Source organism: Pelophylax lessonae (assembly GCF_965119305.1).
Source record: "Pelophylax lessonae genome assembly, chromosome: 4".
Taxonomy (NCBI): domain Eukaryota; kingdom Metazoa; phylum Chordata; class Amphibia; order Anura; family Ranidae; genus Pelophylax; species Pelophylax lessonae.
Window position 1 is genome coordinate 165,636,564 of NC_138771.1, and position 144,179 is coordinate 165,780,742.

The 144,179-nt window shown below is 42.4% G+C and overlaps 2 protein-coding genes across 2 annotated transcripts; both read right to left on the reverse strand.

The window, feature by feature from the left end:
* Nucleotides 1-216: 216 nt before the first annotated feature.
* On the reverse strand, nucleotides 217-77,758 carry CEP41 (centrosomal protein 41). Its single transcript, XM_082256191.1, has 11 exons — nucleotides 77,626-77,758; nucleotides 55,985-56,048; nucleotides 49,196-49,243; nucleotides 36,376-36,437; nucleotides 34,569-34,641; nucleotides 31,859-32,015; nucleotides 31,434-31,603; nucleotides 22,538-22,605; nucleotides 17,202-17,316; nucleotides 3,166-3,384; nucleotides 217-544 (listed from the first exon to the last, which is right to left on the reverse strand). The coding sequence occupies exons 1-11, from the start codon at nucleotides 77,656-77,658 to the stop codon at nucleotides 405-407; spliced, it is 1,149 nt and encodes a 382-aa protein (XP_082112317.1). The 5' UTR covers nucleotides 77,659-77,758; the 3' UTR covers nucleotides 217-404.
* A 39,304-nt stretch (nucleotides 77,759-117,062) lies between these two features.
* LOC309553840 (carboxypeptidase A1-like) lies at nucleotides 117,063-125,927 on the reverse strand (the record flags this gene model as incomplete). Its single annotated transcript, XM_082255304.1, has 11 exons — nucleotides 117,063-117,294; nucleotides 117,528-117,612; nucleotides 117,753-117,952; nucleotides 119,172-119,262; nucleotides 119,370-119,480; nucleotides 120,121-120,219; nucleotides 121,442-121,543; nucleotides 121,814-121,918; nucleotides 123,445-123,579; nucleotides 124,061-124,142; nucleotides 125,863-125,927. The coding sequence occupies 11 exons, from the start codon at nucleotides 125,925-125,927 to the stop codon at nucleotides 117,107-117,109; spliced, it is 1,263 nt and encodes a 420-aa protein (XP_082111430.1). The 3' UTR covers nucleotides 117,063-117,106.
* Between the last annotated feature and the right edge of the window lie 18,252 nt (nucleotides 125,928-144,179).

Genomic DNA, 144,179 nt, shown 5'->3' on the forward strand with positions numbered 1-144,179 from the left:
AGACACTGCAACACAAATTTCGGTAATTTTTGAAACCTGTGATTTCTCATAATAGTTTCTAATGGGCAGTTATGAAAACATTTAAAGTAATCTGCACCAATATTTCCTCCAAAAGTTATCTAAAATCAAGTAAGGTAAAGTCTCTTAGGAAACTGTTTTATACAACACAAAGAACCAATAAATATAACCTCTACTCCCCCCCCCCCCCGGCCCCATTTAAATTGAAACTTCTACACAGTAATTGTAAATAACCTGTAAACAACATTCTATTTCCATCAGCTTCTCGCCAAAGAACTCCTGTCTACCTAGCAATACTGCTGTAGCATGAATAAGAAAACTTCTACTGGACAAGTAGACCAGGGATTGAATGGGAATGACTGAAGATTGGTGAGATTGTACATAAATCATTTCCAGGGTTTGCCTTGTGGACTGATGCTACGAATTGATCGGGAGCCGACAGAGCTGGCAGAAGATGGAACGTGGCTGTTTCTTGAGTAGGAACTTTTTGACTCTGATCTACCAGTGGATAAACGGCTGAGACGACCTGTGGATGACAGAGGGAGATGCATGGCAATATGAATTACAAATAAATACCTTAACAGCAAGAGTACGAGAATACATCCTTCTAAGAAAACTGCACCCAGCACAGATGATCAGTGTTTGATGATTGAGATCTGCTGTATTGAAACTTAGGGCTAGTACACACAGGTCAAATAATGACAGGTTCAACAGAAACAGGCTAATATTTGGCCTGTGTGTACAGCAGCCTGTCTGACAGAAGCAAGTCTAATGTCTGGCTTCTATCGGACGACCATGCTGGAAAACCAGTATTCGATCAGCGCTTCCAGCCAATAACTATAAGTGCTGATCAGTGTGTTCTGGTGGGGGGAGGGGGATGGCTAGTCCCCCTGTCAGAGCACAATAATTCAGCGGTGGCGATCGCCGCACGAACATCGCTTAGTTAGTATGGCCACCTCTTAGTTTTTTTGTTCAGTCCGCTGGGTTGAATGAAAAAAAAAAAAAAAAAAAAAGAAGAACACAAAACTCCCCGTGTGTACTCAACATTAAAACTTAAAGTAGTAGTCCACCCTAACGCTAAAATCCCTGGATTTACTGGCATCCACGATCTAACACTAACCTATCTAGCCCTGTAAAGAAATCAGTATACTTCCTTTTTTTGAAGCCAATCCGACCCGTTTTTACCCTGAGCTGTCAGCCGCGGCTTTGCTGTGGAGGCGGGTGCAGAGGACACATCAGACAACAGAAGACCCATAGTAAGTCTTTGGGTGATGTCACTGTCACATTCATTTCACATTTGGCTGTGTCCTCTGCAGAGCTTCCACCGCTGGAGACCGGATCGGATCGGCTTCAAAAAGTGTATGTATACCCATTTCTTCTTTACAGAGCTAGATAGATTAGTGTTAGATCATAGATGTCTATAGATACAGGGATTTTAGTTTTAAGGTGGACTCACTGGATGTTTTTACAGCTGCTGTTTTTGGTGTCAGACTTTTTTTTCTGCAGCCAGTAAACTCCCCAGCATGTTAGCATGTTATCCTATGTGTCTATGCATCTATAGGCTGTTATCAGCAGTTTTTGGCAGGGGCGTTTTCCGGCTGTAAAAAACCCCAGAACTAGTGGGTTTTAAGAGGCATTTTCAGCTGTAAAAACGCTCCAACTCTGATAAAAGCAAGAAAAAAAAAAAATGCTGAAAACCCCGGCTATTCAGCATTTATCAATGTTTTTGAGCCATAAGCTTTTGTGGGAATATAGTTTTGCTAAAAAAAAGCTAAAAAATGCTACAGCTGAAAAAAGCCTTCTACACCTACAGCTTTCCACTAACGTTTTGATAACCTCCAGTGTGCATGAGGCCTTAATCACACACTTTAGAATGTGGTTATCACAATCCAGCCTCCTGTTACATTCCTTGTAGTAATAAATGCAGAATGATGTAAAAAAACTAACTAACTAGCAGATAGACCCGTTTCACGTTGATCTAAACTACCCACGCCATTTTCTATGTGAGAGAAATATAGAAACTGGCATAGAGTCTGCTCCAAATTAACAAAGGGAATGCAACAAACTTCAGTATAGAAAACTGCGGCAGATGCCCACAACGTCAGACCTGCTGTACGGGATTTGAACTGGAAGCAGACAGCTCAAATCCCTTTCTCTGCTCATAGGCAGTCCTCCTCCCTCCTAATCCTAGCCAAGTTGGGCAGGGCAGAGGAATCTGAAGCGTGAAGCTCTAGCTGTACTACTCTCTATGCTGTATCTGTAACAGACACAGCATACAACAGAAAACAAATCACTCCCAATTAAAAATTGTACCCCCCCCCCTTTTTGTTAATTAGCAGCAGGATTTGCTTTGTTTCCCAAGTATACTGTAGAAGAGTAATGCAAGTGTTATGCTTGCACCACTCTTTATTAACTCCCCTGCTGTGGTTCTGAAGGTGGCAGAGCTCAGATCCATTCTAGTACTGACAGGTAATACTACTCAGGATGCAGATTTACTGCACATTACATTCTACCAAAAAAAAAAATGTTCTAGCGTACAGTTTTTCTTCAAGGTATAGTAAGGTCATGCAAAGTAAAGGGGAACTCCTGTTTTGTTGAAGGATAGAAACAGTCCCCTGTAGGTCAAATAACTTTAGCAAATTAAATTTATTTTAGACCCTTTCTTGCTGTAATATCTATAGAAAGATAGATAAAAAAAAAAAGTCTGTGCTTGGTCTAAATATCTGGACCCCCCCAAGCAGCCCCCTTAGACATGCAGCAATCTGATATACAGATTGAATATTGTTGCCATGGTTACAATGAATAGACCAACTCCTTGAGAAGAATAGAGGAAAGAAAGAAAAAAAGGTATTACTTTTGTGAACAAATCCCTGCATAAAATGTATTTTTTTTTCCTCAGATAAAAGGTTTTGTTATATTGCCTGATCTGTTTTCAGGACACTTTAAATCCAGCTCTCAATATTAATTTGTCCATTTTTACATTTTAGATGTTTTCACTTATCAGTGGAAATTCCTGCCACCCTCTAACCTAAATAAAGAACAATAGCCAGCTGAAGGTAGGTGAAAAAGTGGGCATAAAAGCACTGTTTTAGCAAATGACACGTTCACATAAATACTTCTTTAATACTAATAGAATGATTAACTTACTGGCAGTGTCTGTTGGCATGAGCATTTTCTCCAGATATTGTTCAATTTTTTCCAAGTCTTGGCTGGAAAATCTCCATTTGTTCTCAGCTGATAAGACAGGTTCTCTTGGTGTGGTATGCTTGCGTGCAGACTTAGGCTGGAGTGGCTGAGTTAAGCAGGTGACTGGGAATGTGCCAGTTGTAAGGCCATCTGGGAACTTGTGTGCTACGACTTTCAGACCTGTATGAAACCAACAGTTTTTTATATAAATAAAAATCAAAAATTTAATTATCCAGTTTCCACATCAACTCAACACACATATGTCCAGGGTACATTATAATATGTATAGAAGGCTTCATTTGCACATGGGCTGTTTTAGCCATTAATAGCGTTTTCAGGTTCCGGAGAGGCACAGTTGCAGCGTGTAGCCCCACTGCCAGCAGCTTGTCAAGATTTATGGCCGACTGAAATATGCAGCAGCTGCACTCCTGTTTAGCAGATATATAGTGCAGGCACTAGGGAGTTAACCAGATGGTATCAAATACCACATACAATTAGTAATATAAAAAGGTTCATCTAAATAGTTCATATACAGTGGGTACGGAAAGTATTCAGACCCCCTTAAATTTTTCACTCTTTGTTATATTGCAGCCATTTGCTAAAATCATTTAGGTTCATTCTTCTTCCTCATGAATGTACACATAGCACCCCATACTGACAGAAAAACACAGAATTGTTGACATTATTGCAGATTTATTAAAAAAGAAAAACTGAAATATCACATGGCTGCAATCACATGGCTGCAATATAACAAAGATTGAAAAATTTAAGGGGGTCTGAATACTTTCCGTACCCACTGTATATACTACATTGTCAAAAGTATTGGGACGACTGCCTTTACATGCACATGAACTTTAATGGCATCCCAGTCCTAGTCCCTTTGCAGCTATAAGAGCTTCAACTCTTCTGGGAAGGCTGTCCATAAGGTTTAGGAGTATGTGTATGGGAATGTTTGACTATTCTTCCAGAAGAGCATTTGTGAGGTCAGGCACGGATGTTGAATGAAAAGGCCTAGCACACAGTCTCCGATCGAATTCATCCCAAAGGTGTTCTGTGCAGGCCATTCAAGTTCCTCCACCCCAAACTTGCTCATCAATGTCTTTATAGACCTAGCCCAAATAATTTGGTGGAGGGGGGATTATTGTGTGGGGTTGGGCTTGGCCCCTTAGTTCCAGTAAGGGGAACTCTTAAGGAGTCAGGATACCAAGACGTTTTGGACAATTTCATGCTCCCAACTTTGTGGGAACAGTTTGAGGATGGCCCCTTTCTGTTCCAACATGACTGTGCACCAGTGCACAAAGCAAGGTTCATAAAGACATGGATGAGCGAGTTTGGGGTGGAGGAACTTGACTTGCCTGCACAGAGTCCTTACCTCAACCCCGATAGAACACCTTTTGGATGAATTAAAGCGGAGACTGAGAGCCAGGCTTAGTCCAAAATCCGTTCCAGACCTATACAAATGCGCTTCTCGAAGAATGGTCAAACGTTCCCATAGACACACTCCTAAACCTTGTGGACAGCCTTTAAAGAAGAGTTGAAGCTGTTATAGCTGCAAAGGGTGGGCCAACTCAATATTGAACCCCACGGACTAAGACTGGGATGCCATTAAATTTCATGTGCATGTAAAGGCAGGCGTTCCAATACTTTTGTCAATATAGTATTTAAAATCCATAATATGATAAAAAGACAAAAAAGTCTACTTTCAAGTCCAAGGATATATTGCACAACTGGAGTCCACTTTGGGAAAGCTGATTCCAGAGTAAAGCCAACTCTATATGAAATCAGACAAAGAAAACAAGAGAAAAGCGCCACTAAGTGCAGTATGTAAAACCATTTATTTGTACAATCTAAATTGGCAACTCACATGGAAATACATTTAAACAAGCTTGTCAGTGTAGGTCATCCACTCTGTGCACATGAAGCGGTCACTGTATTGGCTGCTGTGTAGGGAGAGGGAGATGCACGACGCATTTTGGAGCATGCAAGGTGCCGACGAGGAGCCTAAGAAAGGAGCACGCATGCCCCTAGTTGGCACTGCGCAAAGCTCTGAAACGCGTTGTGCATCTCCCTGTCCTGGTGATGTCATACCGCCACCGCAGCTGTTCACGCTATGCTCCAGCTGCACTTCCTCCCTCACTGTTCCTACCACGGATGTGACTAGCACCTGCCGGAACCCTCTCCCTGCACAGTGGCCGTTACAGTGACATATTTACGTGCACACAGTGGATGATCCACACAGACGAGCTGGTTTAATCTTAATTTCATGTGAGTTGCTTGTTTGTATTGTACAAATAAATGGTTTACATGCTGCACTAAAGAGGCGCTTTTCCTTTTTTTCTCCTTGTCCACTCATGTTTAGTGCTGTATGCGCTCAGGGGACACACGTGTTCAAGACATATATCCTTGAATGACCCTAAAACCCAAGTACTGCCCTATAAAGCAATCAGCCGCTCCATATTTCAGCCTGTCATAATCTTAGCAGGCTGCAGGTATCAATACCAGACACTGCACCTGTACCACCTGCGCGGCTGAAAACACCAGGAGTTGATGCACAGGGGTTCTAATACTGCATGGATGTAGGGCAGGTAATGAAGAATTGGTGTAGTGCTGTCAAAATATAGCATTGGCTAGAATTCTTTCAGAGATTTCTGAAAGCTTTCATACATTTAACCAAAGAAAATGGGAAGATATATTTAGGCCCCATCTACATCCTGCATTTGAAGAACAGGTAATCATTTGCACTTTTTTTGAATGACAGGCATACGGCAGCCCAATCATTTAATTGGGCTGCCCTACATGCGACAAATGCGGCAAAGTTGCTCTTTGCTGCATTCAGTTTTGCACGTTTTTTTTGCACCTGGTAATTTGTGACACTTGTGCGTTTTTTGCCTGTGGCAAAACGTGCGTCTGCTTGCTGCATTTGGGGTGCCATCAACAATGAATGGCTCCCTGCTATCAGTACAAAATAGCACAGCGGGAGGGATTCCCCCACCCACCTTGAATAGGTAGATAGGGGAATCGGATAATTTTTTTGATTAACACCAACTGACATACATACACCACAAGATGACAGTGACTGTGAAAAACCCACATTAGCTATGCATGAGTTCCGGGCTATGACAGGACACTCATCATTAAAAGGATGCAAGGTCACCTTGATGTGTTTACAGACAAGCACTTTCCCAGTGATCCTATGTGACCAGAACAATAAAGAAGCTGCCATGGTGAATTTCTATACAGCTCTTCCTGGCTTCACAAATACACTGCCCTGGCTATCGTCCCTGCAGCCTGGAAATTTCATGGAACAGTTTTTGTACTACTTCCTAGTAGTAACAGGTCATAACAGAGATAGTATCAGGAAAAAGGGCTCAATTCAAAGTGGCAGTAAAGCCTACCTTGTTTACTTGTACCTACCTGTAAGCCTAAAATAAGGCTTACCTGTGGGTAAATATCCCTTAAACATGCACGGTTTAGCAGATAATTACTATAACAGCCGCCAGCGACGTCACCGGCGCATGTGCACTGCGCGCTCAATGGACAGTATGCCATTCATTGAGGGAGCCGCGCCGCGGCAATGACTCCCGCTTCCATGCATGGGAGTGACATCATCATGGCTCTGCTAGTCAAACAGCCGAAGCCCGCAAACCAGGAAGGAAGACCAGGTGAAGATGGAATTCTTGTCAGCGCGCCACTGGAGGGCTTCCTTCTAAGGTGTGTCTTTTATAATGTGAAAGTATGTGAGGTATACTAGCACATTATGCTATTATTTTGCAGGGGACATTTTTTTGAGATCCGTTTTTTGGAGATTTACTACCGCTTTAACCACTTAAGCCCCGGAGGATTTGGCTGCTAAAAGACCAGACCCCTTGTTTCAACTTGGCACTTCGTGACTTTAACTGATAATTGCGCGTTAACTGATAATTGCGCGGTCATGCAATGCTGTACCTAAACGAAATTTACGTCCTTTTTTTCCCACAAACAGAGGTTTCTTTTGGTGGTATTTGATCACCTCTGCGCTTTTTATTTTTTGCGATATTAATAAAAAAAGAGGGAAAATTTTGCAAAAAAATGACATTTTCAACTTTGTCTTTTAAAAAATATCCAATATACTCAATTTATGTCATTTTTTTTTGGCCAAAATATATTTAGCTACATGTCTTTGACAAAAAAAAAAAAAAATCAATGAGCGTATTTTTATTGGTTTGCGCAAAAGTTATAGCGTCTACAAACTATGGTGTAAATACTGAAATTTACGAAGCTTTAATTTCTGACTGCCCATCTCATTTCATGAAGTGCTAAAATGGCGGGGCAGTACAAAACCCCCCCAAACTACCACTTTTTGGAAAGTAGACATTCTAAGGAATGTTCTGAGAGGCATGTTGAGCTCATTGAATATTTCATTTTTTTGTCACAGGTGTTTGAAAAATGACTAAAATATTTTTTTATTTTTTTTTACACAAAGTTGTCATTGAAATGATATATTGCTCACACATGCCATGGGTATATGTGTAATTACACCCCAAAATATATTCTGCTGCTTCTCCTGAGTACAGGGATATCACATATGTGAGACTTTTTGGGAGCCTAGCTGTGTAAGGGACCCCGAAAACAAATCACCACCATCAGAATTTCAAAGGGCGTACATTTTTCATTGCATTTTTTCACTACCTATAACGGTTTAGGAGTCCCTGAAATGTCAAGATACCACAAACCCCCCCAAATGACCCCATTTTGGAAAGTAGACACCCCAAGCTGTTTGCTGAGAGGCATGGTGAGTCCATGGAATATTTTATATTTTGCCACAAGTTTCGGGAAAATTACAATTTTTTTTTTTTACACAACGTTGTCACTAAAAGATAGAATTCTCACACATGACATGGGTATATGTGGAATGACACCCCAAAATACATTCTTCCGCTTCTCCTGAGTATGGGGATGCCCCATGTGTGAGACTTTTCGGGAGCCTAGCTGTGTACAGGACCGCAAAAGCCAATCAACACTCTCAGGTTTTCTAATGGCGTAAATTGTTCATGTCACCTCTGCAATACCTGTCACAGTTTCGGAGGCCCTAAAATTTCAAGATAGCACAACCCCCCCCCCCCCCAAATGACCCCATTTTGGAAAGTAGACACTGAGAGGCATGGTGAGTCCATGGAATATTTTATATTTTGCCAAAAGTTCAGGGAAATATATATATATATATATATATATATTTTTTTTTTTTTACACAAAGCTGTCAGTAAATGATATATTGCTCACACATGCCATGGGTATATGTGAAATGACACCCCAAAATACATTCTGCTGCTTCTCCTGAGTACAGGGATACCCCATGTGTGAGACTTTTTTGCAGTCTAGCCGAGTACAGGTCCCCAAAAACCAATCTCCACTTTCAGGCTTTCCAAGGGCGTAAATTGTTGATTTCACTCCTGACTACCTATCACAGTTTCGGAGGCCATGAAATGCCAAGACATCACAACCCCCCCCCCCCCCCCCCCCCAAATGACCCCTTTTCAGAAAGTAGACACCCTAAGCTATTTGCAGAGAGGCATGTTGAGTGTTTTGCAGATCTCACTTTTTGTCACAAAGTTTTGGAAATTGAAAAAAGAGGAACAAAAATGCATTTCCTTGTTTTTTCTTCATTTTCCAAAAAAAATGAGAGCTGCAAAATACTCACCATGCCTCTCAGCAAATAGATTGGAGTGTCTACTTTGCAAAATGGGGTCATTTGGGGGGCTTTTGTGCCATCTTGGCTTTTTATGGACTTCAAAAGTGTGATAGGTAGTAAGGAGTGAGATCAACAATTTACGCCCTTAGAAAGCCAGAAGGCGCAGATTGGTTTTCCGGGTCCTGTACGTGGCTAGACTGGCAAAAAGTCTCACACATGGGGTATCCTTGTACTCAGCAGAAGCAGCAGAATTTATTTTGGGGTGTAATTTCACATATACCCATGGCATGTGTGAGCATTATATCATTTACTGACAACTTTGTGTAAAAAAAAAAAAAAATTCCCGAAACTTGTGGCAAAATATAAACTATTCCATGGACTCACCATGCTTCTCAGCCAATAGCTTGGAGTGTCTACTTTGCAAAATGGGGTCATTTGGGGGGGGGTTGTGCTATCTTGAAATTTCAGGGCCTCTGAAACTGTGACAGGTAGTCAGGGGTAAAATCAGCAATTTACGCCATTAGAAAACCTGAAGATGTGGATTGGATTTCGGGGGCACGTACACAGCTAGGCTGCCAAAAAGTCTCACACATGGGGTATGCCTGTACTCAGGAGAAGCAGCAGAATGTATTTTGGGGTGTCATTTCACATATTCCCATGGCATGCGTGAGCAATATATCATTTAGTGACAACTTTCTGTAAAAAAAACAAAAAAAAAAAAAAGAAATAATAATTTTCCCGATACTTGTAGCAAAATATAAAATATTCCATGGACTCACCATGCCTCTCAGCAAATAGCTTTGGGTGTCTACTTTTCAAAAAGGGGTCATTTGGGGGGTGTTTGAACTGTCCCGGCATTTTATGCTCAATCTTATCCACACATCACCCACTCTTCTAACCACTTGAAAGCCAAGCCTTTTCTGTGCCTTTTTGTTTACATGAAAAAATATTTTTTTTTTTACTAGAAAATTACTTTGAAGCCCCAAACATTATATATTTCTTTAAAGCAGAGGTCCTATAGAATAAAATGGTGGATGTTGCAAATTTTTTTGTCACACGGTATTTGCGCACAGATTTTCCAAACGCAATTTTTGCGAAAAAAATAATTTTTTTTTTAAATTTATTGCACAAATACACTATATAATTCAAATTTTTTTGGTAAAATTTAAAAGATGATCTTATGCCGAGTTCATAGACACCTAACATGACATGCTTTAAATATTGCGCACGCCTGCGCAGCGGCAACAACGTACGTACATTTTTAAAAACCTTTAAAAGTCTCTACAGGTTACCACTTTAGACTTACAGAGGAGGTCTACTGCAAGAATTACTGCACTCGATCTGGCGATCGTGGCGATACCTCACATGCATGCTGCAATTGCGGTTTACATATGACACTAGACCAACGCTTGCGTGTGCCATTGCGCGCAAGCACGGGGGGAAAGGGGGGGCTCAATTTTTTTTTTTTTGCTTTTGTATGTTATTTTGACACCTTTCCTTTATTTTATTTTTTTTAAATCATTTTTATTGTTATCACAGTGAATTTAAATATCCCCTATGATAGCAATCTGTAGTGACAGGTACTCTTTTTTAAAAAAATTGGGGTCTTTTAGACTCTAGATCTCTCCTCTGACCTTAACGCATCTGACCACACCAAAATTGGTGTGATAAAATACTTTCCCAATATCCCAATGGCCCTGTTTATTTCTGGCGAAAAAGAAGTCATGAAATGCACGTAGCTTCCGGCATCTTAGGCCATAGAGATGATTGGAGCCATTCTAATCTCCAATTAGCTCTATGGTTAGATAATTGAACCACCGGCTGCACTCTCGGGTTAACCGGTGGGACAGGAGAGCCCGAGAAAAACCACGGAAGGCGGCGGTGGGGGGCCCCTCCCACTGCATGTAAAAGCAGTCTAGCGGCCAATTACCTGCTAGGATTGCTTTTACATGTAAGCCGACCGCTGGCTGTAAAAAACGATACCAATATGATGCCTAAATCTGCAGGCATCATCCTGGTATAACCACTCAAAGTCCAGCAATGTACCAGTACATTGCTGGTCCTTGTTTGGCATATAGGTTTTTTTTTTTTTTTTTCCATGCAGCCTGTGGGCTGAACGGAAAAAAAGAGAACCTATCAGAAATCAGCACAGGAATAATGCGTAGTATTACTCATCATTAACCGCCCAAACAACCACCCACTGAATTTAATGATGGGTATACACGACACTATCCACGTATACCAAAATAGGATTTTAACTGCAGTGCTGAAATCAGAAAATCACCACAGCTGCTATCAGCAAAGGTATCCATATATGCTGAGCGCAAACACTGTTTGTGTCAGAATATATAAAATCAATGCGTGGTAGCCGACGAGTACCTGCAAGAGAAACAGGTCACAAAAGAATGAAAAAACAAACAAACAAAGGACATTAAAAGTACAGTAAGAAGAGTAGAAGAACATATAAAATGACTGACACAACAACAGTTTTTGGATCCTTTTATTTTTCTTTCTAACTGTTTCTTGATGTCTTGATTTGGGACAGCGATCTTCCAGCTTGGGTCTCTCAAAATGTCGATGGACATCCAACATCTTTCGAGACCCTGTGTTTGTGTGCCCTACACTGTGTCGTGCTGTACCCTACACTAATACTCCACTAGTGTATGGTAGCGCTCAAAACATTCCCCGATGCAGAGACCAGGTTGGTCAGGACATCTGGGACAATAATAACGGGTGTCACGCTTAAATCCGCGCCTGCTACAGACACGACATCTTCTTTGGGGCCATCTTTGGGTAGGGGTACTTGGGAGGACATAAGGAAAATGTCTCTCATGCAGCCGGCTCACTGCATCTGGAAGGGGAAGTTGGGCAGGCATGCCTCCAGGGTACAGGTAGGCAAGGATGACCGCTTCCTGGAATTCCCGGAAGGATCCAGTTCGTCCTGACGCCCTGTATAGGACAAAGGCGTTCAGCATAGCCAATTGGAAAATGTAAACAGACACTTTTTTGTACCAGCGTCTGGCTTGACGGGCAACTAAATACGGCGCCAAAAGCTGGTCGTTAAGGTCCACCCCTCCCATATTAAGGTTATATTCGTGGACACAGAGGGGTTTCTCCATAACGCCAGTTGCCGTAGGGATTTGGATTGTCGTGTCTGCGTGAAGGGAGGACAGAACATAAACATCCCGTGTATCCTTCCACTTCACCGCAAGCAATTTGTCCGTTTTCAAGCAGGCTCTCGCCCCCCGACTAAGACGGGAATTTACAAGCCGTTGGGGGAAGCCCCGGCGATTAGGTCGCATGGTGCCTTATGGGCCAATTTGTAATTCAAGCAGGTGACTAAATAGCGGCACGCTTGTATAAAAGTTGTCCACGTACAAATGGTACCCCTTTCCGGATAAAGGTGACACCAAGTCCCAAACAATCTTACCGCTGCTCCCTATGTAGTCTGGGCAGTTCGGGGGCTCCACACAGCTATCTTTTCCCTCATAGACCCGGAAACTAACTGTATAGCCTGTGGCCCTGTCACACAATTTATACAGTTTGACCCCGTATCTGGCACGCTTGCTGGGGAGATACTGTTTCATAGCAAGATGGCCAGTAAATTTAATCAGGGACTCGTCAACGCAGACAACTTGTTCGGGGGTAAACAAGGCTGCAAACCGCTGATTGAAGTGGTCTATGAGGGGCCGAATTTTGTGGAGCCGATCGTATGCAGGGTCTCCCCGAGGACGACAGATTTCATTGTCGCTGAAATGCATAAATCGCAGAATTTGCTCGTATCTCCCCCTGGACATGGAGTACATGCGCATATGGTGAACTGGGCTAGTGGACCAATATAGCCGCAATTCACTTTGTTTAGTTATGCCCATGTGGAGGGAAAGGCCCAGAAAGATTTTAAAATCGGAAACCGTTATAGGATTCCAGCCGAATGGTCTGGCAAGGGGCGAATTTGGGTTGGCGGCGATAAATTGTTGTGCATATAAATTTGATTGATCAACAATAGATCTGTAAAGATCTTCCGTGAAGAACAGCTCAAAAAAGTTCAGGGGCATAAAACCAGCTGTCTCCACGTGGATTCCAGGTTGGGCAGTGAATGGGGGAAGTACTGGCGCTGTAGAATCAGTGGGTTGCCAATTGGGATATGCCAGCGCATCAGGGAGGGCACTATGGGCTCTACGGGCCTGTCTACGAATACGCGGTGGCTGCGGGCCACTACTTGTGCTAGCCACCGCACCAGCTTCAACTGCACTTAGGGGACTCGCCACATCACCAGGTGATACTGCAGTGCTGGTTGTACTAGGTCCAGGGGGTACTAGGCCGCTGGCGCTGGCCAGGTCATCAGAAGGATGAGCGGCACTAGTAACCACACTCTGCTCCATAAGAGCACCCTACGATTCCTGCATCTCAACAACTCCAGAATGGGGTCGGGTACGCCTGGGTCTAACAGGGACCCATCTGTCGTCGGAGCTATCTGTCAGGGAGCCGCTGCCGTCATCTGGTTCGTATACTGACCCCGATTCTGCCGGTGAGGCTTCCCCATCGCTCTCACCTGACATGGTCATTATACTATATATAGCTTCATCACTGTACAAACGTTTAGACATTTTGGTAACTAAATTTACCTGTACAGTGATGCGACTCACAGGTAATAAAAGCACCTTGTTGTCAGGGACTATTTCAAGCGCTACCAAAAAACTGCTAATGCTAGCAGGGATCAGGCCTGACACAGCGGTTTTGTGTGTTGTGTTTTTTTGTAAGTGACAGTAATCTGTTGATTACTACACTTACCTGGGTGAAAGGGTTAAACGCAGGTGCTGGCAGGAATCAGTGCTGACCGTGCAAACACAGCGTTTTGGGAACCATAAACTATGGGGGCGCTAGTATAGTTCTGATCAGATCAGATATTGATCTGTTCAAACACTATACTAGTAATGGAAGTGTATGTGCGTGCGTGCGTGCGTGTGTGTGTGGTAATCAAGGGGTATTTCTAACTATGCGCCGGGGATCTGGGGGGGGGGGGGTGGCGGGGACCCTAAACCTCCTTTGGGAAAGAAACTAGCTCGCTAGCGCAACCTCAAGTCACAATCACACTAATACAAAATACAGTAAAAACAGTATATTATGTGTGTATTAGTGTGCTATGTGACAGGGGGGAAAGGGTTAACGGGATGTGATCAGGGGGGATCAGGGGGTTAAATATTTATTGGGAGGGGCTGGCGGGTATCCTAAGGATAAAAGGAACGGTGGCAAGCGCTAAACCTGGTCACAAGTCACACTTATACAGGTATATAGAAAATGCTATATACTGTATACAGTGTGTGTTGTGGCAGGGGGTGTAGGGGTGATCAGGGGGGGGGGGGGGGTCAGGGGGTTAAATCTTTATTGGGTGGGTGGCGGGGACCCTAAACCTTCTTGGGACAGAAACGTAGTCGCCTGCGCTAATTCTGATCACAATCACACTAATACAAAAATACAAAAACACTGTATATTACGTTTGTATTAGTGCTGATGTGACAGAGGGTGTAGGGGTTAACTGGCGGTGATCAGGGGGGGATCAGGGGGTTAAATCTTTATTTAGGAGGGGTGGCGGGTAATTTAAGTGGAAAAGGGGGGGCCGCAAGCGCTAGACCTGACCACAAATCACACTTATACGGGTATATAGCAAAATGCTACATACTGTATACGGTGTGTGTTGTGGCAGGGGGTGTAGGGCTGATCAGGGGGGGGGTCAGGGGGTTAAATCTTTATTGGGCGGGTGGCGGGGACCCTAAACCTTCTTGGGACAGAAACGTAGTCGCCTGCGCTAATTCTGATCACAATCACACTAATACAAAAATACAAAAACACTGTATATTACGTTTGTATTAGTGCTGATGTGACAGAGGGTGTAGGGGTTAACTAGCGGTGACCGGGGGGGGGTCAGGGGCTTAAATCTTTATTAGGGGGGGGTGGCGGGTAATTCAAGTGGAAAAGGGGGGGGCGCAAGCGCTAGACCTGACCACAAATCACACGTATACAGGTATATAGGAAAATGCTATATGCTGTATACAGTGTGTGTTGTGTCAGGGACTGTAGGGGTTAATCAGGGGGGGGGGGGCAATCGGGGGGTAAATGTGCCTATCTAAGTGTGTATGTACGTGCTTGGTGCTGTACTTACAATTAGATGTGCTCTCCTCTCACGCTGGATCCAAAAAGACCGTTGGGAGAGGAGGGCACATCTTCTCTAAGCCTGTGTTTACATTTCACAGGCTTAGAGTGTGATCTGATTGGGCAGGACCGATCAACAGGTCCAGGCCAAAAATGATTGGCCTGGACCTGATGACTGATCGGTTCTGAACCCAACCGAGTCATCAGCGGGACCGCGGGTGTGCGCGCGCGCACCAGAGCGGCGAAGGCTAGTGACGTACTGATACGTCACTCTGCCTGGCCGGGGGTGACCGCCGCAGTATATAGTTGTGCGGCGGTCGGCAAGTGGTTAAGTAATCACATGGCTAAAATAAAATGTTTGCTATGGCAAATAAGATGTGCTGTATCTTAGTAAATTGAGCACAAAGACTGTTGCTTCCAGGCAAGACCTCCAAGATTTGTGCCCTAGACATAAGTGATAATGGGGGTGCTGGGAAATTGTACCACGAGCCAATTGAACAAAATCAAATCTATTCAGTCAAAGCTCAACTCCAGGAATAAAAAAAAAAAAAAAAATCACCCTTGCAGTGGAGCCCAACCCCCCACAAGGATTTAAATGTTGTCCCTCTGAAGAAGACACTCCCAGTGGCGTAACAGCAGGCAACGCAGGACATTTGTACAAACTTGGCAGAAGTTTGTAAACCTTCAGTAACACTGAAGGTTTCTGTGTCCATAGCGAGCAGGATCTAGGCCTTAATGGGACAGTGGTGTATTATTTACCCACAAGCTGCAGCCTCAAATGGTGATGCCCCCTTTGAAGGTCCGAAAAGTTATACATGCGAGTTGTCTGTTGTGCACCAGCAATTAGTGCACTTTTAAATGGGAGTGAGATTTTTACCTATAATATTTTATTAGATTTGGAATTTTTTTATGGAAAACACTATGATGAGCTGTATGTTTTACCTCTGGGTGATTATAGGTGTATTTGGTGGGAGCCATACATGGTGTGAACGGATCCAGAGGAAAGTGTTTTTAAAGTCAATTACATCTGCCAACAACCCTTAAAGGGACAGGCACATATAACTTATAGTCCATAGGTCAAAATGGGAGGTAAGCTGCTAGTAGTGGTGGGATGTGTAATACACGGTGTGTTCACAACACGCAGGAGTTGAGGGATCAAGCATTTGAAAAGTAATTTGGTGGAGCACAATATGTGGGCTTTTTCTACATCATTTGTTCTCACATTGCAATTGCACATGGACTTTTCATATTTGTGCATTTCTTTGTTTACAACTTATTACACATATGCGAGTGTGGTGCTAGGTCAATTTAGTTTTATTTGTTTTGGTACATTTAAGTGGGTGGTACACTTATAGTCTTGGGCAGCAGCATGGTTTATATTGGTTTTTTCATGTAAAGTAATACACAGGTGTGTGAAAGGGTTTTTTCATTTTATTAATGGTTAAATGGTCGTTATTGTCCATGAATGAACAGTAAAGGAGTAAATACCTTATTCCTCACTCCAGCAGTGTCCCTCTAGTGCTGCAACTGGTCCCCCCCCCCCCCCCCCGCAACCTGCTCTGTAAACTGTGATCCGATTCAATAGCACTCGAGCCTCCTCAGTATACCAAACAGGATTAATGTTCCTCTAATGTCCACGATGATGCCAACTCTCTGCCCACAGATCAGAGCTTCATGCAGGAGGAGGAGCTATAAAGCAAGTGGCAGAGTCTGCATTTTGCCCCCCTAGACATAAACGAGCATTTAATCCTTTCACTGCGGATGGGCCCGCTACAAGAGTAAATTATTTTTAAATTCCTGATGTTGAGCTTTAATATTTAGGGACACACACACATATATATATATATATATATATATATATATATATATATATATATATATATATATATATATACACACACATGTGCTTTCTTGTTACACAGCCATCTCTTTCCCAGCAAAGCTGTTTGAAAAGTGGCACTTGATGCATCATTACACCATCTTTAGAAGGGTCATCCCAGTAAGATAGGACGCTAGGGTCTGAGGTGGCAGCAGGGTGATATTTTGACATTAGAAGATCTGCAGAAGGTACACAAAACTGGTAATAGATCAACCTTAATTATCCTTACTTAAACCCTTTCATCACGGTCACTCATTTGAATTTTGCTTATTTTACCTAAAAACATAGAATAATTCTTACCTCCGGAAAGCATAAAGAGATTCTCAAATCCTCTTTCACACATGGTTGAAGCTGCTTGACTGGCTATTCTCTCATCTTCATCATAAATAATAATGATTTTGCCTTGTGCATTTTTCTAATCACAGAAGTTAAGGTAAACCTTTTTAGCAAGTATTAAACTATAGCCTAGCGATATGATATGCCACTGTTGCAAGCAATGTGACCAGCTGAATGGGTGTTTGAGACAAATCATACCGTGCAGTGTTAAAAAGATTTCCCAATGAGCCATTTAATGGTTTTCTTTACGGTAAACCGAAAACATCCTTAGGCCCGATTTCATCTTAAACTTTTTTTTTTGCATAGTGTGGAAAGCTCTACAACCTTGGTCAGGTTTTTTTCTCACCACTGAAGAAATTTGTCTGCTTGTCCTGGTGACACCAATGGAAGGGAAAGGGAGAGTAAATCACTATATGGAAGTACACAGCAGTGCTAACCTAAGGTTGAGCTTTAAAGCACACAAAAAATGCACAAGTAGAGGGGATGGTCCCTAGACCAATCATTCAACCTACAGTCACATCTGAGCATGTGGTAGGAATGAACTGTCTTCCCAGTCAACATTACAGAACATATCCACCCCCCCCCCCTCTCTGTTATTTTAGGGTAGTTGATAGGAGGCAACCATTACCCGTTGTACCTAGGCATGTGGTAAGAGGCAAACAAAATGGCCACTGCCCCCACCTAATACTGGCCTTCATAGCAAAGAACACATGGAAGGGCTCCACACATGAAACAAACAAAGGTAAAATTCCCAGTTCAATCTGCTAGCCAGTCTGCTAACCAACCAAATTGACCTGTCTAACAGTTTGCGTGAAAACAGGGATTTAGTTAACACACATTTGCAAACGCATGTGAAAGCTGCAGGGCCACTCCACGGCTCCCTGTATTACCTGCAGTCCTACTCTAATGAATTTATAAGAGCCTTCACAGTGGAAGCACATGCAAGCGAATGGATAGATATGGGGCAGGTGAGCCTGGAGGTGGCCCATCCCTCCTCTGAAAGGTAATTGGGGGCATAATGGAAGCCCAGCTGATAGTATTACAGCAAAGGCATCCAGTATGTCCACTCACCAGTACACATTAACAACAAACAAAATGGCCACTGCCCCCACCTAATACTGGCCTTCATAGCAAAGAACACATGGAAGGGCTCCGCACATGAAACAAACAAAAGTAAATTTTACCTTTATCAATGGCAATTATTCTGAGACATTTGACTGTAAATGGCCACTTAAGTCACATCACTAACAAAAATCAGGCTGATCTCCTTCTCAGCAACTCAAAAAACAAAAGAAGTGGGCTTCTAACCACTTGACCTCCAGAAGATTTACCGCCTACCTGACCAGGCAATTTTTTTGCGTTACGGCACTTAACGGACAATTGTGCGGTCGTGCGACACTGTACCCAAATAAAATGTATGTTCTTCCCCCCCCCCCCCCCCCACAAATCGAGCTTTCTTTCGGTAGGATTGCATCGCCACAAAAAGACAGAAAATTAAAAACACCACCAAAAAAAAAAAAAAAAAACACAACATTTTCTACTTTCCGTTATAAAACATACAAAAAAAAAAATCTACATTTCTTCATTAGTTTAGGCCAATATGTATTCTGCTACATATTTTTCATACATAAGCTTATATTTATGAAGGTTATATTACTCGCGCCTAGGTAATGTTGTTATTCTAATGTAATAGGAAGCAGCTAGTAATCAAAAGCACTAACAGGTATAGTTTGTGGTTTCAAAATTGTGAAAATTGTGTATAATACTGCGCTAACCTGATAAATAAGTTGGTGAAATAAATAAGTAAAGTGCACGTGCAAACGTGTAACAATACTAATAACTTATGCTGATAAATAGAATAGTTATTAAATAAACAATAAATAAGCCGTGTGTATTATTAAATCATAAAAACATTAAAGTGGAGTTCCACCCTATTTTTATACTTACCTCCATCTTCTCGCTCCGGGTCACCTGAAAAAGAAATGGATAATCGCATATTTTTTTTTTTTTTACTTACCTCGTAGCGAAGAAAAAATACTTACCTTACTTCCTTCTTCCTCCTTCCTCGGCCCGTCGTCACTTCCTGGCTCTGCAATGATTCCTGGGAGCTGAACGTCATAGCTCCCAGGAATCATTGCGCCTGCACCGGCCCCGACGTCAGTTCCGGGTCGCGCGCGTCATCCCCTTCTAAACAGCTTCTGGGCATGCCCAGAAGCTGTAGAGGGATGACGCGCGCGACCCGGAAGTGACGTCGGGGCCGGCGCAGAGCATCGTGGGACCAAAGAAGGCGGAAGAAGACGCCGAAGGGGATCTCGCTGGCTTCAAGCTGCCCACATCTGAGATGGCAGCGCTGGACAAGACGTTTGCAAGGTAAGTATTTGTCCTAACAGGTAAGTGCAACCCGGGACAGATCAGAGGCTAGCCATTGTGGAATGTACTAGCCCTGACTGTCCCGGGGGTATTGAAAAAAAAAAAAAAAAAAATCCAGGGTGGAACTCCGCTTTAAATCATTAAAGTGCACGTGCAAACATGTAAACCATATACTGCTATTAATTGAGGGTAGATCAATATATAAAAACAGTTCAAATATAGTCCGTGAAAGTGAACACAACTTGATAATGTGCCAAAAAACGTGCTCAGAAAAGTCTCTGGTGCAAGATTGGGGTCGTGCGTGATGGTGATCCTTTGGGTTCTATCACTCTGTGCCCAGGGGTAAGGTAGCACACTTACCAGAGGATGTGGATTCCAATGGCGTACGCCAAAAGGAATCTGAAGCGCTTAAGCTGCTGCTCCCGTGTATGGATAGGTGGGTGGACGATCTCCTTATGGATAAGACTGGACACTCGGCATGGAAGAAAAAAGGTAGAGGCTCCTCATAGTGTAAAAAGGTTTTCCTTTTATTGAACTCCAAAAAATGCACAACAAAACTTCACATACAACGTCCATAAAAATTATCCATAAAACCCCCGATCGGTACTGCAGCAAACTTTAAAAACTCTCCAAGGTGATAAAACCACTCCAAATAAAACGTGGGTAACACATCAAAAACAAACTTGGCCCAATATGAAAAAAAGGGGCAATAAAAAGCCGCTATTGAGCTCCTATGTTGCCTCGCGGCTGGATAGGACGCTGGCTGCTCTCTCCGCTAGTCTCGCCGAACCCGGAAGTAAGAGTCTCGGCGTGCGGTCCAGCTGCTAGCTCAAAGCGAGGCAACGTGACGCGTGGCCACTTCCGAAGACGTCACACTCTGACGAAACGCATCAAGTTGGCACGCACGTTGCCTCGCTTTGAGCTAGCAGCTGGACCACACGCCGAGACTCTTACTTCCAGGTTCGGCGAGACTAGCGGAGAGAGCAGCCAGCGTCCTATCCAGCCGCGAGGCAACATAGGAGCTCAATAGTGGCTTTTTATTGCCCCTTTTTTTCATATTGGGCCAAGTTTGTTTTTGATGTGTTACCCACGTTTTATTTGGAGTGGTTTTATCACCTTGGAGAGTTTTTAAAGTTTGCTGCAGTACCGATCGGGGGTTTTATGGATAATTTTTATGGACGTTGTATGTGAAGTTTTGTTGTGCATTTTTTGGAGTTCAATAAAAGGAAAACCTTTTTACACTAGGAGGAGCCTCTACCTTTTTTCTTCCATGCCGAGTGTCCAGTCTTATCCATAAGGAGATCGTCCACCCACCTATCCATACACGGGAGCAGCAGCTTAAGCGCTTTAGATTCCTTTTGGCGTACGCCATTGGAATCCACATCCTCTGGTAAGTGTGCTACCTTACCCCTGGGCACAGAGTGATAGAACCCAAAGGATCACCATCACGCACGACCCCAATCTTGCACCAGAGACTTTTCTGAGCACGTTTTTTGGCACATTATCAAGTTGTGTTCACTTTCACGGACTATATTTGAACTGTTTTTATATATTGATCTACCATTAATTAATAGCAGTATATGGTTTACATGTTTGCACATGCACTTTAATGATTTAATGTTTTTATGATTTAATAATACACACGGCTTATTTATTGTTTATTTAATAACTATTCTATTTATCAGCATAAGTTATTAGTATTGTTACACGTTTGCACGTGCACTTTACTTATTTATTTCACCAACTTATTTATCAGGTTAGCGCAGTATTATACATAATAAGCTTATATTGATTGCAGATGCTATAACTTTTGCACTATGGGATATTTTTTACTAGTAATGGTGATGATCAGCGACTTATAGCAGGACTGTGATATTGCAGCGGACAGTCTGACACTGACACTTTGTGGGACCCAGTGACACAAATACAGTGATCAGTGCTTAAAATATGCACTGTCACTGTACTAATGACACTGGCTGGGAAGGGGTTAACATCAGGGGCGATCAAAGGGTTAAGGCTCCGTTCAGATCTAGGCGTTTTGGGGCGTTTTTGGGGAGTTTTTCTGCTCTAGGATCAGCTCTCAAAACGCCCAACAAGACAAATCCTATTCATTTCAATGGCCCCTGTTCACATCTGAGCGTTTTGACGCTGTAAGCAAAACGCCCAACGCTCAAAAAAGTACATGAGCTTCTTTTTGGGCAGATTACAGGCGTTTTCCATTGGTTTCTATTCAATCTAAAATGCCTGCACAAAAAACGCCTGTAAAACGCCTGAAAATCGCGGTAAAAAACGCGCGAAAACGCTACGCTCAGGGGTGAATGTAGCTTAAGTGTGTGCCTAGCCAATGCTTTTTCTAAAAACTGTTGAAGATGCTTTTACTAGGAAAAGACATGGATCCTAGTCCCTGCTTTGCAGTGACACAGGACCTGTGCCTTCCCTCCTGTCAGAATGGCAATCTGCCTTGTTTAGATAGGCATATTCCAGTTCGGTCTCTGTGGCTGGTGATCAGCGGGTGCCGGAGGACATTGAGTCCATGGTTCCCGATGTGTGTATTCAAAGGGGGAGCAAGCCGCTGGTGGCACACATTTGCACCCCCTACCCGGAAGTGCAGGATCACACAGCGGCCGCCCTGTAGAAGTAAAACTGCTATAGGGTGCTCAGCAACTGGCCAAAGCTGGGTGCACATAGCCTAAATATCAGCCGATGTCTGCTGAATATTAGGACCATGTGTACAGCTGTCCTTCTGACAGAAGCAAGTATAAGGACCTCTGTCAGAATACAAAGGCACACTGGGAGAGATCGCTGCTCTAACATCGTTACTAGCAATCTCTAAGGCTTTTCTTTTCGCTCAGACAGCTGGATTGAATGAAAAAACAGAATGTGTGTACCAGGGATTAGGCTGAAAACCCCGATAACAATAAAATGGATACATAATTCAGGATTTCTTTTGTGAAGGGATTCATTGTCCTGGACAGCATGGCGATGGGATAGTGATAAGCTGCAATGAAAAAAAAAAAAAAAAAAAAAAGAAAAAACACATACGAATGGTGAATCTCAGTAAACATTACACTACACACAGCCATGCAAGAAAAAAGAAAAAACACATCATAAACGTCATTAATTACAAATTTATATACAGTCAGATCTATAAATATTGGGACATTGACACAATTCTAATCTTTTCGGCTGTATACACCACCACAATGGATTCAAAATGAAACTAACAAGCTGTACTTTAACTGCAGACTTTCAGCTTTAATTTGAGGGTATTTACATCCAAATCAGGTGAACGGTGTAGGAATTACAACAGTTTGTATATGTGCCTCCCACTTTTTAAGGGACCAAAAGTAATGGGACAGATTAACAATCATAAATCAAACTTTCACTTTTTTAATACTTGGTTGCAAATCCTTTGCAGTCAATTACAGCCTGAAGTCTGGAATACATAGACATCACCAAATTCTGGGTTTTATCCCTGGTGATGCTCTGCCAGGCCTCTACTGCAACTGTCTTCAGTTCCTGCTTGTTCTTGGGGCATTTTCCCTTCAGTTTTGTCTTCAGCAAGTGAAATCCATGCTCAATCGGATTCAGGTCAGGTGATTGACTTGGCCATTGCATAACATTCAAGTTATTTCCCTTAAAAAACTCTTTGGTTGCTTTCGCAGTATGCTTCAGGTCATTGTCCATCTGCACTGTGAAGCGCTGTCCAATGAGTTCTGAAGCATTTGGCTGAATATGAGCAGATAATATTGCCCAAAACACTTCAGAATTCATCCTGCTGCTTTTGTGAGCAGTCACATCATCAATAAATACAAGAGAACCAGGTCCATTGGCCGCCATACATGCCCACGCTATTGACACTACCACCACCATGCTTCACTGATCAGGTGGTATGCTTTGGATCATGGGCAGTTCCTTTCCTTCTCCATACTCTTCTCTTGCCATCAGTCTGCTACAAGTTGATCTTGAAACAAAATGAGGTTGAAGTTGATCTTGGTCTCATCTGTCCATAGGATGTTGTTCCAGAACTGTGAAGGTTTTTTAGATGATGTTTGGCAAACTCTAATCTGGCCTTCCTGTTTTTGAGGCTCACCAATGGTTTACATCTTGTGGTGAACCCTCTGTATTCACTCTGGTGAAGTCTTCTCTTGATTGTTGACTTTGACACACATACACCTACCTACTGGAAAGTGTTCTTGATCTGGCCAACTGTTGTCAAGGGTGTTTTCTTCACCAGGGAAAGAATTCTTCGGACATCCACCACAGTTGTTTTCCATGGTCTTCCGGGTCTTTTGGTGTTGCTGAGCTCACCGGTGCATTCTTTCTTTTTAGGCTGCATTCACATGTCAGCGTATGGATCGCGGGCAGAATCGCCGCGATTCCACCCGCGATCCAGAGATCATTGCAAATCGCGGGACGCCTGTGCGTTGCTCGTGATTTGCAATAGCACCCCAAACGCTGAGCGATGTTGCCGCGATTTCCGCCTGCCGAATCGCGGTAAAATTGTGCAAAAAAAAAAAATTGCGGGACGCAATACGCTCCAAAGAAGCTCTTGTACTTTTTTGGGCATAATGCGTCCCGCGATTTTTTTTTTGCACGATGTTACCGCGATTCGGCAGGCGGAAATCGCGGCAACATCGCTCAGCATTTGGGGTGCTATTGCAAATCACGGGCAATGCACAGGCGTCCCGCGATTTGCAATGATCTCCGGATTGCGGGCGGAATCGCGGCGATTCTGCCCGCGATCCATACGCTGACATGTAAATGCAGCATTAAGGATGTTCCAAACAGTTGATTTGGCGACACCCAATGTTTTTGCTACAGTGCCTTGCGAAAGTATTCGGCCCCCTTGAACTTTGCGACCTTTGGCCACATTTCAGGCTTCAAACATAAAGATATAAAACTGTAATTTTTTGTGAAGAATCAACAAGTGGGACACAATCATGAAGTGGAACGAAATTTATTGGATATTTCAAACTTTTTTAACAAATAAACTGAAAAATTGGGCGTGCAAAATTATTCAGCCCCCTTAAGTTAATACTTTGTAGCGCTACCTTTTGCTGCGATTACAGCTGTAAGTCGCTTGGGGTATGTCTCTATCAGTTTTGCACATCGAGAGACTGAAATTTTTGCCCATTCCTCCTTGCAAAACCGCTCGAGCTCAGTGAGGTTGGATGGAGAGCATTTGTGAACAGCAGTTTTCAGTTCTTTCCACAGATTCTCGATTGGATTCGGGTCTGGACTTTGACTTGGCCATTCTAACACCTGGATATGTTTATTTGTGAACTATTCCATTGTAGATTTTGCTTTAGGTTTTGGATCATTGTCTTGTTGGAAGACAAATCTCCGCCCCAGTCTCAGGTCTTTTGCAGACTCCATCAGGTTTTCTTCTAGAATGGTCCTGTATTTGGCTCCATCCATCTTCCCATCGATTTTAACCATCTTCCCTGTCCCTGCTGAAGAAAAACAGGCCCAAACCATGATACTGCCACCATCATGTTTGACAGTGGGGATGGTGTATTCAGGATGATGAGCTGTGTTGCTTTTCCGCCAATCATAACGTTTTGCATTGTTGCCAAAAAGTTTGATTTTGGTTTCATCTGACCAGAGCACCTTCTTCCACATGTTTGGTGTGTCTCCCAGGTGGCTTGTGGCAAACTTTAAACGACACTTTTTATGGATATCTTTAAGAAAGAGCTTTCTTCTTGCCACTCTTCCATAAAGGCCAGATTTGTGCAGTATACGACTAATTGTTGTCCTATCGACAGAGTCTCCCACCTCAGCTGTAGATCTCTGCAGTTCATCCAGAGTGATCATGGGCCTCTTGGCTGCATCTCTGATCAGTCTTCTCCTTGTATCAGCTGAAAGTTTAGAGGGATGGCCAGGTCTTCGTAGATTTGCAGTGGTCTGATACTCCTTCCATTTCAATATTATCGCTTGCACAGTGCTCCTTGGGATGTTTAAAGCTTGGGAAATCTTTTTGTATCCAAATCCGGCTTTAAACTTCTCCACAACAGTATCTCGGACCTGCCTGATGTGTTCCTCGTTCTTCATGATGCTCTTTGCGCTTTAAACAGACCTCTGAGACTATCACAGTGCAGGTGCATTTATACGGAGACTTGATTACACACAGGTGGATTCTATTTATCATCATTAGTCATTTAGGTCAACATTGGATCATTCAGAGATCCTCACTGAACTTCTGGAGAGAGTTTGCTGCACTGAAAATAAAGGGGCTGAATAATTTTGCACGCCCAATTTTTCAGTTTTTTATTTGTTAACAAAGATTCCACTTCATGATTGTGTCCCACTTGTTGATTCTTCACAAAAAATTACAGTTTTATATCTTTATGTTTGAAGCCTGAAATGTGGCAAAAGGTTGCAAAGTTCAAGGGGGCCGAATACTTTCGCAAGGCACTGTATCTCTCTGATGGGTTTGTTTTGTTTTTTAGCCTAATGATGGCTTGCTTCACTGATAGTGACAGCTCTTTTGATCCCATATTGAGAGTTGACAGCAACAGATTCCAAATGCAAATAGCACACTTGAAATGAACTCTGGACCTTTTATCTGCTCCTTGTCCATGGAACAGCTGAGCTGCCAATTGTCCCATTACTTTTGGTCCCTTAAAAAGTGGGAGGCACATATACAAACTGTTGTAATTCCTACACCTTTCACCGGATTTGGATGTAAATACCCTCAAATTAAAGCTGAAAGTCTGCAGTTAAAGCACATCTTGTTTCATTTCAAATCCATTGTGGTGGTGTACAGAGCCAAAAAGATTAGAATTGGGTAAATGTCCCAATATTTATGGACCTGACTGTAGGTATGCTGATTATTTTGATGATGACAAGATAGAAGATATCCTTATCCTGGTCATTACCACTACATTGGCTAACCAGCTTCATCCTTTAGGCACCTTTCACACATACGGTCCGTTTGTCCGTTTTTCATCCATCCGTTGACGGATGAAAAACGGACATCAATGCCCTATTTTTCATCCGTCAAAAAAAAAAAAAAACGGATCGGACGAAAAACGGATGTAAATGGACAATCGGTTTTTGCATTGGTAGTGGATGTAAAAAAAGCGAATGAAAAAAAAACGGATGAAGAAACGGATGAAAAAAAAAAAAAAACGGATGAAAAAAAACGGATGAAAAAAAAAAAAACGGATGAAAAAAAAAAAAAAACGGATGGATGAAAAAAAAAAAAAAAAAAAAAAAGCGGATGAAAAAAAAAAACACGGATGAAAAAAAACAAACGGATGAAAAAAAACGGATGAAAAAAAAAAACGGATGAAAAAAAAAACGGATGAAAAAAAAAACGGATGATAAAAACGGATGATAAAAACGGATGATAAAAACTGATACATTTTCACGTGACTGAACTGATGAACTGAACGGACCCCGTATGTGTGAAAGGGGCCTTACTGGACTTATTGTTATGCACCATGAAAGGATTTTTACCTTCTTGCAAAGGACCAGCTTTAGCCCGTAGTCACAGAGACCTGCAGAGATCTCTGCTAGCAACAATAAATCTATCTTTGATTGGCAATATAAGAATTATCACCTGCTTGTCATATTGACTTGGGACAGTCATATCGTGCTGGACAAAAAAAATGGACCCTACCTTGCTGGCATTTATGAACACTTCAGTTAACGTAGAACTATAGGCAAAACTTTTTTTTTTCATTTTGGATACAGCAAGGGAGGGTTATGACTCTGGTCAGATTTTTATTTTTTTTCGCATCTGTGTCCCATTGCAGAGCTTTCCCTTTACTTCCTGTTCCATGGCAAAAACAGGAAGTGAGAGGAAATCCTGCAAATTAGGGGAATCCCTTGGGGACAACCCCCCGACCCTCCCCCCCCCCCCAGGTCACCAGAACTAGTGTCCCCATTGGAAGATTTCCCCTCTATTACGTTTCTGGGGACAACCCAAAACAGGACAAATGGAGAAGGTGAATTTCCTTAATGGGACACTGACAGCAATCAAGACTGACAAGCAAAGCATTCTAATCCCTATCCACTCTATCCAAAACTAAAAAGGTTTTGCCTTTAGTTATACTTTAGTTGTAAGTGATCCTATAGGTACACACAAGTATGTCACAAAACACAGTCACTCCCAGTGCTCAGAAATCTGCCAAAGACACAAAGTACAGTATGGATAGCATCTGTCCGGAATACTCCACCGGCGCAGCCCTCCTCCGACAGGGAAATCCAGTAAAAAAAAAAAAAAACTACAAAAATAGACATAAACACCTAGTACATTACCTGAGATTTATTGTGTAGAACAAGAAGTAGATGGGTACCCAGCGGCTTTTCTTGTTCTACACAATATATCTCAAGTTTTACACAAGTATGGCACATCTGGATTACCTTGACCTCTAGCACAAATAGGTGTGGTTACAAGGTGTGCAACATTTATATTGCATTACATTATAATTTATATACACTCAATGGCCACTTTATTAGGTACACCTGTTCAATTGCTTGGTAACACACATTGCTAATCAGCCAATCACATGGCAATAATTCGATGCATTTAGGCATCTAGACGTGGTGTAGATGACTTGCTGAAGTTCAAACTGAGCATCAGAATTGGGAAGAAAGGGGGATTTAAGTGACTTTGAACGTGGCATGGTTGTTGGTGCCAGACGGGCTGGTCTGATCATTTAAAAAACTGCTGATCTACTGGGATTTTCACGCACAACCATCTCTAGGGTTTACAGAGAATGGTCTGAAAAAAAAAGAAAATATCCAGTGAGCGGCAGTTGTGTGGAAGAAAATGCCTTGTTGATGTCAGAGGAGAATGGGCAGACTGGTTTGAGTAGATAGAACAGCAACTCAAATAACCACTCGTTAAAACCAAGGTATGCAGAATACCATCTCTGAACTTTGAAGCAGATGGGCTACAGCAGCAGAAGAAATTTACCGGTTGCCACTCCTGTCAGATAAGAACAGGAAACTGAGGCTACAATTCGCACAGGCTCACCTAATTTGACAATAGAAGATTGGAAAAACATTGTCTGATCTGAGGAGTATCAATTTCAGCTGTGACATTCAGATGGTAGGGTCAGAATTTTGCATTAACAACATGAAAGCATGGATGCACCTTTGGGATGTGGTGGAACAGGAGATTCGCATAATGGACGTGCAGCTGACAAATCTGCAGTAACTGCGTGATGTTATTATTTCAACATGGTCCAAAATCTCTGAGGAATGTTTCCAATACCTTGTTGAATCTATGCCATGAAGAATTAAGGCAGTTCTGAAGGCAAAAGGGGTCCAACCGGTACTAGCAAGGTGTACGGAATAAATTGGCCGTTGAGTGTATAACTGATGCTTTGGACTTACATTTTTTTCTTTTTCCTGAATAAAAAAAAAATACATTCCAATAGAGCTTTGGTTTGAAAAAAAAAACTGCTGCCACACTTTCACCACTTGGGGACATGCAAAAACACTGTAGAGAATAGCGCATATCAACTGAAAAAAAAAAGGTGGGAGGAGTTCTACTAAAACTGGTGCACCCAGAATCTGGTGCAGCTGTGCATAGTAACCAATCAGTTTCTAGGTTTTAGGGCTCTTTCACACAGACGGACTGTTCAGATCCGCCTGTCCGTTTTTTTGGCGGATCTGAACGGTCCCCCCATGTATCCCTATGGGGCATCGGATGTCAGCGGAGACATGTCCGCTGACATCCGACCCGATCCGTCAAATCTGGACGGATGGAAACCCTATTTTCCATCTGTCCAGCGGATCGGATGGGATCGCATGAGAACGGACCGACGGTCCGTTCCCATCCGATTCCCCCTATAGAGATCTATGGTGCTGTGACAGCTGTGTCTCCACACACACAGCACGGAGAACAGCTGTCATTCTCCTGCTCAGCGGGGGAATCGGCGGATCGATCCCCCGCTGAGAAAAGCGGAGTCCGTTTGACGGACACACTGTGTGAAAGGAGCCTTATTGTCAAAGCTAAGGCCCCTTTCACACATTTTTTGTCATGTTTTTTTGTCATCAGTTTTTTTTCAGTCCCATCAGTTTTTCATCCATTTTTCATCCGTTGCCATCAGTTTTCACCGGTTTTTCATCCAATCCATTTTTTTAACGGATAAAAATAGGGCTTTCATCGGTTCAAAAAACCAGATGTTGACGGAAGCGGATGAAAACGGATGTAAATGAATGATCATCCATTTACATCCCTTTTTCCATAGGAATGCATTTATGTCCATTTTTCATCCGTCTAGAAATGGATGAAAAACGGACGAACGGCAAAAAGGGGCCTTAAATGAACAAGCTGAAGTTAGAAGCTGATTGGTTACTATACACAGCTGCACCAGATTATGTGTGCACCAGTTTTATTAAATCTCCCCCTGTGCCTGCTGATTCTGGTCTCTAACCTGCATGATTTAAAATTGTCACCTTCCTCATTCAGCGATTTATACGATATTAAACAAGATGCATAACACAGCGCAGCGGTGGAAATAACTTGTGATGTGCAGTGGTATGCATGATTAACCACTTGCCGACCGCCGCCCGACTATATACGGCGGTGGTCAGCCCCTCCCAGGCAAAGTGACGTACCGGTATGTCACTAGGCTGGGAGCCAATTGGGGGCGAGCGCGCGCCGCCGGAGGCGCGCTCCCGCCCCATCCCAAAGCAGCCTGCGCATGTGACCGGCGGATCCGATGTCCGCCGGTCACTCGCGATCGTCGGATGGAGAGGGAGAAAGGCAGGCGGCTAATGTAAACAAAGCCGCCTGTCATTCTCCCCTGTGTAAAAGCACAGATCATACGGTTCTGCTATGTAGGACCATTGATCTCTGCTGTTACACACACAGCCACATCCAATCACAGTTAAAAGCACGCCCCTAGGGACACACTTAACCCCTTCCCTCCCAGTGTCATTTTTACAGTAACAGTGCATATGTATAGCACCGATTACTGTAGTAATGTCACTGGTACCCCCAAAAGTGTCAAAAATGTCAGTCAAGGGTCCGATCTGTCCGCCGCAATGTCGCAGTCCTGCAAAATAAAAAAAAAAAAAAAAAAAAAAAAAAAAAAAAAAAAAAAAAAAAAAAATCGCAGATCGCCGCCATTACTCGTTAAAAAAAAAACAAAAAAAACAATGAAAATGACAAAAATCTTTCCCTTAGTTAGTAAACGCAATAACTTTTGCGCAAACCAATCAAAATACGCTTTTTGCTATTTTTTTTACCAAACATATGTAGCAGAAAACAAATTGGCCTAAAATGTTAAAAAATTTTGATTTTTACATTTTTTGGGGGAATTTCATATAAAAAAAAATGTGAAACATATTGTTATTTTTGCAAAATTGTCGCTCTTTTTTTGTTTATAGCGCATGATAAAAAAAAAAAAAAAAAAAAAAAAAAAAAAAATCGCACAGGTGATCAAATACCACCAAAAGAAAGCTCTGTTTGTGGGGAAAAAAAGGATGTCAAATTCGTTTGGGTACAGCTTTGCATGACCGCGCAATTGTCCGTTAAAGTCATGCAGTGCCGAATCGCAAAATAGGCCCTGGTCAGGAAGGGGGTAAAATCTTCCGGGGCTTAAGTGGTTAAGGCCTGGTGGCCGGAACGCGTTGGATTTTTTGACTGTTGCTCACATGCTATAATAAAATGATGATTTCGCCAACTTCCATAGCACCGGCCTTTCTCCTTTTATGGGAAGTTATTCAATTTATAAAAAGGTCCCTGTTTCTACACCAAGTAAGTCTGCACTTTTTTTTTTTATTCAAAAAATAAGGAAACAAACACAGCACATTGCAAAAGTTAACATTAACAGCAGGATCTCTTGCTCATTTACTTACCCCCAATAACATGGCACTGATCATAGCAATCCCTGTCACGTACATCCAGAAGCAGGAATGGGCAATCTGGGTATGGTTTGTCAAGAGGCCCTGAGCTTGGAGAGGATGCTTGTTTTGATTTCTTCTTTGGATCATTATCCAGGTCCAATTCTCCCACTCCACTAATAACACTAAATGAGAAAAATGTACATTTCAAACTAAAAAGGAGCAATAATACTTATAAAAACATAACAGCAGCGATGTGGATAATGTTTACGTGTCTGGAAAGAGAGCAATAGAGTGATACAGGTAAGGGGGCTCCTTCTGGTAATAGGAATTGGAGGCCTTCATTTTAACTGGTGCGGTGATTTTTAAAAGTCTGCTCGCATATGTACTCCTGTAATACATTATTATATACATTTATAAAGCTCTTTAGTATCACTCACCTATGCAGAGTTGACCGCGCCGAGCTCAAGGATTCCCTACTTCCCATATGATCAATCAACTCGACGGGGCTTAAAGGAACACTGCCAGGGCTGTGTTTGCCATTGGTGCGGTCTGTTGCAAGCTCTGACTCTGCATCCGACATGACTGAACTATTATCTAAAAAAAATAAAAAAAAAATATTAAATTTATTTATTTATATATATATATAAATAAATAAAATACAAGCTATGTTAGCAGACAAATTTAAAATGAGCATCAGGTGTAATCCTTTAGTGCCCATTCACACTACCGCGACTTGTCAGCCTGACAAATCGCGGTCCATGCAGTGCTACGGGAACCGTTCTAATAGGAGCTCCTTTGTGCTCCTTTTTCTGTTTTTGATTTTGGCTGCACTTAGGCTTTTAATTTAAACTACACATAACCTGTTGAGTTTTACATTGAGGAAAATGTCTGTAAATCACAAGGCTGGCCATACAGTATACCTGTGGCAGGTAAATCTATAAACATATGCATTTCCACTGTGTATTGTGCAGTGTGCCTGGAGTTTTTTTTAGATTAGATGAAATTCTATCCACATTGTACACAATAACCGCCTAGTCCACTAGCACCTTTAGAATAGATTTATCATACAAAAAGGTTCCCTAAACTTACCATAGATCTCAGAACATTTGGAAAGGCTTACAAAATCAGATTAGGATATCTGCAGGATTCTGTCCTAAACTAAACATAAGCGATCGGATCATACAAAAAAACCAACACTATGTTTCAAGAGCTAATAGCTGTAAGTTACACCGAGTGCATGTATAAATGAATTGATGGTGAGACTGTCTGTTCACATTAGAAGAAATGCAACTGAGAAACATAAAAAACACACAAGACAGCGCTTGGTGCCCAGGGTGAGGACTTTGGTTGATGACTTATGTCATCATCCAGGGTACCGATCGCTGTCTTATGTGTTTGAATGTTACTCAGATCATATCATACAAGCATTTCTGTTTAGACATTGAGAAGGGAAAGGACAGCCATAGACTGTTTGAATCTTGGCCGGTTCAAATTCAGCAGGAACAGGCCGAGATTAGAATCGGGCATGGGCAGGCCTGCCCCTGACGATGTATATATGTCAAAATGCGTTGAATGGAGCTGGATCGCGTGACTTCGCCACACACGGAGATCAGCCATTTTGTCCCTTGCACTCAGTGGTTTATATGTGAACTTATGCTGGTGGTTTGGTGAGTGTATTTTACTACTATAAATAAATGAAGATTTTTACTTACTACACTATGAAGTTTTGCTGCTGATTGTTGATCCCTATGTGCCTGGGGTTATGGTGTGGATGAGCTCCTTAGAATACCATCCAGTGGCTGTGTGATCCCTGGTAAGTCACACAAAAAACATCTAACCACTATGAGAGAAGTGGTTCATCCCTGATGGTAAGGGTCAGTGTGTGGAGTACTGTCGGTGGAGGATCTATCACGGCACTTTGATTTGGAACTTGCACTTTTGGAATCTTTTATTCTGATCTTTACCAGTGTTACGTATATGGACTTTTCCTGAAGTGCTGCACTTGAATATTTCATTTGTTATCATTTATTGCCAGTGAGTTGTGCTAGCTGCGCTCTCTCATTTGTTGTCAATTTAAGCGTGTCAATTTAAGTCATTGAGGGAACCATGAATGCCAACATGTACTGTGACATACTAAAGCAGAGCATGATCCCCTCCCTTTGGAGACTGGGCCGCCGGGCAGCATTCCAAGATGATAACGACCCCAAACACACCTCCAAGATGACCGCTGCCTTGCTAAAGAAGCTGAGGGTAAAGGTGATAGACTGGCCAAGCATGTCTCCAGACCTAAACCCTATTGAGCATCTGTGGGACATCCTCAAATGAAAGGTGGAGGAGCGCAAGATCGCTAACATCCACCAAGTCCGGGATGTCGTCATGGAGGAGTGGTAGAGGACTCCATTGGCAACCTGTGAAGCTCTGGTGAACTCCATGCCCAAGAGGGTTAAGGCAGTGCTGGAAAATGATGGCCACACAAACTATTGACACTTTGGGCCCAATTGGGCATTTTCACTTAGAGGCGTACTCCCTTTTGTTGCCAGCAGTTTAGACATTATTGGCTGTGTGTTGAGTTATTTTGAGGGGACACCAAATTGACATTGTTATACAAGCTGTACACTCACTACATTACATTGTAGCAAAGTGTCATTTCTTCAGTGTTGTCACATGAAAAGATATAATTAAATATTTACAAAAATGTGAGGGGTGTACTCACTTTTGTGAGATACTGTATATCAGTCAGTCTGTCTATAGGCATATGGTATGGACAGCAGGATCATCAGCACTCCATACATGGTTAAAATTGTTTGTGAGAGAAGAGTTTTCATTAAATCTAATGTAGTGAATCTGTTGGAAAGTAAGCAATTTCCAGTGATTACCCAGAAGAATAGCCCTAAGGCTGTTTTCTGAAAATGTGTAATGCTTGACGGGTTAATGCACCTACAACACAGGCACAAAAACTGTACAGCAAGAAGCCAGTATTACATTGTCAGCCTTGTTATAGAGAAGGCAGCAGGGAATAAAATGTGCTGGGAGTTGAAAACATAGTTCATGAAATGAGCTCAAAACATAGTTTAACATCACCAGTATTTTCTCCAGGGAATCAAGTGACTGACATCCAATACTTAAAACTGTTTAAATTTTTATTACCTTCCAGCCTCCGCAGCTCCTCACTTGTAATTTCAGCATCGCTCTCTTCTGACACAGATGCCACTTGAACTACCTGTATATGATATTATATTACTAAGACTTTTTACTCTTCATTCAGCAATACAGATCATCCCAGTAAGGGAGGAACAGTTAAAAAGAAGATTTGAGCAATGATGCTGAACTCTTACAGTTGCTGTGTCTCCCATATTTTATTTTTTTCCACCCGTACATTAATACATAAACCAGAAAAAGAGAGAAAGTAAAAAAAAAAAAAAATTTAGAACGCTTACATTGCTTTTTCATGAGAATTATTCAACGGCAATGCCTATCCTATCCATTCTTTTAACTCAAAATAAATTCAATTGAATACAAATCAATTCAGGAGAGAAGCCTTATTCTGTGTCCATATATAAAACCCACTCCTCATGTCTACCCTGTTGTTGGGTAGTCATTTCCTCCATCCTCAATAAAGAACACATCTCCGCTATCAATTCTCCCACCTCTGGAAGTTTTATAGACTGTCTGTGTCTAGGAATGAAGGTTCTAGCTGCACAAAGAAAGAACCTAAGTAGTGATATCTAAATTGAGGACATGGAGCCAGGAATCACCGAGAGCAATATAATCTCTGGGGTCCATTTACCATTTATTGACAATGCTTTGTTGGAAATTTGCTCTACTGCCTGCCAAAGTTTCTCCCCATATTAAAGAGATTTCAAAGCAAACCTTCACCGACTGTCAATAATTACAAATAGAGGCACAACATCTGTACAGTTACATGTAGGATTTTAATTACCTTAAAGACCTTATCAATCTTATCCTGCTCAATGTTACCTTGGAGGCCATTTTCCCTAATGGCAGAAAATCATCTCTCATTTTACTCCCCAAGATAGTATTCCTGCCACCATGACGATGCGTAGGCAAATCCCACACCTAACGCTCAGAGGTCTGCCAATATATGTCCATTCGAGAGGAAAAATAACAAAAAACTGAATTTTTGTAAAATCTTACCTGTAAAATTCCTTTCTCTGAGTCCTCCGACAGTCGCCGCCCCTTCATAATCTGGGTATTGACCTTTGCTCCGTAGGAGTAGCTCCTACGGAGCAAAGGTCAATACCCATTGGTCAAGATTATGAAGGAGCGGCGACTGTCGGAGGACGTAAGAGAAATCAATTTACTACTGCAAAACGAATAGATACAATTACTAGATGTGCAGCATTTTAGGAGCCACAGTCTGCTACGTACTGCCTTTTCCTACTCTGCAATAAATACCTCTGTGCCCTGCTATGTTGTCTAATGACATCAATCTGCAGGCCCATTTTGTTTTTTTGGAGTTGTTTTTGCTTTTTCAGAGATTGTAGGAATTGCAAATTTGTTTTACCAACTTACTAAACCTCTGAGGATTAGTACTGCCCGAACATAGAAGGTGGCGGTATACCCACAAAAGCTTGTCCCGAAAATTTGTCACTCAGCTGTGTTGTTGCAAGTGCTCCGATACCACTACAAGCCACTTAAGGTGTACGAGGTTAGAAAAATTCCAAAGTATGAAGCCATTTTCTACACAGGATAATGCCTTTTTGGACTTTTTTTTGAACCACTGATAGGGTCATGTTAAGCAATCTGCTTGCAAAAACTCTTACTGGCTCTGATGATCTTCCTAACCCACTCATTACCAAACCAGAGCCATCATATTGTCCAGATGAGGCTCCGAAATAAGACACTGTGGAACTAATCACATAGCTGTTGTCCTGATTTTACCTTAATTTATTTTCAAGGAAAAAAAAAAAAAAAAAACGGTTAAATTACGTACCAGCTGGGCAAATGTAGTAACCTTGATCCTCTTAAAAAGTTCATCTTTTTTGTATCTGTAATCTGGAAAAAATAAGCAGGAAAGGTTCACTACAATTCAACTTTTAAAACTATGTTATAACAAGCTACAAATAATCGTAGAGGCATAAAGAAATCTAAGTTAAAGTATATATATTGCCAAAAATATTTGTACCCTTGCAGCAAAGCATAAGGAGTTCTTAAGGGATTCCTTTTAAGACAAAAGCACCTGCAAACAAGTACCGTATTTTCCGGCGTATAAGACGACCCCCAACTTTTCAAGTTAAAATATTGCTTTTGGGATATACTCGCCATATAAGACTACCCCCCTTCCGAAGCAAGGCAACACCATTGAAAAACATTTTCTCAGATCTCCTCGTCTCCAAGGTACTGTAAGAAAGTGAGATAACCATTCAAACAGCACACTAGGTGCTGCATGGCTCTGTCACAGTGTGCCACATAGCTTTTGGGTACCGATTTTGTTATTGCTAAACTGTGTTATAGTCGATCATTCAGTACAGCTATAAATTAACAAAGTTAGCACCCAAAAGCCATGTAGCACACTGTGACAGAGTAATGCAACAGCTAGTGCTCTGTGTCCTAATGCTATTTATCGTAAAGCACTTTGAGGATTCTACAGTGCGGTACTTAAGACATTAGACATTACAATATCCATTTAGTCCCTACTCACTGTGTGCTGCCAGTGCCATGCTACCCGCCGCCATCGGGATTCGTTTTAAATCTCCCGCTCCCTGCGACTCACCTCACATACCGTAGTCCGAGTATACCGAGTGCATGACAGTCAGATCACTCCGCCGCCAGACAGAACTTCCTGAACATGCGACACGGCGCCGATAATGTACATGCGCCCGAAATAGAAGAAAAAGTCCCTGCATCGCTCCAATCTCCTCTCTTGAAGGTACCTTGAAAATGATATACTCGGCGTATAAGACGACCCCCGACTTTTGAGAAGATTTTCCTGGGGTAAAAAGTCGTCTTATACACCGGAAAATATGGTATATTTTGACAGATCGTTATTAACTTTGGCTATAAAAGTCAAGGTTCATGTGTTCAATTAAATCATTGTACAAGGCCCATTCATATTGGTATGTCCAATGACTGTACTGTTGCATCTATCTCTTGCATCTTCGATATTCTAAAAGATTCCATCAAATCAAAATTTAGTAATGCACCTGACCCTGGCTTGAAAAAAACCAAATACATATATACGTGATAAATCTTTAAATGACCAGGATCAGCATATTTGCAAAAAATCCATTGCAATTTAATTTCCCTTCTTTGTAACACTTCCACTGCAGGAGTGGTAAGCTGAAACCTTAAATAGTATTGTCAGCTTAGTTGAAACAACCCCTACAATAATTCTAAATATCTGTATGGTTCAGCCTGGGAATAGAAGTGTAAATTCATAATAAAAACATATAAGAAGATTGCCATTTTGAAGTTTCAAATCTTAGTGTGAAATGCATTTTAAATCGCAAATAAAAAACATCATTGCACATTTGAATATCCATTCATTTAGCGCATACATACATTCTAAAGCTCCACCTTGGTGATTTTGCTCCTCTGCAATTTAAATACCGCAGCACTCCATCTTCAATAAGCATCAATCCAGCCATATTATAAAATGCATGCATCCATCCGCAGCAGGGGAGCCTATTAGATCTTTAAGTTAATCATGCACATTAGATGATCAATCTCATAAAATTCTCAGGCAGAGAGATTACCTGGTTCTGTTTGGCAGAAAGCTTCATCAGAGCTTTGGGACATTATTGATGAATTGGGTACATATACACCAGCAAAGGCAGAATCTGGTCTGCAGACAGAACCAACTCGCCAGGACTGTGAAAGTGGAGCAAATGGCCTGAACCTTGTTCCACATTCACTCATTATGCCTCTGCCTGAAACAGTCATCCATTGTGCTGCCTTTTATCAGATTTGTATACTTTCAGACATCATATTCCCTCTGTTGTTCTCATAAGACAGAATTACTGTACTTAGGGTTTGATTACACATGGATAGGGGGTACCCTTACCAGGTGTCACAAAAGTAGCTATTCTAGCATCCCTAGAAGCTTTAGATTGGACAGCACATGGGAAGACACAAAGATCTGTGTGTGCTCAATCCTCTCCTGTACAAGAGTATAAAAATAAAAAGAAATTTGATGAGCACCAAGGGAATTTAATTCAACAAAACAGTGTCTGTCAGGCCAGAGAAGAAGAAAGCAAGAATATTACTGGATATAATTAACAGAAATATTATAAAATGACCTAGAAAATCTGATTTCCTTTTAAACTTATGAAATATAGACTTTTATGTATTTATTTTTTTTTTTTTTTCAAGATTGTGGGAGAAATTAACAGGATGCCCTTAGATGATCTGCAAGTTATGAAATCTTTTACTGACTAACACATGCCCTTCAAGAGGAGAACTTTACATGCTGATATGTAAATCTAGGACTCTGCCCACAGGCATTTGTGTACCAGTCTTTTACATCTACAGCAATAGTGTGTGTGAAGCTCAGGAGGCTTCGGGGGGGGGGGGGGTTGCAAAGTGAAGAGGGTAGTCGGGGCTCACACCTTCTGTGATAAATAATTTAGTCTGTTGCTTGTGGTTCCAGTGACATTTAAAAAAAAAAAAAAATGACAGTCTCTCTGTCCCCCCTCCACACCAGAACAAATTCGAAGTGAATACACAAACCATCCAGCACAGGCCTTCCATTAAGCTTCAAAGAACTTCTATTAGGCATCATAACAGTGCCATAAGACACAGTCTATAGACATTAGCAGCACTTAGATAATCACACTGAAACCCTGAGATTTGCAATGAATGTGTCATAATCTAGTCATTAAAATATTTCGGTTCACAGAGTCATTGACACAATCAAGGTTCGGGTGATAAAAACCCCTTAGGCCTATTGCACATGGAGCAGTGTGTCCCTCTTAGCATTTTAGTGAGCACGAGGGAGACCGGTGTAGCGTCCGGCCCCGCTGCAGGCAGTATGTCTAGGTCATCTACGACTCCCGTGTACTGCTCCTAGCCAAGCCAACAGTCTATTGATAGCACTTTAAACCTTCTTACCATTAGCAAAGGCTTCTTGGCATGTCATAAATCTTTTAGCAAGCAACTTAAGCAGGCCATAAATTATGCGATTTTCTCTATTGCAAGAAAAACTCACTTGATGAGTTTGTGTTGTCCTGGCATGGGAGCAATAATTGCATGCTAAAAATCCAATATGCTGGTTTTACCAGTTGATCAACAGATCGACTTGAGTACAATCAACCAGCCCATAGTTAGATCGAATCTCGGCCGATCCCTGCTGAATAGGCAGAAATTCAATTCATCCACGGTTGGCTTAACAGCCAGACACATTTCTGTCTTGTTTATTTCTCACTGCAGATTCAAATCCACACATAATTCATAAACCCTGACTTGGAGAGTTACCTTAAAGCTGAACTTTACTCCCCTTCAATCCAGTGATGCGCCCTTCAGTCCAGTGATGCGCCGTCCTTAAACTCCCCACCGGCTGCTGACATCTTCGAGCGGCTGGCTTCCAGGTCTCAAATCGATGGCTGCGGTCATTGGCTGAGCCAAAATATGTAACGCATTCATGGGAGTTCCGTCAGCTTCAGCATTGCCGAGTTTGTGTACTAACTGTACACGGGCAAACAGGCAGGCAAGTAGCTTTAATGCAAAATAGACAAACACATGTCTATTTTGAATTAAAAATCTTGCCTGTTGGCCCATATTAATTTCCTAGCATAAAGTTCCTGTTTAAAGTGTAACTAAACTGATCTATTGAATGGTCTCTCAAAACAGTTACATTCAAGGCATGCCGTTTACTGTCATACCTGCAGTGCTGTGTCTTGGCCTAGGCTGACAAGGCCTAGGGCGGCACTTTGTGGGGAGCGGCAAAAAAGCGGCTCCCTCTAACAAAAAAAAAAGCCTCCTCCAAAAAAAAAAAAAAAAAAGCCCCCACAGCCAGGAGGAGAAGGAGCCATGGAGGAGGGACATGAGTGCCCTGCAAGAGCCCTGCTGCTGTTTGCTATTCTGAGGTCTGTGCATTGTTTACAGTGGAGGGGGGCACAGTAACCGGGAAGGAAGGGGGGCAGGTAACACAGATGCACACATGATGAGCACTCGATGATAAACCTTCCTGGAAGTAGATTTCCTAGCTTTCAACAGCGTAGGAATCACAGACTTGACTGCCCTCTGTCCTTCAGCACCTGGCTTTCAATAGCCAGGCCGTCAAAGCCAGTGACTGTAAAGCAGGATGGAAGATTGGTCCCCGAGACAGAAGTTCTTCCCTGAGAGGAAGTTTCCAAGGGACGTCTGCTACCAGACTTGTCAGGCCTGCCTGGTGCCACCAGAATGACTGGAATCCTTTCTACCATGATTTTGCGTAGCAGTCTCAACAGAAGTTGTATAGGAGGAAAAGTGTAAATCAGTGGATACTGACCCAAGGGGCTACCAGGGCGTCTGGGGAGTCGGCCAGAGGATTCCGAGACCTTGACATGAACCTCTGCACCTTCCTGTTGAGACGGGAGGCCAACAGGTCCACATCAGGGGTCTCCCACCGGGGACACAGCTAATTAAACACCTCCGGGTGAAGAGACCATTCTCTCTGATCCAACGTCTGCTGACTGAGATAGTCCGCTTGCCAATTCTCTACCCCCAGAATGTGCACAGCAGAGAGAGTCAGAACATATAGTTCTGCCCACCTCAGGATGCCGTCTACTTCCCGGGCCGCCAGGGCACTCCCTGTGCCCCCTTGATGATTGACATATGCCACCGCCGTAGCATTGCCTGATTCTATCCTCACCGGGCATCCCTGCAGACGAACCCTCCACTGAGACAGACACAGCCTGATCGCCCGAATCTCCAGGATGTTGATCAGCAGACTGGACTCCTCTCAAATCCAAACACCTTCAGCCGAGTATACTCCCAAGACACCTCCCCACAGGCTGGCATCTGTGAAAATCCCTGTCCAATACAGGGGAAGAAAATACTTTCCCAGACGACGCGCCGGGGAGTGGAGCCCTCTCGTACCCCGACTCAACAGCATCAGATCGTCCAGCGACTGCGGATCCTTGTCCCATTTGGCAATAATCTCCTTTTGCAGAGGTCTGGTATGGAACTGAGCAAACGGATCCGCCTCAAAAAGGTGGAGACCATCAGACCCAGCACTTGCATGCAAGTCCTGAGCAACGACCGACGGTTTGACAACAGAAGCCGAATCACATCCTGCAACTTGTACAAGTAGCTTTGCCTGTGGAAGAAAAACCCGGGTTGATGCTGAATCCAGCGTCAGACCCAAGTAGTCCAGCTTGGTGGATGGAGTCAAAGCCGATTTCTGGAAATTCAGTGTCCATCCAAACTCCTGTAGAGTTTGCACAGTAATGTCCAAGTCGACTTCTAGAGCCGAAGAAGACTCTCATACAGAAGCAGATTGTTCAGGTAACCTAGTACCGCGATCCCCTTCTGCCAAAGCAAGGCCAACACAGGGGCCAAGACTTTTGTGAACACCCGAGAAGCTGAAGCAAGACCAAAAAGGTAACTCCACTAATTGATAGTGCTCCTCATCCACAGCAAAATGAAGAAAACGCTGGTGCCGCACAAAGTGGTTGAGAGCCTTTAGGTCCAAGATCGGGCGAGCCTTCCTTCCTGGGAATGGTAAACAGATTTGAATAAAAAAACTTGAAAACGTTAAGACTCTGGAACTGGCACAATGACTCCTCCTAACAGGTCCTGCACTGCCCCGTAAAAGGTCCTGCAGCCGATTGGGAGACAGGCCTAAATTGGAAGGAAAGAACTTTCTCGGAGGCAAGGACCGAAACTCGATCTTGTAGCCAAACCAAATCAACTCGTGGACCCATTTGTCCTGAATGAGCAAGGTCCACAGGTCAGGAAAGAAGTGAAGACGCTCCCCACCCTGGATATGGGTGAGGATGCCCCTTCAGGCTGGGGAAGGCTTGTCCGCGAAACTAGTAGTGCCCGCTTTTGACTTACAATTCCAGGGTCTCTTGGAGCTGCCCGCGAAGTTACGGGTGGATCTTGAACCCTTTTCCTGCGATCCATTCGGAGTAAAAGGACCGCTTGTGAGCTGAGAAAAAGGGACCATGTTTACGACGAGGTTCCTTGCCCCTAGCAAACTGCGGAAGTAAGGTACTCTTACCTCTCGTAAGGCCCTTAATGATTTCCTCCATAGAGGCACCGAACAAACGGTCACCTACAAATTTAGATCAGTCAGCACCTTTTTAGAAGGCTGGTCAACCGACCAGTACTTCAACCAAATAATGCAGCAAAGGATCACTGCTGTCACAGATACTCTGCCAGTCAAAGGGGCTGCATCCAAAGATGCATCACAAATGTACTGTAGCCCCTGGATCAACTGAGGAGGAGGATGGTGATCCCCTTCCAGATCCTGGCGTAAAATTTTTGCCCATTCCGTTAAGGTCTGGGATACCAAGGTGATAGCAAACACCAGGCTCAACATTGAACCTGCCACAGTGAAAAGGTAACGAACCAAAGCCTCAGCATTCTTGATCCTTAAAGGATGGAGAATCCTCCACCGGCAAAAGTGTGGTCTTATTTAGCCTGGAAACCTGAGAGTCCACCGACGGTGGAACCATCAGTTTCTTCAGGAGAGACTCCTCAAAAAGGGATATCCCCTAGTGAAACGCTTAGGTATTCCAACCATGCGTTTCAGGGATCCCCACTGACTAGCGACAATCTCGTCAAAATAGGCAGGAAAGGGGAACACCTCAGTCACCTTGGAAGATCTGCGGTTTCCAAACTGCACCGGCGTCATCCAACTTTAAAGTTCCCGCACTGACACAATTAATGCCTCCACGCGCACCTTTTCATGCGCAGCTGCAGAGAAAGAGGATTCATCCTCACTGTTCGAGCCCTCAGGGTGCGTGGACGCAGACCCAGTGGGCTGACTTTCTTCCGCAGCGGCCAAATCCACATCAGACTCTGAGGAGGCAGAGGATACAGGTGAAGGAGGGCGGCGCTTCTTGCTAGGCCAACTTTGCAGGGCCAGATCAACCTTAGACACAAGTGACTGCCGGGTCACCGTCATGGCCGCCAGGGCAGACTGAGACCTAGAGGGAGAGCTTCAATGAGTGGGTCAGGTGGTGATACACATTCCAGGAGCTCCATGATTAATTCGGAGCCGCACTGTGCCCAAAAATTTTTTTTTAGGTTTTTAGAAAAAAAAAAAACCTGCGCACCCCTGCGCACCGTTTGGAGCACCACAAGGATCAGTGGCGCTGTATATAGCAGAGGAAGGACTGTATACCCACAGGGACTCACCACCATGCACCCAGAGCTGGATCCAGAGCGCCAAATAGCCTGCCACACTGCGATCAAAGAGGAAGAGGAAGCGCTGACACTGTCACTAGAGGCCCCCGCCACACGTCACCGCACTGGACTTCAAGAAAATGGGCGCCTCAGACTACAATAGGAAACCCAAAACATGGCCTCCGAGGCTGAAAACAACCATCCAGGGCAAAATGGCGGCACCACGCAGCGTGGGACCCGGGACCCCACTGAACCCTAGGGAAGTAATATTCCACCAGGGAGGAGCCCCTCAGGGACCCCCCCCCCCCGCAGTGAAATAAATGGAGGCACCCCTAACAGGGAGGCCCCAGCAGCACACTTCCACTGCCCTCCGACCCGGCACCAATGTAACACCCCCACCCAGAAACACCCGTGCACCCCAAAGGGGGACAAGTGGGGGGAGGGCTGGGTACAGGTGAGGGCGACCAATGCAGGAGAACCCTGCTAGGGAGGTGGGGGAAACCATGAGGGTAGGAAGGACACAGGGGGGCCTACCATTCCCAGGAAGGGCCCGCGACCACCCCAGCAATTCCCTGAGAAATAAGGGGGACACTATTCACCACACCTTGGCATTAGGCGGGCACTACACCTGGCAGCCCACTACATCAACTTGGAATGGAGGTGCTGCGGCCAGAGGTACGCTGCGACTCTGATTGTGACCGTTGTCATAACCAGGGCTATGCGACCTTGCGAGGCATTTCACTTGCCACTTCCAGTGGGGCTTTGTCGCAGCCAACCTAGCACGGAGCTAATAGTTGGGTCGCACTCGTAGGCCAAGCTGGGAAGGCCATAAAGAGCTAGGATATCCAGTGCGTCGCCCAGTCCAGCTGTTGATTGCAGTTTACACAGGAACAGATTGATTGTAGTTCACACAGGAACAGAAAATTAATGAGAAAAGAAAAAATTCTATTTAAAAAGGAAAAAATGCCAGGAACGCAGATCCCAGCAGGGAGCCAGGTCCTTACTCCTAACTAGGCAGAAAAAAACTGAAGTCCTATAGCAGGAAGTGATGGTATACGCCCTGGGACTGCCTAAGGAGCATAGCCAAAATGGTTTCCTCCTAGTCCTACTCCTGAAGAGAGAGCAGCATAAGCTCAAGGGTCTAAGAAGACATGGAGCTGTGTCCGTCAGTGAACGAAAGAGAAATGGGATTTTTGTCTTGAGTTTGAACACGCCTATGGGGCAGTCCCTGGGGGTATACTCCCACTTCCTGCTATAGGTATTCAGTTTTGTAACAAGCAGTGGCAGAAGAAAAAAAAACAACTCCAAAGAGGGGTGGGTGCTGTGTCCGTCAATAAACTTAAGAAAACTGGATTTTATGCAAGTCAAAAATCCCATTTTCTCTTTTGTTCATTGATGGACACAGCTCTTCATCATCTTCATGACCGTAGGGACATCCCAAAGCAGTGTCAAATTTGATGGGTGGGAACAGCAGAAAACAAACTTCCCCAAGGGTAAACATAGCCAACCAGGTAACTTGGAACTCAACTGTTAACAACTGGAGCTCACTTGAAAAAAACACCCTCAAAGAGGAAAAGTCCTCTAAACAGCAGCCTGCAAAACTTTGCAGCCAAAAGAAGCATGATGCCAACATATCCACTTTATAAAACTTTGTGAATGTGTGCACAGACGACCATGTGGCTGCCTTGCAAACCTGCACCGCTGATGCCTGATGACGGAAGGCCCAGGAGGCACTAGGCGCCCGAGTAGAGTGCGCCCTGACAGGGAAAGGAGGAACCTGACCCTTAATAGAATAAGCCTGAACCACAGTCTGTCTGATCCATCTGGCAATGGTCGCAGCAAAAGCAGCCAGCCCCTTACGAGGTCCATCCGTGATGACAAATCGTGAGTCTGACTTTCTAAATGACTCCGCAGCTGTCAAGTTCACAAGAACAAAATAATAATAAAGGTGGAAAAAATTCCATTTAAAAAGAAAAAAAAAAAATTGCCAGGACCAGAGATCCCAGCAAGGAACTAGGTCCTTACTCCTGACCAGGCAGAAAAAAAAAATTAAAAAGTTATGACAGGAAGTAGGAGTATACCCCCCAGGGACTGCCCCATAGGTGTACTCAAGCTTTTTTCTCTGCCTAATGTCCTACTCCTCTAGGGGGCAGTATAACCGTACGGTCAGGAAAATAAAGAGCGGTGTCTGTCAATGAATGAAATAGAAATGCAATTTAAAACATTTAGACTTCAGAGTTTAGACTAAAAGGATAAGTTCACCTTTCTACAAAAAAGATCGCTGATGCCATGCAAGTCTCCTGCACACTGTCAGTGCATCTGCTTGCCTGTACATCCCGTACGAGTAAGCAGATACTCACTGACAGAATGACACAATTAACTACCACAGCACCATGGAAGTTCATTAACCACTTTAAGACCGGAGGATTTGGCTGCTCAATGACCAGGCCCTATTTTGCGATTCGGCACTGCGTTATTTTAACGGACAATTGTGCAGTTGTGCAACGCTGTACCCAAACTAAATTGACGTCATTTTTTCCCCACAAATAGAGCTTTCTTTTGGTGGTATTTTTTTTTTTTTTTTTCAAATATTTTATTAATTTCCTTTTATCCACCAATTTAAAACAGAGGTCCAAAATATGGGTCTTCTACAATATCTCAATAATACAGGATATTTCTTTTGACATTTTCTCTCTCTAGTCATAAGGTATATAGTTTATGCTACAATAGATGAACAATTTGATTCACCTGTGCGATTTTTATTTCTTGCGCTATAAACAAAAAAAGAGTGACAATTTTGAAAAAAAAAAAAAAATCGTATTTTTCACATTCTTTTATATGAAATTCTCAAAAAAGCGTATTTTGATTGGTTTGCACAAAAGTTATTGCGAAAGATTTATGTCATTTTTATTGTTTTTTTTTTTTTTACTAGTAATGGCGGCGATCTGCGATTTTTTGCGGGACTGCGACATTGCGGCAGACAGATTGGACCCCTAACTGACATTTTTGACACTTTTGGGGGGGACCAGTGACATTACTACAGTAATCAGTGCTAAAAATATGAACTGTTACTGTAAAAATGACACTGGCAGGGAAGAGGTTAACTGTACTGTTGATCAAGGGGTTAAATGTGACCCTAGGGGCGTGTAGTGGGGCGTGGCTTGTGAGATCATCACAGAGACATGCGATCCTATATAGCAGGATCACATAGCCTCTGTGATCATCTAAGGGAGAATGACAGACTGCTGTGTTTACATCAGACGTCTGTCTTTCTCTGTCAGCAGTGGGAGATTGCGAGTGGCCGGCGGCCATCGGAGCCGCCAGTCACACGCACTGGCTCCCCAGCTGATGAGCGGCGCTCGCTCGCCCCTAGAGTCTTCTGAACGACCGACATAGTGCTATGTTGCTTTGCCCAGGAGCGGCTGCCTGCCGCAGTAAAACTGCGGTGGGCGGTCGCTAAGTGGTTAAGAACTACAAGCCAACAGCCGCTAAGGATGCCGGGGCTTGTAGTTCGTTCAGACACACAGAGCTCTGTGTACAAATGACGGCCACGTAGGCAGGCCCCGCACGGCCACGCTGTTTTCAAACAGTGAAAAAAATTGGGTGGAACATATAACAGGTTCCCAAAGGTGAACTTATTCTTTAAGAGTCCATTTACAACAGGCCCCATGCACAGGGGCACACTAAAATACTCCTATCTGTGCTGGATCTTTCTGTTATTCATTCTATTGGCCACTGGGAAAAATTTACAAGCGTAAATTATACTCATAAGCTCCTCTCTGAAAAAAGCTTTGGAACATTTATTCTTATGCCTCTAAATCAGGGATCCTCAAACTACGGCCCTCTAGCTGTTGCAGAACTACACATCCCATGAGGCATTGTAAAACTCTGACAATCAGAGACATGACACGGCATGATGGAAATTGTAGTTCCTGAACAACTGGGAGGGCCATAGTTTGAAGACCCCTGCTCTAAATACTGATCTTAAAATACTGATCTAAACACCCAATGTGCATGGACACATAGGCCAACATAGAACTGCCTTTAACCACTTAAGGACCCCCCCAACCCCACGTACATTTCCTGCGGCAGGGTGCCTTAAGAGCAAAATCATGTACTTGTACGTGATTCTCATTGTTGGCTCTGGGGCGCGTGTGCTGCCGGAGCCGCACTCCTGCTGTGATTGGAGACAGCGGGAGCCAATCAGCGGGTCACCGGGACCCGGCGATCATTCATAGGTGAGATGTAAACTATGTAAACAAGGCAAACTGCTGTTCTGTCACAGAGCGAGAGAGAGATCTTGTGTTCCTGCTAATCAGGAACACAGAGGTCTCTTCCTCCAGTCAGTCAATCTATACCCAACACAGTAACACATACGGACCATTCATCCGTTTTTCATCCATCCGTTGATGGATAAAAAACAGACATCAATGCATTCCCATGGAAAAACGGATGATCATTCACTTACATCGGTTTTCATCCACTTCCGTCAACATCCGAAAAAAGGATGACAACGGATGAAAAACTAAAAGACAAAGGGTGAAAAACGGATGTTGAAACATGACTGAACCGATGAAATGAATAGTCCGTATGTGTGAAAGGGGCCTAAGAAAACACACCCAGGGAACACAGTTAACCCTTCATTTGCCCCTGATGTTAACCCCTTCCCTGCCAGTGTCAGGGATTTTTTTTTAGCACTGATCACTGTATTGGTGTCACTGGTCCCCAAAAAGTCAGTTAGTGTCAAATTTGTCCGCCGCAATGTTGCAGTCCCGCAAAAAATAAATAAAATCGGTGATCGCCATTGCTAGTTAAAAACAATAAAAAAAAAAAAAAAAAAAGTTTAAAAAATCCATAAATCTATTCTATAGTATGTAGACGCTATAACTTTTGCGCAAACCAATCAATATACGCTTTTTGTGATTATATATAGCAGAATACAAATTGACCTAAACTGATTTTTTACATTTTTTTATGGATGTGTTTTATAGCAGAAATTAAAGAATATTGTTTTTTCTTCAAACTCGTCGGTCATTTTTTGTTTAGAGTGCAAAAAATAAAACACTGCAGAGGTGATCAAATACCACCAAAAGAAAGCTCCATTTGTGGGAAAAAAAGGAAATCTATTTTATTTGGGTACAGCGCCGCACGACTGTGCAATTGTCTGTTAAAGCAATGCAGTGCCATATCGCCAAAAAATGGCCTGGTCAGAAAAGGAGGTAAAACTTTCCGGAGCTAAAGTGGTTAAAGGACCAAGAAAAAAAAAAAAATGCTGTACGCCGTTTTTTATGCCGATGTGCATGGGGCCTTTATCTTTTACATTTTCTACAGTTAATTGCCTCATTTCTGCTGAACCTATTTATACATGATGTATTAATATTCATGGGTTCAATGAAGCATTATAGGCAGAAATGAAAATACAGCACATGGTGACAAAATACTTTGAATAAAGCAATATTTTATAACAGTATTCTACTTACTTCTCTTTATTTCTTCAATCCGTTCCATATACTTGGTCAGGCTGCTACCTGGTGAAAAAAAAAAAAAAAAAAAACAACATGAAAACCAACTGTTTTTTTTAGGCAATCGACTATTGCAAAAGACAATGGGCTCAATTCACTAAAGGAGATGGCATGCGATATTTGGGTCACATATCCAAAGATCGCATGTGATATTAAAAAGCTCAATTCACTATAGGATGACGTGGTATTTACTGAAAAAAATAAGAAACGCTTGGTAAATACCACATTCACCTAGTTCAAAGTAATTTCACTTAATATAGAAAGAAAACAAAAGCACTAATTAAATAAGTGGTTATTTACCAAATACTACTGGTTGTTAGGCTCCATTCACACCTGGGCGTTTTCAGCTCCAAAAACGCTCAAAAGAAACGCTTCCAAAACGCTCAACAAGTAAAACCCCATTCATTTAAATGGCCCCTGTTCACATCTGAGCGTTTTGCAAAACGCCTGTAGCTGAAAAAAGTACATGAGCTTCTTTTTGGGCTGATTACCAGCGTTTTTGATAGAGGTCAATGAAAAACGGCTGAAAAAATCGCGGTAAAAATCGCTGTAAAATCGCGGTAAAAAACGCTACGCTCAAGTGTGAATGCAGCCTTAAGGAGCTGACATCTGCTGGCATCTTTTACTAACTCAGATAAAGGGTCTAGAATGGATTTGGGGGGGGGGGGGGGGGGTCCTCAAGCCTATTTTTTTTTTGACACGAAGGGTCTGGTATTTTAAGTGAATTGCATAACGTTTTTTTGAAGAATGCTATAGGCCATTTTACAGCATATGTTAAAGCAGTAGAGATCGTTTAAAACAAATGCCATTGTTGTTTCTAGGTGTGGGGGACCTGTAATGTGCCCATGCCGGCCATCGCCCTTTTTACGGACGTCACCGCTAAAATTCCTTATCAGGATCCTAGGAGGATTCCACCAAAGGACAGTCAATACAAGTGTCCTCATCAGGTAGGCAATGACGTGGACACCCAAAAAAGATCCTGCCTCCTGAATACTGAAGAAGAAAGTACTTGGCACTGGAAAATCTTGTTACTTCAGATTTAGGTGAGCAAAAAGAGAATTTAGGTTTTTGATTTTTTTTTTCTTCCCTCCATGCCAGTGTTTAGGTAAAGAATGGTCGAGGAAAAGGGGGTTCAGAAAAAGGGGTTGGGAGGCAAGCCTAGAGTTCAGCAACATGAAAAACAGCTCCGATACTCTTTGAAATGCTATTGTACAGGTCCTGAGCTGTGGCAGATCGACAAGCAATCCATTTTTTACAGGGGGGACAGTACGCTTTATTAATGCTACTGACAGGGTGGATTATATACACTTTAAAAGGAGAAGTATAGCCAAAGTTTGTTTGGCTGTATTTCTCCTGTGGATCACAGGACTGCATTCCTGTGACACGTTTTCAGCAGACTGAGGGCTGAATCCCGCTGTCAGCTGACGACACAGAGGTGGTCCAGGCTCCAGAAAGATCGCAACCATATGGTCGGGATCCACCTACATGCCTGGACCGACACCTGGCTCAGCCTCTCAGCGAGCCACTGAGAGCCTGAACCGGCCTGATCCCGCCCCCTCCACAGTCCAGCACTCTACGGAGCTCTGAGAAATAAGTGATCAGAGTTGTTTGATTGCTCGGTTCTCAGCCTTATACCCGGAGGGGGACAGATGCAGCATCGGCCTGACGCTGCATCCACCTAGGCAAGTATGATTTAAATAAATAAAGCCATACTTCTCTTTTAACCCAACTCCTAAGGTAAGCCCACAAAAGAGTTCTCAGTTCCTAAATGTATTCAACTGTATACTATCCTAGAGAACAATTCTAGATTGTTTACCACCATTAACTCCTGAAGAAGTTAGAAATGTCCAAATTGACACTAGTGGGCATACACTTAGTATACCCCGTGTGAATGAAACATTATTCATTCTTATTACATGGTATGTGCTTTAGGACCTTTCTTTGGTCCCTTAATCTTTCTCTCATGTATACTGCTTATACCTGAGATGTTGGTATCCTTTTACAAATAGACTGAGCAAACCTTGGTCCATATATGCACTTTTTTGAAATTATACATTGCAACATTATTATAGGGAAATATCAAACCTATCTAGATCTTACTAAATATTGATAGAGAGGTTTTAAGATCTGTTCACTACTTGTACAACTATATGTTTCCATAGGCAAATGTCATTTAACTATATGGAAGGAGTTTTCCATTTCCCTGATTGTTGAACAGAGCTTAGTACAGCTGTAAACTTATATATCTTTCATGTACTAAATTACAGCTTAACCCACTGAATCGCTGTTCAAAATATACAACTAACACAATAAAAAGAGACTAGAAGGTTTATTAAATCATAGGCAAGCTACACTATGGTAAAATGCAAGGAGCAAGCTCCAATAAACCCTCAAGGTAACATTTACGCAGAATACGAGGACTGAACTGAAGGGTTTTGTCATCTCTCGAGGTGCTGTAAGATGACCTGAGATAATTGCAGAGAAGAGTCTCTTTATTTGTCAGTCAAGCAAGCTCTGTCTAATGGCCTGTTTGTTGGAGCACACTAGCAACAGTAGCCAGTAGCTTTTAATATTCCATCATCAGCGAATACACACAATGACAAACAGTTTAACCTGTTTGAGGACTGTGCAAAGTAGTCTACTGTGAAGCACAGGACAAATGGAAGATTTTGCCCATTCTGTGAATGTGCTCATCAGAGTTAAACTAACAAAATAAAATGCAGGACCCGAGGACAATCCTGAGCCGCTCTCACCATAAAACCAGAGCTGAAGATAATTATAGTTTATTTGTAAAGATATCAACAAGTTGCTGTTCACAAATAAGCCTTTTGCGAGTATACTGATGACACTCCATCCATCTGGGAGTATCGTTATTACAATGCAATGGTCCCAAGGTACACAGCATTCTCTTAGTGAAAGCCCTACTTCTTGTAGGCTGATATTGGCTGTGTAAATGAAAGAGCCCATGAAGAAAAGGGATTGAGGCACAGACCGGGTCCTTGCTTCAGGGGTCAGCTGGGCTTGTTCCGTCCTCTTTACGGTAGAGTTTAAAGCCGACACCAGACAAAACACCAAAAACACACAGATGAAAAACACAGGGTGCTATTTAACCTGATTTGAATTTCTGTCTATCCATTCCTGAGATTTGCACAGCTCTACAACACAAAATAGTCATGTCTGGCAGGCCAGGAGACCGCATTTTCCCTTAGGTTATGTAACAGTTACAGGTGCCTCCCTCACCTTGTGACTGAACAGTGAAAGGAAAAGTAGTACAATGATGAACCTATCTCTAAAGTAGCACAATGATGAACCTATCTCTCCATCACTCTGTTTTTCTTCTGCAGAACATCTGATTGGCTCCTTGTATTGCTCTTCCCTTGCCCAGTCTAAGTATTACAGGTAGCAAGTGAAATACATTACTGTCAGTGCTTGCATTACATTTAGTGTTTTATTATGCATTTTATGTATTTGATATCTGCCTGGGGTTGAGCTTTACCAGGTGTTTTATATCCACAAAATGTTCTAAAATATCATGGGACTCATTGCTTTCTTTGGCATGTCAATTTTATCAAGAGAAATTACACAAGATATTAGCTATCATGCAGTTATTTACCACAATTGTACATTATCTTAAATCAATTGCATGGTAGAATGTATCGGCAATTGATCGCTTCTCTTTCATAGTCTTGACTGGAGATAAGGAATAAAAGGAGAATTCCAGGTATGGTATATTTTTGCATAGTTATATTAGTCCAGATTCTAAAAGACCCCAAACCCCTCCTCTGCACTTAAAAGCATTCCAAACGCCAAGTTTGGCTGTTTTGAATGCTGTTATTTTTTTTAATCTGGCACCAGTACCCGGAAGTGATGTCATGACATCACTTCTGGGTTTTTACATAGAGACCCGATCAGAGCCGAATGCGGCTTTAAATGGTCTTCGGCAGGCCGCGCAGGCTGGTTGCCTGGGTCTCCCAGTGGGACGGGAGACCCGGGCGAGCCGCGGAAGGTGGTTGGGGGAGGGGGGGGGGGGTATTGCGGGGTGATGTCCCCTCTCGTTCCTTGTAATGACAGCCGAGCGGCTTCTAAGCCTTATCGGTTGTCATTACAAGACAGCCGACCGTCGGCTATGGACACCGGGACAGGGGTGATGCCTCTAGCTGCAGGCATTGCTCTAGTACAAGCACTTTCCCGAAATATTGGCAATATCGGTCACCTTGGTGGCCGATTCCAATATATCGGGGAAAGTAAAGACCGGCCCTCGATACATTGGCTTTGCCGAAAATCGGTCGATCACTAGATCTGAGATCTTTTTGAGCCCAGATCTCACATAAAGAGGACCTATCCTGCTTATTTCTATTACAAGGGATGTTTAACATTCCTTGTAATAGGAATAAAAGTAATCACATTTTTTTTTTTTTTTAAAAAGGAACAGTGTAAAAATAAAGTAAAATAATACTCCATCCCTTCGAGCTCTTGCGCAGAAGCGAACGCATACCCAAGTCGCACCCACATATGTAAACAGTGTTCAAACCACACATGTGAGGTATCGCCACGATTGTTAGAGCGAGAGCAATAATTCTAGCCCTAGACCTCCTCTGTAGCTCTAAACTGGTAACCTGTAAGACATTTTTTATTTAAAATTTTTATATAAATTTTTAAAGAATCACCTATGGAGATTTTTAAGTACCGATGTTTGTCGCCATTCCATGAACATGAGCACTTTTGAAGCATGACATGTTCGGTATCAATTTACTCAGCGTACCATTATTTTTCACATTATAGAAAAAAAAAATGGGCTAACTTTACTGGTTTCTTATTTTTTAAGTGTAATTTTTTCCAAAACAATTGCGCTTGTAAGACCGCTGCGCAAATACCGTGAAACAAAGTATTGTAACAATCTCCATTTTATTCTCTGCCAAAAAAAAATAAAATTATATATATATATATATATATATATATATATATATATATATATATATATATATATATACATACATATACATATACACACACACACACACACACACACACACACACACACACACACACACACACAGTGCATTGCGAAAGTATTCGCCCCCCCTTGAACTGTTCAACCTTTTGCCACATTTCAGGCTTCAAACAAAGATATAAAACTGTAATTTTTTTGTGAAGAATCAACAACAAGTGGGACACAATCATGAAGTGGAACGAAATTTATTGGATATTTCAAACTTTGTTATCAAATAAAAAACTGAAAAATTGGGCGTGCAAAATTATTCAGCCCCTTTACTTTCAGTGCAGCAAACTCTCTCCAGAAGTTCAGTGAGGATCTCTGAATGATCCAATGTTGACCTAAATGACTAATGATGATAAATAGAATCCACCTGTGTGTAATCAAGTCTCCGTATAAATGCACCTGCACTGTGATAGTCTCAGAGGTGCGTTTAAAGCGCAGAGAGCATCATGAAGAACAAGGAACACACCAGGCAGGTCCGAGATACTGTTGTGGAGAAGTTTAAAGCCGGATTTGGATACAAAAAGATTTCCCAAGCTTTAAACATCCCAAGGAGCACTGTGCAAGCGATAATATTGAAATGGAAGGCGTATCAGACCACTGCAAATCTACGAAGACCTGGCCATCCCTCTAAACTTTCAGCTCATACAAGGAGAAGACTGATCAGAGATGCAGCCAAGAGGCCCATGATCACTCTGGATGAACTGCAGAGATCTACAGCTGAGGTGGGAGACTGTGTCCATAGGACAACAATCAGTCGTATACTGCACAAATCTGGCCTTTATGGAAGAGTGGCAAGAAGAAAGCCATTTCTTAAAGATATCCATAAAAAGTGTCGTTAAAGTTTGCCACAAGCCACCTGGGAGACACACCAAACATGTGGAAGAAGGTGCTCTGGTCAGATGAAACCAAAATCGAACTTTTTGGCAACAATGCAAAACTTTATGTTTGACGTAAAAGCAACACAGATCATCACCCTGAACACACCATCCCCACTGTCAAACATGGTGGTGGCGGCAGCATCATGGTTTGGGCCTGCTTTTCTTCAGCAGGGACAGGGAAGATGGTTAAAATTGATGGGAAGATGGATGGAGCCAAATACAGGACCATTCTGGAAGAAAACCTGATGGAGTCTGCAAAAGACCTGAGACTGGGACGGAGATTTGTCTTCCAACAAGACAATGATCCAAAACATAAAGCAAAATCTACAATGGAATGGTTCACAAATAAACATATCCAGGTGTTAGAATGGCCAAGTCAAAGTCCAGACCTAAATCCAATCGAGTATCTGTGGAAAGCTGAAAACTGCCGTTCACAAACGCTCTCCATCCAACCTCACTGAGCTCGAGCTGTTCTGCAAGGAGGAATGGGCAAAAATTTCAGTCTCTCTATGTGCAAAACTGATAGAGACATACCCCAAGCGACTTACAGCTGTAATCGCAGCAAAAGGTGGTGCTACAAAGTATTAACTTAAGGGGGATGAATAATTTTGCACGCCCAATTTTTCAGTTTTTTATTTGTTAAAAAAGTTTGAAATATCCAATAAATTTCGTTCCACTTCATGATTGTGTCCCACTTGTTAATTCTTCACAAAGAATTACAGTTTTATATCTTTATGTTTGAAGCCTGAAATGTGGCAAAAGGTCGAATTGCCAATTGCAGTCCAAAAACAGCTCTCTTTTTGCATACAGTACGATGTGAGGACGTAAGACTGGAGAATACTTTCCACACAGTTAACATAAAAAACTGACCTGTATCTAGCCTCGTCCGGACATGCTGGTACCTTGGATTCTGAGGAATTCTTTTCTTTAAAATCTGAAAGGAGTATCAGATTACAGCATTAGAAAAAGTTGAAATGTTGCATATGGTAGAACACAAATACTTAAAGATGGCTGGAGTTAAGTAAAAACATCTGTATGCAGTTTAGAACACGTGGCTCTAATCGTGTCGGTGCAATAAACCAGAGTTTCTGATTTAAAACAAAAAGATTTGTATGAATTCACTGACCATACTAAAATCAGGACTAAATAACACCTTAATTTTAGAGATGTTTAATGTAAGGGACACACACTGCTACTTTGTTTAACCACCTCAATACCGGGCACTTATACCCTCTTCCCACCCAGGCCAATTTTCAGCTTTGAGCACTCTTACATTTCAAATGAGAATTGCCCGATAATGCAACACTGTACCCATATAAAGCTTGTATACATTTTTTTTTCCACACAAATAGGAGCTTTCTTTTAGTATTAACCACCACTGGGTTTTTTTTTTTTGCACCATAAATGAAAATAAATTACCGAAAATGTTGGAAAAAAAACCCCCAAAAAACAAAACGCGTTTTTCTTAGTTTCGGTTATAAAAGTAGTTTTTCTTACTAAATTTTGACCAAAATTTATACTGCTACCTTTCTTTGGTAAAAAATAACCCATATCAATGTATAGGATTTGGTCGGTGTGAAAGTTATAGAGTCTACGAACTATGGTACCAATCATTGAAAATTGATCACACCTGATGTACTGACGGCCTATCTCATTTCTTGACAACTATCCCTCAAATGATGGTGAGTTTTTTGAAGTTGTAATTTTTTCCAGCAATTATTTGTAAAAGGAAGAAAATTAAATAAAAATTTCTGGGTTTCTGTCATATTAACAAATTATTTCTCACACACAGCATAGGCATACTTGCAAACTATATATATATATATATATATATATATATATATATATATATATATATATATATTTAGCAGAGGTTTTAGAGAATAAAATAATGGGTTTTGCCATTTCTTTTTTTTTTTATTATTATTATTATTATTACTATTGAGAACGCAATCTCCATAGGCAACGCTTTTATATAAGCCTTTACAGGTTACCAGTTTGAAGTTACAGAGGAGGTCTGGTGCTAGAATTATTTCTCACGCTCGGACTTGACTGCAATACCTTTACATGTGGCACGATCATCGTTTAGTTATGCGTATAGGACCAACGAGTGCGTTCGCCTTTGCATGCCAACAAGGAGGGATTGGGGCTCTGTCAATTTATTTATTTTTTTCACTGTTTCTCTAAAATATGTTATCGTTTGGTACACTGACAGATGTTTTTGTGCACTGTACTCTGTGACAGATGTTGATGGGACACTAGTACAGATGTTGATGTGCACTGTGGACGGGGACAGATGGTTCTTGGTGCACTGGTGTGGAATGACTGCATTCTGTGCGATCTAGGTGTAGCTGAACAGTAAAATTATCAGCAACACACAGGTCACTGACAGGCTGCAGCGATCCCCTCCCCCCTCACTGAGCGCAGGAGAAGAGCCGACACATTTACACTCTGTGTAACGGCTGTGATTGGACACAGCCATCACATAATCGGGAGGGCCAATGAGAGAGCCCATATGCCAATCTGTGATGTGCTGTGTCCGAGGCACACAGCAATCACAGGATTGCGCTGCACGCCCACATTCTGAGCGACGTACGGGTATGTTCAGTCAGAATGGCGCATGTCGCACCCGGCCGTTTATGTACAGTGGCTTAGTGGGAAGCGGTTAAAAAAAGGCTCTACTATGTTTTGCACTGGTTTAGTGGAAGGACCCCACCATAACTTCTCTAGTTCTTCTTTCTAATTGCTTCCCAAGCCCTGATCCAGGAGCCTTTGTTTCCAAGTACTGCAGTGATGATGGCCAAGAAGCCTGAAACAGCTGTATGCAGTTTGCAATAAATGTCCCTTTAACCTCCCCAATATATATATATATATATATATATATATATATATATATATATATATATATATATATATATATATATATACACACACATATATATATATATATATATATATATATATATATATATATATATATATATATATATATATATATATATATATATATATATATACATATATACACATATACATACATACACACATACATACACACACACAGCCTTGTAATGAGGTGGATTTACCAGGATCATGGCTGAAGCTATACGTACCATTCTTCTCAACCAGCGATTCTCTTTAAAGCGTTGCTATGAATGTCAGAGTGAGAGCAATATTACTAGCACCAGACCTCCTGTGTAACTTCAAACTGATAACTCGTAAAGGCTTTTAAAGCGTTGCCTATGGATAATTTAATGTACTGTAGTCTGTCTCCAATCCATGGGCATGTGCAATTTTCCCGTGTGACATGTTGGTTATCTTTTTACTTAGCAGATCATCTTTTATATTTTAGCAAAAATTGGGTATTATATTGTGCTTGCGTGCACTAAAATTCATTATAGTGTCATTTTTTCCTAAAACTTTGCATTTGATAAAATGCTACATAAATATTGTGTGACAAAAAGTTGCAACACCCACCATTTTTTTCTGCAAGGACATTGCTTTCAAAAATATATATTTTATTGTGGGGTTCTAAGTAAATATCTAGCAAAAAAATGCAGAGGTTTACATGTATGTGAAAAATGTCAGAATTGGCCTGGTCATGAAGTGGTTAAAGCAGAACTACACTGCATCTGAGCACCACAAAAGCAAAGCCTTTACATTATTTTTAATATTCAAAGCAATCACACCCATCTATCTATGTCTCCATGCTTTATTTTGCTGAGAAAACACCCCCCTACCTACCCAGGGTTAACTTTAACACAATACTTATTATTAGTTGCTTGTAAAAAAAATTTTTTTTCACATGCTGGATACAATTTACACTTTAGTGTACAGGCTGACAAACCTCATTAATCAATGTACCTTTTAACAAAATAAAGGTTACTACTCATAGGCAGCCATAATACAAAAGCTATATACAAAAACACGTCAAGTCACATCTCTCGCAACTTTGAAACAAACAAGAAGCATTTCCTTCTCACGTAAGGGGTTTTTTTTTTTTTTAGTGCTATACAATTGTTAATCTGAAATGTCATAGGATTAACTGTTAAGGTAATGCAAAACTGACAACACTGAGGGAAAAATAGGAACCGTAATCCTGCGCGATTCTGAAATCTTGTTTGTTCACTGTATGCATGTAACATGTGATAAAGTTTCTCTATTGGTTGCCACTGCTCAACAAGTCATGTATGCACTGCTGGCACATGCGCAGGCTGGTCTCAGCAGTCATTCACGGATTCACGAATAACTGAAGGCCAGTCATGGGATTGTAGGCTGCATTCTTCATACCAAATTATATACTAAATATTATAGGAATAATACTAATAATCATAATAATGAAACAACAGCTTATGGTGTTGAAATGGCCGTGGCACTTTTATTGGTATAATCCATAAATAAATATTTATTTCACATAAAAATACAATAAATAAATATATAATAAATCATTTTAAAACTCCAAAACTTAAGAAAATTCTGCTCAGTCATAGAACTTGAGCGCTCAGCAAACGTTCCCAAACAAGTCCCCCCTTGCTACAAGGGTGACAAACCACATAAAAGTGCACGCGACAGGGAGGGAGGGGAGCTCGCCGCGCTGATCCAAGACACACTGAGGAAAGCCGGGCTGCCCGTCTTCTTATATAGACCCAGACACGTGATGCCTCACACCCGCGCCACGTGGGTAAAAAAAAAAAAAACCCCTGTAAGACAAAAGGCATAATAAGCTAGTATGCATCGCATACTAGCTCATTATGAAATACTTACCTTAGAACGAAGCCCCCACAGTGCTACCCGCTCAGCGACAGGACGGCCGGCATGTTCGGCCGCCCTGCTTCCTGTTTCACGTCATCCGGCCATCTGATTATCCAGAGGCGCGATTACGTTGGATCCACGTGGGAGCCGCCGTTCACGGCACAGGGCTCTGAAGGAACGGCACGGGTGGCCGTTCCTTTAGAGCGCATGCGCCGATTAAGTCACCGGCTGCATTAAAAGTAAATATCTCCTAAACGGTGCAAGTTTAGGAGATATTTACAGTACCTATAGGTAAGCTTTATTAAAGAGAGAGGGTTTACAACCTCTTTAAGACAGGGATTCCTAAACTACAGCCCTGCAGTTGTTCAGGAATTACAATTCCCATCATGCCTCATCAGATATGTGAATGTCAGAGTTTTACAATGCCTCATGGGATGTGTAGTTCTGCAACAGCTGCAGGGCCGTAGTTTGGGAATCCCTGCTTTAAGAGGACAAACTGCCCTCACTTACAGACAGAAGATCACTCCTTTGATCTAAAAGAAGGAAACATGATGATGATACATTGTAAAATATTGTGTTTATAGTCATCTCCAAGCCTTCACAATGTTGATAAACATTTGCTGGCGACTAGGTATAAGCGCCAGTTCACACTAGCGCGACGCTACTTTCAGGGGCGAGATCGCGGTGTGAGCAGCGCACTGCGACCTCGGAGCGGCCGCCACGGACTTCATAACATTGAAGTCTATAGCTGTCCCCTCCTGGTCGCCCCAAAGAAGCTCCGGACCCTTTTTCTAGGTCGGAGCGACTTGTGTCGCTCCTATTAGAACGGGTCCGCAGCTTCCCTATGGGAGGCGACCTGCGGCGACCTGTGAGGCAACCAGGTCGCCTCACAGGTCGCCCTAGTGTGATCCGAGGTTAACAGTGGATATAAAAAAAAAGTCTACATACCCCTGTTAAAATGTATGTATGTGATATAAAAAAAATGAGACAAAGATAAATAAATTTCGTGACTTCTTTTTCCACTTTTAATGTGACCTATAAAACTGTACACCTCAGTTGAAAAACAAACTGAAATCTTTTGGGGGGGAGGGGGAGGAAAAATAAAAAAAAACTAAAATAATGTGGTTGCATATGTGCACACTCTTATAACTAGGAATGTAGCTCTGTTCAGAATTAAACAATCATATTCAAAACTTACGTTAAATCGGAGTCAGTACAGTACACATAATTTGAGATGCCTCTGATTAACCCCAAATAAAGTACAGCTGTTCTAGTAGGTCTTTCTTGACATTTTCTTAGTCACATGCTACAAAAGCCATGGTCTGCCGAAAGCTTCCAAAGCATCAGAGGGATCTCATTGTTTAAAGGTATCAGTCAGGAGAAGGGTACAAAAGAATTTCCAAGGCATTATATATATCATGGAACACCGTGAAGACAGTCATCAAGTGGAGAAAATATGGCACAACAGGGACATTACCAAGAACTGGACGTCCCTCCAAAATTGATGAAAAGACAAGAGGAAAAATGGTCAGGGAGTCTGCCAAAAGGCCTACAGCAGCATTAAAAGAAGCTGCAGGAATATCTGCAAAGTACTGGCTGTGTGGTACATGTGACAACAATCTCCTGAATTCTTCATATGTCTGGGTTATGGGGCAGAGTGGCAAGACAGAAGCCTTGTCTTACCAAGAAAACCATCCAAGCTCGGCTACATTTTGCAAAAATACATCTGAAGTCTCCCAAAAGCATGTGGGAAAATGTGTTCTGGTCTGATGAAACAAAGGTTTAACTTTTTGGCCATAATTCCAAATATGTTTGGCGCAAAAACAACACTGCACATCACCAAAAGAATACCATACCCACAGTGAAGCATGGTGGTGGCAGCATCATGCTTTGGGGCTGTTTTCTTTCAGCTGGAACAGGGACTTTAGACAAGGAAGAGGGAATTATGAACAGTTCCAAATACCAGTCAATATTGGCACAAAACCTTCAGGCTTCTGCTAGAAAGCTGAACATGAAGAGGAACTTCATCTTTCAGCAGGACAGCGACCCAAAGCATACATCCAAATCAACAAAAGAATGGCTTCACTAAAAGAAGATTAAAGTTTTGGAATGGCCCAGCCAGAGCCCAGACCTGAATCCGATTGAAAGTCTGTGGGGTGATCTGAAGAGGGCTGTGCACAAGCGATGCCCTCGCAATCTGACAGATTTGGAGTGTTTTTGCAAAGAAGACTGGGCAAATATCGCCAAGTCAAGATGTGCCATGCTGATAGACTCATACCCAAAAAGACTGAGTGCTGTAATAAAATCAAAAGGTGCTTCAACAAAGTATTAGTTTAAGGGTGTGCACACTTATGCAACCATATTATTTTCATTTTTTATATTTTTACTTCCCTCCACCTAAAAGACTTCAGTTTGTTGTTCAACTGAGTTGTACAGTTTTTATGTGACATGAAAAGGTGGAAAAAGTTCTGAAATGATTTATCTTGGTCTAATTTTTTTTACGTCACAGGAACCTGACATTTTAACAGGGCCGTGTAGACTTTTTATATCCACTGTATGTCAGGGTTTATATCCACATTAGGTAGTAAAACACGCATGTTTATGTCTTTAGTTTTTTTTTTTTTGCACATACTATTGCAATGTTTTGCTTTGTTGGGCCCAACTATGAAACTGTAGGTTAACTTTGATTCTGAGTCTGTATTGTATTCAATACAGTTCTCATAAAAGCTGGAACAAATGCGTTATCAGCCAAAAATTGACACGGCAGCAAGAGTCAGATCTCAGGGGGCCTTTTATCTCGGACTTCTAGCTCCAAGAATCATCCTCAGACAAACTGAGGAAAGCTACATAAGAGGTTAAATATAAATCTTTTATAGGTGACCCAGCTTGTCTGCAATGTACGAGGGCAGGCAATTAGTAGGATAAGCATGGTCTAAATTCAAATACTAAAAACAGTCAGACAGTTATTAAAGAGGGCATGTGATATTCACCAAAGTGAGATTCGAAAGCATTCAACAGTCACATTCACCCGATTTACAAAAAGGATGGATGTGCGCTAAGCAAATGCAGAAAAAAAAAAAAAAAAAAAAAAAAAAGGTATTTAGCCTATAGGCGAATCTGCCCATAGGAGTTCTTCATGGTGCCAAAGCAGTGTTTATACAGTTTCAGCACCAGGAAGGTTAGCAGTCACTTTTTGTTTTTACATTTAAATGAAATAAAAAAAAGATTACACAGACTTTATTTCGAAAATACCAAGCAAGTGGGCCGATATCCCCACAGTAGGATTTTTGATACCAGCCCACATTCCTGGCCTTGGCGGTGCTTTGAAAGGTTGCTACCAAAGAATGCCCAGTACACAATTTGGGCAGTGTTGTCCCCACCGTTCCTTGGGAACATAAAACCATTCCAGTGGCGGGCACTTCTTGAACGCCCAAACTGAGCTTAAAATGTTTGTAAAAGTTATTTAAAAAAAAAAAAACAAAAAAATAAAAACATGTCATGCTTACCTGCTCTGTGCAATGGTTTTGCACAGAGCAGCCCTGATCCTCCATTTCTGGGATCCCCGTCAGCACTCTGGGCTCCTCCTCTTCTTGGTGTGCTGCCATAGGAAGCACCTTTCTATGGTTATACACATGCAGGCATGATCTCGAGCGGCGCTATGTGTGTCTATTGACCCACACAGTACAGCTCAACCTCCCTTTCTCTTCACTAGCCAATGGCTCTCACTGAGTTCAGCGAGGAAGGAGAAAGAGCAGTGCTGCTGTTCTCAGGCACCTCATGGATCGATAGCCGGCTCTGGTAAGAATTTAGGGGGGTTGAGGCTGCACATAAGGTTTTTTAACGTTAATGCAGAAAATGCATTAAAAAGGTAAAAAAAAAAAAAAAAAAAAAAAAAACGTAATTTTTGTAAAATCTTACCTGTAAAATTCCTTTCTCTGAGTCCTCCGACAGTCGCCGCCTCTTCATATTCGTCACTAATGGGGTTATTGACCTTTGCTCCGTAGGAGTAGCTAGGCAACAGAATATATTAATATCAAAGCTTTTAGCATATCTCACCCCCAGGGGGTGGTCCCCTCAGTCAATACCTCCCTGCTTCCTGTAATTCCAACTCAGTTTCAGTAGCATAGCAGTAGAGTACATAAACAAACCCCAAAAGAGGGGCGGGGGCGGCGACTGTCGGAGGACTCAGAGAAAGGAATTTTACAGGTAAGATTTTACAAAAATTCAGTTTTCTCTTACGTCCTCCGACAGTCGCCGCCTCTTCATATTCGTAACTAATGGGGACGTCCCATAGCAGTGTAGACATGAGGGGTGGGAAAAAAGCAGCCGCGCCCAAAGCAATGCAGTACCCACATCAGAGAAAGGAACCTTACCAAGGTAAGAAAACCAACTGGGCAACAGGAAAAAGTGCTCAACAGGAGCAACAACCCAGGAAGAAACAAGTAACCTAGGGATAAAAACATCCCAAACAGCCAAGGACCCAAAATAAGGGACCCTAAGGCACTGCCGCACTAAGAACTTTGCGGCCAAAGGAAGCATCTGCTGATGCCTGAACATCCACCTTGTAGAATTTGGAGAAGGTGTGAATGGACGACCAAGTTGCCGCCTTACACACCTGGGCCACAGAAGCCCGATGATGACAGGCCCAAGACGTACTCAGAGATCTGGTAGAGTGCGCCTTCACAGGGAAGGGAGGAACCTTCCCCCTCAAAGCATAGGCCTGCTCAATGGTCTGTCTGATCCATTTGGCGATGGTAGAAGCCGACGCCGCCATGCTCTTCCGAGGTCCCTCTGGAAGGACGAATAGAGAATCAGACTTGCGAAAGGATTTAGTCGATGACCGGTAAACCCTGATCGCCCGAACAACATCCAAGGAATGCAAAGCCACCTCCTTCGGATGTTTAGGCTTCTCACAAAGCGAAGGCAAGACAATGTCCTCATTGAGATGAAACTCCGAGATCCTTTTTGGAAGAAAAGACGGGTTAGGTCGCAAGACCACCCTATCCAAGTGAATCACCAAATATGGAGACCTGCAGGACAAAGCTGCCAGCTCCGACACTCTGCGAGCCGAAGTGATCGCCACTAAAAAAGCGACCTTCTTGGACAACAGAGGCAACGAGATCTCCCTGATCTTTTCAAAGGGAGCATGTTGCAACACGGACAGAACAAGGTTCAAGTCCCATGGAGGCAAGGATTCCCGCCTAGGAGGGACCAGGTGTCGCACCCCTTGAACAAAGGTGCTGACCAAAGAGTTAGACGCCACAGGACGTTGAAAGAGAACGGCCAGCGCAGAAATCTGACCCTTAATCTTGGCCAACTCCAAACGCTGGTCCACGCCCGTTTGAAGGAAAGCCAACACTCTCGATACCGAGTATGAGCGAGGGGAATACCCCCTGGACTCACACCAGGCAAAATACGCCTTCCAAGTACGGTAGTAAACTTTCCCCGAAGAGGCCTTTCTAGCCTTGATCGAAGTGGGAATGACCTCAGGGGAGAGCCCCCTATCCTTCAGGACCTGGTTTTCAACAGCCAGGCCGTTAAAGCCAGCGACTGTAAAGCAGGATGGAATATCAGCCCTTGAGACAGGAGATCTTCTCGAAGAGGCAGACGCCGCGGATCGTCGACTGCCAGATTCACGAGGTCTGCGTACCAAGACCGGCGAGGCCAGTCTGGCGCCACCAGAATCACCGTGTGCGGTTCCGAGGCTAACCTGCGAAGGAACCTGGATAGCAGCTGAATCGGTGGAAAGGCATACATCAGACGATACTGACGCCAGGGCGCCACTAACGCGTCTCATGCGTCTGCCCGAGGATCGCGCGTCCTTGCCAGGAACCTTTCCACCTTGTGGTTTAGACGAGACGTGAACAGGTCCACATCTGGAAGACCCCACTTCGCGCACAACATCTGGAAGACATCCAGGTGAAGAGACCATTCCCCCTGGTCCAAGGTCTGGCGACTCAGATAATCCACCTGCCAGTTCTCCACCCCCGGAATGTGAACTGCCGTTATCGCCGGGACGTGTGTCTCGGCCCAAGACAGAATGTCGGCTACTTCCCGAGCCGCGCGGGCACTCCTGGTGCCCCCTTGGTGGTTGATGTAGGCCACCGCTGTGGCATTGTCCGTCTGCACCCGAACCGGACGGCCCTGAAGCCTGTCCGTCCATCCAAATAAAATCAAAAAGAGAAAAGAAGCTCAGACTAAGAGCCCCAGCACAGGAACAGCCTAACCTACTCCTGAGCTAGGCATTAGAAACTGAGTTGGAATTACAGGAAGCAGGGAGGTATTGACTGAGGGGACCACCCCCTGGGGGTGGGATATGCTAAAAGCTTTGATATTAAATATATTCTGTTGCCTAGCTACTCCTATGGAGCAAAGGTCAATAACCCCATTAGTGACGAATATGAAGAGGCGGCGACTGTCGGAGGACGTAAGAGAAAAAACGCTGAAGCCTCTACAACCACTTTAAGCATCAAGAAGGGAAATCGTATTCCTCCTCCTGAGCTCCTGTGGGACATAACTGGAGCCTGGATAGTAAATATTAGTAAAACAGAGTTAAAGTACTTTTAACCTGACTGCGTTTGCTTACTTTATTATTTGCAGATAGTTGGTTAGGGGTCTGATGGAAGACACACTCTGGGCCAGGGCTTTGTCGAGGACTCAGACCCAGATACTCAAATTGGTGAGTCAGTTTGATTTTTGAATGGTCAGGATCTATCCAAACTGCTGGACCATTTGGACAGTCAAATCCATATTGTCCAACAGGGCCCATGCCAACTGTACCCTCAACAGGAAGCTGTATAAATATTCCACAGAAAGGATGCCATGAGAAATGGGAAAGTCTATGTGGCCTTATGGGCTCTAAATAACCCAAGACTAGAAACTACACTGGTAGAAGCAACACGTCGATCCTCTAGTTACAGAATGGGGCTTACCATATGGATAGGAGTCAAAATGGTCTCTGTTAACTTGGGAGTAATACCAGTGGACTGGGACTCCTCAGGGGTAGTGTTGAGCGAACACGGACTGTATTATTCGTGTTCGTACCGAATAATTGGATTTTTGTTACCCGAACACGGACCCGAAAACTTTACTGTATGTTCGGGTTTAAAATCCGTGTTCGGTCATTTTATTTCCGGGTTTGTATGTAATGGCGCGCTTTTAATGGCGGGCTTTCAACAGCCAATCAACAAGCGTTTAACTGGTGTGCCTTAAGCCATCCCAGCCATGCCTAATAATGTATTAGTAGCTGTGATTGGCCATCTGAAGCATGTGACCATGTCTTTATAAGTTCGAGAGCCCCAGCGCGCTGCGCCATTCTGCTGTAGTTTAGGGACAGAGCACACATCATACGTGCTGGCTGCAGACAGTGAAAAATTATATTGTGTCCGAAAAGAATTCAGGGTCAGGTCGGAGTGCAGGCAGGGTGAGTTATTAGGGCATTTTAGGGCGAGGCTGGAGAATAGGCAGGGTCAGTGTTCTACATCGATTTTGCTGTGTGTGGGGTGGTGCAGTGAACACAATCTTTTTGCCCGCTGAGGAGGAGGGAGAAAAAAATCTTTTTTATCAGTCAGTTGTGTGCAGCGTTTTTCCTTCAGTGCTGCTGACTGTGATAATACACTGCTGTGTTCACATGTGCCATTATTGAGTGATTTTAAAATTTATACACTTTTTTCTATTCCACTATTCAATATATACACCCTTTTGGGTTAAAAAAAATTAAATTGTGGTATAGTCTATACTAATCTATTTAAAAATTACAAACTTAAAGGGGAATTTTCTTTTTTTTTCCCCTTCATAGCCTGCAGCAGAGCTGACTGATATAAGACACTGCTGTGTTCACATGTGCTATTGAAAAATCACCAATTTTATATCATATTTTCTATTCCGCTATTCAATCTACACCCTTGGGGTAAAAAGAATTAAATTGCGGAATAGTCTGTATCGGTACGTGTGAGATACACCTTTCCAATTTTTGGGGCGCATCTCATACCGCCGAGGATTGCAGGGTGCTTCAGTTTGCCTCCTGCCTGTTCCGAACTCCTCCTACTCCTCATCCTGCCTTTGGGGTACAAAAAAATAGTAAATCGGGGCCTAGTCTGGGTCTGTACGTGTGAGATACATACACCTTTTGATATGATCATATTTTCTATTCCGCTATTCAATCTACACCCTTGGGGTAAAAACAATTAAATTGCAGGATAGTCTGTATCGGTACGTGTGAGATACACCTTCCAATCTTTTGGGGCGCATCTTCCACCGACGAGGAATGCAGGGTGCTTCAGTTTGCCTCCTGTTCCGAACTCCTCCTACTCCTCATCCTGCCTTTAGGGTACAAAAAATTGTAAATCGGGGCCTATTCTGTGTTTGTACGTGTGAGATACACCGTTTTATAAATTTTTTTCTATTCCGCTATTCAATATACACCCTTTTTGAGTGTAAAAAATTAAATTACGGCATAGGTCTCCAAATTGGGCACATGGCCTGAGCTTGCCCTTTACACCTTGGAGGTGCTGGCGTGCCCTGCAGCCAGTGTATTATCTGAACGTGTATTTAGCACGGCTGGGGGCGTTATCACAGACAAGCGCAGCCGCCTGTCCAGAGACAATGTGGACAAGCGCACGTTCATTAAAATGAACCAGGCATGGATCCCACAGGACTTTTCCGTACCTTGTGCAGAATAGAGATGGATACCGACCTTACCCAGCCATTGTTCTATTTTTGATCTTTCTCACTCTTTTGGGGTGTAAATGACTGAAAAATAAATGCAGTGTTGGCTACCTCGTCCTCCTCCACCGCCGCTTCCACCTACACCGCCCATAGGTGTGCGCAGCCTATTGCATTAGGGTGTGCACCCCAAAGTTTAAATACACATGCATGCGTTTGCCTACATGTATATGGCCCCGGTACATTACTCTCCCTGCTGGCAAAGTGAAATAGAAGTGTGTGGCACTTCCCTTATGGCAGAGCAGGTCCGAGGGAGATCTTTCCCATCTCCTCACTGGCAAACAGCGATAATGCTAATGTGCCCTAGGTGATTAGGGTGTGCCCAGGCACACCCTGTGCGCACGCCTATGACACCGCCACATCCACCACCACCTCAACCTCCCTCCTACTCCATATGGGCCTCGTCCTTCACAGATGAAGAACATTGTTTTATTTTTCTGTTTTTTTTTTTTTTGTTGTTTTAAGTTATTTCACGATCCACATTTGTTTGCTGTCATTTGCAGCACTCTAGCCATTTCCATTGGTGTTTTAGAGCCATTTTAGTGCCTGAAAGTTTGGGTCCCCATTGACTTCAATGGGGTTCGGTGTCCGGGTAAAGTTCGGAAAAAGTCCGGGACTCTGACCCGGACTTTTTTTTTCCAAGTTCGGCCGAACACAGACATCCAGGTGTCCGCTCAACTCTACTCAGGGGTAAATTCATCACGACAAACTGCAGCGACTCAGAATCAGAGAGAGTTTCAGTGGCTGAGGGCCTAGATGCCACCAAGGCCACAGGCCAGTGGGAGAAAACACAGGAGAGAAATAGTGGTTAGAGTCAGCAAATAACTGGATGCTTTGGGCGAAGAAGTGTAGCATGACTAGTATAAACCTTAGCCAAAAGAGAAGACGAACCAACCACACCTGACAGAGATAAAGCTGACTCCAATGAAGGAACAGACTCTAGGAGCAGAAGGCAACATGATTGCAGACTTCAGATAAAAGGACCAACAAGTGGCACACTGCAAGCAACCCCAGAGCCGTTAGTAGTGTTTAAGCTGGGGGAACCCATTACAACAGGACTATTCCCGTGTCTAGAATCTACCATGTCGCAGAGCGTAGCAGAAAGACAACTTAAAGTGTTTGTTACCCCAACATTTCATATTCCTGATAGGTTCCTGCTGTACAATAAATTTGTATGAGAAAGTCTCCTGATCTCTGTGTTGCTTCCTTTATGTGAAATCCCTGGTGTTCCTGCTAGTCCCCTTGCTTTCCGAAAAAAACTGACCAAACTAAGCAGGAAAGCATACCGTGGCCAGTTATTTAGCTATGCTGGGAACTCCATGTACTCTCCTCCAATGGTTAGACTTGTCCTGACACGCCCCCGCTACACAGCCATTCACTGGGAAGCTCAGTGTGCTGCTGCTTCTCCTCCCCCTAGCTCTTATGCAGCCGAGAACAGAGGGAACGTGATCACTTATAAAAAAAAAAAAAAAAGGTATTTATAAAAGGTTTTTTTTATATCCATACAAAAAAGGATTTGGCTTTCAATTCTATTTTAAACTGAATGGGCTGTTTTACAAGGTGATCGTTTACAATCACTTTAACCACCTCCTTCCCAAGCCTATTCTGACACTTCGCTCCTACATGTAAAAATCTACTTTTAATTTTGCCAGAAAATTACTTAGAACCCCCAAAAATTATATTATATTATATTATATTATATTATATTATATATATATATATATTTTTTTTAGCAGAGACCCTATAGAATAAAGTGATGGGTGTTGCAATTTTTTATATCGCACGTTATTGGCGCAGCGGTTTGGGAAAAAATAATTTCATGAACTAAAAAAAAAAAAAACAAAAAAAAACAAAAACGCTAAAGCCCAATTTTTTTTGTATAAAGTGAAAGATGATGTTATGCCGAGTAAATTGATACTCAACATGTCACGCTTTAAAATTGCGTCTGCCCATGGAATGGCGGCAAACTATGGTGCTTAAAATTCTAGATAGGCGATGCTTTAAAAAGCTTTTACAGATTACCAGTTCAGAATTGCACAGGAGGTCTGGTGCTAGAATTATTGCTCTCGCTCTGACGTTCGTGACAATACCTCACCTGTGGCGCAAGCACTGTTTACATATGCGTGTGGAAGTAAAGTAAGCATTCGCATCTGTGTATAAGCATGGTGGGGTGGTGGCACTTTAAATTCTTTATTTTTTTTTTTTTTTACAAATCATTTTTTTTGTACTTTATTGCTAACACAAGGGATGAACAATATCCCTTGTGACAGCATGGGCTGGGACAGGTCCATGGAGAGATTTGGGGTCTATTAGACCCCAAATCTCTCCCCTGGCCCCCCATGTAGCCGATCAGACTGAGATTGGTCCGATCGGCTTCTTCTCTGGCCGCCAGGTAAACAAAGAGACGGGACCTGAAGTGGGGAACTACTCATCCCTTTTGGTTTCCATAGAGAGGGGGGGGGGGGGGGACACTACATCCGTTCATCTCTCTCTGTACAGGGCAGCCATTAATCGCTGGCTGAATCGCTCCCGGGTACTACTATCGTACGGTAGAGCCCGGGAGAGGCAGTGGTGGGTGGGACCCCTTTCCACCACCCACAGAAGTGATCGAGTGTCTTTCTAGACACACAGATCACTTCTGCTTTACTCAGAATCGCCAGCTGAAAATAATGATACTCAGATGATGCCTGTAGGTGCAGGCATCATCCCGGTACAGCCGCTGAAACCCAAGGTCGTACAGAAACATCCATTTGGGGGAAGTGGTTAAGGCTCAAGATATGAGGTAAGGCCTCTGGTATTCAAGAAATTCAGATAACTGATAGCAGGTGATAATGAGGTGGCTGAGGCGACTATGGTCACTGTAGGCGGCAACAGGAACAGATCAAAGATCAACATGGTGCTTTGCAAGTAGGAGCAGTAGTATGGACATTCTGTCTCAATGCTGTATGGTGGGAAAGAAAGAGTGCAAAACTCCACCCAGTGGAAGATCTTAGCACTTAGTCCAACAATGTTAACCTCTTCTGCAGCAGAAATCAGCAGGAAACAGGAAATTTGTAAAAAGGGGCCCATCAAGGTATGCACTTGGGGTAACTCCTGATGCTCAGCCCTACTGGTTTATTCAGAGTGAGCCATCAGAGTCTTAGCAAGGGCTGATGTGGTGCTAGTGGCTCCGGGCCTAAAAAAATGCTCTGCTGGGAACTTTTTACCAGCTTGGAGTCTGGAAAGTAGCCTTGCTCTTCAAAATGTTGTTTCTGCTTTTATCAAGACTATTCTCTATATTACTGTTAGCTTGCCTTCTGGATCACAGCTGTTTATTGTATCTATCCCCAGCCTGACTTTTTTGGAGTGCCCCATCCTGAACCCACTAGACTTGACGTTGTGGAAATAGCCTGGAAGGGACCTTCAGCCACTGGGTTCTAGGCTTCTTTCACACGGCCGCTCCGGATTTCTTCTCCGTTGCGGGACTTTTTTTTTTTCACGGAGCGGATGACATTTGTGTCATCCGCTCCGTATGCCCGCATATCATCCCATCCGTTTGCGGATGATATGCGGACATAATGTAAGTCTATGGGCATTGCGGATGTCAGCGGATGACACCGCTGACATCCGATTTTCCTTCCTTTCCGTTTTTTGAACGGATGAAAAAATAGGGTTCTGTTCCATTCCAAAAAACGGAACAGAACTGAAAGGAAGAAAATCAGATGTCAGCGGATGGTATTCCGCTGACATCCGCAATGCCATTGACTTACATTATGTCCGCAAATCATCCGCAAAAAAATAGGATGATTTGCGGACAAGCGGAGCGGCCGTGTGAAAGAGCCTCAAGAAATAAAATGTGCTAGCAAAAATAGGTTAGTCTTCAAAATACAGACAGTGTCCTGATCTTTGCATCAAGACCCATATAGATGTGCAGCCATACAAGTCTGTAATATCGGTAAATTAAATGGCTAAGGAGAATCAACCTCACCCACTTTCTATGATGATATACTACCAATACTACAATATCTTAGGTAGGGTTCACATATGTGCAAACGTGGCTCCCAGTATACGGTCCAGTGCGCCCCTGTTCAGCTCCAAATTTTTGCCTGAATTTGCACCTGAACCGGACCCAAAGATGCACAGGACCCAAATGGTCCAGCGGCCGCCCCCGGACCTGAGCGAGTCAGGCACACTCGCATGTCATGCGAATTGGATGCAGAGAAATCCGTATCCAATTTGCACATATGTGAATCCGGCCCTAAGCTGGACATAGAAGGTTCAAACCATGTATGGGCAGGCTGAATGTACCCAAGTCCAATGATAAATTAACTCGGGTACAAGCAGCCTGCCAGATTTTACATGCGATTATTGCTAGCAGCTGTTATAGTAATCACTGTGTTCTCCCAGCGGGGACAGCTTCCCCCACCAGGGGAACACAATGGCTCAGTGGGAGGGATTGCCCTCCCAGCATTGTCAGTGTTGATGGGGGAATAGAGTAAAATATTATTCTTGCAACCAAAGAAATTCACTTCAGTTATGGCTGGCCTTAAATTAGATGCCCGATTCTTTTAGGACCTTAGAAATGCCCTTGGTTCATACTAGGCAACCAGATGAATGCCCCTGCTCGGTAGAGGGAATTTGTCTGAATGGGAGTGACATCTGAAACACTACAATCAGGTTCCAGAATGCCAGAACCCACAAAGTCACAAACAGAGTGTGAACACCTCTGAGTAAAGCTAGCCATACATTATACAATTTTATTATCCAATTTCCATTAGATTTACCTTCAACTATGTAGTGATGGGGGCCTACCCAATTACATGCATACAAATTGAAAGTGTTTAAATTTGACCTAAAAAAATATGGTTTTGGTCACTCTAAAAGAAAATTGTACAAGACAATGGTATAATGAATGTCCAGCCTAGGGCCTGGTTAACACCTATGCGTTTTTTTAGTGGTAGTCCCTTTAACATGGTTTCATATGGGACACATCTATGCGTTTTTCAGCTGCTGTATTTTTGGAAAGGGTCCGGGAATTTTTTTCTCCCACAGCAGATTGCGCTTTGCGTGTTAATGACTTCAATGGACCCGCACAAAACATGATTGTCGTGGCTTTGTTGCATTTTGCTTTTTTTTTTTTGCTGATAGGAAATTATGACAATTCTGCTCATGGAGTGTAACTTTACACTCTCTGGCACTCAAGTAGCATCAAAGTTGCAACAAGCGTGAATGGAGCCTCATGCGACTTTGATGCTACTTGAGTGCCAGGAAATGTAAAGTCACACCAAAGTGGTATCAAAGTCGCACTACAAGACCAGAACTATAATACTTTCCAAGTAGCCCCCCCCGCCCCAAAAAAAAAAATAATGCATCACAAAACACGCTGTAAAGATGTATTAACCACAACAATTTGAACCTAGCCTCAGGCTACATTTAGGATTCTACTGATTCCTGTAGTGGTTTCTTCCATCTTTGAGTGGCTAGCTGTGGGCACCGAGCCCTGTGATAGGTCAGTGGCAGCCACAGCCATCTGTGGCTATCCGCACAGCCATCGATTACCTGTGGTGATCACTGCTGGATGCACACAAAGTGTGGCCAGAAGCAATCATCGCAGGTAATAGCTGGCTGGATGGACAGCCAAGGATAGCTGCCAGCAGCAAGCCACTCACAGATGGGAGAAACAGCTGCAGGAATCAGAAAATTCCTACCGCCGTTGTCTGCACCGCCCATGCAAATGTAGCCTAAAGCCTCGTACACACGCAACAAATTTCCGCCGACCGATCGTCCGTCCTTTGTCCAGAGTGGTGTCTGTTGGTTGGAATGTGCTCTAGACTGCACACAAATTTTCCCGCATGACAGAATTCTACTTCAGAAGGGATGTCATGTGTTGGATTGATTTCTTTGTGTTCTTTCATCTCTGAGCATGCCTAGTCTTGCTCATAAGATTTTTCCCCATTGAAATCTGTACTAATGAGACGAAAATCGGATGTGTTTTGATGGTCGACAAAAATTATATAGCCTGCACACCAGGATTTTTTCGGCCGAAAAGTCGGAGTCGGTTGTCGGAAGCACCATACTAACAAGCCGAAAATCGGCAGATCGGTCGTCGGACAAAATTTCCCGGCCGAATTTCTACTCGTGTGTACAGGGCTTTAAGCCTCTGCACACGATCAGATTATCGAACGATCTGTCGTCTGTTTTTTGTTGCATGCTAGTCTCATGTGGAAACTGAAGAGGTTACTTTCATATGAAAATTCTACTTCAGAAGTGATGTCACGTGTTGAATTGTTTTGTATGTGTTCTTTCGTTTCTGAGCATGCCTAGTCTTGCTCTTACGATTTTTTTTGGACAAAAACTGTACTAATTAACCACTTCAATACAGGGCACTTTCACCCCCTTCCTGCCCAGGCCAATTTTCAGCTTTTAGCGCTGTTGCATTTTGAATGACAATTGCGCGGTCATGCAACACTGTACCTAAACCAAATTTATGTCATTTTCCCCCCACAAATAGAGCTTTCTTTTGGTGGTATTTGATCACTGCAAGTTTTTTTCTTTTTTGCTAAACAAATAAAAAAAAAAAAAAAGACCGAAAAGTTTGAAAAAAAATAAATAAATAATTTTTTGTTTATGCTATACAATTTTGTAAATAAATACGTTTTATCCTGCACTGATGAGGAAGCACTGATGGGGTGGCACTGATATGCGGCACTGATGGGCACTGATAGGTAGCACTGATATGCAGCATTGGTGAGCACTGATAGGCGGCATTGATGGGCACTGATAGGCGGCACTGATGGGAGGCACTAATAGATGGCAATGATGGGCACTGGTGGGCAGCACTGATGGGGAGGGCACTTGAACCAAGAAGAGTGAGACTGACGGCTAGGATGATTATCCGACCATCCATGGTCCATGGACCATAAGTGTTGAGTTGGTGGTGCCTGTGCTTCCCGCGGCCTGCCTCTGCCTGTGCTTCCTGCGGCCTGCCTCTGCCTGTGCTTCCTGCGGCCTGCCTCTGCCTGTGCTTCCTGCGGCCTGCCTCTGCCTGTGTGGTTGTGCCTGCCTCTGCCTGTGCTTCCTGCGGCCTGCCTCTGGCTGTGCGGCTGTGCCTGCACTGCAGTGGCCACTGGCAGTGGCACTTGACTTGAGCAAAGCAAATGAGCACTACTAGTGTGAAGGACAGGTGGTGGAAGCATGTTCTGACAAGTTCTTATAATGAAAATAATATAGACAGCTTTTTGAACCAGTGCAGTGCCAGTGCTACTAAGGTGAGAGGCAGAGAGAGAGGCTATCCAGTCCACCACTTTACTTGAGCAGATCACAGAAGAAAGGTGGAAGCATCTGACAGCAAGTGACCAACACTTCTTAGATTGCACACTGGAATTCAGTTATGGACTTTTCCTTATAAAGTTTAGTTTACACACTTAAACTTGCACCTAACTTATTCACAATCACAACTTATTTTATTGTGGTATTGTCATATATATTTTATATAAATTACATTTACATTGTGGGAATAATTTGCACTGCATTTAGCACAGACATGTCACTTTATTTTTGATACTGTGGGCGATGATTTTGAATACAAGAAGAATATATATATATATATAATTGCAGGCACTTTATTAGCATTTTTAGCACAGCCACTTTGTTAGTAGTTTTTGATGCATTTTTCACTTTAAGCGTTGTAGGTTTGATGAAGCTGGCCTGGCACATCATCATCAATTGAGCAAATCAAATCAAACCGCGATTTAGAAGACTGCGCATGCTCCTGTTCTGCCTTTTGATCAGCTGAAAAGATGGACGAACCAAAAACACCACCTTCCACCCCTGGCCCTTCAACTTCAAGTGATCTGCCTGGCTGTGAGAGTGAGGAAGCTCAGGAAGGAGACCACCCCTGGCTTTAAAAGGGGAAGGGAGGGACATACTTTATATGTTTTTTGTTTACAAAAAGTTACAGCCTAAGGAATTGTGATTGTCCTTTAGGTTAATCATTTGAATAAATCATTTGAAATAATAAAAAACACAATATGATGTTCAAACTTTTGACTTCTTTCTTTAATAACTACATAACACAGTACTTGTACTTCTACTTTCAGTACTTGAGTAGAATTTTTTTTTTCAAAACTACTGGTACTTTTTACTTTTAGTACTTAAGTAGCACATTTTTTGAAAAAACTACTTGCAATACTTAAGTAAAAAAAATGTTGAATACTTTAGTACTTCTACTTAAGTAACTTTTTCTGCGAGCACTTCCACTTCTACTCAAGTCACTTTTTGATCGAGCACTTGTACTTTTACTCAAGTAGAAATTTTGAGTACTTTATACAAGTCTGCAATCTATGTATGAACACACACATGTAGTACTGATCTCCCATTATATACAGTCTATATATGAAGACACACATGTAGAGCGCTGATCTCCCATTATATACAGTCTATATATGAACACACACATGTAGCACTGAGCTCTCATTATATACAGTCTATATATGAAGACACACATGTAGAGCGCTGATCTCCCATTGTATACAGTCTATATATGAACACACACACACACTTAGAGCACTGATTTCCCATTACTGTATATTCAGTCTATATATGAACACAGACATGTAGAGTACTGATCTCCCATTATATATGAACACACACACACGTAGGGCACTGATCTCTCATTATATACAGCCTATATATGAACACACACATGTAGAGTGCTGATCTCTCATTATATACAGTCTCTATATATGAACACATACATGTAGCACTGATCTCCCATTATATACAGTCTATATATGAACACACATACATGTAGCACTGATCTCTCATTATATACAGTCTCTATATATGAACACACATACATGTAGCACTGATCTCTCATTATATACAGTCTATATATGAACACACACATGTAGCACTGATCTCTGCCTATGCTCTCAGTCACCCAGTGAAGTGAGCCATTCATACAAGTAACAGAACCATATCACAGTGGTAAAGAATGTGTATACATTGTATGTGCCCCTCGTTTCCATAGCAAACCCCGTTATTGTCAGTCTCACCTCCGGGTCCCCGATTTGCCTCCTGGCAGACATGACTAGACTACAATCCACAAACCGCTCAACAACCCCAATCTTCAGCACTATCTCAGCCTCCCTCTCTCTGCCGCCTCTGCTTTACCACTCTTCAACAACCAGTTCGACCATTGGCTCCGTGTTCGCTTGCAGCCAGTGAAAATCGACCTTCCTTTGTAAGGAGGCGTGTCTTGCACGGCTAGTGACAGTTCGCTGTGGTTGCTAAGTGACGGAGACGCCGTGGTCACACCGGCTTTGTGGTCCGGCCTGTTCCCGCCTGTCCGCCCGGGGGCTGAGTAGCGATGCTCGGGCTGCCTTTTCCTGCATCGGCTGTTCCCCGATCTGAGTCCATTGTTCTGATTGTTCTGTACAGAGTCATAGCCGAGCAGCGCTCATCCACTCTGTTGTTCTGTAGAATAGGGAAGGTGCAATCACAATGTCAAAACTCATCAATCCAAAAGATCCTTCACAGTATTATGGAATCCCATACAGCTGAAAAATGATTACAACCAACATTAACCACTTGTCTACAGGGGTCATTTTTTTTTTCACACGTTAAAAATCAGCAAATCAGCATGTTCATCAAACTCATATTTTCAGGACAAAATACACTAAAATATATTTTACTGCACACAAACACAGTAAAGTACCCAATTTTTTGGTAAAATTAAAAAATAGGGTTATGCTGAGTAAATTGATACCAAATATGTCAAGACTCAAAATTGTATGGCAAAAAACATCACCCAAAATTTTTCATCAGTGACCCTTTAAATCCTTTACGGGTAGGGGCCTGCTAATGGCTTCGGGAGGAAGAGTTAACTAGTCTCCAGGAAGCGCCCGTCCAATATGCTGCACGGTGTTGACCTGTGCTCTCCCCGCCTGCCTGAGAACCCCCGCCGGTCTAACCCAATCTGTACCCCCCTGCCAGACATCTCCACCTATCTACTGTGCCTGAACTCCTGCGGAGGATCCCGATGCCGATAGAGCAAGGACCGAGGGTGACACGCTGAAAGCACCAGCGGGAGATCTGGAGAAAGGGCTGCAGAGATGCCGGGAGGTCACGTGTGCCCAGCGGTCAGCGAGAGGAGACACTGACAGACAGCCATCCCTGAACAGTGCGGAGCGGTACATCAGCTGAGTGCCTGGGAGGTCTGCAGCCGCCGTGTATACCCGATGAGGAGTCCGAGAAGCAGGGAGAGGTGAGAGGGGTTTTACCCCCCAGTGTTGAAAAAATGTCATGATGGAATCAAGCAAATAATAAGTAAATATTAAAACTATTGGCATAAAGTGATCAAAGAAATTCCTTGCTTGCATGAAATAAACTAACTTGTGCTGAAGATATTGTCTGAGGATCTGCAAAGGGGCATATATTTAATAGTGGAAAAGCTGCTTAATACTCTGTCTTTGAACATTTGAAAGTTGTACAGAGTATATAAGTACAAAGAAGAGGCAAAATTGGGGGGACGAACAAAAGAAATACCAGGCAGCTGAAATAAATACACTAAATATTTTCCTATATACGTGGGGGGAAGCAGAGACAAGGAGACAGACCGTTTAAAAATGAAAAATAAACCTGTAAAAGATGGAGGATGAAAATTACCAAAAATAAGTACCAGCCCAGGGTCTATTAAAAAATACATGACCCCTGAAGCAACCGAGGAAAATAGTAAAAGGCAAACACTAACAAAACCAAAACAAAATAACGAAAGTAGCAAAAAAAAACGGAAACAGAAAACAACAGAGATAAGTGAAGGTAATACCTCGGGACAGATGGATAACGTACAGACGGATCAAGATCCTGATACAGGAGGAGATGAAGTGTCAAGAGTTAAAGATCAACTCCCCACAAATGATGAAATATAGGAAATGTTTTCAAACCTAGAAAAGTCCATTAAAAAAGATATGGCAATCCTACACAGGGACGTAGGACAAATGTTGAAGAAAGTTGAGAAGGTAGAAGAAAAAACAGAAAATCAAGGAAAAGCATTGAAACCATGCAAGGAAGAAATATGGAGAACACAAATAGCCCAAAGAAACATACTCTATAAATTTGAAGATCAGGAAAATAGAGATAGAAGGCAAAACTTAAGAATTAGAGGATTACCAGAAAATGGGAAAGAGGAAAATCTGGAAGAAATGTTGGAAGCAGTGTTTAATCCTCTACTAGATAGAGAAATAACAACAAAACTAGGAATTGAAAGAATTCATAGAATCAGGAAACCACAAAATTCACCAAAAGAGTCTCCAAGAGATACTATAGTGAGATTTCACAGTTATGAAACAAGAGCTAAAATTTGGGAAAAAAAAGCCAATCCCCTCTGAAATATAAAGATGTAAATATACAAGTATACGCCGATCTATCACGGGAGACATTGGCAAGGAAGCGGACACTGAAGCCGGTGGTAGATCTTTTGAAACAACGGAATATCTTTTATTTCTGGGGTTTCCAGGATTGTTTGGGAGTCGGAAGAGAAGGGAAGACAATAAAATTGAGAAGATCTGGAAGAGTTTTGTGAAAATCTGAAAATTCCTACACCGATAATCCCTGGATGGACAACTCTTAGGGAAATAGGAGGAGAGGAAGAAGAAGACCAGTGGCATTTGAAAACAAAGAAGAAATAACACAGAGAAGGAGATGAGGCATCGTGGAGGATGGGGGTGGGGGGGGGGCGGCGAGGGGGTGGGGGAAAGGTGGGGAGACAGGAAAAGAGTCTTGAAAAGAACTGGACGGGACGCTGGGGCATTGGGCAACTCTACCCCCTATGGTTCCATGGGTGAAGAAAAGGGAGGGAGGGAGGTAGTAGATCGACTGGTAAGGCCCAGGGGGAGAGGGCCAAAAACCCACTGGTACACAATCCAAGGGAAGGAGGAAGGGGGGAGGTAGGGAGGGGAGGATAAAACATATACCGTATAAAGAGCCCACTCAACTTTCCAGCAGGAAATTCCCTTTATTTAATAAGTCTATAAAAAAAAGGAGTACATACAATCCTCGGAAAAAAGATTCAAATGACAGGAATACATTTTGTAACATATAATGTTAGAGGCCTGAACTCCCTAGAAAAAAGACAAAAAATTATGAAAGAAATTAAAAATATGGAAGCCGAAATAGTCTTTTTACAGGAAACCCATATCCCACACTCATCCAATACCAGACTATATTCAAAAGACCACCCTACCTGGTACTATGCAGACTCCCCAACAAAAAAGTCTAAGGGAGTAGCCATTGGAATAGCCAGAGGTGTACAGTTTGCCCTAGAAGAAAGGATGACAGATAATGAGGGAAGATTTCTCTTCCTGAAAGGGAAATTATTTACAAGGGAGGTGACCTTAGTAAATGTTTACTGCCCAAATGTTAAACCTATGGGGTACCTAGGAAGAATACTAGATAAACTAATGGAATTTAAAAAGGGGTGGGTAATAATGGCTGGGAATTTAAACTTCTGCCTAGATCCAAAAATGGAAAGTATGTCAAATGTGCAGAGGAACAGAACATCACATTTGAAAATGATTAAAAAGAAGTTATTTCAATGCCAACCTTTAGACACATGGAGAATATTACACCCAAAAGAAAAGGACTATACGTTACGTTCCTCAGTACATAAAACGTATTTGAGGATTGATTACATCCTGATTGAACATATGGGAATAGAATCGGTAACACAGGTAAAAATAGGGATTGAGACGTGGTCAGATCATGCGCCAGTGAAAATGAAGTTGAAAATAGCAGGGGGACAAATTAAAACAAACACCTGGAGGTTAAATGAGGAATTACTAAGAGATAGGAAATGAGGAGAAGAAATTAGAAAAGAACTGGAATTATATTATCAAATAAACTAAAAAGAAGAAACACCAAAAGATATATTGTGGGAGACCCAAAAAGCCTATATGAGGGGAATTCTAATCTCTAAGGGATCCAGGGAGGAAAAAAGAGAGGGTAGAACATAAAGAAAGACTGATAAAAGATATCTATGTCCTAGAACAAAGACATAAAAATACACAGAATGTAGAGACTCAACATCAATTAAATAGAAAGAGATAAAATTAGTAAAGAGGATTATAAATGGAATAATAAGATCGGGAAAAAATTAGCGAAGGTGCTAAAAAAAAAGAAAGCAAGGAATTTTATAGAAAAAATAAGAGATGGAAAGGGGGAAATAGTATATTCAACAGCCGATATAGCTAAGGTGTTTCAAGAATATTATGGGAAACTTTACAATATTAAAGAAGCTGTAGGTGAGAAGAGCCCAAATCAAATGAACAAAATAAAGCAATATTTAAAGGAGGCGAAGCTACCAAAAATACAGCAGGATAAAATAGACCAGTTGGACGACCCGATTACAGAAGAAGAGATAAATATAGCCCTTAAAACTACAACCTCGGGAAAGAGCCCCGGACCGGATGGGTACACGGTAAATCATTATAAAAAATATAAAGACCTCCTGATACCCAAACTCAAAGATTACTTTAATGGATTAGGACAAGTGTATAAGATGGGAAAAGAGGCCCTTGCGGCTTCAATTACAATTATCTTGAAGGAGGGAAAGGATGCTTCAATCTGTTCAAGCTATAGACCCATTTCGCTGCTAAATATAGATATAAAGCTCTTTGCAAAGGTGCTGGCAACCAGGTTGAAGGGTTTGATGATGAAATGGGTCCATAGCGATCAAGTAGGCTTTATACCCGGGAGACAGGGAAGAGACAACGGGGTAAGAACAATTTTGCTGATGCAGCAAATGGTTATGAGTGGATCCCAGGGACTAATATTATCAATAGATGCGGAAAAAGCATTTGATAGGGTTAATTGGGATTTTATGACAAAAACCCTGGAAGAAATTGGGATTGGAGTAAAAATGATGGCCTGGATAAAAACATTGTATAGCCACCCTACAGCGAAGGTCAAGGTGAATGGGACCCACTCAGAACCATTTGGGATGTCTAATGGGACTAGGCAGGGATGTCCCCTGTCACCGCTGCTGTTTGTTCTCTCCCTTGAACCCCTTCTAGCAACGATAAGGAGATCCCCAGATGTGAAAGGAGTAGAGGTGGGGGATGTGGAGCATAAGGTGGCCGCATTTGCGGACGATGTTCTGCTCTACATCTCCAGACCAAGAACGACTCTCCCAAATGTGATGGAAATTCTGAAAAAATATGGAGAACTCTCTAATTTAAAAATTAACCCTGCAAAATCAGAGATACTTAGCATAAATGTCAAGAAACAGGAAGAGGAAAAACTTAGGTTGGAATTCCCTTTTACTTGGAAAAAGTCAGGATTAAAATATCTAGGCATTATATTAACAACAGACCTCGAAAAATTGCATAAAGAAAATAATATCCCACTGCTAAATGAAATTAAAACAGAATTAAATAGAATTTCATATAGACCGCTATCTTGGATAGGGAGAATTACCATTATGAAGATGGCAATATTGCCGAAAATAACCTATATCTACCAAATGTTGCCGATAGCGATACCCCAAACATATTTTAGAACTCTGAAATCTTTAATATCCAAATTCATTTGGAAAAAAAACAAACCCATAATACAATATACAGTACTCACAAAAGGTATAAATCAAGGTGGCCTAGCAGTTCCAGACTTCAAATAATACTATGATGCAACACTTCGGTCACGGGTGATGGAATGGGGGAAGTCAAAAAGTAAAAAAAGTTAGGTAAAAATAGAATGCACTATGAGTGGCACTCAACTAGGGGAAAATGTTATGGATCCCTTCACAATATTGAAATTTGAATATTAATACATATACGATCACATATCAAGCACTCAGAATTTGGGATTCAATACACAAGATAAATAAGTGGAAACACAATTCACCATTAATTCCTTTGAGAGATACCAGTCTCTTCCCACCAGGACAAGAAAAGATGGGAGGAAGTTGGATAAGAGATGAGGATGCACGTTTAAGAGATATTATGGATAAGGGACAGATATGCACAATAAGTAGATTAAAACAAAAAAATTGGAAGATGGATAAATGGCGCTTCTGTCAGTTAAAACACTTAGTGGCCTCCTTACCAAAACCAATAAGAACAGGAGACAACCTGCTCCCTTTTGAGCAGATCTGCTCCTCCGAGAAACATAAGAACAGCATTTCGAATGTATATAAAATATTGGTAGATATGATGGAGCCGAGAGTACCGCCATTCATCGAAAAATTATCATTTAACTTTATTGCTATCAGGAGGGGGCTACCATTTAAGTGATTGGGCAGTTGTAGATCTGCTTAGATCAGTTATGCTGAACAGCCAAAAGCCAGCTGCAAAAAAATCAAATCAGCTTCAGCTATGAGCTTGTTTTGCCCCTCGAAATCCGGAACATTTAAAATGGTCTAATGACTTTAAAAGTTTTTTTGCAGAATAAGAAGGAACTTTATTAAAGTGGTTGTAAAGGCTCAATAATTTTTACCTTCATGCATTCTATGCATGAAGGTAAAAAACTTTCTGTGTGCAGCTCCCCCCTGCCAGCCCCACCCCCCAATACTTACCTGAGCCTCATCTCCAGCAATGTGCAAAGGAGAAGCGGCTCTCCTGGGTCTCTTCCTCCTCATTGGCAGACAGCCAGTGAGCCAATGAGGAGAAAGCAACATCATTGTGCATAAGGAAGAGTAGTCAGTTTGTGACGGGGATGGTGGTGGCCAGTGATGGAGGATTCTATTCGGGAATGGTGGTTTGGTGTATGTGTGAACATACCCTTTTCAGTGGTGGATTCCTATGCTAGGGTCGCTGCGCAACAGAACTTTCCTAGGGACAGGGCCCGCACCATGGAAAAAGTGAGGTATTGCTTGTGTGTGGTTTTCCCCATTCAAATCTACTGGTTTGAGCAATACAAGTGTGCTGGCTGAAGAACTGGTGGTGGGGTTTTGTGCTGTTAACCTTAAAATGCTCTGAAATCTGGTGCCGGGACAGGTAGGAACAGACTAATGTCACTGACGAGGAGAAGTGATCCTTCTGGTGTGGGGCCCGACAGATTATCTGTTGTGGGGCAGGCAACACATACAGCAAATCATGGTTCCCCCGTGTTGTCAGGGGGTGGCACCCATTCGGTGAGCCCCTTCTTTAGAAGTATAAGATATATGAATACATATGGTAACAAAAAAGTGCAAGAAGAAAGGAAGAGTGGCAGGTAAGCATTATGGAAGAGCAAAATTCTTAAGAATGTCCCGTAGAGACTTAAAGTACCATACAAAGTATCAGAGGTATGCTGTCAGTAGGTGACTGGTACCACTGGCAATAGTATGAGATTTAATAACAAGACTGAGTTATGAATATTTACATTTCCTTCAGCCATCCAGTTAGGAGGATCAGGCCACTGGTGCATGCTGGGGGAGAATTTAAATATTTGGGGCATGCCTTGTGATCTCTGCCTTCCCCCAGGCTGAGGCCTGGGAAGGGGCTGTTGGGATAAACTATGTTATTAATCCCACAGCCTGTGCGGGGTCTACAATGTGCTTTTGATATGGAGATAGGCCTGAAGTGGTCCTGGAACTATCCTGCCTATCAAAGGGGGATATGAATATCAATACCCTGGGAAGGCCTTGGTCAAGAAAGCCAGGAAGAAGGCTGGTTTCTCGCCAGGGCTTGTGAGTCTCTTGAAGAAGGATGCACTAAAGCCTAAGAAACAGAACAGAGGGCCCTGGAACCAACAAGAGAGAGGAAAGTCTGTGAACCAGCTAGGATGCAGTGTTGCCGGGTATTTTTAATGTTTTACATAGCTATACCTTCAAAAGGGGCCAGCCTAAAGTGATCTACCAGGACTTCATTTTCTGACTAAAGCTCCACTTTAACCACTTGCCTACTGCCCTATAGCAGTTTTACTGCCACAGGGCGGCCGCTGTGCGCCAGATCATGTATGTATACGTGATCATGCACTTCCTAGAAGGGGGTGCGAATGCGCGCCACCGCTGGCTCGCTCCCACTGTGATTCCCGCTGATCATCAGCCACAGAGACAGAACTGAAATCTGCCTATGAAAACAAGGCAGATTGCCGATCTGGCAGGAGGGAAGGTATGGATCTGGCAGGAGGGAAGGTATGGATCCTGTGTCTCTGCAAAGCAGGGAAAATGATCCATATCTTCCCCTAGTAAAAGTACCTTCCACACTGTAGTAAAACACAGGCTAGACACACAGTTAACCCTTTGATCACCCCTGATGTTAACTCCTTCCCGGCCAGCGTCATTAGTACAGTGACAGTGCATATTTTTAGCACTGATCACTGTATTAGTGTCACTGGTTCCCAAAAAGTGTCAGTATGTGTCAGAACGCCTTCCACAATATCACAGTCCTGCTATAAGACGCTGATCGCCGTTATTACTAGTAAAAAAAAAATACTTATTGTATCGGATCAACTGACACCCCGACTGGGTATCTCCGTTGACGGATGCTCCTAGTGCTTCCAGAGGGCTCCAAGCACTCCACCAGACACCTTAACCACCGCAGACCCCACGAACCGCCGCAGCTTGGTTGGGGTCTCGCCGTCTCCTACCCACCCTGGACCTACGACAAGGCTCCAGGTTCCAGTGGGTGAACCTCACTTTACCCAGAGAGTGAAGCCGGGACAGGAACAAGCTCTTACAAGAGCTTAGTGATTATTCAAGAGAGTATGAAAAGCATAGCAATCCCTTGTACCAGATTCCCCCAATAAGAGACAGGACTCTAGATTGAGGGTAAAGTAGAACTCAAGATTTAATGGTATAGCTGCTCTTTTATACAGTTTTCCCCCACAAGGTTACTGCCCAAGTGGACCTAGTGGGGAACAGGACATGAAATTCATAATCCAATAAAAACAGAGTTTTACACACATTCACTCCCATACAGTGTACACAATCCCTCCCCTCTGCCTGATTACATTATCATATGCAGATGAAATTGTATACAGGAACAGAATTAACCTGAACTAATCATCTAGCCATCTGGACAGAATAATGTGAGGTCATTAACATTTAACAATGGAACAGACAGACTTAACACAATACACATCACACCTCAATAGATAGACAATAGGACAAGACTGCCAATGACAGTCTGTCTGTCTCCTACATTAAAGTACATGGAATACAAATCTACGTATTGCTATGAATATTTAGGTGTCACAGACTTCATGGCAACAGGCTATAGGTCTCACAGTGTAAAGTGGGATTAAATCTTCATATTTATTGAGGGATATTGTTTATTAAATATTACTCTCCCATTTGAAATTATCCAAACCATTTTCTCAGTGTCCCTTAAGTATCTGTCTTTCACTCCCAGTGACGGTGACTACCAGAATACATCTTGACCTAAATTTATGAAGAAATTCGATTTTTTCATTTTTTATTGGATATGTTTTATAGCAGAACGTAAAAAATATTGTTTTTTTTTTTTTTTTTTTTAAATTGTCAGTCTTTTTTTGTTTATAGCACAAAAAAAAGTAAAAAAAAAAAAAAAAAAAATACCACCACAATAAAGCTCTATTTGTGGAAAAAAAGGGACATAAATCTTATTTGGGTATAGACTTGCACGACCGTGCAGTTGTCAGTTAAAGTAACAGTGTGGTATCGCAAAAAATTGCCTGGTCAGGAAAAGAGGTAAATCTTCTGGAGGTAAAGCGGTTAAGGGTACTGACATTGTGAAGCTGGGAAATGGATCTGGAAATGTCTGTCAGTGATCTGCTTGGGTCTCTGGGATACCTAACCTTCTCCTCTTTGTGTACGATGACCAATAAATCTTTTAAAGAGACAGAAATTCACTGCTGGATAGTATTTTTTTCTCGGTCCTCCATCTTAGCCGTGAACTCATCCCTGGGGTGCAATGCTGGCCCACTACTGTCTCTGGAGATACCACCATGCCTTCAGGGTCTAGGGGGGTGCTACATGTCTTGCAAGAGAGGGGATCTGATGTTTTTCTGCTGAACTTTCACTTACAGGTCTCCTTTCCATTCCAGCAGCATGTTAATGAGCCAAACTCTCTTTGACTCTGCTCTCTCCTCCCATCAGTATGCTCCTTGGCCCCGGTTCCTGTGTCACTGCTTCACAGGCCTCCCACAGAAGTCAGCCGAACCTAACATTGCAGCAGAACACAATAATCAACCCAAGTTCTTGGCCCTAAAGTAGAACCCCCTGATTCACTACTAGCTACCAACATGTCCGATACATAGGAGCCCATGTCAACTCTAGCCTCTGAGGATTTACTGCCGCAATATTGCAATTCTGCTATAAGCCGCTGATTGCCGCCATTACTAGTATAAAAAAAATATATATATTCCAGTATACAGTATATCCCATAGTTTGTAGACGCTATAACTTTTGCCCAAACCAATCAATATACATATAATGTTTTTTTTTTTTCTTTTTTTTTTAATACCAAAAATATGTAACCAATACACATTGGCCTAAATTTATGAAGACATTTGATTTTTAAAAAAAAAAAAATATTGGATATGTTTTATAGCAGAAAGTAAAAAATATTGTTTTTTTTTCAAAATTGTTAGTCTGTTTTTGTTTATAGCGCAAAAAATAAAAACACAGAAGTGATCAAATACCACCAAAAGAAAGCTCTATTTGTGGGGAAAAAATTACATAAATTTTATTTGGGTACAGCTTTGCACGACCGCGCATTTGTGAGTTAAAATAATGCGGTGCAAAAAATGAGGGGTAAATATTCCGGAGGTCAAGAGGTTACTCTATCCAACACAATAGCAAGTAGGATGAAAACTTTCCAGAAGAAAATTTCCTCTCAGCAATTGTTACTAGAAAAAGTATATAAAAGGGGGAAGGGGAATAAAATGGGTAGTTGGGAAGGTACAATGGGGTCGGCATATTGGGTATAATCTGTAATAATAAATATATAAAAATCCATAAAGTAATGTTGATATTACTTTTTAAGGAAGCCGATAACCCAATATATCTAGTTGGATAAAACGGAAAGGGGGGGGGGGGAAACTGGACTTTGTGTGAGGTGTGTGGAGTCAGTGGGCATGATAGATAGATACAGTCACCTGACATGAGGTAAAAGATTTAATATATATCCTATGTAAGTGATTTACATAGGATATATATTAGATCTTTTACCTCATGTCAGGTGACTGTATCTATCTATCATGCCCACCGACTCCACACAACTCACACAAAGTCCCGTTTTTTCCCCCCCTTCCCGTTTTATCCTATTAGATATATTGGGTTTTCGGCTTCCTTAAAAAGTAATATCAACATTACGTTATGGATTTTTATATATTTATTATTACAGATTATACCCAATATGCCGACCCCATTGTACCTTCCCAACTACCCATTTTATTCCCCTTCCCCCTTTTATATACTTAAGCAGGGATGGAGACAGTTAGCCTTGGATGGGCATTGCCTCATTTAAAGTCCCAATTGTTTTGTCACTGTGTCTGTTTTTGTTTGTCTTTTGTTCATGCATTTCTTAGAAAAAGTGTGCCCGCTGGAAGATTTTCCCCTGATAACAATTTTTAATTTTGGATTTTCTCACACTTTCAGTTCTGGTGAGAATGGTTACCAGGACTAATAGAGAAAGTGAACCTCCCTAGCAAGAATGCAGATATAAAAAAAACCTGACAGAGTTTCTATTAGACATGTGCATGACGAAAAAAATTAGCTTTGTTTTGTTTCGTTTAGATTCGTTAGGCTAGTTTCTTAGTTTAGTTAAGATTTTTTTTTCTCAATTCAAAATATTCGAATCGATAAATTTAGAATCGGTCAAATCGAAAATGTTCTTTTTATTTGAATGGGGCAGCTGAATAACCAAACATCTGTTATTTATACACATTGATCTTGTTAAAGAGGAAGTAAACCCTCCTCTGCAAGTTGTACCTATAGGTAAGCCTATGATAAGGCTTACCTATAGGTACTGTAAATATCTCCTAAACATGTACCGTTTAGGAGATATTTACCTTCGATGCATCCAGTGACGTCACTGGCGCATGCGCTATAAAGGAACGGCCGCTCGTGCCATTCCTTCAGAGCCCCGTGCCGTGACTGTCGGCTCCCGCGCGCGTGCGCGGGAGTGACGTCACCGCGGCTCCGGCCAATCAGATGGCCGGATGCCGCGATCCCAGAAGACGGGCGACTAGACATGTCGCCCGTCATAGAGGTGAGCGGACGGCACGGCGGGGGCTCGTTCTAAGGTAAGTATTGCATAAGGAGCTAGTATGCGATGCATACTAGCTCATTATGTCTTTCACTTGCAGGGTGTAAAAAAAAAAAAAAAAAACGAGTTTATAACCTCTTTAATTTTAATAATACTTTTATTCAAAATACACAAAATGTTCTAATTAATAAAAGTAGTATCTTACTTTCAACCTTTTACTATGTACAATACTGTGCAGAAGTTTTAGCCAGCTGAGAAAAAATAATGTCAAGTACAAATGCTTTTAAATATTTATATTTTACTGGTTTCTTTTTATCAATTTTACACTTACAAAGTGAACGAACAAAACAAAAAACTTCATCAAATGATTACAGTGACTCTTTAAATCACCTTTGGCTTAACAAAAACAGCATTATTTCAAAATGGTACACTAATAACACACACAGTCTTTGATTTCAACAATATGTTTACAGTTCAAATTCGAATGGAATTTGATGTAAAATTTGAGTCGAATTTCAATACAAATTTCGGAAATTCAGATTAATTTATTTTCGTTATTCAGAGAATTCGGAAATTTTATTTTGTACTGTCGTTTTGTATTTATTCGGAAACAAAACGAACCGCACATGTCTAGTTTCTAGCCCTCTATCCAAAACATAAAAAGGTTTTGGCTTTAGATATAATTTAATGTTTTTTGTAAGATAAAGATATTATATGAATAAAAAATCTGTTTAAATACTTGGACACAAAAAAAAAAAATACCCAAACTTCAATGTAGTTTCCATTTAAAGCATGGGTGTCCAACCTTTTGGCTTCTCTGGGCCACATTGAGTGTAGAGAAATTTTCTCGGGCCGCATATAAAATATATACTATAGTTAAGGTATATAAGGAATAAAACGCTGCCTCGCCCTTCCCGCGCTGCCACCCCCCCCCCAGCACTAATTTAACACAACTAGAGGATGATCCCTTCTGAGGCAGCCTCTGCCTACGGTTAGTTGGAAGCCGCTGTGGCCGTGCCCCTGACCCGACTTCCTTCCTCCCCAGCAAAAAAAAAAAAAATTGTCAGGAGGCAGTGGGCCGCATTGCCTGCGGTTCTGGGCCGCATGCGGCCCCTGGGCCGCAGGTTGGACATGCCTGATTTAAAGTAAAAGCAAACACAAGTCTGTTTAGGATGGTTAAGAATTTTTATTATGCATACTATATTATAGTTTAATAGAGATTGTCACGAGTGTGTGCCATAAGAATGGTAAGGGCCAGTCAGGTCTCCTCAGCAGTTGGGATGATCTGGTTGGCTGGAAGAACACATCCATAGCGACCAGTGTTACAAAGCTTAAAGGTTTAGTAGTGTCTGATACCCTCGAGGCAGGTCTAGTCACTGATTTTACTACTGGTCTGGTCTGCGAAGCAAAACAAAAAACACAATTGCAGTGGTGCTGGAAATACTAAGGCTCCGTTCACATCTAGGCGTTTTTGGGGAGTTTTTCTGCTCTAGGGTCAGCTCTCAAAACGCCCAACAAGACAAATCCTATTCATTTCAATGGCCCCTGTTCACATCTGAGCGTTTTGACGCTGTTTACAAAACGCCCAACGCTCAAAAAAGTACATGAGCTTCTTTTTGGGCAGATTACAGGCGTTTTCCATTGGTATCTATTCAATCAAAAAACGCCTGCACAAAAAACGCCTGTAAATCGCGGTAAAAATCGCGGTAAAATCGCTCAGGTGTGAATGTAGCCTTAAGGTTTTGAAGGCTGAGTTTTTTTAAATTATCCAGAAATGGAATCTGGACATGAGCTTTCAGGAATGAAACCTTTTTTATTTGCTAGGGAAGTGACTTAGCCCGCCTCATGCCTGTTTGCCAAGTGACTAAATAGGCGTGTACTTCACATATACAAAACAATAGTTACGTCACAGATATAAATTTCCCTAACTAGCTTGGCAAGCAATATATATCCTTCTCATACAGATGTTCCCTGTAACATTTATCTATGGCAATTAACATTCCTGGCTTCAAGAGACTAATTATAAAATACTGACAAGCTGGTATTATACTCCAGATAGATTAAATAAGGTCTACCCTACAGTATCGGATAGGTGTTGGCGCTGTCGGACAGAGCAGGGCACTTTAATTCATATATTCTGGACATGTCCTAAGATAAGGCATTACTGGGAAGAGGTTAAAAGAGTGACACAAAAATTTACTGAATTCGAGATTACAACAGACCCTGCTTTCTTTCTCCTACAATTGTCGGAAACTTCAAAAAATATAAGAGCTCGATAGTGAATCATTTATTAAATGCAGCAAGAGCATGTATTCCGAGAAAGTGGAAGAAAGAGTTAGCACCTACGGTAAAAGATTGGGTAATGAAGGTTGAGGAAATAAATAAGTTTGAAGATTTAATTTTCACCTCTAGACATAATAGGAAAAAATATAAGCAAACCTGGGAAGCCTGGAATCTATTTATTCTCTCGGAAGAAGGAAAAGCTCTCATGGAGTATTGACCCTATGGGGAAAGAATTTGGTGCCATTGGGTGAGAGGAAGGTGGGGGGGGGGGGGGGGGAGGGAGTGAAGGAAAGGAGCAAATTTTTCTTTTTTCTGTTTTTTTTTTTTTTTGTTTGTTGTTTTTTTTTTTTGTCTTGTTCTGCTATTGGTTTTATGATTTGTTTTGGGGTAAATGAGGGATAAAATAGGTGAAGGCATCATCAGGTTTTTTTTTTTTTTCTGGGATAATAAGATGTGACTACAATGTTCTCATTATTATGGAATTATATTATTGTCAATATATGTCTGTTTATCAATGATGCCTTTAATAAAAAAGATTAAAATTGAAAAAAAAAAAAAAACATTCCTGGCTTCACGCTTATCTGTATTCTCCTTAGTTCCAGAAGAACAGAGAGGAAGAGATAGTGAGAGAGGAGGGGGGGCTAAAATACGCAGCTTGACTGTCCTGGTCTCTTGTGTACCTCAGAATTTACCATTTTAGAAGGCTTTCCAGGTGATGCCACAATATGACAGAGCAGAGAGAAAATATATAGTCAACTAGCATGAGCACTACTTAATTTTGCAAGATATCCAAAAAGGATTATCTTAGAGCATTTTGTTAACTGTCTATGAGGCAAGGCTAAGTATTTACGTATAAGTATAGTACTTATGAGGCTAAGTACTTACGGAGGGTGGTGATGATGCTTCCTTAGGCTGCATTCACATGTCAGCGTTTGGATCGCGGGCAGAACCGCCGCGGTTCCGCCCGCGATCCGGAGATTATTGCAAATCGCGGGACGCCTAGCGTTGGCCGTTGATTTGCAATAGCCCCCCAAACGCCGAGTGATGTTGCCGCGATTTCCGCCTGCCGAATCGCGGCAACATCGCGCAAACAAAATCGCGGGACGCAATACGCTCCAAAGAAGTACAAGAGCTTCTTTGGAGCGTATTGCGTCCCGCGATTTTGTTTGCGCTATGTTGCCGCGATTCGGCAGGCGGAAATCGCGGCAACATCGCTCGGCGTTTGGGGGGCTATTGCAAATCAACGGGCAACGCTAGGCGTCCCGCGATTTGCAATAAATCTCCGGATCGCGGGCGGAACCGCGGCGGTTCTGCCCGCGATCCAAACGCTGACATGTGAATGCAGCCTTAGGTATATTTGGTGTCATAGAGGGAGGCCAAAGCATTAACTACATATTTACATACTGTGTCCTGCAAAGAAAACAAGGCAAACTATTTTTATTTATTGTTTACAGACATTTTGCTACTAGAGCCAACTATTGATGGAAAATAATATGTTCAATTTCAATGAAATAATACCAAGAAGAATTGATATACAAAGCTCATTTAGCATACCAATTCAGTTTGGTTAGGGGCAGGAGCACTAGCATATCCATAGGGGTAGAGGAGCATCTGAGAATAGCTGTGGTTTGAAACAAATCCCTTCATATTGCCATGGTTCTTCACAAAGTCCACAATGGCCTTGACTTCGGGCTCAGAATGGGGAGCATGTCCTCTGTAGGTCTCAAAGGGTTGCGGCTGGATCTAGCACCTGGGGAACAGTTCATCAAGTTTAATATCACTGAGCTTTCAACAGTTTATTTTTTAAATTATTATATGCTTAGGTGGCTGTTTAAAGCCCAAGTACAGCCAATACTTTATTTTAGTTTACAATAGATTGGAAAGGATTAGAACACCTTTTTTGTTTTTTGCTGATGTGTCCTCCCTGGGGGATTTCTGCTTGCTACATTTTTTGGTGATAAAGGAAGAGAAAGTGAAGACAATATCTGCAACAGAAACACAGCCTTTTTCGGGTTTTAAATTTGTTCACAGTGAGAAGAAATCCCCTTGTCACCTGTTCTTGGAGAGAATGTAATGGAACTGCCTCACAAAAAGAAACAAAAACCTAATCTAACAGAGATTCTAACCCTTCCCCACTTAAAACTGCATGCACTAAAAAGAGGATTCACTCCAGAGATAAAATGATAATTCTCCCACTCTAGAAAACTCTGGTCCAGCTGCATTGAGTAGGCCATCCAGTTCTGGGCACCAGTCCTCATGAAGGATGTGCTGGAACTGGAGAGAGTTCAGAGAAGGGCAACAAAGCTAATAAAGGGACTAGAGGATCTCAGCGATGGGGAAAGACTACAAGCATTGAACTTATTCTCTCTGGAGAGGAGACACTTGAGAAGAGATATTATAGCGATATACAAATACCTTACTGGTGATCTTAACACAGGGAAAAAACGTTTCAATGAATAGGAGTATAAAAAGATACACGGCTTTTCACTGAAACTGGAAGAGAAGTGGTTTAACGTTAAACTGCGTAGAGCACATGTGTCAAACACAAGGTCCTGGGGCTGAATCCGGCCCTCCAGGCCATTTCATGTGGCCCCCTGCACCTCTCCTGAAGCTGAGGCAACCCCCTTCATTGTTGCCCCCACCCTTGCAGAGGGAGGACAAAGCTCCTCAACCAGATCCTGTGCTTCTCCATGCAGCCATAGAGAGGCTCCTGTGCCTCTCTGTGCAGTGGCAGCACCCCAACCTCTTCACCTCTCCTTGTCTCAGCATTCAGATGACTCCGGCCCTCCTCTGGTCCTCCTACATACCCTGCACTTTCTGTTTTCCAGCTACATCCCCAGCTTCTTCTCGGCAGCAGCACAAGGTAAGGGGTGCACTGTGATGTAAGGGAGTGGGGTACTCTTGAATTCTGATGGTGGAGGGGGCTCGTGACATCTGATGTAAGGGGGGGGAGAGTGCTCCTGACATCTAATCTTATGGCACTTTGATGGCAACCATAAAGCTGGCGTAGATGGTTCTTTACTGTCAGAGCTGTAAGGATGTGGAATTCTCTTCCATAAGCAGTGGTATCAGCAGGGAGCATCAATAATTAAAAAAAAACTATTAGATGGGCATCTTAACCACTTAAGCCCCGGAGGATTTGGCTGCTAAAGGACCAGGGTTTTTTTTGCGATTTTTTACTGCGTGACTTTAACGGACGATTGCGCGGTCGTGCGACGCTGTACCTAAACGAATTTGACGTCCTTTTTTTCCCACAAACAGAGCTTTCTTTTGGTGGTATTTGATCACCTGTGCGATTTTTTGATCACGCGCTATAAACAAAAAAAGAGCGTAAATTTTGCAAAAATAACATTATTTTTCACATTTTTTTATATGAAATTCCCCAAAAAAAAAGTAAAAATCTAAATTTTTTAACATTTTTCGGCCAATTTGTTTTATGCTACCTATGTTTGGTAAAAAAAAAAAATCGCAAAAAGCGTATTTTGATTGGTTTGCGCAAAAGTTATCGCGTTTACTAACAAAGGGAAAGATTTGTCATTTTTGGTGTTTTTTTTTTTAACGCGTAATGGCGGCGATCTGCGATTTTTTTTTTCGGTACTGCGACATTGCGGCGGACAGATCGGACCCTTGACTGACATTTTTGACACTTTTGGGGGTACCAGTGACATTACTGCAGTAATCAGTGCTATACATATGCACTGTTACTGCAAAAATGACACTGGCAGGGAAGGGGTTAACTTTATTGGACAGGGAGGGGTTAAGTGTGTCCTAGGGGCGTGATTCTAACTGTGTAGGGACATTCCTATTGGTGTAAAAGCAAAGATCAACCGTTCTACATAGTAGAACGGACAGATCTTCACTTTTACACAGGGAGAACTGACAGGCAGCTTGTTTACACAAGCCGCTCTGTCTTTCTCCCTTCACAGGAGCGATCGCAGTGTGACTGGCGGACATCGAGTCCGCCGGTCACACGCACTGACTTGTCTGTGAACGAGCCGCGGCGGGCGCGCGCCTCGGCGAGCGCGCGCCCGCCCGCGATAGGCTCGCAAGTCAGTGACAGGCGAGTGACGTACCGATACGTCACTCTGCCTGGCCGGGGCTGACCGCCGCAGTATATAGTCGTGCGGCGGTCGGCAACCGGTTAATGATCACAACATACAAGAATATAGGTTTTACTATTGACATACATACACACACACCACAGGTTGAACCGGATGGACTGTTTTTTTTTTTTTTTTTTAACCTTACCGGCTATGTAACTATGCATCTATGTCATTTGGCATTCATTAGGTGTAACCAAACAATTAGCACAGCACACCCTTGTATGAATAAATCACTAAACAAAGTGCAAAAAAACAAACAAAAACATGAAGACATCATAGAAACAGCTATCTGATGTGTTGCGTCCTTATTGGACTTCCTCAGAGATATCTCTCTACTACCTGCTCTGCTATCTCTGAGGAAGTCCAATGAGCAAGCAATGGGTCATATAGGAGTACCTATGAAGTCATCGCTCTGGGCGGTATTACATGGAGAGCTGAGCCTATAGGGCTGATATGAAGATAGATGGTGGTCAGGGACACAATATTGTTGAAGGCTGAATTGTTTAATTTTACATGTGCGTGTTTTATGCCATTTCCTTGTAAGACATATTAGAATGGATAGCACTATGGATTGTTTTGCTTTTTCTGCATGAATGGATCTGCATCTGTTTTGGCAATACTGACATGCTGACAAGCTGTTTGTGGAGAGAGGAGTAAAGTGCTCCAAAATGCCTTCAGGAATTTAGAGAAGGCCCATTTGAGAAAATGCTTTGTGTCCATTTGGGAAGCTCCCAGGTTGTTTGCGAGGGGGAAGTGTGCATGATTCCTATTGCTGCTTTATGCTGTATCTCCTGTGATAAAGAGGGTCACCTAATAAGATGAAAGCAATGAGCATGTGGTGTGTGTGTGGTAGAAGATGAAAGTGCACCTTCATTGCAAATTTGCGCATAGGCTTTAATCTCGTGGATAAAATATTTTATTACTGGATGTTGCACTGTGGGATTTGTGATATTTTTTATATTATTTTGCACTATAGCTATTAAGCTGAAATAAATTTTTGGATGGTTTTAGAGTTTTCTGCACATGCACTGTATTTTTTTATTATACATAAGGAATGTACTGTGTTGGTTTATTTTTTTGGTGTGGAGTTGAGTAGTGAATCTCAATCCATGGAAAAGGGAAAAGTCCTGAAAGTTGCACATCTCTGCAAAACACATTAAGAAGGTGTATGACAGCCTCAGGCGTTAACCAGGCAATGCCCCCAATACGTTTCACCACGCACGTGTAGCTTAGTCATGGGCGGAGTTAAACTCATTGGGGGCGGGGCCTGGTTGGAGCCCTGGCTGAGTCTGTCATACATCTTCTTACAGGATTTTGCAGAGATAGGCAACTTCCCGGATTTTTCCATTAGATGTCTAGAGCTGGGATGAGCTCTGTCCTTGTCTGCACCCTAAGCGCTTGCTAAGAAGACTCATGGAGCCTTGAACGGCACCTGTACATTTAGTTTGGGACACAGTGAATCACAATCCGTGTTTGGGTTTTTTTTTGCACTTTAGTTAATGACTTATTTATATAAGGGAACACTGCACTAGCTGATTATTTGTTTTTTGGGAATCACAAGATATTGGTAGCTGCTCCCGCATAGTTGTTTTTGTGTGAGCTAGGAGTGTTAAAGCAGTGCAGGCAGGGCTGGTGCAAGGATTGTCACCCCCTGCACACTGCCCTTGTATACGCATATCTCCCAACTTTTGAACTTGAGAATGAGGGACACTTCAGAGAGACAGTGACCTGTGGTGCCCATAGAGCGCCGCAGCAAAATGTGCGTGTGGCCAAATATGATTGTGGGAGGGACTTAAGAGCCATGGTTAACAAAACCTGGGCTTCATTGTACCTATAAACCATGCTTTGATCGCTGTGCCACAAGCTGGAGTCTCAGGGATACACACAGTATAAACCTCAACACAATCAATCAATTACTTCCAATACATCTTGTATGGTTTTGTATACACTGAATATAGACAGATAGCGTAAAATAGAGGATTATGAAGGGCCTGAGGAACCAAGGATGGAACCAGAGAATTAGTACTGCAGAATGAACCAATCCTTATAGGGAGAGAAAGGGAAAGATCACTATGGTATATGGAAGAAAGGAAGGGGGGATCAATATGGTACATGACAGGCAGGAAGGATCACTATGGTACATGGAAGAAAGGAAGGGTCACTATAGCACATAGAAGGCAGGAAGAAAGGATCACTTTGACATATGGAAGGCAGGAAGAAAGGATCACTATGGCACATGGAAGGCAGGAAGGATCACTATGACACCTGGAAAGCAGGAAGGATCACTATGGCACATGGAAGGCAGGAAGGATCACTATGTCACATGGAAGGCAGGAAGGAAGGATCACTGTGGCAAATGGAAGGCAGGAAGGATTACTATGACACCTGGAAGGCAGGAAGGATCACTATAGAACATGGAAGACCGGAAGGATTACTATGGCACATGGAAGAAATGATCACAATGGTACATATAAGGCAGGAAGGATCACTGTGGCACATGGAAGGCAGGAAGGAAGGACCACTATGGCACATAGAAGGCAGGAAGGATCACCATGGTACATGGAGGGAAGGATCACTATGCTACATGAAAGGCAGGAAGGAGGGATCACTGTGGCACATGGAAGGCAGGAAGGAAGGACCACTATGGCACATGGAAGGCAGGAAGGATCACTATGGCACATGAAAGGCTGGAAGGAAGTATCACTATGGTACACGGAAGCAGGAAGGATTACTATGGTACGTGGAAGGCTGGAAGGAAAGATCACTATAGTACATGGAAGGCAGGAAGAAACACTATGGTTCATGAAAGGCAGGAAGGAAGGATCACTATGGTACATGAAAGGCAGGAAGGAGGGATCACTTTGGCACATGGAAGGCAGGAAGGAAGGACCACTATGGCACATGGAAGGCAGGAAGGATCACTATGGCACATGAAAGGCTGGAAGGAAGTATCACTATGGTACACGGAAGCAGGAAGGATTACTATGGTACGTGGAAGGCTGGAAGGAAAGATCACTATAGTACATGGAAGGCAGGAAGAAACACTATGGTACATGAAAGGCAAGAAGGAAGGATCACCATGGTACATGAAAGGCAGGAAGGAGGGATCACTTTGGCACATGGAAGATAGGAAGGAAGGACCACTATGGTACATGGAAGGCAGGAAGGATCACCATGGTACATGGAAGGCTGGAAGGAAAGATCACTATAGTACATAGAGGGCAGGAAGAAACACTATGGTACATCGAAGGCAGGAAGGAAGGATCACTATAGTACATTAAAGGCGGGAAGGAGGGATCACTATGGCACGTGGAAGGCAGGAAGAAAGTAGTACATAGAGGGCAGGAAGAAACACCATGGTACATGGAAGGCAGGAAGGAAGGATCACTATAGTACATGAAAGGCAGGAAGGAGGGATCACTATGGCACGTGGAAGGCTGGAAGGAAGTATCAATATGGTACATGGCAGGCAGGAAAAAACTATTTGATACATGGAAAGCAGGAAGGAAGGATCACTATGGTACACGGAAGGCAGGAAGGATTACTATGGTACGTGGAAGGCTGGAAGGAAAGATCACTATAGTACATGGAAGGCAGGAAGAAACACTATGGTTCATGAAAGGCAGGAAGGAAGGATCACTATGGTACATGAAAGGCAGGAAGGAGGGATCACTTTGGCACATGGAAGACAGGAAGGAAGGACCACTATGGCACATGGAAGGCAGGAAGGATTACTATGGTACGTGGAAGGCTGGAAGGAAAGATCACTATAGTACATGGAAGGCAGGAAGGAAGGATCACTATAGTACATGGAAGGCAGGAAGGAGGGATCACTATGGCACATGGAAGGCAGGAAGGATCACTATGGTACATGGAAGGCTGAAAAGAAGGATCATTATGGTACATGGAAGGCAGGCAGAAACACTATGGTACATGGAAGACAGGATGGAAGGATCACTATTGTACATGAAAGGCGGGAAGGAGGGATCACTATGGCACATGGATGGCAGGAAAGCTCACTATGGTACATGGAAGGCTGGAAGGAAGGATCACTATGGTACATGGAAGGCAGGAAGAAACACTATAGTACATGGATGGCAGGAAGGAAGGATCACTATGGTACATGCAAGGCAGGAAGGAGGGATCGCTATGGCACATGGAAGACAGGAAGGAAGGACCACTATAGCACATGGAAGGCAGGAAGGATCACCATGGTACATAGAAGGCAGGAAGTACCACTATGACACATGGAAGGCAGAAAGGATCACTATGGTACATGGAAGGCAGGAAGACTATGGCACATGGAAGGCAGGAATACGTTGGCACATGGAAGGAAGAGAGAGAGGGGAGAGTTCACTCACCTAAAGCTGCATTGTCTTCAGAGGCTTGGGGAGACATCAGGACAGGAGCACTGGCTGCTTTGAAATCTCCCGCCCACACTCCCCTCGGCACGGGGAGGGGGGGGGGGACATGAGGAGGAGGTGGGGCAGACCTAGCCTCCGTCCTTCTCCCTCCTCTTAAGGCAGGGGTGGGGAACCTACGGCCCACGGGCCGTATGCGGCCCCCTCGAAGCCATCTGATCCGGCCCTGCCATTGGGCTGCCTCCGGAGGGGAAGGGGAGGGGGAGCGCCTCCTGGTTACACACAGAGCGGGTTCCTTTGCTTACCCGGCGCGGCTGCTGTCATACAAAGTCACGCCTCTTACCTATGATAGACAGCACAGTAGTGACGTCTATCATAGGAGTCGGTCCATGAGGCGTGACTTCGTATGCGAGCGCCCGCGCTGGGTACGTAGAGGAACCCTGCTCTGAACTGATTGGGGGGGACACTCAACACTCTGCATTGATATGGGGGGCACTCATCACTCTGCATTGATATGGGGGGGGGGCACTCATCACTCTGCATTGATATGGGGGGGGGGCACTCATCACTCTGCATTGATATGGGGGGGCACTCATCACTCTGCATTGATATGGGGGGGGCACTCATCACTCTGTCACTCTGCATTGATATGGGGGGGGGGGGGGCACTCATCGCTCTGCATTGATATGTGGGGGCACTCATCACTCTGCATTGATATGTGGGGGCACTAATCACTCTGCATTGATCTGTGGGGGCACTCATCACTCTGCATTGATATGTGGGGGCACTAATCACTCTGCATTGATATGTGGGGGAAATCATCACTCGGCATTGATCTATGGGGGCCTCATCTCTCTGCATTGATATGTGGGGCACTAATCACTCTGCATTGATATGTGGGGCACTAATCACTCTGCATTGATATGTGGGGCACTAATCACTCTGCATTGAAATGTGGGGGTACTCATCACTCTGCATTGATATGTGGGGCACTCATCACTCTGCATTGATATGTGGGGGCACTAATCACTCTGCATTGATATGTGGGGGCACTCATCACTCTGTATTGATCTGTGGGGGCACTAATCACTCTGCATTGATATGTGGGGCACTCATCACTCTGCATTGATATGTGGGGCCCTCATCACTCTGCATTGATATGTGGGGGCACTAATCACTCTGCATTGATATGTGGGGGAACTAATCACTCTGCATTGATATGTGGGGGCACTCATCACTCTGCATTGATATGTGGGGGCACTCATCACTCTGCATTGATATGTGGGGGCACTAATCACTCTGCATTGATATGTGGGGGCACTCATCACTCTGCATTGATATGTGGGGGCACTCATCACTCTGCATTGATATGTGGGGGCACTCATCACTCTGCTTTGATCTGTGGGGCACTCATCACTCTGCATTGATTGGGGTACTAATCACTCTGCATTAAGGGGGCAAACCTGGAAAACCAGTTGTGAGTAGCAACATCATCAATACCAGCTAACATAACCTCACCAAAGAGAAGCAGTTGCAGCCATCACATTAGGGGTGAGTTAATTAAAATGTTCAACCAGATATAATAGGCACATTTTTAAGTTGATAATTTTGTACGGCCCCCGAATGATTTTAAAAATACCCAAATGGCCCTCGGCAGAAAAAAGGTTCCCCACCCCTGTCTTAAGGGATATACAGCGGGCGGGGGGATGTAGAGTGGGTGTGGGATTTAAAGCGGGCGGGGGATGTACAGCGGGCAGGGGATGTGCTGGGGCGGATGAGTGAACAGTGGAGGAGGGTGGACTGTGTTGCTTGGCACAGAGCAAGGCTCAGCACGGCGTGCACTGGACAGTGGGAGTAGTGGAGTCCAGTGCTGGAACATGCCGGTGCCTCCAACTGATGTGTGCTCTAGGCCAGCCCCTACCTTGCCTATAGGTAGCGCCAGCCCTGAGTGCAGGGGCTTTGTGGGTTTTTGATTAGTGGGTTGCAATCTTTGCGTGTGCCATTGAGTTTAAATGGCAGAATCTAGGCTTGACTACAATGTTTTAATAGCCAGGCTCAGACAGTAGAGACATAACCTTTTTCCTTTAATGTACAATGTAATGCCTTAAACTGACCATGGATTCTGTGGTGAAACCAAAATGAACTACAATGAAAAATTACAAATGACTACATTTATATCCAACCAAACCCTTCCTCTTCCCCTTTCACTACTAGCTTTATGGCTGATGCACACAGGGCATTGCTTTAGCACCTCTGAATACCTTTCCTCCTAGAAGGAGAAAAGCTGCTTAAAAAAACATGATAGAAGCTGTGTATTGCACACGCACTTATGTGCATTTGCGCATTTGAGCGTTAATGCATTCTATTGAACAGAATATTAATTTATATTGGCCATTGGAATGTAATAAACTGTCTAGAATTGATGTGCATTTGTGTATGTTTAGGCTCATTTATGTGCATTAGGCATTTTTTTTTTTTTTCTTTTGCTGAAATGCTCTTCTTCGGAATGTACCTTTGTTTTTTATTTAAGCTGTAAATGCTCCTATTTTAATACTAGACTAACACAGAGGCGCTTTTATAGGCTGAAAAAAATGCCAAACACCTGTATAAGCAGTGTTTTTAAGCCCAGTGTGCATGAGGCCTTAACATCTTTTTTAAAATGTTCCCTAGAAGATTCAATTATTTATAGAAATTGACATGGGAAACCAGTAAATGTTACCTCCAAAGCCAGCATCCCAGTTTCTGCTGGGGTCAATTCCTACGTATAGAGTGCCACTGTTAGCAGATCTGGTTTTACGCCACATAGGGTCCTGTAACAACAAAGATGGAATTTTTAAAAGGGAAATGCTAAATTTGTTGCTGATTATATAAATCCACCATGTAATTATGGTAAAATGATGGAAAACATAAAAGAGAACATCACATAATTACTGTGTGATTGTAAACATATACAGGATTGGCGACGATTTCCAAGTATATATCCAGTCTGTTCAGGGTGACAGTGAGAGAGGCATCACTGTCATAATTAGTGACAATCTATCTAGAAAATACATAAGGAAATCTTTTCATTATCATTTCATTATCATTTTATTACTTTTATAAGGCTTTTAAAGGAGTTGTAAAGTCAGAAGGATTTTTAGTATGAAGATAAAAAGCCTTCTGTGTGCAGCAGCCCCCCCCCCCAGCACCCCCTAATACTTACCCGAGCCCCATCTCTATCCAGCAATGTCCACGAGTCCCTCTGCCCTCCTGAATAGCTAAGACACAGCCGCGGCGCCATTGGCTCCCTCAGCTGTCAATCAAGGTCAGGGCCGAATGGCAGCTCCGTGTCTGTATGGACACGCAGAGCTGCAGCTTGGCTCGGTTGCCTCCATAGCAAGCTGCTTTTTTACTTATGAAAAGATCTTCTTAGAGAAAGGAAGGAACACCGCTCACCAACTCAGGGCATGCATATGTGAATGAGTGTGGCCACAGTCAATGCCGCTCTAGCCACGCCCTCTGATGTGTCTCCTCGCAAGGCGAGGCTTGGTCACAGACTGAAAAGATCTTCTTGTTTCATATTAAAAAAAAAAAAAAAGATTGTGATACATTCGGTTATAATTAACCTGTCATGAGAGAAATACCTGGGCTACCATTCTTTACATCTCTTCTGAAACTGCTAGTTGCTTGGCTGTCATGCCTATCCTCAAGCTTTACTAGTAACCCGTGACAAGTATGCAGACAAAAAAATCAGAACGGAAAAGCAGTGTCATACCCAAATATGTGTATCATACACTACTCTAATCCAGAATAGGAAATATATGAGCTATGGGTATTTACCTTTTTGGCAAACCAAATTGACCAGGCATGAGTGATCCACTCATGGGAATGAATACCATTATTAATTAAGAAATCAGGATGGTTGGCTCCAGTACTGAACTGAAAGAGAAAGTCAAAACATTTGTGACAAAACATTATTTAGTAGCACATGCATTTTGGCAAATGTTAGTTACTTGTCACAACAGTAAGTACCATAATATTCATGTGAATAAGATCTGTTGGATGCTGGATGTTAGAGGATTTCATGTGTGGGTAGGTACAGCATGATGTGGCAGACAGAAAATGAAGTTCAAGTGCATTAACAAGAATATATTGTGTCAGAAGACCAGCAAAACACAACAGACCTGTCGGGAAGGCAACCCGACCAGGGACACTTACATAGGCATCCACAAGGGGGGGTAAGGGGTGGCAAGTGCCCCCCTGGAATCTCAACTTTCCCTTTAAAGTGGTTGTTAAAGCGGAGTTCCACCCAAAAGTGGAACTTCCGCTTTAGGTATTCTAACCCCCTGACATGCCACATTTGGCATGTCATTTTTTTTGGGGGGGGGGGGGGGGAGCGGGTACCTAGTTTTGACAGGTACCCGCTCCCACTTCCGCTCGGAGCGCCGCGGCGCCCTGAACGAAAGTTCTCCTCTCCCCCTCCCTCCCTGCAATCTTCTGGGACATGTCAGAGGTCCCAGAAGATTGCCGGCCAATCAAGACGCGCCTCGCGCATGCGCAGTGGGTACCCGGCTGTGAAGCCGCAAACTGTCACAGCCGGGTGCCCACAGCAGTGATGCCGGCGCCGAGGGAGAGGATCGAGGCTTCGGGCGGCCGCATCGCTGGACCGTTGGACAGGTGAGTGAAATGGCTGGAACTCCGCTTTAAGCCACTTGATACCATCCTGTATATAATCCTATGTGCTCATTAACCTGTGTATGTGTTTTAAGAAAAAAAACAATTATTTACCGGTGTTCCGTGAAAAAACCATACCCGTGAGAAAACCATACCCTCGTCACTTCCGGAGGGTATGGATTTCTCACGGTAGTTTAACTTGCGGCGGTTACATTATAACAGCTCCTCTGCATCATGCCTCATGTCCGCTCCTTCCCCTGTCACTTCCCTGATCTCGGTTAATAAATATAAAAGCGGATCACGGAGCACAGATCGCCGCCACTTACATTTTATACACCCGCCGCCGCTTTTATATTTATTAGGGGAGATCAGGGAAGTGACAGGGAGAGGAGAGGAGATGATTGATGTTGCAGCAGAACTGTTTTAATTTTACCGCCGCAAGTATTAGTGCCGTTAACATATCATACCCTCCGAGCATGTGCACTTGTGAACTTCTTTCTTCTTCAATTACGTCTCCGGGGCTCTGAGCATGCGCTCTGCTGCGCTGCTCTGCTGTTTCAGACCGGAAGTGACGAGGGGTATGGTTTCTTCACGGGGTATGGTTTTTTAACACTACACCGGTTTTCAAAGTGTCAATCGCCACTCACGTGACTCGGCAGCTCTCTCCTCTCTGCGTCTGACAGCTGCCTGCAGTGGGCAGGGCTGAAGATTCCCCGCTGACATCAGTTGGGAGGGGGGGGGGGAGGGAAGGAGGAGAGGCCGAGAGGAGGAGAGAGGTCTATCCTTTCTGTGAACCATTGTCACAGCTGATAAGACCTGGTGCTACCAGTTTGATACAGAATCCAAGCAGCAATTGATAGAATGGCATTCTTCCTCGCAACCCAAAAAGATTTGCCTCCAAAAGTCTAAGCTCAAGACAATGTTTTGCAGACATAACAGCAATCCAAGAATGTGTGACTGCAGTTCTGTGATTGATTCCTAAAAAGGACTTTGCTGACAGTTTACACAGTGTGTGTGTATGTGTAATATATCTGTATACTTACACACAGTGGTCGTAATGTTATGGCAGATTAGTGAATGTTAATTTGTTGATTGATTGAATAAACTGGGAGGATAAAAACGTTATGTAATTACCCCCAGGTCCTCAAAGTTTTCCTGTTCCCAGACCAAGCTTACTTCATCCTCACTAAAGGGGAGAATTTTGAGGACTTTTGAGGACTTGTCTGCTGGGCGATTCCCATATGATCCAGTACGGTGTGATTTGAGTCCATTCATTTTGAATGGGCCCAAAATGCACCGCATCATACCAAAATTAATGCAGGCACAACTTTTGGAAAAGCACTGCAGGCGGATTTCATGGTACAAAAGTACTTCATTTGCAACCAGTGTTTGGGGTGTTGTTGACACATTTGTTACCTGAAGGATGACAGGGGTGCTACTTCATATATATAGTAGAATGAGCACTGTCATCTCTAGGACAGGAAATTTGTTACTGGTAAGATTACTTGGCTGAATAAAGAAAGCAAATCAAACTACCACATAGTGAAAAGTTGAACCAGCTGCCGATTAGGCATCCCGGTGGATCCCAACAATATTGTTGCCATCCTTCCAGCGCCTGGAGCTCATAGTGGGCAATACAAAAAAAACAAAGAGATTTCCAGTCCCAACTTACCAACCAGCCAGCGACCAACCAAATTGACCTGTCTAACAGTATGCGTTAAAAACAGGGGTTTGGTTGCAGACATTTGCCCTTCCAGTGCTCCTTACCAATAAGACCAGTTATAGGTGGAGGCGGTGACCACTTGTTGCATTATTGATATCTATATTAAGCCAGGCAATGCATTGACACCTTTGCCGCCATTGTGCGATGTGCTGGGTGTTCAGTGTGACCCTGTGCCTTTAAGGAGGGGTGGGCTCCCTCTAGTCACCTGTCCTCCATCTATCCCATTAAATGCATGTGCTCTCATTGTAGAGACTCTTTAACCACTTTACCGCTGCTCACTAGAGCTCTACTGCGGCAAAGTGGCTCGATAACGTCTGGCGACGTAGACCTACGTCACCAGACACTCCCACCTCTCGGCGGCGCGCGCGCTGCCGGAGGCTCGCTCCCTCTGTATTCAGTCACAGCGGGAGTCGGGCCAGGGGAGGAGCGGCGGTAATCCCGTCGATGAATCGAGTGTGGAGATCCGCCCGCTTGTGTAAACAAAGCGGGCTGATCTCCTAAGTGACAGGCAGGGTCAGATTGCAGGGTTCAGCATAACTGAACCTGCGATCTGTCCTTGTGTCACTCAGTCACCTCCCCCCACACATGTCAGTAAGCACCAGGCATACGTTAACCCCTCCCTCTCCAATAAAATTAACCCCTTCCCTGCCAGTGTAATTTTTACAGTAACAGTGCATATTTATAGCACTGATTACTGTAGTAATGTCACTGGTACCCCCAAAAGTGTCAAAAATGTCAGTCAAGGGTCCAATCTGTCCACCGCAATGTCGCAGTCCCGCAAAAAAAAATCGCAGATCGCCGCCATTACTCGTTAAAAAAAAAACACCAAAAACGAGTAAACGCAATAACTTTTGCGCAAACCAATCAAAATATGCTTATTGCGATTTTTTTTTACCAAAAATATGTAGCAGAAAACAAATTGGCCTAGAATGATAAAAAACTTTGATTTTTACATTTTTTTGGGTGGGAATTTCATATAAAAAAATGTGAAAAATATTGTTATTTTTTCAAAATTGTCGCTCTTTTTTTGTTTATAGCGCAAAAAGTAAAAATCGCACAGGTGATCAAATACCACTAAAAGAAAGCTCTGTTTGTGGGAAAAAAAGGACGTAAATTTTGTTTGGGTACGGCGTTGCATGACCGCGCAATTGTCAGTTAAAGTCGCACAGTGCCGAATCGCAAAAAGTGGCCCAGACGTAAAACAGCAAAATTCTCCGGTGGTAAAGTGGTTAAATTGTAGAGTTAGGAACTGCAGATCACAGGGTGCCTTGTTGGGGCCTGCAGCTTATGCATGTATTTGCAAATGTGTGCAACCAAACCCCTGTTTTTAATGCTTACTGTTAGACAGGTCAATTCGGATGGTCGCTGGCTGGTTGGTAAGTTGTGACTGGAAATCTCTTCGTTTTTTTGATCTGCGTCCGCCCTTCCAGTGCTCCTTACCACTAAGACCAGTTATAGGTGGAGGCAGTGACCCCTTTTTGCATCATAGTGGGCAATAGCCTGCTATCAACTGGCTCTGAGTAACAGGGGAGCAAAAGTAGTTGCACTTCTGTGACGTAAAAGAGAAGCATAGCTAAAAAAGATTTGGTCATACTTTTAAGGGTTTTTATATATTGTTTTTTTGTTCACATCAGAACTGCTTCTCTTCCAATACAAGTCTATTAGAATGCAAACATAACTTGAAACAGGCCAAATGCAGATCAGATAGAGGCCAACTGCAAGTCAAATGTACCTGCCAATAATTCCAAATGATCTGAAAAGCTTCTCTACCTGATATCAAAAGCACCCTACATTTGTTCATTAACACAGGCCCAAAGCCCGTCAACATTGACACTTAAATACATTAGTTACAGAATGTAGCCAACTTGCAGTATGTGGGGTTACTAGTAAATGTAGTTTTCTGGGTAGTACTTTTACCCATATCAATTTATAGTCTTTTCACTTGGCTCTCCTCTAAGTTCAGCGTTTCACCTATTCTATGCTGCTGCCATTGAGGATCCTGTTCTATGCTGCTGCCGTTGGATGTCACTGCCACATAAGAGAATAGTAGTCATGGAGGGTGGAAACAATCTTGGGTTAATGAGTATTTACACTTAACCTAAACGTATTTACATTATGAGTATTTATATCCCCTCTGGCAACTACTAGAATGTTTTTAGCCAGTGATGCCTGCGGGGGGAATGATATAAATGTTTAGGGAGTCGCCTGGTGAGGTCTCTTTCTCTCCAGGCAGAGGCCTGAGGAGGTGTTTGCAGTGGTTTGCGCTGATAAGGCCAAAACCCAGTTTGAGCTTAACACAGATCCTTAAGCTTCCCTGCCTAGTCAAGGAGGATACAGCACACAAGATGGAGAATCAGAGGATGGAAGTCCTTCTTGAAGGGAAATTAAGCCTGCCATCAGAGGATCTTGGTGCTTCCTTGGATGGAGGAGTGTGGTGAAGTCTAGAACCCAGACTGAGAGGTCTTTCCTTTTCCCTGGCCAGGGGGGTCACTACAGCTATATCAGAGTTTTATAAATATAAATGTTTATACAATGTATTTTAAAAATTATTTTCTACATACCCACTGAAATCTCCAGCACTGTAGACCACAGCCACCAAGACTAGTAATACCAATACACTCTTCATCTCGAAAGTTTTTTCATCCAAGTCATTATACTGTATATACTGTACATATCTCTATGCAGTGACTGCTCTGTGCTGCCCAACTCTCTAGCACTGGCTGAAGAGCACCTGACTTTATTCCCACGGAGACCTGATTAATATAGTGGGAATATAGCAGCTGTTTGCCAGAGCACTATATTTAAGTTTTCTTTTATCAAGAGGCCTTCACAATTGTTTTATTTTTATTTTGCTGTACTGATATACACTGTAGCTTCATCAAATAAATATTACTGAATTCATTTTTATTTAACTAGTTCATGAGTTCTTGACAAAGAGATTTGTGAAACCTGAGAGAAAATGAGTATATTTTCTATGTGCTGCTGACCACCACTGCTCCTCCGTCAGGCTGCTTTCAGAATGAGAGATGCACCTGGCTCTGTGATCTTCTGCCATTGCTGTTGCTGCAAACTGTGTAAAGTGGATGACTGTGTTGTGTGAGGAGACTCTGCAGCCCTCTGTGTGCAGACTCATTGCCCCACTCAACCCCCCTCCCCCCTCCACCAGGATCTGTATGGAGTTGTGTGTGTGCAGCTGCAGCTGAGAAACCCCAACTCCCTCTCTTCTCCCCCCCTCCCTCCTGCAATGGCAGATTGGATCCAATCAGCAGCAGGAGGAGGATGCAGGATGCCACAAAGGACAGTGGGAGTTGTAGTCTCTAAGAGAGCAGAACGCAATGCAAGTGAATGGGAGACAGATGGACTCTAAACTACAGGAGGCAGGATTACTGTGAGAGAGGAGGAGGGACTGGGGCTGCTTTTTCCAGACAAAAGAGACAAACTAGGGTATTTTTGCAGGTTATGCCATACTAAGAGGACCTGTAGCAGGATGCCCCCACAGCTCAGTCGGGGGAAGAGAGTCTCATTAAGTCTACTAGAGCTTGCCAAATACTATCTTTGGTGAGCCAGAGATGGGAGGCTGTGCCATGAGTGTGTAACAGAGTTGGGGAACTGAGCCTCTGGGACCTGATGTTCATAACCACCAAGCACATGGATTGGGACTTATTGCCTACCAGGAGTGGTGAAAGGACAGCGCTTAATTCCTTGCTAAACTTTGCGCAACAGAAATCACTCACTGTTTAGCAGCTCTGCAGCTATATATTCTTTACTCTTAAAGGAATAGACACTTAACTACCGCTGACAGAAGGGCACCACCACAAGCCAACCAATGCTAGCATTAAGGCGCCAGGTACTTTGCCACCATCTTTAAGGGGTACCCTGTTCAGGAACTTTTACAAATACCCACATCTGATGTATCCTAACAGATGTGTTAATTAAAGCAGAGTTCTGGCGACATAATCGATTTTGGGCCATCCGCTTGCTCTTGGTCACCTGAAAAACAAATGGATAATTACGATTTTTTTTTGTTTACTTACCTTGTTATTGAAGAAAATATACTTACCTTTCTTCCACTTCCTCCCTCTGTGGCTGCGGCCCGTGCCGTCACTTCCTCTTTGCATTGATTCCTGGGAGCTGAATGCCATCGCTCCTAGGAATCAATGCGCCTGCACCGGCGCCGCTCGTCACTTCCGGTGCGGGCGCCTCATTCCCTGCTAAACAGCTTCTGGGCATGCCCAGAAGCTGTGGAGGGATGACGCGCCCACACCGGAAGTGACAAGCGGGGCCGGTGCAGGCGCATTCTGGGAGAAGAGGACACGGAAGAGGACGCAGAAGAGGACGCGCTGGCTTCAGCTGCCCACATCCGAGATGGCAGCGCTGGAGAAGAAATTTTCAAGGTAAGTATTTCTTCTAAAAGGTAAGTGCGACCCGGGACAGTACAGAGGCTATCCATTGTGGAATGTACTAGCCCTGACTGTCCCGGGGGTATTTTTAGCTAAATTTCACCCCCGTGGCCGAACTCCGCTTTAAGTCTAATCGAACACAATAGTAGTTATTCCAGTTAAGACTTGGTTCAACACTGCTGCAGTTTAGTTAGTCTTTCCTGTTGCAGGCCAGTGCTCACTCAGTTCTGCTACTTTGAAATGTTTTACTTGCTTCCTTGATACCATGTATTGTACTGTTTACCTGCTCTGATATAATGCTTTTACTTAATCTGCTATCTGGTAGTCTGGGCCTAAATTTCTGTGCATTGTTACATAGATATGAATCACTAACGCTTTAGTTATCGAGGCGTGAATGGTCTTCCACCTCTGACTGGGTGTTTCAGTGGGGACTGAGAGGTTTTAAGAGTTGTGGCAGAAAAGAGGAACCCAACAACATCAGCAGCTCCTGCAGGGGCAATCACTACATATGCACCGATACTATCCAAGTGTTTGTGTTGTAGTAATGTTCAAGTACCCTCCCGCCAACCAATAAACAGGATGGCATAGAATGGAGCACACTTTTAGTTTTTCTTGACACTTAAAGATAGAAAGTATAGCCAAAAAATATAGTTATGGGTCCATACAAATTATGATGGATGTTATATGGATTTGTATAGAGGTGTATCCAAGGTAGATTTAATCTGTAAAAAGTACTTCATGGCTAGAAGGTTCTGTGATAAATTAGAGTATAAAGAGTCTACATTGCAAGTTGCTATTATTTAATCTAGGGAGTAAACCCTTCAAATACTATATATTGAGTAAACGTGATGTGCATTTTTATGTAATGGAAAACTGACCATGTCATTGTAAAACCATGAACAAAATTCCTATTGGGGGTGTTTGTTGGGACAAGGCCTGATGGAGCAGCTGTAACTGGACTAGATAGCTGTGACCAGGTACAGGGTCCCTCTGTGTCAGAGTCAGTGTACAGGCCACTGAAAAGCACAAGAGCATGCAGCATCAACCTAATGCCCAGTCACATTGGTGGACACAGCCCAGCAAGACTCCTCAGCACAACTATTACAGTGAGGCGGAGTTGCCCTCAGCCACCTGGTCCACTCTTCAAGAGACTTCTTCAGCCATATCTGTGTGCAGCCTGTTGCAGGGTTCTTGTCCTTAGCTACCTGGGTCAGTCCATTGTTGGGAAAGAGAGACATTCGGCCACCTTTTGCAAAAAACTGCAAGTATTTAAATACTGTACAGACTTTGTTCAGTTAAAGTGGTTGTAACTCTAACTCATGACAAAAACATTTTTCTAAACAGTGTGGCAGAGCGTTGTCCTGCCAGGGTCTAGGAGGTTGTGACCCAGAATTCTCAACCGGACAGGTTGAGGGGCTCCAGGGGTTGGTTTGCTTAATGCAGGGGAAACTGGCTTTTAAATTTCCTCATTGTTTTCTAAAGTCCAGTTGGGGACCTGGAGGCTGGAGATTTCGCAGCAATCTGGGTGGGAGGAAATCTCCAATCCTGGGACCAGGGTTTAGGATTAGCCAGGACACTGATGGTGCAGGTGTATCTGGGTCTTTTAGTAAAGACATGACCACAGTTCTGGGCTCCACCCCAGCAGACAGGAGGTCTGGCCCAGAAGTCAGGAGGGCTTCACATGGAAGTCAGTGCAGCATGAGGCTGCTATCTATATGCACCAGTTGGGGAGCTAACAGTCTGTAGGAGACAGACAAGGGCCTGAAGTGTAAGGCCAGAGCAGCAGTGCTGCAAGTGAGAGCCAAAGTGGCTGAAGGTCGTTTATGGTGATGAGCAAAGCTGAAAACCCCTGCGAGGGAAACACATGTTTTGTTTACTGAACTTTCTTTCAATAAAAATGGGAGAGGAAAGCCCTTAAAGAAGAAACAGCGAGTGGCAGTGTTCTTAAAGCTCTACATTTTATGCGATTCCCTACAATTGGCGGATAATGTGGGCACAATCTGAGATTCCTGGAATAAACTAAGTTCATCTATTATATTAACTGTGGTTTGGTGCATGAGACTGCACAATCTGTGTGTGCAGGTGAGGAAAACCTGCAAGAGAAGGGCAACTTGTTTTAAAGAGACAGTGCTCTAATTTTTTTTTGCTGGACTGTGAAAAAGTATTGTTAAGTGACTGTGAAGATGGGGCGGTCCTAAAAGAAGCAAGGGTGGCTGAAATGAGAGACAGAGCTCTGGGGCTGGAGGGGTTGTTACCGCTTGAACGAGCCCCATACATGCCAGAAAAGAGTTTGCCAAGGAGAAATGCTTTTTCTGCTGTTGTCCCTAGCAGTGTGGGAAGACTGGACAAGGCAAGGAGGGAAGAGCGTTATTTGCGGTACAGTGAGTGGGGGCACGCAGTCTCCATGTGCCCTTTGTCCCAGCCTCCAGTGCAAAGCCACCTAGCCAAACAAAGATCTGCATCTGTGTTTAGGAAGTCTGCTCTGAGGGCCAGGAGTGAGCAACAGGTCTACCAGAAGTTTGAGAGGAGTGCAGTTGCCCATAGCAATGCCTGTGATGTCAGGTCTGTGGATCGCAAGACAAAGATATTGCCTACAGAGGATTGTGGCAAGTTTAAAGCAACACTGCTTCATGGAGAGAGAAGTCTACATGTTTGGGAGAGCCAGCAAAGTGCTGAGAGAGTGCCATCTCCCTTAGAAACAGGAAAAACTCGCCAAGTATCATGCCTGGAATGTAGTCCACTTGGGCACGGCATTTGTTCTTGTCCCACGTTATGGAATACTGCTGGAGATAATTTTGCTGGGCAAAAGTCGTTGTCTGCAAGCCCAAGTTTCTGCAAGTGAGAGCCAAAGGGGCTAAAGGTCGTTTATGGTGATGAGCAAAGGAATGCTGAAAACCCCTGCGAGGGAAACACTTGTTTCTTTTTAAAAAATGGGGAGGAAAGCCCTTAAAGAAGAAACAGCAAGTGGCAATGTCCTTAAAGCTCTACATTTGATGCGAGTCCCTACATCAAACACGGATGCCACTATGAATTGTGTGATTGCTTTTAAATTAAAAAACATCCCTTACATTTTTCTCTAACTTCAGTATTGCAGTTCACGTGATTGCTGTAGCTTTCCATAGCGATGCACAGACCAGTCAGTGGGCGTGTCCAATTTCAGGGCATGCACATCATTACAGATAATTACATTGCCGCCAAGCTTCTGGGTTCCCATAGCAATGGAATGCTATTAGGACCGGCGGCGTGTGTCACTTACTCTTTTCCCCGGACGAGTGCAGTAGCGGGGGGCGGGTGCAGCTCTGACTGACTGTGGAAGATAGAGGCGCGCTGTCTCTTTCACAGCCCGTCTGTATCTTCAGTGTGATGACACAAGACTTTAACTGACCACACTAGCATGGATCAGCAGTAGGGTTGCCACCTCATTGCTTTAAAACCAAACACATAATAATTACACAGGTTCTGGGGCTGACTAACCAGTTCTGGACCAGAAGGATTTGCCCCCCTAATGACCAGGCCATTTTTTGTTATTCGGCACTGCGTTACTTTAACGGACAATTGCACGGTCATGCGACACTGTACCAAAATAAAATTGATGTCCTTTTTTCCCCACAAATAGAGCTTTCTTTTGGTTGTATTTGATCACCTTTGGGAATTTTATTTTTTGTGCTATAAACAAAAAAAGAGCAAAAAAAAAAAAAACGATATTTTCACATTTTGCTATATAACATTCCCCAAAATTAAAAATCTAATTTTTTCATCCTTTTAGGCCAATTTGTATTCTGCTACATATTTTTGGTTAAAAAAAATCGCAATAAGCGAATTTTGATTGGTTTGCGCAAAAGTTATCACATCTACAAACTAGGGGAAAGATTTATGTCATTTTTATTTACTTATTTATTTTCACTGGTAATGGCGGTGATCTGCGATTTTTAGCAGGACTTCGACATTGCGGCAGACAGATCAGATCCCTAACTGACCTTTTTGACACTTTTGGGGGGACTAGTGACATTTCTACAGTAATCAGTGCTAAAAATATGCACTGTTACTGTAATAATGACACTGGCAGGGAAGGGGTTAACCTAGTGGTTGATCAAGGGGTGTGTTTACTAACTGTGGGGGGAGGGGCTTGTGAAATGACCATAGAGACCTGTGATCCTATATAGAAGGATAGAACAGCTGACCATTCTTCTCTCTCATCGGGGAGCGATCACGGGTGGCCGGCGGCAATCGCGGCCGCTGGCCCCATGCATTGACATCCCCGCTGCCTAGTGGGGGCGGGAGCGCTGCGCCAATGGCACATGCTTGCCCCCCAGTACCACGCAAGCGACCGACGTAGTACTACGTCAGTTCGCACAGCCGAGCCAGCCTGCCGCAGTGAAACCCTGTATTCAATTAGCCACAGAACCTGTGTAATTAATATGTGTTTGGTTTTAAAGGGATGAGGGTGCAACCCTAATTGGCAGCCATGCTAGCGTGGTCAGTTTACTGAGGCGGTGCACAGGCAGGATCAACCTGGTAAAGTGTAATATCGGCAGAGAGTCATTTTATAATGATATAATCAATCATACAATGTTGGTAAGCATGTTATCTATGCTGCTAGTTAGTGGTCAAGTGGCAGAAACATTTCTGGCTTATCTGTTACTATACAGTATGTTGAATTCTATCAGTTATTTAGTTTGTCTGTTTTATGCCTTTGTTTCAACCAGTCTGAAAGTAATTGCACCTGAAGGCTCCTCTCAAAAATTCTGATGGGGATTTTTTTTTCTGCCTTTAAACGCTCCTCTGAAAAAGATTTCTTGTAAACTCCCTAATGTATATGGACACATAGACACATTGGGGTTGATTTACTAAAGGTAAATAGACTGTGCACTTTGCAAAGTGCAGTTGCACTCTGCAAGTGCAGTTGCTCTAGAGATTGGTAAATGAGGTAAGGCTTCACTTTGCAAAGAATACCCAATCACGTGCAAGGAAAATAAAAAAACAGAATTTTTGCTTGCACATGATTGAATGATGGAAGTCAGCAGAGCCTCTGCTAGTTTACTAAGCTCTGGAGCAACTGCACTTTGCAAAGTGCACAGTCTATTTTGCCTTTACTAAATCAACCCCATGTGCAAACGCAGAGCTGCTTTTACAGGCTGAAGAAAAATCGCAAAATGCCTGCAGAATTTGTTACGCCCATTGTGCATGGACCCTTAAAGGGAAAGTACCATATAGTGTTTTTCAATATATTCTCTTTAATATGTTCCGTTAAGATTAAAAATATAAATCATGTTTATTTTTTTTATATCATATTGTAAATGAAAATTTCATTTTTACCATTTTCTTTCAGCAGACAAGAAATTCTGTGCAAGAGCAGTGGTTTTCTCAAGCCTGAGATAGCAGTTCTTAAATACACGTAAATGACATATAGGGTGATACAACCCCTCTCTCTGTCCTATCAGAGACAAGAGCATTAGTATACACAGGTATCCAACAAGCAAGAAGGCATTTTTGGGCTCTCTAACTATAAAGTTTAGCATGCTTTGAAAACTGAGTGCCATGGGGCAAATGTGAGAGGGTGTGTTTAAAGTATATCTAAAGTCAAAACTTTTTTCATTAGTAATTTTGGATAGTACAGGGAATGGCTAAAACCTGCAAAAAGATGTGCATTTATTTTATTATTTTTAAAGGTGAAGTACTCCTTTAATGTTGATGTGTAAGATTTAGATTTTATACAAATAAAAAATCAGTTTAAATACTTAAAAAATAAAACTGAACAAACAGCAAGTTTTGGTTTAAAGTGAAAGCAAACACAAATCAGTTCAGGATAGTTATGAATTTTTATTGTACATACTATATTATAGTTTAATAGAGATTGTCACGGGTGTGCTCGATAAGAATGGTAAGGGCCAGCCAGGTCTCCTGAGCAGTAGGAATGATCTGGTTAGCTGGAAGAGCAAATCCATAGCGACCAGTGTCACGAAGCTCAAAGGAATAGGAGTGTTTAATACCCTGGTTGTAGGTCCAATCAATGGTTCCACCACTGGCTTGGTCTGCAAAGAAAAATGAAAAAAAAAAAAAATGTTGCTGATGGTGCTGGAAATGCTAAAGGTTTAGAATTGTGAAAGGAATTTTTAAATTATTTTATATGCCAGATAGAGCAGAGAGAAAATATACAGTCCAACAGCATGATCAGTATTATATTTTACAATATATCAAAAAAGGATTATCTGACATTTTGTTAACTGCCATTGAGGCAATGCTAAGTATTTAAGGTAATACTTACAGATGGTGCTGATGATGCTTCCATAGGTGTATGAAGTGCCATAGAGGGAGGCCAAAGCGTTAACTGCTTTTCTAGAGACTTCATGCTGTACAGAAAAAAGGCAAACATTTTTTAAAATTGTTTTTCAGACGTTTTGCTTTTGAAGCAGCTTTTGAAGGCAAAATATGTTGACTGTCATTGAAGTAATACACAAAAATATTGATAAGTAAAGCTCATTGAGCATACCAATTCAGCTTGGTTAGAGACACGAGTACTAGTATATCCATAAGGGTAGAGAAGCATCTGAGAATAGCTGTGGATTGAAATAAATCCCTTGATTTTGCCGTGGCTCTTCACAAAGTCCACAATTGCCTTGACTTCTGACTCAGAATGGGCAGCACGTCCTCTGTAGGTCTCAGAGCAAGCGCTGCTGCTGGATCCAGCACCTGGTGAACAATTCAACAATTCATCAATTTTAATATCCTTGAGTTTCCAGTAGTTTGTGTTTTAAATTATTATATTCTTAAAGCCCAAGTCCAGCCAATATTTTATTTCTGTTTTGGATAGAGTGGAAAGAATTAATACCTCTTTCTACACTGCCCGGCCAAAAAAAAAGTTGCCACCTGGAATTAAATTAGGTAACTAACTAAGCAAGCAGTAACTATCCTATTGGATAATTACTGCACGTGCCCAAAGAATCAGGTCAGCTGACTACCTGAATTTACTGAATGACCAGGTTATTCCATCAATGGATTTTTTCTTCCCTGATGGCACGGGCAAATTCCAAGATGACAATGCCAGGACTCATCGTGTAAGAGTGGTTCAGGGAGCATGAGACATCATTCTCACACATAGACTGGCCACAACAGAGTCCAGAAATTAACCCCATTGAGAATCTTTGGGATGTTCTGGAGATGTGCTGGAGAAGGCTTTGTGCAGTGGTCCAGCTCTCCCTTCATTTGGTGAAAAATTAATGCAACACTGGATGGAAATAAATCTTGTGACATTGCAGAAGCTTATCAAAACAATGTCATAGCGAATGCGTGCCGTAATCAAAGCTAAAGGCGGTCCAACAAAATGTTTTTAACTTTTTTTTTGTTGGTGGCGACTTTTTGTTTTTTTTAGCCAGGCAGTGTAGATTTTACAGATGCCTCCTTACTGGGTGATTTCCCCTTACTACATTTCCTTGTGATAGGAGAAGAGGAAGTGAAGACAAAATCTGCAACAGAAACACAGCCTTTGTCAGATTTTTATTGTTGTACTCGGAGGAGATATGCCCTTTTGTCCTGTTGTAGGTCAGGATGTAATGGAACTTCCTCGATCTTTTAAAAACTTTAAAAAATACAGTTTTGACATTTAGTGGGATGTAGTATTTGCATTTGCCATAACATTTGGATTTAAATCTTCTAGTCCTGACTTGGACCTCAATATTTAAAAAACCAGGCTCTGACAGTAGAGACATGCTCCTTTTCAATATGCATTACAATTTAATTCTTTAAACTGATTGTGGATGCCCTGGTGAAAGCAAAATTAACTGTAATGTAAAATGCCATGGCTTAGTTCATATTTTAAAGGACGTTTAGGCATTTAGCCTTTGTCACATCAAGTCCTTTCCCTTCCGCTACTAGCTTATTGAAACTGACTTAGGAAACCAGTAAATGTTACCTCCAAAGCCAGCATCCCAGTTTCTGTTGGGGTCAGTTCCTACACAGGTTGAGCCACTGTTAGGGGATCTGGTCTTACGCCACATACGGTCCTGTAACAATAAAGATGGGAATGCTAAAGTTCTTGCTGATTATATACAGTAAATACATCATTTAATTATGGTAAATGATGAACACAAAGAGAATGCAGCATTGTTACCCTGGTGTGGGAGTAAACATAGCCATCAGGGTTGGTGACGATTTCCAAGAAGATATCCAGTTTGTTCAGGGTGGCAGTGAGAGAGGCATCTTTTCCATAATCTGAGACAATCTGCATAGGATGACACATAAGGAAATCATGATATATTTGTTTTATGCATTACTTTTATTGGGCTTTTAATTATGGGTACAGTCTCCATTTTTTAAAGGAATGCCCTAATGGTTTTGCCATTTCCTGATAAAAGAATAGGTTTGTTTCAATTTCTTCTATTTTCATTTTATCAAAACATTTTTACTTTAGAAAAGACCGTCTTGTTTCATTTTTTTGAAACAATTTTTGCTATCTATGGTTAAAATGAACCTGTCATTAGAGGATACATCAAATACCATTCCTGACATCTTTTCTTAAACCACTAGTTGATTGGCTATCATTGTGATCCTCAAGCTTTACTACTAACCTGAGACAATTAAGGAGCCAAAGAAGTCAGGACTGCATACTTATTCCAGGTCAGTTACTCAATAACAAAGTCGGAGGATAGGAAGGCTAGTGAGGCTATTAACATTTTCAGATGAGGACACTAGCACAGTACTCTCATTCAAGTGCTTACAGTACTTCCGGGTCCCTGACCATCACCTAAACCAGTAACATAGCTTGTAATGGCAAACTAGTTTAGTGTCATACTCAAAATGTGTGCTCTAATCATACATCACTCTAATCCAGAATAAGAAATATAGGAGTAAAGGTTATTTACCTTTTTCGCAAACCAGACTCCACTGGCCTGAGTGACCCACTCACGGGAATGAATTCCAGTATCAATCCAGAAAGCAGGACGGTTGGCTCCAGTACTAAACTAAAAAAGAAAGCAACACATTTTTGACAAAAACAATATTTGACAGCATATGTCATTTGACAAATGTTAGCTACTTGTCACTGAAAACTTCATGACAATAATCTGACATTCCTATCCTATATACGGAAATCTGTCATCCCTATCTGTATATACAGAAGGACACAAAAGAATTGCTCTCTCAGGAGCTGGGATTTTTTTTAGGTGCCAATAAATGAGTGCTTACAAAAGAAATATATTTAAATTTAACATGTTTTATTTAATTGATTAAAAAATTATTCTGGAAACAGAACACTTAAAGACATATATTTATATTAAAATAAAATCACTTCATCTTAGGATTCTGGGGAGTAATCAATATAGTCAACAGTTGGTGATACTTCTAGGCTGATAATCCCGACATGTTTTACCGATGGCTTTGGCTTCCTCAGGGGATGTTTCCTATCACACAACTGTATATTGAAAGAGTAGATAATCATCCAGATTACAGCTTGTTTTTAGAAGTGAGGTCTAATAATACCCAATCAAACTAGCTCAGACGAGAACACAGCAGTTGGTTGTGGAACGGGACAATTATGTGCCGGCCGCAGGAGGGAGAATGCAGATCCTCTCCACTGGGGAGATGTTTGTTTCACAGAGCCACTCACAAAAAGCCACCGAGGGGGAAGGAGAAGAGAAATCCCAACAGGAATCTATTGTGTTGGTTCAGCTTGTGTGTGTCCCAGCTTCCCCGCCGATCAGCCTGAAACTCAGATTCCAGTTGCCCTGAAACTCAGAATCCAGTTTTTGGTTGATGGATCCTACAAAGTCTAGCACCTTGGGGACTTTGGGAGGGAAATCTTCATGGCTAGTTCTCAGTCCTGCAAGGCAGCTACAGCTAATATAAAGAACTCTAATTCTGTCTTCTGGATTTTTATTTTATTTTATAATATATCAAATGTGCCATCTGTCCAAGGCATGCAAGAATAAAGCTAGAAAATATGCCAGGTACATATTATCACTGGAGTCTCCAAGAACAATAAGAAGGCAAGAAAACTTGTGGATAAATAGACTCTAAAATTTGTTAAAATCTGTATTTTAGCTTACATTTTTTCTCTTTTTTTACACTGAGTGCTACAATCATTGACTACATCTACTACACAAGCACATATGCCTTCAATAGAAACATCATAATTTGCAATTTACTACAACATAAGATCATTTTCAAAAACCATATATTACTTACCTTAAGGACATTGAGTGGGCGACCTTCATAGCTCTTGCCAATCTCAATCTTGCTCACTAAGCCAGGGTTTTCAGCCACCAATGAGTCAATAAAATTGTTAATCTGTAGAAACACATAATTTATGTGTATGAGTTTCAAAAACACATTCATATGACAAATCAGAGTAAGAAACTATGATTTATGAAGACAATTGTCCATGTATGGTTGTGTACCAAGCAAAGAGACTGACACCAAATTGTCAGACTGAATGGTTAAATTACATTTATATAGTCGTAAGATTTTACATGTAGATTTTTTTTTATTGGTTACAACGCCAATCCAGTTAGCTATGACAAGCTAAATGTTTCTTTACAAAGTTAAACACAATCCTACCTCATCGAAAGTATGGTAGGTAGCATAGTTAAAGGTGTTAGTGGAACGGGAATTTTCCATGGAACGAGCAATCTTCATTTCGCTCTGTTCTTCATCCAGCAAAGCCTGTCATAATAAAAAAATGGATGATCATGTATTCAAACCTGTAAAAAATAATTTCTAGTTTATATTAGAGTAATATATTTCTTTAGGGACTTTTTAAATAAGGAAGTACAAAAAAACTGATCTGTTTCTTCCCTGCCTTTTCCTGCAGCAACATATTATCTCAAATGTATTTATTAATGGCTGATAAACAAAAAGTAAATCACAATTAAAATAAATTTTTTATTTTTTGCAGAGATACACGGAAAAGTACCAGATGAAGGCCCCTCCTACCAGATCACCCCCTCACCCTACGATTATGGAAAAGTGTTAACACTACAAGACAAATAATCAGTTATCAAAATAAACACATATCAATAAGCAAATAGGTAACAAAAAACAACCACTCCACCATTAACCCCCATGTAAACACATCATTCTCATTGGCATTTGCACTTCACAATAAATTATCATGCAAGCATTTTTGCATATGAAAATTTAAAAAAACAACACTTGGACACCAATTCATATTTACACAAACCTGACTTTATCTTTTCTAACATAATTATTATCACATTGCATCTCCTATGATTTTAAGCAACATCTAGTGACCATAATGCATTTTTTTCAAATTTTTTTGGAGCTTATGATCAAAGAAGATAATTAAAGTGCACAAAATATGGAAATTTTTTTTGGGGTTCTGTAAGAGATCGTAGATTTGAAAGGGACAGGCCTTAACTCGTACCACTTTTTTCTAAAAATGTGTGTCTGGAGCGGGTCTCAATCTTTCAGTTTTTGGGAACATACATTTCTGAAAATTTGTTATGGACAATGAATGTCAAAGCCATCATTAAGAAATCACAACAATATTTACAATTTTTAAGACTCTTAGGAAGAGTGGCTTGGAGAAGAAAGTGCTAGAGAACTTCTATCATTCTGCCATTGAAAGTATTTTAACATATTGTACGAGCTGCACGCAGATGTATGCGGATGGACACATATGCTTTTAAGAGAGTGGTTCAAACAGCACAGAAAACTGTAGGGGGTGAACTTGTCTCTCTTGATGAAATCTACGAGACTCGCTGCCTTGGTAGGGCATAAAATATAGTGAGAGACCAGACCCACCCTGGCTGTAATTTCTTTGAATTATTAATGTCTAGGAGATGCGGGACTGCGACATTGCGGCGGACAGATCGGACCCATAACTGACATTTTTTACACTTTTGAGGGTACCAGTGACATTACTACAGTAATCAGTGCTAAAAATATGCATGGTTTCTGTAATAATGACACTGGCAGGGAAGGGGTTAACACTGTGGGTGATCAAGGGGTTAAATGTAAACCTAGGGGAGTGATTCTAACTGTGGGGGGGCGTGGCTTGTGAAATGATCATAGAGACCTGTGATCCTATATAGACATAAAGACATTACTCTATTGGCTTTATTCAACGTTTTCACTTCATCTTATTAGATCATGTGGAGATTTAATAATTTTTTCCCCCCTAAATTACATAAAAAAGAGCCTTCCTTAATGATTATGGTACCAGTCACCTGCAAGTCCTGGATCATGACACTGTACTGGATGTTGTTGGACTCCAGGTAGACCTTGACATCCTGGAGGCTGTAAAATGGCACACGGATGTCAATGTGTCTATTGGCATGTGAGGGTGATGTCCAGAAGTCAAGCTGCAAGACATAAAGTAAACATTGTAAAGTAATTATGAGGACTTTTTTAGCAGCATTGTTTTTAAAAAATATGCACCCAATGTTCTCAGTGTCACAATTATTTATGTGCAGGTCAAATGTGACTATATGTAATAAAACTCTGTTGGATTGTGAAAATACACAATTAGAAACAAAGTAAAAGTTACAGACAGACACAAACACACCCGCAAGGTACCAGCACTTAACACAATATATGGTAGGCACTTGTAGGTCTTCCCGAAGGGAACAGAAATAATACTAAGCTTGTTTTAAAAAAATATAATAAAACAACCTTACTAATGCTTCTATTTTCTTTTCAAAGATCTACAAGTACCTACTATATATACTATAAATATATATATATATATATATATATATATATATATATATATATATATATATAGTATATCTGTATACACTCACATATGTCAATTTGGAAGGATGAAAAAAGTTATGTAATTACCCCTAGGTCCTCAAAGTTTTCGAGTTCCCTGACCACGCTTACTTCATCCTCACTAACGGGAAGAATTCTCAGGACTTGTTGTCTGCAAGTAGATGAAAAAATAATGTAAATTACACATTCACACTGTTAAAACACGTAAACTGAAGACTTTATGACAATACTGATGAAGCAAATCTCCAGAATAAAAATAAAATTGATTTTATGTGATACTGCAGACTTGATTTTTAACGTCACGTTGTTCTAATTTCCAATATAGCTGTTTATGGGGGAACAATTATCTGTCAGTAATTTGAAAGCAGACCGCAAAAGTCAAACACAGTGTCTGCGTTTACCAAGATACAGACATATAGTCAGTTTGAACTAAAAAAATCATGACCTGTGAATCCAGAGCTGCAGTCAAGAGGTCATCACGTTGTGATATTATCATGTCACTGCAGTGTTTTGGATCCTGAGATAACTCACTGCTGGAAAGTCAAAAAGAGGTGTCGGTCCATACCACCCAGGCATTGATGTGGACAACCAAAGAAGGATCCTCCTCCTTGGCAGGGAAGAAAAAGACTCTATTCTATTCTTCATAAAACTGTGGATTATGGTTGAATAATAATAAAAAAGAGAAATAATACTAAGTCCACAGATTTAGTCAAGTATGTTGAGCATTTAGGATATTTCTTAAAACTAACCTAGGGGCTGTGCCTGCAGTTCAGTTTTAAAATGTGTGTAAAACTTAAAAATGAACTTGAATTACCCCCTTTTGGTTTGTTAAACTGTTATATATATATATATATATATATATATATATATATATATATGTGTTCAATAAGTGCAAAAATGCCAAAAATGCAGTTGAACCTGTCAGAAATCTAGTGGTGTTCTGTGTACTCTGCAGTTTTATATTAAACAACGTTATAAGGAAGTTTATTAGGACTACACAACACCACCTACTATAAAGATGAGAAGAGGGGGAGTTTTTCTTTAGTCTGAGCACTCTTCCTGTCTTAGGGTAGCAAGGTTGCTCCTTCATAGATACAGCAAAGGGAGTGAGCTTTGTAGTTTTATAACAGTAAATGTATTATTGCCAAGAACACCACAAGAAAATAAAGGAAAAGAGGCCTGATAGAAAAAAAATAAAAAAACAATGCAACCACCACATATAAGGACCGGTAAGATGAAATATGTTACGTGTTTTCTCTTGGCTTTAGATACACTTTTACTGAACGCATTAAAGGAAACCTGTATTCAGAGAAATACATGGACTGACACAGCTAAAATTCTTGTAAACAAGATATTTGCCTGCCTGTCTCTGGCTTCAATAATTTATAAGTAATTGGCCCAGAACAGTCATACAGCCAGTGAAATCAGAGCACAAGGTCTCCACAAATTTACAATAATATAGATATTGATAGCCTGGAAACAAACTTTTCCAGTAAGATAGTTCAGAAATGGCAACCTACTACACACATCTCCCTTGGTACAGGATTCTTTCAAGAGTTCTGACCAAGAATGTGAATATGTAGTTGAAATTCATGTATAAGAACAGTTTTCCTGCCAAGATATTTGTGATTCTGTTTATCTATCCTTCTAAATAACACAATTTGAAGCAGGTCAAATGCAGATCAGATAGATAGGGCTGGTTAATACACCTGCTAATTAATTCTGAATGATCTCAAAAGCTTCTCAACCTAATATTAAAAGCAGACTGCGTTTGGCCATCAACACAAGCCCAATGCCTATCAACAAAGGTCCTATATTAAATTAGAGCTTTGAATACATAAAAGTTTGCTTTTTAAAAATGTTCTACATACCCGCTGAAATCCCCGGCACTGTAGACGGCAGCCACCAAGGCAAGAAATACCAGTACGCCCTTCATCGTGGAATGCTTTGGAGTTTTACTGTCCAAGTCATTATATATATACTCTTTTCTGTTCAGGGATTGCACCATGCGGCCAAATTTTCTGACACTGGCTGAAGAGCACCTGACGTTTTTCCCACACATACACAATTAACATAAAGGGAACATAGCAGCTGTTAACCAGGTTACTATATTTAAGTTCTCTTTTTTATAAAGAGGCCCTCCTCACTATTGTTTTTTACCTTTTGCAGTACTGTGAAGTACATACAGTAGCATGTTTAAATAAACTACCTTGTATTGCATCATAAGTCAAATATGTAAGACAGATTTTGAATTAATTCTGGTTGATGAGTTCCTGACAAAGATTTGTAAACTATATATTAAGTGAATAACTTAATGCTATTAACTATACTATAAAAATACTATTGCGGGCGCTGCACTCACTAAAATATCCTAATACATGATATAATCAAAACCCTAATCATTAATATGTTGTGCTTCTCTTTTGAACGTGCAATCAATAACCGTGCAAACAACAAAAACACTAAGCAGTATACAGTGAAAGTGATGTAAATTTTGCTTAAACAACGTAGTGAGACAGGAAAATCATACTATACAAAAAGTACATTTCCAATGGGTACACAGGTAAACGATATTCACGTGACGTGCTTCACCACCACTGCAAATACAAGCCTCTTACTAGAAACTTAGGACCTTCTGTGATGTAGCCATAAGGCCCCATAGACCATCTTGAGAATCCAACACATGGACCACCACGCTATACAGATAATCATCACCTCAGCAATGTCATGTCTTAAAAGCCATAGAAAAGGAAGAAGACAAGGCACATAGGGTAATCCAGAATGAATGAAAGTTTTGTTAATACAATAAACTGATGGGTGCTCACAAAGGAAGAGATGTAAACATCATTTAATGCACAGAACACCATCCGCCAGCATGCATGATGACATCAACCTGCTAAGCTCAGGTCAGAGTTCAGTGCAAAGATCTGTGAAACCTGCCAAAAAAACTATCCAAGTGTTTGTGGTGTAGTAAAGATGAGAATTGGAGTCATGCAAGATGTTGGACATCTTTTTTTTGATTATCATAGTAGTCAAACAGTCTTTCACAACTGAAAATGAGACCAAAGGTTTCTCCCAGGCCTTGGCTATGATATTCTTAGCCACAAAAAGCAAATAGGTGGGAAGTTTCTGTTGATAGAAGAATAAACCCAGGACAGGGCAGCACAATAGGGTCACCTTTGGTATGAAGGACCCTGAAGATCCTTGACCAAAAACCAGTTAGACTAAGGCACGTCCACCAAAAATGGGGGACATCTCCACATTGGCCACAGCCCGTAAAACATCTATCCCTATATGAAAGATTTGCGTGTGCAATGCAGGCTGGAACCCAGTACCAATTGAGTAAAATTGTTAGTTGGCATGTGATGCAGCACACTTTACCCTTTAGCTCTGCCCAACACCTAAATTTAAGGTTTTGCCCAAAAAAATAATAGGTCAGTTAAAAGAGATGTTTATACAAATTTATATAGAGGTGTATCAAACAAAGATTCCATCTGTAAAAAGAACCGTATGGCTAAAAGATTTATCTCATGTGGTAAGTTAGAGTATAAAGATTTTACATTGCAAGTTGCTATTATTTCATCTAGCGGCACAGTAAACCCATCTAATATTGAATATTGAGCACATGTGATGAGTCTTTTTATATGATGGATATATGTTTATTTCAAATGTATGTATTTCATTATGTATATTTTTACAATGACCACGTGTCACTGTAAAAATCGAATGTTTTGAAAGAAAAAGTTTTATTTCCTCAGGGTATATGAAATTGCTTCAAATTTAGGCCAACTTGCCAATTTTCTTTTTGAATTTGAATAATATAGAACAAAATTGGGTATAGTTAATAAAATAAATTTTTGGCACTGTTATGTTTAGTCCTAGTTCTCTGAAAATATATAAACTTACCTGGGTTGGTTTTAATTAAATATAGCAATTCAATTAATTGCCAGGAAAGACTGAACAGAGGTCATTTGAAACGTGCAAAAAATTTACATTTGTTGAACATGTCTTACCATGTATGATAACAATTTTTTAATAAAAAAATGGAAGACGATGAACACATTTCATTTTTTGGAAACCAGCATTCTGATTATTTAGGGTGTAGCTGTAGCTGTAGCTGTTATCAGATGAAAACCTCTTACAGTTCACATGTAGTCCACACATAGTAAGGTATGCTGTGCTAGGACATAGACCAACTCTTCAACTACATGGGTTCTACTGTACTAATGTTCATACAGAGAGGGCTGCTTGTTCCTGCATCTGCACATGAATGTCAACATAAGTGTTCAGCTCTGCCATCTAGCATTTCTGCGTGAAGCCTGCCTCTTGAGTCCACAGCTAGTGAAAGTGGCTTTGGAGCGATAAGTTGGTGCATTACTTGCATCAAGCCATTTGGTCAGTTTGATTTCCTCCCCCAAAATGTCCCAGCAGTGTTGAACCAGTGAAGTGTCTTTTCTTGTTTCTCAGGTAAGTAATTCACATCAATAAATTTTTTAGCATTCTGTAAGAGTGGCATAATCCTTTACTGACCAGCAGTGCAAGGGTAATTTTTTCCACTAACCATGAATGTAAATGATATCCTTACTCTCACTGAACACCAATGTGAATGGACACTTTTCCACTGACAACGGACTAACAACTGACAAGTAAGGGGACCCTTCTGGAGAAAAAAGACAAGCAACACTACAAGAAATTATTCTGCAAATTTCCCCTAAAGGAAAGTAACTTAAATAGATTGTTTTGTGACCTGACAGTGTCTGCATAGCCATTGTCATTACAGAGTCAGAGCTGTGAGGCCAGTGGAGCATCTCATCTCATTTCATCTTTCAGATAAGTAGCAGCTGACTACTTTTTCTGATTAACTTTCAGATATCTATAAGGAGGCATTCTTTACAGTGATCCTTTTCTTTCCACTGATCACAAATGAAATGGGCACTTGTTCACCACCAATGTCAGACGGTAATTTTCCTTTGACTGCCGGTGTGGGGGGCACTAAACAAACCATCAACGTAAGGGGGTACTTTTCATAAGATCATCAATGTCTCTTTTTTACTGATTGCCAATGTGAGTGGGCCCTTTTGTACTTAGCAGAAATGTATGATAGCTCTTCTTTACTGACTACAAATAAATGGAGGCTCTGCACTGACCACCAATATAAGGGGGCACGTCTTTGCTAATGCAGTACTCTAGTCTTCACCAATATAAGAGGGCGCTTTTCTTCTGACCAACAATGTAAGGGGGGCCCTTCTCCCACTAACCATGAGGCATAGATAAAAGGAGGGAATGTGGAGGTAAAAATGCTCCCAGCATTAGTTCAGAGCCCCAACACAGCACCTAGCCTCAGCTGACAGCTATTAGATCTGCGGCGGGCTTTGTAAATGTTCATACCAAGTCCAGCATGGTCATGGCTTTGGAGCGATCAGTTGGTGCATTACTTGCATCAAGCCATTAGGTCAGTTTGATTTCCTCCCCCACAATGTCCCAGCAGTGTTGAACCAGGGACGTATCTTCTCTTGTTTCTCAGGTAAGTAATTGATACCAATTAATTTTTTAGATAAAAGGAGGGAATGTGGAGGTCCAAATGCTCCCAGCATTAGTTCAGAGCCACAACACAGCACCTAGCCTCAGCTGACAGCTATTAGATCTGCGGTGGGCTTTGTAAATGTTTATACCAAGTCCAGCATGGTCATGGCTTTGGAGCGATAAGTTGGTGCATTACTTGCATCAAGCCATTTGGTCAGTTTGATTTCCTCCACCACAATGTCCCAGCAGTATTGAACCAGGGAAGTATCTTTTCATGTTTCTCAGGTAAGTAATTGATACCAATTCATTTTTTAGATAAAAGGAGGGAATGTGGAGGTCCAAATGCTCCCAGCATTAGTTCAGAGCCCCAACACAGCACCTAGCCTCAGCTGACAGATCTGCGGTGGGCTTTGTAAATGTTCATACCAAGTCCAGCATGGCCATCTTACAGATTCACAAATTTTTTGGTGAATACGGTGCATGTGTTTTGCTGGGAAAGTATTTTTAATGTGATCTTATGCAAGTTCATATTGTTCATAACATAGCGCATTATATGACTGGCATACCAATTATTCCAGCGTGAATGATTCTTATATGTTACTTTCACTGAACACTGTAGATTGGGTTGTATATGACATACTCCTGACACCTGCAGTCTAAGTACATCATGTACTCACTCTTTATGCTACATTGTACAATAGTTGCTGGTTGCTAAATAGTAACTGACTATTAATGTTCTTCAAAGTAGGCTGTGTGAAGAAAAATATATGTAATGGAAGAGTTTCCTTTTTTTACAAATGTAGACAGGTCTATAGTTGCTGTGGACTTTTGCTTTCCCTCCTGTTGTTGATGCATTATTATTCTATGGGATTTGCAGAGTTAAGTTGAACAGCTCATTTTGCCCCAGTGACGACGTTCAGTAGAACGAAATGTACGTCGGGTTAGAGGTCTCACTTTTGGTTTAACCACTTCCCACCCCCATATAGCAAAATGACGGCCAGGAAGTGGCTGCTCTATCCTGACTGGGCGTCATATGATGTCCATCGGGATAGACCGCTCAGGGGTCGCGCAGATCGGTGATGCGGTGTGTCACCCTAATGACATGTCCAATCACAGCTGATCACATAGTAAAAAGGAAGCCAATTGGTGGCTCTCCTGATGGGGGGGGGTCTGTGCTGGTAATCAGAGTATTGATTACCAGTGCAGACCCTTGGGGGGGGGGTTCCACTAGAGCCACCAGGGATTGGCCACCAGGGATGCCCACCCATGACCACCAGGGATACCCACCCATGGCCACCAGGGATGCCAATCAGGACTCAGGGACCCTTTCAGTGCCCTCCTCATCACAGCTTCCCATGATTGCCATCTATCAATGCATGCCCACCAGTGCTCATCATTGCCATCTATCAGTGCCACCCACCAGTGCCCATTATTGCCCATCAGTGCCGCTTATCAGTGCCCCTATCAGTGCCTATCAGTGCCCATCAGTGCCATCTATCAGTGCCGCCTATCAGTGCCCATCAGTGGCGCCTATCAGTGCCCATCAGTGCCACCTATAAGTGCCCACCAAAGCTGCATATCAGTGCTACCTATCAGTGCCACTTATCAGTGCCCATCAGTGCTGCATATCAGTGCCGCCTATCAGTGCCCATCAGTGCTGCATATTAGTGCCACCCCATCAGTGCCACCCCATCAGTGCCACCTCATCAGTGCCTCCTTATCAGTGCCTGTCAGTGCAGCCTCATCAGTGCTCATCAGTGCAGGAAAAAACGTATCTATTTACAAAATTTTATAACATAAACAAAAAACTTTTTTTTCTTCAAACTATTCGGTCTTTTTTTATTTGTGTAGAGAAAAAGAAAAAAAACTTGCGGTGATCAAATACCACCAAAAGAAAGCTCTATTTGTGGGGAAAAAATTACGTAAATTTGGTTTAGGTACAGTGTTGCATGACCGCGCATTCAAAATGCAACAGTGCTAAAAACTGAAAATTGGCCTGGGCAGGAAGGGGGTGAAAATGCCCTGTATTGAAGTTGTTAATTATTTCACTTTGTTTGTGAAAAACACCCTTTTTTAATTGATGTTGTTAATTGATTTTTCTTTAGAACTTTTGTTTTGAAAAATATCATTTATTTTCTATATATGGTAAGTTGAACAGTTGTTTATATACAAATGCAGCCGCCATGTTCAAGAAGACCATTAGTTGAACATTTAAAGGAGAAGAAGGTCCAAAGCTTCTTTCACCCTACTTCTCCTATAGGTCACAACAGTGCACTTTGTTCTGCACTCCTGGGACCTGTTTTCAGGCTGATGTCACTGAGACAGTCCAGGTTCTGGAAACAGGGGAGGACTGGGCCAGGTGGCAGGGGGACAATTGCCCCCCTGGGCCGCTCTGATGTCCTCTAAAAAGACTGCACCGCTTCTGCCACAGACATGCCCAAAGGATTCCTGGTGAAGATAAGTAAAAAGTCCTCGTCACTGACGTACTGAGTGCGGGTTGAAGACAAGGACAGTGCAGATCTTTTGATGGTTTAAACTGTCTGAGCAGAGGCCGGTTCCATGCCCCACGGGAGACTCTCCTCCCCTGGCCAGCCCCAACTCAACTGTCCCAGCTCTCCCCAACCACCCTCTGCTGGCCAGGTTCGGAACTCGGATTCAGGATTGAGTAGAGAGTACCTAGAGCAGGGCTTCAGTCTGGAATGGGGGGGTCAGGAAGAGGGAGGAGGACATGAAGAGGGAGAGTGGGAGGGGGGGCGAGATGCTGCACCATGGGCCTTTGGTTCGTACTTTCCCCCTGGGCTGAAAGTCTGCCCCTGTCTGGAAAGATCCTGACTTTAGTTGGGATCCAAACAGATTCCTGACCGGCAGCTGGCTCAGCCTCTCAGCTACTCCCTGAGAGGCTGAGTCAGCTGCTCCCGTCCCCTCCACATCTCAGTGCTCCAGTAAGCAATTAAGGGGCAAAGCAGAGAACCAGTGACTGACAGCCACCAGCTTTTTGCTCACTGAAGATTGAGAACTGAGTGATCAGTGGTCTGTGATCACTCAGATCTTGGTCTTAGAGTTGGTGGGGGACAGATTCAGCATAAGAGCATTGCTGCATCTGCCTAGGTGAGTATGAATGCCTATTTTTTTAAATTTTAACAATACAGACATGTGGCAGCCATCTTTAAGGACACCACTGGGGGCAGCCACTTTGAAGGTGTCTGGTTCTATCTAAAAGAGGAGGAGCTGGATGAAGTAGAGGAGAGTGGACACATGTAGTGAGTGGGTGCAGCAGTGTGTGGGGGACTGAGCTGTCATTTGGCAAGGTACCCCATGGCTGGAGATTGCCCCCTAATGTGCTCAGATTTCTGCTGCTGGAGATGATAACTGGGTGAGCTGGGCACCTACTGTGGGTGGCAGTCACCCAAGAACACATCCAGGAGGCCAAGGGACAAGCTGCTATTCTGAGCTTTGAATTGGAAATCGTGAATATACTTGCGGTTGCTTTACTAAAACTAGCAAGTGCAAAATCAGTGCAACTGTGCGTGGTAGCAAATCAGCTTCTAACTTCGGCTTGTTCAGTTAAGCTTTGAAAAAAAAAAAAAAAAAACACTGAGTGATTGGTTTCTATGCAGAGCTTAACCAGATTTTGAACTCTCCAGTTTAAGTAAATCAACCTCCATGTTTTTTAAACATGAATTTACAAGTAAAATATGGTTTAAACACTGGCCAAGACTGACTTCAATAGGGACACCGTTCATTTTCTTGAGTAAATTTATAGTATTCTTTGTAAAAATAAATAGATTGTGTATATTTCAATGATGCAATAAGGAAGTAAACTTGCCTGAGCCTTGCACCACTTGGAGGTGAACTGGTGATAAATTACTTAGTTATGTGAACCTTAAGGTGTTTATGAACTTTCATGTGAGATAGGATAATTTATCAACTGAAAATTGTCATGATTATGGATAATATTAGTATTAGCCTTGCACATAACAACTTCCTGATGGCCCCTGTTAGAAATGACATTTGCATGATAAATTCCAACTAAACTAAGTCATTTATCAGCCACAAAAAGACCTGAGCAAAATACCTAGAATTATGAGGACCAACGCGGTCAACTCCCACGCTAATGTGAGATTTAGTATTGCAGATTGTTGAGGGATTGACTTTGCATGCTGCAACAATATTCATAAAATTGCAACTTTTCAAATGCATCAAAAATTACAAATAGCAGGATGTGTGTGTATAAATATAGCTTTGATGTACTTAAAGTCAACTCTTGGGTTTTATCTTCTCTACAAATCCACAAAGCAAACAACACCAGATCCGTGCTAATATTCTTTGGAAAACCTGGGGTCCACTGGTATACAATTGTCATCCACAGAGGACCTTTGTGCCAATCCTTCCCCCTAACTTATTCATTTAGTTGACCCATCATATTTAGTCACCAAGGACAAAAAGAGCAGAGCCAGAAACTGACCATGGTTGCTTCATCAAATATCTGCATAATATAGTGCCATGTTATGGGGATCTGGGCTATACTGCAGATTCTCTGAACAGCCAAGAAGTCATCTAGAGGGAAATATTCTAAAGACATGTGGCTAACTTTTAGTGTAGGGCTCACTGTATAATTTGCATGACTAGCTAATTATATGTAAGTAAATACAATTTAATTTAATTGAATTAATAATTTAAGTAATAAAATAGCTAGTTAATAAATAAATACTATTCAAAAATACGTGTGCTCTCATTTTTATTTCACTGCTAGATATGGTTCTAGCATTGGTGCTTCTAAAGATGCAGTGCGTTGAGTGCATATGCATGTAACTGCAGCTGCCTTAACCACTTTACCACCGGAGGATTTTGCTGTCTTACGTCCAGGCCACTTTTTGCGATTCGGCGCTGTGCGACTTTAACTGACAATTGCGCAGTCGTGCAACGCCGTACCCAAACGAAATTGATGTCCTTTTTTTACCACAAACAGAGCTTTCTTTTGGTGGCATTTGATCACCTGTGCGATTTTTACTTTTTGCGCTATAAACAAAAAAAGAGTGTTTATTTTGAAAAAATAACAATATTTTTAACATTTTTTTATATGAAATTCCTCCCAAAAAATATGTAAAAATCAATTTTTTTTTATATTTTGGCCAATTTGTTTTCTGCTACCTATGTTTGGTAAAAAAAATCACAATAAGCATATTTTGATTGGTTTGCGCAAAAGTTATTGCGTTTACTAACTAAGGGAAAGATTTCTGTCATTTTTGGTGTTTTTTTTTTTAACGAGTAATGGTGGCGATCTGCGATTTTTTTTTGCGGGACTGCGACATTGTGGCGGACAGATCGGACCCTTGACTGACATTTTTGACACTTTTGGGGGTACCAGTGACATTACTGCAGTAATCAGTGCTATAAATATGCACTGTTACTGTAAAAATGACACTGGCAGGGAAGGGGTTCATTTTATTGGGAGAGGGAGGGGTTAATGTATGCCTGGTGCTTACTAACGTGTGGGGGGGGGAGGTGACTGAGTGAGCCAGGGACAAATCGGATGTTCAGCTATGCTGAACACTCCGATCTGTCACTCCCTGTCACTTAGGAGAGTGTAAACAGAGCGGGCGGATCTCCAAACTAGATTCCCCGACGATCGGGGAAGAGCGGCGGCAATCACTGCATCTTTAGAAGCACCGATGCTAGTGTGTGTGGGGATTAGTTGGAGACACATTCACCTTGGAGTGACTTTCTATAATTATTAGGTAAGTATTATTCCCTTCCCCCTAGATAAACAAGCATTTAAACCATGCAGTAGGGGGAAAGGCATTGCATGGGTAAATTCAAGGTGGTCGTAATGGGAAAAGTTATTTTTTTTTACCTTATTGACTTCTCTGCATTAAGGTAAAAAAGTTCATGTTATGCAACACCCCTCCCCCCCCAGCACCCCCTAAGTACTTACCGGAGTCCAATCTCAATCCAGCACTGTGCCCAAGATCAACAGAACTGCTGTCTCTCTCCTTACTACCTCAGTGACAATAGCGGGAGCCATTGGCATAGGCAATGCTGCTCAGGATTGAGCCCACCGGATTGCCACAATAGGTGGCAGCTTGCTACAGTGCCACACCCAGAACAGGAGCAGCCCAGAGCGCTGGTGAGGGACCCAAGAAGAAGAGGATTGGAGACGCTCGTGCAAAACCATTCCACGAAGCAGGTAAGTATAGACCTGTTTGTTATAATTTTTGTTTTATTTAGCCTTTACAATCACTTTTGTGAAGCCCTATTCATTTGAATAGGCAGGTAGTACAGAACACACAAAATAGATTTGACTCTTTTTTTTTTTTAAGGCAGCAGAGCACAGTGTAAAAATGTGCACAGTGAGGTGTTTCAGTGTGGGTGTGTTATTTCTGTAATAGCGCATTGGCTTGCCATTCACTCATAATGAATACACCAAACAGTAATTACGCAAATGTTATTGGGTCCTTAAAGTAGAACTATAGCCAGGCTAGGGATTATTAAATATTTATAATCAGTAAAAAATCAGTAATTCAGACCGCTACTGACTGTAGCTACTGTGGAGCAATTTACCCTCAAAGTTCTCCCCTCTTTCTGTGCACCTGACCTGTGTTTACAACAGCTTAGAAGGATGGCATGCTCTCAGGCTGCCAATTCACTGAATTACTCCTCAGTGCCTGCAGCTGAAGAGGTCAGTGAGGGCTTGATTTTAAGTTAAGAGGTAAAGAAGAAGAGGGAGAAAAAGAAGGGTAAAGGCACACAGTAGTAACCTAGAGGCTATATGTATTTGAATCCCAAATAGAGAAACGTCCTATTCAAAGCTGAGGAAGTTTGGCATCCTGGTGTCCATAGTGAATATGCAGAACATCTCTTTTTTCATCTAACTTGGAAAAACAGTCCCCTCCTCTAATATGTGTGTCAACCCATTCTAAAATCTGAACTTTTAATGATTCAGCTCTTGAATCATGCTTCTGCACAAAGTCCTTAGCTACATTAGTGTTGTTTTTATTCCAAATATCTTGTAAAAGTTCTTCAAACCAATTATATAACCCCCTTGTTATAAAACCTACATCCTGTATTTTACACACCACACAGGTCCAACCATTAATAAACAATTAAACAAATTCTTTGTGTAATATGGTTTTCCTGTTTTACCTGAAACTACAGTATCGGAATCTCCGAAGAATCAACAACTCAGATATCTTGTAGCACCACATCTATATGACCTACCTACTAGGCTTATTTAAAGATAAATTTTAAAGGTATGTGCTTTTTTAGTCACAATTTAAATTGTCTTCTTTTTTCTAGTGTAGTTTACTACGCCGATCATTCTTCAAAATGGAAAAATAACTCCTACTAACCCTTTATTCTCCCAAGTTCCTTACTGTATTTAGATGAGAAAATGGTCTTACTGGACTATTGGAAGCTTTGATTTGGAAGTAGTGCAAGGAAGGTTTTGAGCTTGGGCGGTTGCTGTGCAAAGTGCATTGCTGTGAATAGCACATATTTAACACACATCATAGTATGCCATAAAGAGTAGCAGAGCTCTAAAAATGTAATTATCTCCAAAAAGCTAGTTGTAACCATGTATTCTATAAAAGGTAATGCGATTCATTGCACATCAGATCTGTGTATACACTCTTTGAACAACCATTTGGGGGTGAATACTGTTGTGCAAGATGTGAGTAAGTTGTTTGGAAGCCCATTAACAACTTAGAGAGGACTTGGCCTCACACATCAGATGCTGGCTGTGGCCAGTATAGAAGAGGGTTAAGAAATGGAGGTGCAGGCACCAGAGGTAGGAAGATTGGTTACAGTTAGAAGATAGAGGAAAAGAGGGAAAGGTAGAGGGAAAAGTGTTATAGAGGCTAGTCGAAAATTCACAACAAATATGCCTGGTTGGACGATATTGGGGATATCAGTTCAGGAGTAGCATTGCTGTATCAGAATGCATCTTCTAGTGACTATAACTAATAAATCTTCTAGCAACTCTTGTGAATACCTCTTCTAGTTCTAGTAAGGATGGAAACAGAGGTTTAGGTAAAAAAGAGGCAGATACTGGTAGTGGGGGAATCAGTAATGTTGGACTGCATCTATATAGGTAAAGTTCGGGCTCTTATGGGTAAGAAAAAGTTTTGATGACTGGAAGATCTTTTAAACTAGGATTTGGGAAGAGGGATCAGAAAAGTATATACCATATAGAGAGCAGAAGCTCAAAGGAAAGCTTGGTATAGAGGTGGGTGGAACAGAGGGGAGGTCGGAACTCAAACTAGATGACAGGGGAATTGCATCACCTCAGTCCAATACCAAAAGAGTTGCAGAATAATTTTGAATTTAAGAATGAGCAATATTAGAATATTACATGCTAATACACAATTAAAAAGGCACTTCATGAATGCAAGAAGCCTGGCAAACAAAATAGAAGCACTAGAACTTCTGTCATTTGAGAAGTACTTTAACTTCATCGTAGTATCAAAACCCGCGATGGCTGCTAATATCCAGGGGTATGCTCTATTTCAGAAGGACAGAAATAGTAGAAGAGGAGGAATAAGCATGTATGTGAACATGAGGGATTACATCATGAACAAGTGTTGTGATGGCGCAGAGTCAAAAATAGATCTTCATATGAGTGCTTTAAATTGTAACCTACTTGTATGAATATGCTATAGGCCCCATAACAAAAAGGAATAAGACTAAAATGACTGGAAAACAGAAAAATGTTATACTTATGGTTTACTTCAATTATGCTGATATTGATTGGGCAAATGGAACTGTACACTCAACAAAAAGCTCTTTATTTCTTGAACTTATTGCAGGATAATTTCATGGGTCATGGGTAGAGACTAATATTGTATCTCACAAACCCACTTAGCGACACTGGACTGCGCTGCACAAAGTACTTTGTACATAAAACGAAAGTGCATTCAGATGTGAACCCATTGTGTTTGAAATTGAGACCCTTCTATCTATGTGAAGCTGTTTCCCAACAACTTAAGAAATTAGTAGAACAAGCCTGTCTTACATGCCCAATACAAACATGATTACAGTATATTCTACAAAGCAAATAGTCAAACTCAGAAAATAAATTGGGCCCTGTTCTATAACCCTACTATAGGATTAGACATGAACTGTATATTTGCGCTCAATCTCATCAATTGTAGTACCAGAGACCTTGAAAGAGTCACCAAGTAAAGATAAAAACAAAGCAAGGATCATGCAAGCTACAGTGAGAGCATGGATGCCTAAGTACTAACCATCATTTAATCTTGTGTAGCCAGGTAGAGAAGTAGTGCTGCGGTACAATATAAGCCTGGAGTAGTTTGGAAGAAGTGTGAAGACTATGCAGGATTAGACTGGCTGAACTACACTCCCAGGGAGCCGAGGGAATGCGCAGAGGATTATGGGGAAGAAGATTATTTGGGGGCGGAGCTGGATGCGCGCTCTCTTGGTTCGGGGACCTCGTGGAAAGCGGAGGTGCTGAGAGAGGAGCAGGACTGACTGTGTGGACAGGGAGAGACCGGAGGCTGAGGCCTGTGCAGAAGGAAAGAGAGAGTGCATCCCAGAGACAGCGGGAGTCACGGTGAGGTGACTAGCCCTGTGCGGAGGCCAGCAGATCGGAAGCGGCGTGAAGTTAGGTGAGAGGGTCCTAACTGCCGCCAGTGAGGAGAGAGAGTCTGTGACGCAGCCAAGGAAGGAGGGAGACCCTGAGAGGTTGTGACGGTTGCCAGTGGACACTGCGGCGATACTGAAGTGCATGGCGATTTGGAGAACCGCAAGTACATTTAAAGTTACGCACACTATCTACACTTAAAGCAGACCCTGGATATACTTATACCCTTTTTTACTGTGGATTACAAATATCACTTAATTAAGTGAGCAGAGCTCCAACTGCCAGCGAAGAATTGCAAGGCCTTGCTAGGACAGTGACTTTAGTAAATTATCTTAAAAAGGGGGCTTTTTAAGTACATTTAAAGAGATAAACTGCCATTGCTGAGTTATATCAACAGTTCAAGTTCTATGAAGTTAGATTAGATAGGATTGTCTGATAGTTACTCTCACTAATTCTTTAATAGTTGGTACACACCTAAATAATTATATAAATACTTATACCTAGTTATATACTGTAGTTATTTTGGGCTTTTGTGCCTTGGGTCCCACATTTACATTTGGGACACGGGGAGTAAAAATCCTGTCACAACCTTTTATTGCCAATCCAGTTGTGTTGAACTTATACCTGTTACCTTTTCTCTGCTTGAATTCAGTAAACTACTATACTGATACTTGAGTGTCGCGGATATCCTTATCTTAATATGTCTGAACCAGTAGTGCCTAGCTGGTCGGAGTTACCTCCGGGTCCAGGGAGTGTGGAGGAAGTGCAATTACCCAGCAGCCCCCATGGGGGTCATGCTACATTTGGGGGCTCGTCCGCGATTCCATGTGCCACTCCAGCCTTGAGTGTACTCCCCTAAGAGCCAGTCCTGGGAAAAGCCATGAATCTGACCCTTTCCAGAGCTTGGGTCCACTTCCAAGGAGCCCAGCTAGACTGGAGTATCGCACTGGAAGTCACTGGGAGTGAGTGTACCGAGGCAGAGGTCAGAAGATGGGTGAGGGCTTTAGTCCCTGACCAGAGAGCTTACCTACTGGATGCACGTGATGATTATGTGTTAGATGCCGTCCAAGTGCTAGTGGAGTGGCGGGAAAGTGTGCCTGAATGTTTTCAGGTGAATGACACAATGTTAGATGGGAAAATTCTAGCTAAAGACCCAAACTCAGATGTGCCAAACACTGATGCAAGTCATGGAAGCTCAGGGGAGAATTCCAGAGTCGAAACTGAATTTTAAAGGGTCAAATCTTCCCCCTCTCAGGATGCTTTGCATGCAGGGAGATGGGACACTTCCGAGCTAAGTGTCCAAAGCGGGGCTTGAGTCCTGAAGAGCCAGCTGTCCAGATGGGAGAAGAATGACTATGATGTTGGATGTGCTAAGAGTGCTCAGCATCGGATCCGGCTTAGTGAAGACAAACCCTTCCGGGAAAGGGCTAGGAGGATACCGTTGAGGGATCTGGAGAATCTTACGGAGCAATTGGTTGAGTTGAAAAAGTCTGGTGTTATCAGGGAGTCCCGCAGCCCTTATGCCTCCCCTATAGTGGTGGTTTGTAAGAAGAATGGGACTATTCGGCTGTGCATCGACTATCGCACCCTGAATCGCATGACCATTATGGACCAGTATACTACTCCCTGGATTGAAGATGCGCTGCAGTGTTTATTCAGGGCCAAGTGGTTTAGTGTACTGGACTTGAAGAGTGGTTATTATCAGATACCCATGCACCCCGACGACCGAGAAAAAACTGCCTTCATCAGTGTATTAGGTTTCTATGGGTTTGACCGATTGCCTCAAGGATTGGCAGGGGCCCCAGCCACCTTTCAATGACTCATGGAAAACACTGTGGGCGATATGAACTTGATCAAAGTCCTTGTGTATTTGGATGATATTATCGTGTTTGGAAAGACATTGGAAGAGCATGAAGCTCGTTTGGAGAAGGTCTTTCAGCTCTATGAAGAAGGATTGAAGTTATCCTTAGAAAAGTGTCAGCTTTACCAGATGTCAGTCACCTATTTGGGGCATGTGGTATCTGCTGCAGGAGTAGCCACTGATCCCAAGAAGCTCGAAGCTGTCACTACTTGGCCAAGGCCCAAGACTGTCACTGAATTTAGGTCATTTCTGGGATTCTGTTCCTATTATAGGAGATTCCTTAGGAACTTTGCCCAAATAGCCAGACCACTAAACAAACTGTTAAAGAAAGAGACAGGAGAAGAGGAATCACAGTCCAAAACAAGGAAATAGCCAGAAAGGGGCCTCGGGGGTCAAGGGAATCTATTCAAGCTCAGTGGAATCCCAAGTGTGAACAGGCCTTCTGGAAGCTAAAAAAAAGTCTCACTAAGGCCCCTGTGCTAGCCTATGGGGACCAGACGAAGCCCTATGAGTTGCATGTGGATGCCAGTCGGGATGGGCTAGGTGGAGTGCTGTACCAGGAGAATGAAGGAAAATTGTGCCCCATAGCATATGTTAGCCGCAGTCTATCCCCCTCTGAGAGGAACTACCCTAATCACAAATTGGAGTTTCTGACTCTCAAGTTGGCTGTGGTAGATAAATTGCGGGACTATCTCTATGGAGCCTACTTCGTGGTCAAGACTGATAACAACCCCTTGACTTATCTGTTCACCAGAGCCAAGTTGGATGCTACCGGTCATCGATGGTTGGCGGCTCTATCCGAATTTCAGTTCAGCTTGAAGTATCAAATAGGGAGTCTAGACGCTGATGCGTTGTCCAGACGTCCACATCCCACTGACAAAGGAGAACGTGAGTGGGTGCATCTGACCTCAGAAAGAGTGCAAGTCACACTACATTTAGGCTGCTCGAGCAGCCGCAGCGTGTAGAGCCATTGTGCGGGCAATGAGACAGGGACAGGCAAGCGATTCAGGCATGGAGAGAGTAGTTTTTTTTGGAGTCAGATAGTGCAGAGAGACATTCCTAGCAGTGTAGGGAGGGACAGGTTCCTGTGTGAGGTAGATAGAGATTGATTTCTTTACATCAAATCAGACAGTATAGCGCCAGTGAGTGAGTAGCAGTGTAGGGAGGGCCAAAGTTCCTGTGTGAGGTAGAGAGAGCTGTCTTTCTTTACATCAGATACCAGTCACAGTATTGTTCATCGGTCAGTTTCTGCAACATTCTATAATATTCACAGACCTGTAGGGATAGAGATCGCTGCAGATATCAGCCACAGTAACCTTTCCTCAGTTGTGGATCTTTCTATAGGGATCACAGACCTGTAGGAATAGAGATCACTGCAGATATCAGCCACAGTAACCTTTGCTAAGTTGTGGATCTTTCTATAGGGATCACAGACCTGTAGGAATAGAGATCACTGCAGATATCAGCCACAGTAACCATTGCTCAGTTGTGGATATTTCTATAGGGATCTCTGACCTGTAGGAATAGAGATCACTGCAGATATCAGCCACAGTAACCTTTGCTCAGTTGTGGATCTTTCTATAGGGATCACAGACCTGCAGGAATAGAGATCACTGCAGATATCAGTCACAGTAACCTTTGCTCGGTTGTGGATCTTTCTATAGGGATCAGAGACCTGTAGGAATAGAGATCACTGCAGATATCAGCCACAGTAACCTTTGCTCAGTTGTGGAGCTTTCTATAGGGACCACAGACTTGTAGGAATAGAGATCACTGCAGATATCAGCCACAGTAACCATTGCTCAGTTGTGGATCTTTCTATAGGGATCACAGACCTGTAGGAATAGAGATCACTGCAGATATCAGCCACAGTAATCTTTGCTCAGTTGTGGATCTTTCTATAGGGATCACAGACCTGTAGGAATAGAGATCACTTCAGTAGGAATAGAGATCACTGCAGATATCAGCCACAGTAACCATTGCTCAGTTGTGGATCTTTCTATAGGGATCACAGACCTGTAGGAATAGAGATCACTGCAGATATAAGCCACAGTAACCTTTGCTCAGTTGTGGATATTTCTATAGGGATTTCAGGCCTGTAGGAATAGAGATCACTGCAGATATCAGCCACAGTAACCATTGCTCAGTTGTGAATCTTTCTGTAGGGATCTCAGACTTGTAGGAATTGAGATCACTGCAGATATCACCACAGTAACAATTGCTCAGTTGTGGATCTTTCTATAGGGATCACAGACCTGTAGGAATAGAGATCACTGCAGATATCAGTCACAGTAACCTTTGCTCAGTTGTGGAGCTTTCTATAGGGATCACAGACCTGTAGGAATAGAGATCACTGCAGATATCAGCCACAGTAACCTTTGCTCAGCTGTGGATATTTCTATAGGGATCACAGACCTGTAGGAATAGAGATCACTGCAGATATCAGCCACAGTAACCATTGCTCAGTTGTGGATCTTTCTATAGGGATCTCAGACCTGTAGGATTAGAGATCACTGCAGATTTCAGCCTCAGTAACCTTTGCTCAGTTGTGGATCTTTTTATAGGGATATCAGACCTGTAGGAATAGAGATCACTGCAGATATCAGCCACAGTAACCATTGCTCAGTTTTGGATCTTTCTATAGGGATCACAGACCTGTAGGAATATATATCACTGCAGATATCAGTCACAGTAACCTTTGCTCAGCTGTGGATCTTTCTATAGGGATCACAGACCTGTAGGAATAGAGATCACTGCAGATATCAGCCACAGTAACCATTGCTTAGTTGTGAATCTTTCTATAGGGATCTCAGACCTGTAGGAATAGAGATCACTGCAGATATCAGCCACAGTAACCTTTGCTCAGTTGTGGATCTTTATATAGGGATCACAGATCATCAATCTATAGGATTATAGATTACATCAGATATCAGTTAGAGTATTGATAATCGGTCACTTGTGTATATCTATAACCATCACAACTCATCTATAGGGCTATCAATTACATCATATCAGGTAATTGAGTATCTATTGTTCAGTTGCGTATACCCTATATTGATCTGTATCAACATCATGTCCGAAAGCCAACAAGGAGAGGCAGACGCTCAAAGGCCGCTAAAAAAGGGCAAGCAGCCTCTGTGTCCATTGTGAAAAGTGGTGGTCACAGTCAACATAGTGCATCCTCTGCAGGCGGGGCACGCCTGTCC

Excerpts from the sequence above, each read along its gene's own strand:
- CEP41 (XM_082256191.1), bottom strand. The coding sequence starts at position 77,658 with ATGTCTGCCAGGAGGCAAATCGGGGACCCGGAG. Across the intron at positions 49,244-55,984 it reads CCGGACGAGGCTAGATACAG|GTAGCAGCCTGACCAAGTAT; the intron begins GTCAGTTTTTTA and ends TTTTTTCACCAG. Across the intron at positions 31,604-31,858 it reads GCGCGGTCAACTCTGCATAG|TGTTATTAGTGGAGTGGGAG; the intron begins GTGAGTGATACT and ends TTTCTCATTTAG.